This window comes from Mustelus asterias, unplaced genomic scaffold (assembly GCF_964213995.1).
Source record: "Mustelus asterias unplaced genomic scaffold, sMusAst1.hap1.1 HAP1_SCAFFOLD_87, whole genome shotgun sequence".
NCBI classification, from domain to species: domain Eukaryota; kingdom Metazoa; phylum Chordata; class Chondrichthyes; order Carcharhiniformes; family Triakidae; genus Mustelus; species Mustelus asterias.
Window position 1 is genome coordinate 622128 of NW_027590140.1, and position 144179 is coordinate 766306.

The 144179-nt window shown below is 46.3% G+C and overlaps 1 protein-coding gene, 6 non-coding genes and 1 pseudogene across 7 annotated transcripts; 3 read left to right on the forward strand and 5 right to left on the reverse strand.

The window, feature by feature from the left end:
* The first annotated feature begins 8475 nt into the window (after nucleotides 1–8475).
* trnal-aag (transfer RNA leucine (anticodon AAG)) lies at nucleotides 8476–8557 on the forward strand. Its single transcript has one exon. It is a non-coding gene; the product is annotated as a tRNA-Leu (tRNA).
* Nucleotides 8558–38795: 30238 nt separating this feature from the next.
* On the reverse strand, nucleotides 38796–38885 carry trnap-ugg (transfer RNA proline (anticodon UGG)). The gene is given in 2 exon segments: nucleotides 38796–38831; nucleotides 38850–38885. It is a non-coding gene; the product is annotated as a tRNA-Pro (tRNA).
* A 9911-nt stretch (nucleotides 38886–48796) lies between these two features.
* On the forward strand, nucleotides 48797–48870 carry trnan-auu (transfer RNA asparagine (anticodon AUU)). The gene has a single exon. It is a non-coding gene; the product is annotated as a tRNA-Asn (tRNA).
* Nucleotides 48871–55755: 6885 nt separating this feature from the next.
* Nucleotides 55756–55827, reverse strand: trnac-gca (transfer RNA cysteine (anticodon GCA)). The gene has a single exon. It is a non-coding gene; the product is annotated as a tRNA-Cys (tRNA).
* Nucleotides 55828–60356: 4529 nt separating this feature from the next.
* On the forward strand, nucleotides 60357–86983 carry LOC144484031 (uncharacterized). Its single transcript, XM_078202599.1, has 6 exons — nucleotides 60357–60396; nucleotides 69668–69876; nucleotides 82117–82416; nucleotides 83403–83513; nucleotides 84130–84162; nucleotides 85602–86983. Exons 2-6 carry the CDS (start codon nucleotides 69819–69821, stop codon nucleotides 85940–85942), a joined length of 843 nt encoding a protein of 280 aa, XP_078058725.1. The 5' UTR covers nucleotides 60357–60396; nucleotides 69668–69818; the 3' UTR covers nucleotides 85943–86983.
* A 7966-nt stretch (nucleotides 86984–94949) lies between these two features.
* On the reverse strand, nucleotides 94950–95021 carry trnae-cuc (transfer RNA glutamic acid (anticodon CUC)). The gene has a single exon. It is a non-coding gene; the product is annotated as a tRNA-Glu (tRNA).
* Nucleotides 95022–96375: 1354 nt separating this feature from the next.
* On the reverse strand, nucleotides 96376–96449 carry trnan-guu (transfer RNA asparagine (anticodon GUU)). The gene has a single exon. It is a non-coding gene; the product is annotated as a tRNA-Asn (tRNA).
* A 6244-nt stretch (nucleotides 96450–102693) lies between these two features.
* LOC144484035 (Ig heavy chain V region pseudogene) lies at nucleotides 102694–103519 on the reverse strand (annotated as a pseudogene).
* Between the last annotated feature and the right edge of the window lie 40660 nt (nucleotides 103520–144179).

Consider the following 144179-nt stretch of genomic DNA (forward strand, 5'->3'; position numbering starts at 1 on the left):
AGACTATTATTATCAATCCGAGACATACAGACTCACCCAGCAGCACAACTATTATTATTAATCCGAGACACAGAGACTCACCCAGCAACACGACTATTATTATCAATCCGGGACACAGAGACTCACCCAGCAACACGACTATTATTATCAATCCGGGACACAGAGACTCACCCAGCAACACGACTATTATTATCAATCCGGGACACAGAGACTTACCCAGCAACACGACTATTATTATCAATCCGGGACACAGAGACTCACCCAGCAACACGACTATTATTATCAATCCGGGACATGGCGACTCAGCCAGCAATGCGAAGATAGTCGATTCTTATAACTGAAATTAGTGTTCTGTGTGGTCATTGATACCTTGGTTTAGAATATCGTGCAAAGTTGGTGTCTCAGTCTCTGTGGCGCAATTGGTCAGCGCGTTCGGATATTAACCGAAAGGTACGTGGGTCGGGACCTCCTCAGAACTAGAGCTCTTCGTGTTTTCTCACATCAGCATTCAAATGCAAACAGTTGTGGGGTTGGTAATGGGTCCGTGGGCGTCAATAAAAATATCTCTGAAGTGTTACCAGCTGTGCTGTTATCTGGTGTTGCCAACGTTATTTAATGACTATCGATTTCAAATATATTACATATAACATTATATACATGCATCCATTACACTGTTAAGCTTAACAATTAGAATAGAAACATTAATTTGTGGCTGAGCATTTGTTCCAATTCCATATTCCTGTTCCCAGTCATTGTTGGATTGATCAGAAATCTGCCGAACCCAGACTGAAATGTGTTCAATGATGGAACATCTACAAGCCTCTGGCGTAGAGAATTCCGAAGATTCGCTATCGTTTGAGTGATGCAATTTCTCCTCACCTCAGACCTAAATCATCAGCGTCTTATCCTGAGATTGTATCCCGTGTTTTAGATTCCCGGACCAAGGAGAATATTATCTCAGCATCCACCCTTCAAACTCGTAGAATCAGAGAATCCCTGCAGTACATAAGGAGGCCATTCGGTACACCAAGCCTATACCAATAACAATCCCAACAACAATACCGAACCCACACAGCTTTGGACCGTGGGAGGAAAGCGGAGCCAGAAGTAAATGCACACAGAAAAGGGGAAAACGTGCAAACTTCACACAGACAGTCACACGAGGCCCGAATTGAACTCGGGTCCCTGACGTTGAGGGAAACGCCCTCATCCCAGAGAAGAATCTAGTGAACCTTCGCTGTACCGTCTCCGATAAATGTATAGCCTACACTGACGAAGTGTCATCGTCATTCAATACGTTGACGTTATCCTCTCTCCACAGATGCTGTAAAACCTGTTGTTATTTTGCGGCATTTTCTGTTTTTGATTCAGTTTCCAGCATCCTCATTATTATACTTTTATTCTGTCTTCAATGTGGAGACCCAAACTGCACACACTATTCCAAATGTGGTCTCAACAAAACCCTGAACAACGGTAGCAAGACTTCAAACACTTCAAAACTTAACTCCGTGCTGAAGGCTGGAAGGAGAGGGTGACAGTGGATAATTGGCACTGTGTACATTCCTGTAATCAGTAATCAGGAAGATGATATATCTGTGTCTCTTTATACTGTCATCTCTAAACACCATCTCCTCTCAATACCGTGCGTCTTACACTCCCTACCCCTGCTTTTCAGGTAAAACTCGTTGTCACCAACTGTCTGTGTCTGTATCAAGCAGCTAATTGACCCTGGTAGCTGGACGGCCAGAGGGAGCTGGATGAGAAGCAGCGACAGAAACAGGAAGAGAAGCGACATGATAGTGTTTAGCAAATGACTTATGTCAGTTGCTCTCCGTGATGAATGCCTGCCGTGTGTTGCCTTGCATGTTTCACAGAAGCCACAGTGATGAGTTTGGTGGGTTTTGGAAACTGAAAGTGCCACATGAGCAGCTTGCGGGACTATTTCACCTCACTGTCGATTTCATGTTCCAGCGAACAGGAGTCGCTCTGCTCATTGGCTGATGCACTCATTTGTGTTCGATCGACACATGACAATTTCAAGGAGAAACTTGTTTTTGGTGAATAAAAAGTCTGAAATAAAAATAGAAGACAGATGGTTCATGGATAAATTAATGTTTTAAGGAACATGCATCAACCTCCCTGATGGTCCAGTCGTTAAGATTCGGCGCTTTTACCACTGTGGCCCGGTTTCGATTCCCGGTCAGGAAATGCGACAACCCTGCGTTAAGGCTTTGACAAAAGGTCATCTAAACTCGAAACGTTAGCTCTTTTCTCTCCTTACAGAAGCTGCCGGACCCATTGAGATTTCCCAGCATTTTCTCTTTTGATTAAAGTGAGGAACTGATTGGCTTGGCGGACGAGTTTAGTTGCTCCACCAGTAAACCGGAACTGCTTCAAATGCGCACATGGCTATGTCGTGTAGTGGTTCTCACGTTCGTTTCAAAGGTGGAAAATCCCCCAGTTCAAGATCGGGCCGAAACATTTCCAAATGATTTCATTTCAAAGTGATTCAGATTTCAGAATTATTCTCGTTTCTCGTGAAACATTAATTGAGCTGTTAAGTTTTTTTTAACAGCATTTAACACGGGAATCTCTTAGTGAAGAATATAAAAGTGAAAGTCTGCGATAGCGAGCAAGACAGGATGGATTAACTGGCACAAGGAATAATGGACAAGGGCAACATTGGTTGCTTCCCATTATTTTGAATCTTTGCTGCTTTTCTGGGTCAACTCCAGCTCTCCATTCCTCTGGCAGTGTCACCATTCAAACTGAGTCTTTCTCCATCCCGCTTTGCTAATCTCACAGTTACGGCTTTCTGAATGAAAACTGTTTGCAGTCAGTCGAAGTCAAATTGTTTAGTCTTTCATTCAGTGAGACGTTTTCTTGTCATTTAGCCCAAGACTTTTATCCCGAAATGAATGATATTTCTGTCAATGCAAACGATTAAATCTGACCCATTGCCACCCAGAATTTACCTTGTATCACCATCTCTATCGGCAGCGCTTTGCAGTCTATCAGTGCCTTTCACTTTCTGTGCTTGTTCGTGACCTGTTCTCTATGTGACATTTTCCACTCGGAAGCAAAACTGTAAATCTCACTCCACTGATTCTGGCAGAGCTGCTTTGGACCAGGAAGTATTGCTGGTCTGTTTATCAAAAATATTAAATGTTAATATATCGAAGGCAGTCTGCGACCCTGAAAGCTGGACCACCAGGATCTCATTTGCCTTATTCTCCCAGACACTGATTGCAGCAGTGTGCACAGTACCAATTATCCGCAGGCACAAACTCCTTCCTGTCTGTTAAGATTTGAAATTGTTCATATTTTCACACTGGCTTCCATTGTGACGGAAACAGAGCTGTGATAAGCTGATGTTGTTCAGCACATTTATCCCAGTAAGGCTGATATCAGTTCTATGCGAACATTGCTCTTTGAATGTGGTGAGCGACAGTGAAATTTAATGCAGTTGAAGGTAGCTTACACATTTTTCCAGGAGGAACCAGCCAGGGCACTGTAAATATGAATTGTTGTGGGTAATTGACGGGATTGTGTAATGGGACTGATATTTCTCCCTGCTGCTCAAATTGGCACAAGTATTGAGCGACCATTTTCAAACTGCTGTCGTGTGGTGGGTCCCGTGGTGTAACGGTGAGCTCTCTGGACTCTAAATCCAGCGATCCGAGTTCAAATGTCGGCGGGGCTTCGCCTTCCTTTGCCAAATGCTGAAGATTGATTTGCTGAAGGGCATTTCGCTTAATTTTCTCACGAAGTACGAACTGCGATTACAATGCACATTGCTGAGCCTCTGGCGCCAGATGCCTGCAACGTCAGTGTTTTTCATCTTTTCGACAACTCTTTAACTCCTCTGTTGAAAGGAAGAGGCAATTGGTGTCACACAATATCAATTCGACTGGAGTCTGGGAATGATTAAGCAAATGTGTGTGTGTGTTTCTGAGAGAGAGAGAGAGAGAGAGAGACTTGATACGTGTGTGTGTTTTGGGAGAAAAATCTAGTGTCTTCGGTCAGAATGCTGTCGATTCCATGGTGTAACGGTTCGCACTCTGGCCTCTCGCCTCCAATCTCTTTTTTAAAAATTGGGACAAATAACTGTGTGAATGACTCCTGTAGGTGGACCCCATGCTCACTGTGGCTTCCCTGTCTCTCAGCGGTTTGTATTCTTGAGCAATCGTTCTCTGGGGCTGATGCAATGATGCCAGCAGAGTCTTTCGCTGCAACATCTGCAATTGACTGCGGTGGAATTTGCTGAAATTTCCTCAATGTTTATATTTCCACTTTCTGAGAATTTAAAATTAAATGCTCTTCAGAAAACCCATCATCGGCTTGAGCAAAAAAAACAACAATCCTTCACCGAGTTCTGAACTCCAATTGCTGCATTCGGAGTCCAGAGTGCTCACCATCACACCACAGAAACAGCAACAGAGCCGTCAGATGCAAATGGTCACTCAAAGCCTTTTTCATTCAATGTGGCAGTGACGGCAAGTGGGTCAAATGCTTTGAGTGACCATTTGCAGGACAACCGCCTCATCACAGGATCAAATCCAGTGAACGTTGGTTAAACATAGACAGCGAGAGAATAGAGGGAGCAAAGAGCAGAAGAGGGAACAGTGATCGATGCACAGACAGAGAGACTGAGAGAGTGAAAGAGTCTGAGACAGGTCTCCAGTGACAAAAAGAGACAGAGAGGGACATAGAGTGGGGCAGACATCCACAACCCAATATACACAAAATAGCTGTCTGAACCCACAAGCATGGGGTCATCTGGATGAGTAAATAAGGATTAAGTGAATGTCCGCAAGCAATGTCACCTTTTGAAAATATCTGGATTCTCTGTGTGTGTTGTGCTAACAGAAGACTTGCAGAGCGTGCTCAGGTTCTCAAATCATACCCATCTGAGCCAATTTCGCCATGTCACGGGAAATAAACGAACAAACTCCACGACTTATCCATTACAAAGCAAGAGGTGGTCTGGGATTTGAACCGAGGAGGCCTTAACACCCAAAGCGGGAATCGTGCCCTTAGACCAACCATCGTTGGAAAGCACACATCAGGTAAATATATTTTCATTGCCATCTAAAAGCGGATCAGCCATCTGCACTGAAAAGTGATCATGTTGGAACAACTCAGGAAGTCAGCCAGCGTGTGTGCATAGGGAAACACCTCCATGACCTTTCATTAACATTGGGAATGTTTAGAAATGTAGGATGTTTAAAACAAGTGAAATCCAGCAGGGAGGAAACATAACAACATCTGGTATGGTGGAAGCTCGGAGAAAATAAATGAGGGCAACAGAGAATGACAGAATGATTACACCACAGAATGAGATGATTACAAAGTTAGTTGCAGGACTCACCTGCGTTGTGGGTGAAGGGGAACCAGAGGACGTACTGTACACATATTTCAACAGAACCGCAGTGATGAGGTTGGTGGGCTTGAAAATTGAACCTTAAACATAGAAACATAGGAAGATAGGAATTGGGAGCAGGTGTCGGCAAATTCAGCCCTTTGGTCCTGCTCTGCCATTCAATCAGATCATGGTTGACATCTCCTTGATCTGAAATCCACCTCCCCACCTGTTCTCCATATTCCTTTAATGCGTTTTCTTTATCAGAAATATATCTATCCCTTCTTGAAATCATGCAATGATTCAGACTCCACCGCGCTAGTTCCACCAATTCGCCACCCTTTGCGAGAAGTAGTTCTTCCTCATCTCAGTTTTAAATCTACCAGCTCTCAAACTGTACACGTGACCTCTTATTCTAGATTGCCCCATAAGAAGAAACTTTTGGTCTACCTTCACTTTATCAATCCATTTATAATTTTATATACCTCGAACAGATCCCCCCTCAAACTTCTAAACTTCAGCAGCTTGTGGGACCATATCACCTCACTGTCAATTCCATGACACAGATCAATCCGTGTTGTCATTAGCTGAAGGAGGCAATCATCTTCCATCCAAACAGGACATTTTGAAGGAGAAACGTGTCACAAGTGAAAAAGATCTGAGATGAAAATAATAAGCAAAGGGATGCATATTAAGTCAGTTTGAAGAACACTGTTCACCGGTTTCCCTGGCAGTCCAATGGTTCATGTTCAGCACTCCCCCAGTGATGTCTGGTTTCAATTCCCGCTGAGGAAAATAAGATTATTTGCTCTCAGCACACCATTAATAATGATCTGATTTGCTCTCTGATCGAAAACAGATCTATTAGAATCAGCCGAGTGAGGTTTGCAAGTTTATATCAGAGCTGGAAATTTCACCGGTGCACAGTTCAAGAACAAACACAGAAAAAGGGCAGTGATAGGCTGCAAAGTACTAACGATTGAGATGTTGCTGCAAGGTAAAATCTGTCTGGTAATGGGTCAGATTTTGCTGTTTATATTGACACTGAATAATGAAACTTTTCCCTCACTCTCCACTGAAAAGCATTTGGAAACGTTTCTGTCCGGTTTCGAACCATCGGAAGCGAAAGTGATAATTGCACTGGAGTGTTCGTGGTATGTTGTCATTGGCTGAACACACCATGGTGTTGAAGCAGAAGGTGCCGTTTTGCAGGAGAAAGCTGTTTGTGGTGAAAGTGGTCTGGCGTGAAAATTAAAGGAAGAAAAGCAGCGGGGATAAATTAAATTCTAAAACACCCTGTGAGCTGCTGGTCTGGTGGTTAGAGTTTGACTCTTTCCCTGCTGTTTAGATTACTGGCCTGGAATTGGAGACTTATTGCTCCCATCCAAACTCTGAAAACAAATGTGAGTTATTGCCTGGATGAAGATATAAAACATAATATGGTCCTTAAGCAAATTCAGCAGGAGGTTCTCTTGTCATTTCTGGCTGGAAATTGGGAAGAGACGAGCTTAAGGACAGTTTAAACGGTGCCGGCCCTTCGCTGCAGCTCATTGTGTTTCTGACGTGAGATGATTTCTGTTTGCTGCGCAGTTCAGACTTACCAGACTTCCCCCAGGGAAGGAGCAGGCTCATGCTTCCTGATGGCCTTTTCCAGCTCCATTGCTTTTAATGAATGTCAGGAACATTATCATTAAATAACATGATTCTCGGCCTTTTGGCTAAGATCAAGTGTAGTATGGATTGGATGCTGCACTTGGTTGAGGTCATTAGGTTACACTGAAGCTTCATATGTTTCATATGAAGCAATTTTTAAAAGCGGCATCTCGGCCTTTTGGCTAAGATGCAAATAAGCTCAAGTCTTGGAGGAGGAACACCCCCCTTCTCCAATCAGCTTGGCTCATGTCGATCAGGCCCAGGACAGGGCGATTTTGGTCGCTCGCCCTGTCTTGTCAGCCTGGATCTGAAATGTCTCAACTTGTTGAGACTCTGAATTGGATTTGATTTGATTGAATTGGAAAAGTATTAAAAAAACAAAACATGATTGCGATGTGGTTTAACGCGGTAGCGTGGCCGAGCGGTCTAAGGCGCTGGATTAAGGCTCCAGTCTCTGCGGAGGCGTGGGTTCGAATGCCAACGTGGGTTTAAGTTTTGGTCTAACAGCTCGGATTGAATGCAGGAGTGTGTGTGGTGTCGTTTTCGTCAGGAACAACGAGCAGAGACATTACCAACTTGAAAAGTTGCTGGGGTAAAGCAGCGTGTGTGTCAGTGGCTCCTTTCGAGAGCACACAGAGGCTGAATTTCTGACTGCCGAGTTAAACAACCTGATGAAGGAGCAATGCTCTTGAAAACTTGTAATTACAAATAAACTTGTTTGACTGTAACCTGGTGTTGTGAGAATTCTTACTGTACACACTCTAGTCCAACGCCGACATCTTTACATCATGATATAAATAACAGGATTACAAAAAGTGAGACTGTATTCCCTGATGTGGAGATGCCGGCGTTGGACTGGGGTAAACACAGTAAGAAGTCTCACCTTGTTGGAGCTTTCATTAATTACACATCACTGGCATTGAAACAGAAGGCGCCATTTTGCAGGAGAAAGCTGTTTGTGGCGAACGTGGCGTGAAAATTAAAGGAAGAAAAGCAGCGTGGATGAATTAAATACTAAAACAGGCTGTTAGTTGCTGGTCTGGTGTGTTTGACTCTTTCCCTGCTGTTCAGATTACTGGTCTGGAATTGAAGATTTATTGCTCCCATCCAAACTCTGAAAACAAATGTGGGTTATTGCCTTGACGAAGATACAAAACATAATTTCGCCTCGTGTCCTTAAGTGCAGACCCTGAGCAAATTCCACAGGAGGTTCTCTTGTCATTTCTGGCAGGAAATTGGGAAGAAACGAGTTTAAGGACAGTTTAAATGATGCCGACCGTTCACTGCAGCTCATTGTGTTTCTGACGTGAGATGATTTCTGTTTGTTTCGCATTGCAGACTTACCTGAATCAGCGAAGGAGCAGGCTCATGCTTCCTGATGGCCATTCCAAGCTAAATTGCTTTTAATGAATTTCAGCAACATTATCATTAAATAACATGATTGCGATGTGCTTTAACGTGGTCGCGTGGCCGAGCGGTCTCAGGCGCTGGATTAAGGCTCCAGTCTCTGCGGAGGCGTGGGTTCGAATCCCACCGCTGCCAAAATGGATTTAAGTTTTGGTCTAACAGCTCGGATCGAGTGCACGAGTGTGTGCGGTGTCGTTTTCATCAGGAGCAACGAGCAGAGACATCACCAATTTAAAACGTTGCTGGAGTAAAGCAGCGTGTGTGCAAGTGGCTCCTTTCGAGAGCACACACAGGCTGAATTTCTGACTGCCGAGTTAAACAACCTGATGAAGGAGCAGTGCTCCTGAAAGCTCGCAATTCTAAATAAGCCTGTTGGACTTTAACCTGGTGTTGTGAGAATTCTTACTGTACCCACTCCAGTCCAATGCCGGTATCTTTGCATCATGATATAAATAACAGGGTTACAAACAGTGAGACTGTATTCCCTGCCCAGGAATTAAGGTGATGAACTTGAATTTTCTAACTGAAGTTCAAATCCTATCATGTACACGTCCCATCATTCCTCGTTCTAACCAGATATTTACAGAATTAACCTGGCTCTTGTGATAACCACCGAACTACAGAAACACGGTGATGACCTCGGGGCAAGCAGATCCGGTTTACTGGACAAACAACTAGACTGGCTCCAGAAGCCCATCTTTTGCCCACAGCAATTGATATTACATTGTCTCTGCTGATTTTTCCTGGCAAAATGAATAATGATACTTCCTACTGCATTAAAGTTTCGTAAGAACATGTTCGAGAAAAAGTATTCATGACGTGTAAAGCAAATCAACTGAACACCTGAAATTTGCAACATTTGATCACTTTCCCCCACAAATGCTGCTGCCTCGAATTCAATGCCTCAGAACACTACCAACGCTTTTAACAGAGGTGATCCCTATCAGAACTGGTGCTGCAGGGAACGTAATTAATGGAGTAGGATTGGCTCACATGTCCCATGGAGTCTCCTCCGGAATTTAAGGAGATCATGACGAATCCCAGGAATCAACATCAATTTCCAAACATATCCTGATGGCCCTTTATTCCAAAAATATCTCTCTCCATAGAAATCTTAGAAACCCTACAGTGCAGAAAGAGACCATTCGGCCCATCGAGTCTGCACTGACCACAATCCCACCCAGGCCCGACCCCCATCAGCCCTACGTATTTACCCACTAATCCCTCTAACCTACGCATCCCAGGACACCAAGGGCAATTTTAGCATGGCCAATCAAACTAACCCGCACATCTTTGGACTGTGGGAGGAAACGAGAGCACCCGGAGGAAACCCACGCAGACACGAACAGAATGCGCAAATTCCACACAGACAGTGACCCAAGCCGGGAATCGAACGCAGGTCCGTGGAGCTGTGAAGCAGCAGTGATAACCACTGTGCGACCGTGCCGCCATTGCTGAGGTGCTCCAGCATTGTCTGTTTTTGTTTCAGATTCCAGCATCCGCAGTATTTTGTTTTTACCGCCACCATTTACATTCCCTTTGATTTTTCTTCCATCACAACTTTGTCAACTCTTACCCACGGCTCCCGCCCTCACCCCCCCGCATCTCCCGCACGTAAAGTATCAATCTCGTCTTCTTTTCCTGTCTTCAGCTTTGATGACTGACCATACAGATTTGAAATGTTGGGTCTATTCTCTCTCCAGAGATGCCGTCATGCCTGTTGAGATTTTCGAGCATTTTAAGTATTTCTTTTGAGAATCTGCAGTAATTTGCTGTTGACTGAAGGAGTCATTCGTGTTCGATCAAAACATGAAGTTTTTTTCCCCCGACAAACCTTTCTCGAGTATTTGAAAAACGCTGAAATGTATCAGTCAGATTAAAACGTTTGCGTGTGTTTTCCCTGGTGGTCTAGTGGTTAGAATTTGGTGGTTAGGATTTGGCACTTTCACCGCCGCGGCCCGGGTTCGATTCCCGGTCAGGGGATGTCGGCTTTATTGCTGCCGACAAGCGCATGATTTAGGAGGGGCTGAAATTACTTCCTGATCGATAACAGGAGTGATCATTGTGCCAGTTTGAACGACCTGAAGAAACAAAATAAACCCATTTGCACAATCCGGTCAATTGTCCCCGGCAATCTTTCATTTCATTCCCCTTGCTGCTTCCTCCTGTCAAAATGAATAATAATACATTCTACTCCACTAAATTTCACTGTTACTCACCACATTCACAGATCATTCGTAACCTCTGCCTCTTCGATAGCTTCTTGTGGGAAATCTGCTGAACAACATTAGCTGATCACAGCTCTGCTGTGGTATCAGAGATTTGTATCTCATTGTTCATCATTACTGTCTCCATTGCTTCATTCCCGGTCACTGTCGCTACAGACAGAGTGACACAGTCATTCTACCTTCTGCAGCAAATGATATTCTCTTCCTTTGCTTTCAGATTCTTTCACCTCCAGAAACTGATTACATGCTCAGTAAAATGTTCTGTTTAGTTGACAGTTTATCATCAATCCCGGGCCTTGGCGGTGAAAGCATTGACTCTGAACGACTTGACCACCCGGCCTCCGCCATCACCAGCTAAATGTTGCCTTATCCATCACTCCTTGTTTCATTTAATCATCCTCCCTTGCTTTCTATCTCCGAACATTCGTTTTGTTCTTTTCAGAGGCTGATTCATGGCGTTACCATCAGAAAATGTTGGAAGTACTCGGCAGTTAATGATTCGTGGCAAATGCGTGATTATTTCTGAAAGCTGAGTTACTCTGAAATTGAAAACATTTGGAAATGTTTCTGTAAAGGTGAAATACTGCTGATGCTGGAACCTGAAACACACAAAACGAATACTGGAAAATCTCAGCAGGTCTGGCAGCATCTGTGAAGAGAGAACAGAGCCAGTGTGTCGAATCAGGAAATCTGATGAAGGGTCATCCAGATTTGAAACGTTGGTTTCCTCACAGATGCCGTCAGTTCGGCTGAGATTTTCCAACATTTTCTATTCCTGTTTAGTACATTTCTGCCCAGGATTAAACCAGGAAACTTGCGTGCGTACGGCGAACGTGATAACTACCCGAAACGCTGCGGTGCAACGATGTAAGGAAACTGGCTCCACAAACACGTCAATTGCCCACAGCAATTTATATTTGCATTGTGTCCACTGGTACCTCCTGTTGAAACGTTTAACGTTACATTCTACTGCAAGGAATTCACGTGTTAATTTTCACGACCTACCTTGTATTAAGTTGATCTTTCTCTACACCCGAGCTATGACTGTAACAGTACGTTCTGCAATATTTTGTTTCCTTCCCGATGAACGATATGCTTTGTCTGTGTAGCGCGCAAGAAAAATACTTTTCACTGTATGCTAATGCATGTGACAATAAAAAATCAAATCAAATCAAAGGTACTCCATGAAGTTAATTAATTGAACATTCAGCAGTGATGGGTTTCAATCATACGCCTTAACTAATGCTATTACCCTGAATTCAGTGCCTGAGACTTCAATGCTGTCAGCAGAAGCCATTGGTACTGGATCTGGTATTGATAGTGAACAGAATCAATGAAGTAGAACTGGATCACATGTCCCATTGAGCATCCTCCACGACTGATTCAAGGCAGATCCGCAACATCAACCTCAATTTCCCAGCTTATCCCAATAGCCCTTCATTCCCTTTGATTTCAAAAGCCACTCCAACTCAACCTTCAATGTCCTCATCGACTGAGGATCCACACACCTCTGGCCGGCTGCAGAATTCTAAATATTCACAAGCCTTTGAGAGATGAAATATCTCCTTACCTTAGTCATAAATGGCTGACACATGATCCAGAGAATGTAAGCCCAGGGTGCCTGACCGAGACTGTTGTCGCCACCTTAACCCACTTAAACCCACACATTTCCCATGGCTAATCCATCAAACCGACATCAGCTGCACACCGAGAGCACTTTTTCCAATAATTGGTGAATAACAAATTAATATTTTGATTGATCCATATTCAGTTCACATCCAACAACGAACTACAATCGGGCAACTTTCCAGCAGTAAATTTCGATCATATTTCAACCCCGTTTCGAATCGGGGAGCCTATCCTGTATGATATGAAGATGATAACCCCTACACTATAGAAACTCTGTTCATGACTAATGTGACCAGCCGAGAATATCAAACCGTGCAGTCTGATTGCAATTTAGAACCTTGTTTTCTCCTATTCCAATTCGGCTGAAAACCTTAGCAATGTGTCATATCCATTGATCTAACGTAGGATTCAGAAAATAATATTTGTCCCAATGTTTTTCCTTTCTCTCTGACTGCAGTTGTACAATATTATTCAAGACATGGCGAAGTGTAAATGTCCTATGGCTGTGAGACAATGTAATGCCTTAATATTTAACAAAAACAATTTGAAATGAGTCAGTTGCTTTGAAAATATTTTGCCGCTTTGCAAACGCAATAATCGCTATAATTCAGAAACAGCTAACGCATGGAAATATTTAGATTTTTATGTGTCCACAGATGCTGCCAAATCAGCAGAGAATGTCTACCATCAGCTGTTTATATTATAAATACAGGTTTTATCACGATATAAAACACACAGAAAGTCGGTAATGATCAGTGGAATGACGATAGTCTTAAACTTTTAAAGAACGGTGCTTTTAAACCTACACAATGCTGAGGTGGAAAGCAGATAGTTTGCAGCGATGAACGTCTGCTGTGTGTTACCTCATCCGTTTCACAGGATCAGCATGATGAGATGGGTCGGTTTTGGAAATTGCAAGATACACATGAACAGCCTGTGAGACCTCACTGCTGATTCCTTCTTCCAGACAGCAACAATTAGTGTTTCATTGGCTGAAGGAGTCACTCGTGTTCTTTCTGGATGTGATTTTTGTCCAACAAATATTTCTTGTGTATTTAAAAAAATGCTGAAGTGGAAAAGTCAGGCTAAACGTTGCCTCGTTATCTTCTCTGATGGTCTAATGGTTAGGATTCGGCGCTCCCACTGCCACAACCCGCATTCGATTCCCGGTTAGGGAATGAAAATATATTGAATGCGTGTAGCACATGAATGAAGAGGAGCTGGAATTATTTCCTGATTGAAAACAGGAATAATAGTTGACCCAGTTTGAACTGCGGTGAGAAACAAAATCGCTCATTTTCACAATCTTGGCAATTACCCCCAGCAACTTATTGCCTCTGCTGGTTCCTCCTGTCAAAATGAATACCATTCATTTTGCTGCATTAAATCTGAGCTACTTACAAACTTCTCATCAGAAATGGAATAAAACTGCATTTCCTGTACAAACGCAACCAAATCAGCATCAACATTCATAAGTTTGTCGAGTCTATAAAGCCTTGTCAAAATTGTGTAAGTTTCAGTGACATCCCCTCTCATTCTTTAATTTATTTTTTCGTCATAAATCCAGCTTACATTAACACTGCAGTGAAACTACCCGAGTCGTCACAGTTCATGTCAATGCACCGAATCAGCACGTCTTTCAGAACGCGGGAGAAAACCACAGCACTCGGCAGAAACCCACACAGACACGGGGAAAACCCACACAGCCAATGGTTCAAACCAGGAATCGAACAGGGTCTATCGAGCTGTGTGACAGTGGTGCTAATCACTAACCATTCTTCTATTCTCCAGACCACTAGCAAGAGATTTGGAATGAGACGAGCTCTTTCACTGAACACACTTCAGGCTGGGATGGACAGATTTCTGATTGAACCGGGAATGAAGTGGAATGGGTGGGAAAATTAAATTGCAACCCAGGATTAACCATGAGTTAAAGTTTCGCGTTCAGTGATTAAGTTTAATCGTGTTTGAAATATATAAATTACTACAAATGTGTTTGGGATGAATATTCACTGAATTAGTAATGTCGATAACATCGGTTAACGGCAGAGCTGGACGCACATGAGAAATACTTTCATTGACGCCCATGGACGAAATGTTAAAGAAAAACTATGTAACAACAAAAGCTGGTGGGGGAAAATGAAACACAGCGGCAGTGCCGTCTCTGGACGGTCTCGAATCATCAATCTTTCGGTTAATAACCATGTTCGCTGACCGATCGCGCCAGAGAGGATGACACGGCTGTAGCAACGCACGGCATTCTTAATCAGGCTGGAAGCTTTTTCTCTGCAAATTTGACACCAGTTCGATTTGGACCAAACCTGATAAGGAAGACCACATGATGATATAGTTTACAAATCTAAACAAGTTCCTTCGATTACTTTAACTCCATAGTGTTGTTTTGATGCAGTGGTTAAATCCTTCTGTTAAAAATGGAAAAAGGGCCGTTTGATAGAGCAGATATGGACAAACTATTTCCATTGACTTGAGTCAGTAAACAGAGGACAGGGATTGAAGATCGTTAAATGCAGTCAGACTTGCATTTATATAGAGCCTCTTCCGACCAGCGGACGTCATAAAGAACTTTACAACCCCTGAAGGACTGTCAGAATTACAAAAAAATCCAGTTAAATACTGAAGAGGACATCCCGAATTGAACAAGGAACCTCTAGATATGCAGTCAAATGCTCGACAATTGAGCGTCAAGCCTCCGCCTTTGTCGTTCCTCAAGCGTCTGTCACGCTCACCGTGTATGTTTACGTTTGCTCCTCTGTGTGCGTCACTGTGGTTAGGTACCCGGAGGGAACACACATATTTTTAGCATCAAATCTCTGTTCAATTACTGTATAAATCTTCACGCTAAATGGTACAAAAAATAGCAAAAGCTTTGAAGTTGTAAGAGGAAATGACACTTTTTTTAAAAATGGAGACTTTATTGAGTCAGTTCCCACATGTTTCATGGCGGAAGCTGATTAAAATTTCACTGATCAACATTTAAACGGACAGTGGATTTACTCGGTGTGATGGTGCGTTACAGTTCTAGATGTACAATCACAGCATCAATTTCTATTGTTTACTGAGAATGACAATCGGTTTGATAATATGTGCAGGACTGATATAACTTGTCTAATTTTATTTGAATTCGACATTGCTAAATCTATTCCTATCATAGTGTCCCTGCAGTGCAGAATCAGGACATGCAGCCCACCAATTCTGAACCAAATCTCTGAACCCTAAGGCGTTCTATAAATATGTGAAGAGTAAAAGGATGAGACCTGAAGGAATAGGTCCTATAAAAGGTGAAGGTGGGAAAATCAGTACGGAACCAGTAAAAATGGCAGAGGTGCTTAATTAGTATTTTGCCTCGGTTTTCACAGAGGAGAAGGACATGGGTGGATGTACTGTGGGCTTGCAGTGGACTGAAACGATTGAGTGTGTGGACTTTAACAAAGAGGTTGTGCTGGAATCTTTGAATGGCATCAAGATAGATAAGTCACCGGGTCCAGATGGGATGTACTCCAGGTTTTGTGGGAGGCGAGGGAAAAGATTGCAGAGCCTCTGGCGATGATCTTTGCATAGTCGATGGAGACCGGAGAGGTGCTGGAGGATTGGAGGATTGCGGATGTGGTTCCTATTTTCAAGAAGGGGAATAGGGATAGCACAGGAAATTACCGACCCGTGAGTCTAACGTCAGTGGTTGGTAAGCTGATGGAGAAGATCCTGAGGGACAAGATTTATGAGCATTTAGAGAGGTTTAGCATGCTCAAGAATACTCAGCATGGCTTTGTCAAAGGCAGATCGTGCCTTACGAGCCTGGTGGAGTTCTTCGAAAATGTGACTAAACACATTGACGAAGGGAAAGCGGTAGATGTGGTTTATATGGATTTTAGCAAGGCGTTCGATAAGGTCCCCCATGCAAGGCTTCTCGAAAAAGTGAGAGGGCATGGGATCCAAGGGGCTGCAGGGTGGAAATGCCTGCTACGAGAGGACACAGGTTTAAGGTGCTGGGGGATAGGTACAGGGGAAATGTTAGGGGGAAGTTTTTCACTCAGAGGGTGGTGGGTGAGTGGAATTGGCTGCCGTCAGTGGTGGTGGAGGCAAACTCAATAGGGTCTTTTAAGAGACTCCTGAATGAGTACATGGGACTTAATAGGATGGAGGGTTATAGGTAGGCCTAAAAGGTAGGGATATGTTCGGCACAACTTGTGGGGCCGAAGGGCCTGATTTGTGCTGTAGTTTTCTATGTCTATGTTTCTCTATAGCATCTTACACAGTTCTAAATGATCAGCCCCACATCCTGAGACGGTGTCCCCGTCCTTTAGATTCTCTGACCAGCGGAAACAATCTTTTCTTTCGTCTGACTCCAGAGAATAAGCACCCAATTTACTCAGCCTTTCATCATAGGACAACTCCCTCCTCTTAGGATCCAATCTTTCGAACATTCCCTCTACAACCTCCAATGCAAGCCTATCAGTTCTCAATCGTGGGGATCAAAACTGCACACAGTGTTGCAGCTGTGGTCTCAGAAGAACCAGGTTACAATTGTGGCTGACTTCTTGATTCTTGCATTTCATTCCCCTGATCATGAAGACCAAAATACCCATTCACCGCTTTGAACATCAACACATAACTTTCTCAACTTTTTCAAGTAGGTCCTGTTCTTTCTACTTCTCTCCCTCCGTAACTACATCTTCTCGCTCATTAATCTAAAATGTCTGTCTCCTCCCCACAACTTACTTCACCGTTTAACTTGTTACCGGAATCTCAAACGTAACCTCAGGCTCCAGCAAGAATTTGACTCGCGACCATTGGTTTACAAAAAAAAAACATTGCTGTAGTGAAGCCAACTACTTGCGAAGATCAGAAAGTTTAGCATAAACTGTGGAGTGAGGAGCAGGCTGAACTTTTGTTGGTTGATATTTGATGGGTGTGGAAATGTCTGAGATGTAGAACAGGGAGTTAAAATAATGTGACTTGAGAGCGGCTGATTTGGACATGTATCAGACCCTTGAGTGAACAATGTTTGCGCCATGTGATTTATCTTCTGAGCTTGTTGTTGTTGTTACATCTCTGATTTTTCCAAGTCTGATACAAGATATCCAGCGAGAAGGTGAGTCTTGTTTTGCCCTTCACAGACACTGACTGAAAGCAGAAAATGCTGATTACGCGCAGCAATGCAATTGATGCTTCATGACGAATGCAAATCATACTGAAATCGGAGCTATTCTGAAACTGAAGCATTGGAAGTGCTCCTGTCGGGTTTGGAAACAGAATTTTTTGCGCGTGAGGCGAAATTGATAACCACTGCACTGCACATACATGATGACGGGTTTTGAACTAGCGGATCTACTTTGCTGGAGGAGGAACGAAGCTGGTTCCACAAGCCTATCAATTGCCCACAGCAATTCATATTTGCATTGCCTCTGCTCGTTCCTCCTGTCAAAATGAATAATGTTACATTCTACTGCATTAATTTTTAGTGATTACATGTTCGATTAGTGACGTTAAAAGTAATGACGTTTAAAGTAAACTGTAGAGTAACTGTTACATTGGACCTGCGGTTGGCTTAATAGCTTAGAAACTAGTAATCGTGTCCGAATGAATAACGTGATCGAGTTAAAATCCATTGGGATTTCCCGCTTTTCATTATTCCTGCTTTTAATTGTATGTCTACAGAGTGAATTAAATCAAATCCATGCAAAAACTCGGGCGTGTTCCCAATTCCGTTAATTCACAGAAACATTCACGGATGCTGCAGCCGGAACTGGAACACCATCAGAACCACGTTAGTGTCAGGCTTGTTTTCGTTGTGTTTGTCTCTCCTCAGGCCCCTGTCTCTCAGGTGTGTGTATCTGCTTCGTTTTCTCTGTGTCTCAATGTGCTTCAGTTCCCGATGGGAACGAACAGATTGTTACCGTCACAAAATGATTCATATTCGTTCAAAAGTTGAATCTTGAAATGTTACAGAGAAAAGATCAGAATGAAAGATGTAAAGGAGTTTGTAATGTTTGAAGGAACTGCAGCTAAGAAGTAGAAGATTTGAGTGATGTTATTGATGATTGAGAGGAACGCATTGTAACCTTGGGGATAAAAGCAAATTGCTGCGGATGCTGGAATCTGAAACCAAAAGGGGAAATGCTGGAAAATCTCAGCAGGTCTGGCAACATCTGTAAGGAGAGAAATGAGCTGACGTTTCGAGTCCAGATGGCCCTTTTCAAAACTGACATTTCTAATTGAGCTTTGGAAAAGTGTCATCATCTGGACTCGAAACATCAGCTCCTTTCTCATTCTGGCAGACCTGCTGGGATTTTCCAGCATTTTCTCTTTTGGTAACCATGGGGATGCTGTTGGTCCGTTAATTGTAAACTTTGTAATCAGAACAAACTGAGACACCAGATTCGAACAACATTTGCGTTCATGCATATTAAGAGTCGGACGAAGGTTATCACAGCAGTAGCCTGGCTGTCTTAGTCGGTTGCATAACAGATGTAATTTCAGAGCCTTGGGTTCAAGCCCAACGTTGGGCGCCATAGTTTTTAAACTTTGCTGATTTCCTGGTTAAATTCCAGCTCTCCATTCCTCCGGCAGTGACACCACTCAAACTGAGGCTTTCTCCATCCCGCGTTGTTCATCCCACAATTACGGATTTCTGAATAAAAACTATTTGCAATCAGTAGAAGTCAAATAGTTTAGTGTTTCATTCAGAGAGAATTTTCGAGAAGCCATTCAGCCCGAGATTTTTATCCCGAAATAAGTGATATTTCTGTCAATGTAAACGGTTAAACCTGACCCATTACCATCCGGATTTTAGCTTGTATCACCATCTCCATCGTCAGCGCTTTGCAGCCTATCACTGCCTTTGACTATCTGTGTTTGATCTCAGCCTGTCACCCATGTAACATTTCCAACTCGGAAACAAAACTACAAATCTCACTGCACTGATTCTGGCAGAGGTGCTTTGGAAGAGGAAGTATTGCTGGCTTGTTTATTTTTTAAAATCTGAATATATCGAAGGCAGTCTGCGACCCTGAAAGCGCCGAATCCGAACCACGAGACCACCAGGATCTCATCTGCCTGATTCTCCCAGATACTGATTACGGCAACGTGCACAGCGCCAATTATCCGCAGGCACAAACTCCTTCTTGTCTATTAAGATGTGAAATTGTTTATATTTTCACACTGGCTTCCATTGTGACGAAATCAGGGCTGTGATAAGCTGATGATGTTCAGTACATTTACCGCAGTAAGGTTCATATCAGTTCGATGCTCACATTGCTCTTTGAACGTGGTGAGCTGCAGTGAAATTTAATGCAGCTGAAGGTAGCTTACACATTTTGACAGAATGAACCAGCAAGGGCACTGTGAATATGGATTGCTTTGGTAATTGGTGGGATTGTGAGTGGGACTGATATTTCTCCCTGCTGTTCAAATTGGCACAGGCATTGAACGAACATTGTCAGACTGCCCCGTACTTGGTTCCGTGGTGTAATGGTGAGTACTCTGGGCTTTGAATCCAGCGATCCGAGTTCAAGTCTCGGCAGAACATTGTTTTAATTTGTCAACGCAGATGATTGGTATGTTAAAGGGCGTTTCGTTTAATTTTCTCACAAAGTCAGAATCGAGAGAACAATTTGTCAGCCAGTTCAATTGCTAAGACAGTGCACATTGCTGAGCCACTGGCGCCAGATGCCTGCAATGTCAGTGCTTTTCATCTTTTATCTACAGTTTAAATAATCTGTTGGAAGAAAGAAGCAGTTGGTGCTACAAAATAATAGTGCGACTGGAGTCTGGTAATTATTGAGCAAGTGTGTGTGTGTGCGTGTGTGTGTACGTTTGAAAGAGAGAATGTGTGTGTGTGTGTAGGTGTGTGTGTGTGTGTGTTTTGGGGGAAAAGTCTAGTGCCTTCGCTCAGAGTGCTGTCAATTCCATGGTGTAACGGATCGCACTCTGGCCTGTCGCCTCCGAAGTCTGGTTTAAATTGGGACAGATGAGTGAGTGAATGACACGCCACATGAAGGCGGACTGTGGCTTCCGTGTCTCTCAGCGCTTTGTATTCTTGAGGAAAAGTCCTTTGGAGCTGATGCAGTGACGCCAGGAGAGTCATTCGCTGCATCGTCTGCAATGTGATTGCGGTGGAATTTGCTGAGATTTCCTCAGTGGTTAGACTTCCACTTTCTGAGAATTTGAAATAAGATGCCCTTCATCAAAATTAAAGCAATGCGCTGGCGGGATTGAACTCGGATTGTTGGATTCAATGTTCAGAGTCCTCACCGGTAAACCACGGAGCACAAAACGCGCCCACAAACTGCAAATGATCACTCGAAGAATTTGACCTCTTTCATTCGATGTGCAGCAACAGCAAGTGCAACAGAAACGTCTCACTATGCGAAGACACAGTCCCCCAGATCGACATCAAGTCATTTCCTTCGCAAGCCGTATCGGGAGATATCAGCAGAAATAGTCATGTTTCACAGGTCATTTGCAGCGCTTAGTTGTATCCTGGGTTCTATGGTGTAATGGTAAGCACTCTGAACTTTGGATCCAACGATCTGTGTTCAAACCTCGGCGGGGTCTTGCATTTCTTGGCAATACTGATGATTGCTTTGCGGGAGGGCATTTCATTTAAATTTTTCACAAAGTGTGAATCGAGAGGACAATTTTTCAGCCAGTTCAACTGCTATTTCAATGCACATTGTTGATCCTCTGGCGCCAGGTGCTTGCAACATCTGTGTTTTTCTCCCTTACATTTCGCTACTCGTTAACGCTTTGTCGAAACAAAGGAGCAGTTGGTGCCAAACAACAACAATCCTTCGAAAGGAGCCTGGTAATTATTGAGCAAGTGTGTGCAAATGAGAGATCTGGGTGAAAGGTTTCCTGCCTTAAAAATGCGCCCTGTTGCTGCCCAGTTGGTTCCATGGTGTAACGGTTAGCACTCTGGTGTTTGAATCCAGCATTCCGAGATTGAATCTCGGGGAACCAGTATGCTCATCATCCCAACTCTTGTTTAACTTGGGACAAGTGATTCAATGAATGGTATCGGTAGGGGAACCCTGACTTATGTGGCTTTTCTGGCACGGTGGCAGAGTGGTTAGCACTGCTTCCTCACAGTGCCAGGAACCGGGGTTCAGTTCTGTCTTCGGGTGTCTGTCTGTGTGCAGTTTGCACTTTCTCCCCTTGTGGAAGGAAACCGAGCACCCGGCGGACAATCCAATGATGTGCGGCTTCGGGTGATTGGCCATGCTAAATTGTCCATAGCATCAGAGGGACAAACAGGGCAAATACGTGGGGTTACGGGGATAGAGCCTGGGTGGGATTGTTGCCGGTGCAGGCTCGATGGACCGAATGGCTCCCGTCTGCACAGTAGGGGTTCAATGATTCTGTGTCTGAGCGTTTTGTATTCTTGAGCAATCGTTCTCTGGGGTTGAGGCAATGGCACCAGCAGAGTCATTCGCTGCATCGTCTGCAGTGTTCAAAATACCACTTTCTGAGAATTTTAAATAAAATGCCCTTCAGCAAACCCATCATCGGCTTTGGCAAAGAAAAGCAAGGTTACACCGAGATCTAAATTCGGATCGCTGGATTCAGAGTCCAGGATGCTCGCACACCACAGATCCAGGAGCACAGCAGTCAGCTCCAAATGATCACTCAAAGCATGTGACCTCTTTCATTCAATATGGCAGCAACAACAAGTGGGTGAAATGCTTTGAGTGAGAATTAGCAGCTGGCTGCTCTGTTCTATGTGCTCTGGTCGAATGGTGAGCACTCTGGATCCAGATGCGGATTCTTGATTTCTTTGCAAAAGCTGATGATTGGTTTACTGAAGGAACTTTCGTTTAAATTTTTCACCAAGTACGAAGCGAGAGGACAAATTGTCAGCCAGTTTAACTTCTATTACATTGCACATTGCTGAGCCTCTGGCGACAGATGCCTGCAACATCAGTGTTTTTAAAAGTATTTTCTCTTCTCTTTAACTCGTCTGTTCAAAGAAAGGAGCAGCTGATGTCACATAACAACAACTATTCAACTGGAGACAGACAATTATTGTGCAAGTGTGTGTGTCTGAGTTGGAAGAATGGTCTAGTGTTTTAGGTCAGAGTGCTGTCGTTTCCATGGTGTAACGGTTAGCACTCTGGACTGTCACCGTCCCACCTCTTATGTAAATTGGGACAGATGAGTGAGTCAATAACATCTGTAGGTGGACCCCTTGCTTTCTGTGGCACCTCTGCCTCTGAGCCCTTTGTATTCTTGAACAAGCGTCCTCTGGGGCTGATGCAATGGCGCCAGGAGACACATTCACTGCGTCGTCTGCAATGTATTTGCGGTGGAATTTTCTGAAAACATTTCAATGTTCCGAATTCCACTTTCTGAGCCTTTGAAATAAATTTTTCTTCAGCAAACCGGTCATCGGCTTCAGCAAAGAAAAGCAAGGTTTCACCAAGATTTGAACTCAGATCGTTGGCTTCAGTGTCCAGAAACAGTCATTTTTCACAGGGGCAAATGCCCAGTCATAAATCACACAGAAACGTCCCTCCGGCCCATCGCGTCCCCACCAGTCAAATAATCGTCTCTCAATTCTAATCCCAATTTCCAGCACTTGGTCCAGTGCCATATGTGCTTTGGCATCACAGTGCACATCGGAATATGTCTTCAATGTTAAGAAGGTCTCTGCCCCGCCATCCTTTCAGCTAGCGATTTCCAGCCTCCCATCACCCTCTGGGGGAAAAGTTGTTTTCCTCGCATCCCCACTAAACCTCGTGCCAATTACATTAAATCTTTACTCCTAGTCATTGGTCTCTCCACCAAATGGAAAAGTTGATTCCTGTGTACTCTCGCCATGGTCCTTATAGTTATGGGGGACATGGGAACAGTGGGCAAGGAACTGCTGTTCCTCTGAGCTGAATGGTCAGCCACGAGAGGACACGGGGTTAAGATGAGGCTTAGGGGGGATCTGAGGATTTCCTTTCTTAACCAGAGGATAGTGGCTGTTTGAAATCCGCTGCATGGGAGGCTGTAGAGGCGGATTGCTTCACATCCTTTAAGAAGTATCTGGATGAGCACTTGACACACCATAACATTCAGGGCTATGGTCCAATGCTGGAATGGGATTAGGTGGCAGTTCGGGTGTTTCTAATGTGTTGGTGTGGACTCGATCGGCCAAAGGGCCTCCTCTGCGCTGTATTGTTCGATGATTCTAAGAAATCCCGGGTCAGAACCAGCCCTGGTGTGAATCGGATCACAACGTTGAAGTATTTGAATGGTTCCTCTCCAGTGTGACTCTACTATTGTATCAGTGAATGGGATGACCGAGTGAATCCCTTTTCACTTTCAGCTGCTAATGACCTTATTCACACTTTGATTTTACCAATCAGTTTTCAGCTCTCGGGGGAACTCAGAGCTTTCTTTGCAATAATTCCTTATTGCGGGAACTCACCAATTAAACACAGTTATCCTGCTGCAGATGATTTACATTGCAATAAAAGCAGTAAATCCTGGAACTTTCAGCCAATCTGAGTGCGTCTGTGAAGAGCGAAACAGTGTTTACATTTCCAGTCTACGTCCTTTCATTGGAATTGCATTGTGTCTCTGCACAACTCGATTGGCTCTGTTTATCAATCCACTGAAGTTGGCACTAAAAACTACCCCCCCCCCCCGCCCCTCCCCCCTCTCCACACCTCACCCCCCCCCGCCCCCCTCCCCCCCCCCCCCCCCCCGCCCAACTTCACTGGGAGTAAATGGAAAACGTTTGTCATTGCAGCCGAACAAATATTCCTTTATGGGATATTCCATCAACATCTGATGGGACAGAAGGGGCGTCAGTTTAAAATATCCGTCAGTGCAGCAAACTCTCAGTTATTGCGGTAGTTTTAGCCTATATTGTTGTGTTCAAGTGGCAGTAAGGCAATTTGGCCTAATGACATTCCTAAATCGTTACCAACAGAGTCACAGGAAATTAAACTATTCAATGTAACATAATTAATGGCAGGATTAGAGGGAGTGGTTCAGTAATGCATTTCACCCAGACGGTGGCTTATAGGACTCACGGCCTGAGCTGTGATGAGGGAGAACCCTCCATTGGTTTTGAAAACAGAATACTTGGAAAAAATGTTGTGGTCCTGTAACCGATGGAGATGCAGAGAAACAGATACAATGTGGGAATAAAATGGAAGAAATTAGAGATTTAATGGTTTACAAACAAATACAGAGTCAAGGACAACAGAGGATGAGAGGAGGAAAGATCAAACGTCCTTCCGATAAAATGTAAGGCTGGAGTGGTTGAATGACAACGGGAATTATTATTGTTTCCACTGACACAATATCCCAGATTTGGTTTCAAATTTGGCGCAAAATTAGAAGAATCCTTCTCGCTGAATAAAGCACTAAACTAGTCGACTTGCAGGGAAACAGAGATAACTTTAAAGCAGAAAGCAATAAATGTGATGTGAACAAAGTGGGATGGAGAAAGTCTCAGTTTCAGCGTTGACACTGCCGGGGGAAAGTGGAGCTGGAGTTCACCCAGGAAAGCAGCAAAGTTTAAAAGTAATGACACCTAACTGGGGCTCAAACCCTGAAATTAAAGCTTCATGTTTTACCGACTGAGCTAGCCAGGAACATGGAAGAAGCGGCACTCCATATCCTAAAATATGTGAAGACTAGCCTGTTTTTTGTCCATTTGTTGTCTCAGTTTATTCTGATTAAAAAGTTTACAATTAATCGACCGACATAATCCCCAAGGTTTCAATGTATTCCTCTCAATCATCAATAATTTCATTCACACCCTCCACTTCTTAGTTTCATCTCCATCCTAACATAGCAAACTCCTCTTACATGTTTCACCTTAATATTTTTGTTCCAAGTACCCCGGCTGGGTGGAATCAACGTCTTGGTATGTACACTGTAAAACTGTCTCCCAGTTTCAGAATTTTTAATCAGATTACTTCTGGTTATTCTGAACTATAGGACGAACAGACTCATCCCACTGAATGTGTCCTCCCTGGACAACTGCCTCATCACAGAAATCAATCCAGGGAATTTAGCTCACACAGACACAGCAGGAAAAAACAGCAAAAAATGAACAGTGCGAGATGCACAGACAGAGAGACTGAGGGGAGAAAACAATGGGACCGTTAGAATCTTAGAATCTTAGAATCCCTACAGCACAGAAAGAGGCCATTCGGCCCATCGAGTCTGCACCGACCACAATCCCATCCAGGCTCTACCCCCATATCCCTACATATTTTACCCACTAATCCCTCTAACCTACGCATCCCAGGAGACTAAGGGCAATTTTTAGCTTGGCCAATCAACCTAACGCGCACATCTTTGGACTGTGGGGGGAAACCGGAGCACCCGGAGGAAACATCGAGACAAAGTGAGACAGATAGTGACAGAGATTGGGATGGACACACAACCCACGAATGAACAATAATAAACACACAGCCAGCTGTCCGAATTACAAGCATAGAGTCATGGAAGTTTACAGCATGGAAACAGGCCCTTCGCCCCACATTGTCCATGCCGCCACGTTTTTAAACACTAAACTAGTCCCAATTGCCTGTGTTGGGCCCATATTCCTCTATAACCATCTTACCCATTTAACTGTCTAAACATTTTATAAAAGACAAACCTGTACCCCCCTCTCCTACGACATCTGGCAGCTTGGTCCAGACACTCACCATCCTCCGTGTGAAAAAATTGCCCATCTGGGCACTTTGTATCTCTCCCCTCTCACCTTAAACCTATGCCCTCCAGTTTTAGACTCCCCTGCCTTTGGGGAAAATATTGACTATCCAGCTGATCTATGCCCCTCATTATTTTATAGACCTCTGAACAACCTCAGTCTTCAACTAGGGTGGCACGGTAGCACAGTGGTTAGCACTGCTGCTTCACAGCTCCTGCGACCTGGGTTCGATTCCCGGCTTGGGTCACTGTATCAAAGAACAATACAGCACAGAAATAGGCCCTCCAACCCCGCGCTGGTCCAAACTGGACCATTCTTTTGTATCCCTCCATTCCCACTCCGTTCATATGGCTGTCTGGATAAGTCTGAAACGTTCCCAGTGTGTCCGCCTCCACCACCTTGCCTGGCAGCGCATTCCAGGTCCCCACCACCCTCTGTGTAAAATATGTCCGTCTGATATCTGTGTTAAACCTTCCCCCCTTCACCTTGAACCTATGACCCCTCGTGAACGTCACCACCGACCTGGGGAAAAGCTTCCCACCGTTCACCCTATCTATGCCTTTCATAATTTTATACACCACTATTAAGTCTCCCCTCATCCTCCGTCTTTCCAGGGAGAACAACCCCAGTTTACCCAATCTCTCCTCATAACTAAGCCCCTCCATACCAGGCAACATCCTGGTAAACCTCCTCTGTACTCTCTCCAAAGCCTCCACGTCCTTCTGGTAGTGTGGCGACCAGAACTGGACGCAGTGTTCCAAATGTGGCCGAACCAACGTTCTATACATCGGCAACATCAGACCCCAACTTTTATACTCTATGCCCCGTCCTATAAAGGCAAGCATGCCATATGCCTTCTTCACCACCTTCTCCACCTGTGACGTCACCTTCAAGGATCTGTGGATTTGCACACTCAGGTCCCTCTGCGTATCGACACCCTTTATGGGTTCTGCCATTTATCGTATAGCTCCTCCCAACATTATTTCTACCAAAATGCATCACTTCGCATTCATCAGGATTGAACTCCATCTGCCGTTACTTTGCCCAAATTTCCAGCCTATCTATATCCTTCTGTAGCTTCTGACAATGCTCCTCACTATCTGCAAGTCCTGCCAATTTTGTGTCGTCCGCAAACTTACTGATCACCCCAGTTACACCTTCTTCCAGACCATTTATATAAATTACAAACAGCAGAGGTCCCAATACAGAGCCCTGCGGAACACCACTAGTCACAGGCCTCCAGCTGGAAAAAGACCCTTCCACTACCACCCTCTGTCTTCTGTGACCAAGCCAGTTCTCCACCCATCTAGCCACCTCCCCCTTTATCCCATGAGATCCAACCTTTCTCACCAGCCTACCATGAGGGACTTTGTCAAACGCTTTACTAAAGTCCATATAGACGACATCCACGGCCCTTCCCTCGTCAACCATTTTGGTCACTTCTTCAAAAAACTCCACCAGGTTAGTGAGGCATGACCTCCCTCTCACAAAACCATGCTGACTATCGTTAATGAGTTTATTCCTTTCTAAATGCGCATACATCCTATCTCTAACAATCTTCTCCAACAACTTCCCCACCACGGACGTCAAGCTCACCGGCCTATAATTACCCGGGTTATCCTTCCTACCCTTCTTAAATAACGGGACCTGTGTGGAGTTTGCACATTCTCCTCGTGTTTGCGTGGGTTTCCTCCGGGTGCTCTGGTTTCCTCCCACAGTCCAAAGATGGGCGTGTTAGGTTGATTGGCCATGCTAAAAATTGCCCTTAGTGTCCTGAGATGCGTAGGTTGGAGGGATTAGTGGGTGGATATGGGGGTAGGGCCTGGGTGGGATTGTTGTCGGTGCAGACTCGATGGGCCGAATGGCCTCTTTCTGTACTGTAGGGATTCTATGATGCTCCAGAGAAAAAAGTCCAAGGCTATCCATCCTCTCCTTATAACTCAAAATATCAGTCCCGGGATCATCCGAGTAAATCTTTTCTGCATTCCTTCTCGTTTAATAATATCCTTTCTATAATAGGGTGGCCAGAGCTGTACACAGTATTCCAAGTGTGGCCTTACCAATGTCTTGTACAACTTCAACAAGACGTCCCAACTGCTGTGTTCAATGTTCTGGCCAATGAAACCAAGCATGCTGAATGCCGTCTCTCCCACTCTTTCCACCTGTGACTAAACTTTGAAGGAGCGATGAACTGTACCCCGAGATATATTTTTTTCTAAAACTCTCACCAACGCCCGTCCATTAATTGAGCAAGTCCTGTCCTGGTTCGATCTACCAAAATGCATCACCTCGCATTCATCTAAAACAAACTCCATTTGCCATTCATCAGCCCACTAGCCCAGTTGATCAAGATCCCGCTGCAATCCTCGATAACCTTCTTCACTGTGCACAATGCCTCTGTTAGCGCGAGTGAACAGATACCACACCACTCGCACCCAGAGCCAAGATCGATAGCAGCACAGTTTATTATAGTGTTTTACGTCGACGGAGGTACAATCAGGACACAGACAAGACAGTCCCGTAAAGTACTCTGCTTGCCTGCCAAAACGGAGTACAGTTATAGTAACGATCTGTTTTGATATGTAAATGGTTTGTGAGTGGTTTCCTGATATAATCATCCTGTTTCAATAGGTTTGTGGGTGTGGAGTTTGATGTGTAAATGGTTTTCTTTTATAGTTATCCCGTTAATGGGTTTTCTGGTCTAGAGTTTTAATATGTAAAGTTTGGTTTAAGAGTGTGATAATTGCTTTATGTCTCTGAATTCCTTTGGACAATGGGTGTTTGATGGGATGTCAGGAAGTTTTCCAGGTCTCAAGATATTTTCTGAATAGCATATTGATGCGAGTTCCTGAGTCTTTGTCAACCTGGTTTCTGTGTTTAAAAGATGTCTGCTTGCCTTACTCACACCTTTCTGGCTGAATGCTGTCCTGTTTTGCTTCATTTATCGAGTTATAGTTTAAAAAATATTCTAATCCTAATACCCACAAAATTTATGCCCGCCTACAGTCCCCCCTGTCGGTCAAAAGTGAATTTTTGTTGTTTATTTCCTTTTCACTTTTCTAACCGATCTTTCTCCCCTTTATTATATTTTGTGTCCGGTGCTTCCTGCCTCCGTACGCTGCAGTCGTACAGTTTAGGGGAGTCCCGGAGTTTGTCAAATCATGTGTAGGCGGGAGTCATCATCCCGCTTGGCTACCTGCCCCATCATACCAATTGTTCTAACTAAGTTCTTATGTGCTTTCATTCTCTTCCGCTGGCGGTAGGTATAACATGTAGCCAATCCCCAGGAAAGGGCTAAGATGAGTTGGATGACCACCAGTGTGTGCGATGTAATTCGGACCCAGGGGTGGATGTTTACATTTAGACCCCAGTCCCACACCTTCTGTACCCATGTTTGACTTCGTAACGCCGTCTCGGTATCTTGTTCCAAGGTTTTGATGTGTGACTGTAACTGGTGGTATAATCGGACGGAGTGTCCTACTTTAAGTCGGAGCTCCCTTAGGACTTCGGTCAGGTGTGGGATGGGGGCTTGCTCGGGTTCTTGGTAGTCTCTTAGGTTGTCTTTTAGGGGGTCTGTGGCATTAAAGGCTATGGTCTGCCTATTTCGGATATTGGTGATGTGAGCTTGACCTATAGTGACTGGCTTGCGAGGGGTAAAACAGAAGTTAGGGTCGGGGATTGGGCATGTTAATCCGTTATATGTGAATGATGTACGTGTGGTGGCTACACAGTATCTACCCCGCCCCCCGTATCCTGCCCGGGCGAAATGTGGGTCTACGGGTATAATCTCTAAGGTGCAGTCCTGTGTTCGGTTAAACCCACATTCTGCTGCCTCTCCTTGTCTCAGTGGGTGAGGACAGATGGTGACCTCTCCCCTCTGCTTGCACCCTGCGAGAGAAACACTGGACATTATGCCATGTTTGGAGATGGCCATGTTTTCGGTTATGTGGTAGCGGAGGGAAGCATTGCCCCTAACAACACCAATATTTTCAATTCGGAAGATGGGGAATGGTCCAGCGTCCTGTGTGACCGTTGGAATTAGCAGAACCATTCCTATCCCGGTGCCCTCACTAACCTCGCAGTCGGGGATTACTGGATATACTCGTGTCATCCCCTTCAGGGTCCGGTCATCCAGCACCCCCTTCTGATCTGCGAGTTGCGCTAGTTGGGCGCTGTCGATCCAATCGGGCACTTCCCCCCTGTGTACCTGGTCCAAATTGTGTCGTATTTGTGCCACCATCCACTGACCATATGCATGGCATAACTGTCCCTGTTGTACCCGGGCAGTGTCTTCCCTTTCCCTGTCTATGAGGCGATTGATAGTTCGGGCATGTGCTTCTAACACTGCAATCCCATCTAGTTGGATATGGGCGCCCGCTTCCCCTAAGAATGCTTGTTCCGCCTGCTGGTCTAATGACCGCTGTAATATGTTTTTCATTACCCCTTTCAGCTGTTCAATTTTACTGTTGAGGCCCTGGATGTCAATGGAGTTAATCATTGTGTCTCCTGTATTCAGCCCTGTGAGCATATCATTGATAATACCCCGTTTGCTTCGGTATGTGTTGGTGTTTATGTTTCCCCTGTAGTGTGTGGCCCCCATTGCGTCAATGGCCCGTTTTATGGTCTCTCTCTCTAACATCTGATACAAGTTCTGTACCTGTTCTGAGCAATGCCTGGGTACCTGGATTCCTGAAATGTCGATCAGGACAGGTACCACCTCATGTTTTACGTTGTCGTACACAATTTCCCCCTCGTTCCACAACACCAGTCCTCCCTCCGGTCCCCTGCTTTGCAAGGGACAGGGTAAGATTTCGGGCCTTGTGGTCGTGGGGGCCCGCGTTGGAAGCGGTGCAAAACATACATACAATGAGACTGCGGGAGCCTCAACAAGTCCGTAATAGCCGCAAATGTCCATGTTTGAATTCAAAGTGTCCTGTGGTCGGGCCTCTTGTGGGTTGTCGGGGAGGGCGCAGAGAGTCCCAAAAACGCACTGGTCTCTGTTCTGGAGGTCCCGCTGTTGAATGCATGTTCGGAGTCCTTCTAAAGTGCAAGTGAAGCAGATCTCGTTGATACCCGGGTAAACTTGTAGCCATGCGTTAAGATAAGTTCTACTGTTCATAGGGTCCGGTCCAGCTGGCACACATAGTGCCTCGGATGTGTTGAAGGCTACCCCGTGGAATCGCGGGTAGATGGGGTGTTCTTCGGGTGCCACACTCGTCAGGAAGGTCGCCGCGAGGATCATCCTCCAAGTGGTCCACATGGTTCTGGAGAGGGGTTGGGGGAGGATATATAAAACCTGGTGGCCGCCAGTCGTTAGGTTCATATTAGGTGATGAACTTGTCTTACTTATCTTATTCTTATTTCTATCTACATATATACATTCATGCCTCGGTTGGCATATAGTTCCTTTAGTGTTGGAAAATAAAGGTTGTTATTTCGATTTCCGCTGTAAGGACAAAGATGGTTAAGGGCCAATACGTGGAGTGGACGGAGCATCCTCTGTCCTTTCAGTCAGTCTGCTCTGTCCTCTTTCCCCGTGGTGATAGGATTTTAATTGCGACCAATGTTTCCATCGGCCTTTTCCTTTCACATCGACACACGCACATGTATCGCTGGTAAGGATAACCTCGTGGGGTCCCATCCATTTCGGTGCAAACCCGGGTCGGTCTGGGGCAATCCGAATCAAAACCCTATCCCCTACTCGAGGGAGGGTGGGGGTATGACTGACATTTTCCTTTTTAGCCTGGTCTCTAATGGCTTGCTGGTCCCTGGCTGTGTGGTGCAGGTCTCGGAGTTGTGAATCTAAGTGTTGCACATATCGTTTGAGCTTGTCCCGGAGGGGTGTCATTTCTTCCCCTCCCACGGCGATGTTTTCGGGGAGTCGCATTGCTCTCCCGGTCATTAGTTCGAACGGGGTGAGCCCTATGGTTCGACCTGGGGTGGCCCGTAGGCGCATCAGGATACAGGGAAGGACATCTACCCACCCCTGACCTGTTTCTGCGATAGTTTTTGCTATCGTGTTCTTGAGGGTGCGATTCATTCTCTCTACCATTCCAGCACTCTGGGGGTGGTATGGTATATGGAACCGCTGTCGGATCCCTAAGGTTTTACATGCGTGTTTCATTACCTTGCCTGTGAAGTGTGTCCCCTGGTCGGAGTCCAGTTGTAACGGGACTCCCCATCTGGGTATTATCTCATATGCTAAGATGTGGGCTACAGTGGTTGCCCCGCAATCCCGGGTTGGGAAGGCTTCTACCCATCGGGTGAACTGGTCAATGAGGACCAGGCAGTACTTCTTCCCACGACTGGTGGGTAGAGGGCCGATGAAGTCAATTTGGAGGTTTTCCCAAGGTCCCTTTGGTCTGGGTTGGTTTGCTAGTTTAACCTTCAGGGGCCGGCCAGGGTTATGCTGTGCGCATATGATGCATCTTTGGCAGTGCTTAGCTACATCCCGCCCCATCCCTGGCCACCACCAATCTCCTGATAAACGAGCTAGGGTCCCATCCCGTCCGGAGTGGTTTGGTTCGTGGTGGAGTCGAAGTAGTTCCGCCTGTATGAATGAGGGGGCGACTACTTGATGTCCTTTCCTCCATATACCATCTTCGTCTAAGGACGCCCCGGTCTGTTTCCACCGCGCCACCTCGTCTGGGTCAGCGCTACCCTGTAGTTTATGAACATCCATCTCTTCCATGGGGGAAGAGATGATGGCAGCTATCTGTGGGAGGGCTTCCCCTGCTGCAGCTTCAGCAGCGGCATCTGCTAGTTGGTTCCCCTTCTGCTCTACAGTCCTTGTCTTTTGATGGGCTTTTATTTTAATTACGGCTGCTTCTGAGGGTAGTCTGGATGCTGTGGCCAGGTCTCGAATTATATTTTCATGTCCCCCCGCTGCGGTAATGAATCCGCGCCTATTCCATGCTATCATATAGTCGTGAACCACCCCGAACGCATATTGACTGTCCGTGTATATGTTTACCCTTTTGTCCCTTCCTGCGCTAAGGGCCTTTGTTAATGCTATAAGCTCGGCCACTTGAGCAGAGGTCTCCCCCCCCATGGTGCCCTTTGCTATTAGTGTTCCTTCCTGATCTACCACTGCCCATCCTGTGCGGTACTGTCCCTCCACCTGCCTTCGGGACCCGTCTACGTATAGTATTATATCGGGGTTCTCCAGTGGCTGATCACTAATCCCATCCTCTGTATCCATGTCTGGGTTAATCGGACAGTGATGTGGACTGCCGTCTGGAAGGAACCCCTCTGCTGGGTTTCTTCCGGTATCTCGTACGATTTTAATAGATTGGTCCTGAGGAAGGAGCACTGCCTCCCAAGTTGCCCTTCGAGCATCTGAAACAGTTCGGAGTCGACCTGTGTTTAATAATTCTACTATTGTATGTTTTGTGTGCAGGATGATCTGTCCTAACATAGTAATGGGTTCGCACACCCTGACTGCCCATGCGGCACAGTCCAGGGCTGCCACACATTTGTGTAGTCCTTTGGCTATCGGGGACTGCCGCACCGAATAATATGCTACAGGTCTCATGGTGCCCCCACTTTCTTGAGTCACAACGGAGCTATAGAATCCGTCCTCCGCATTATAAAAAAGATGGAACGGTTTCGCTATGTTGGGCAGGCATAAGGCTGGGGCCGCTAATAATTCTGATTTCAGGTGGGAGTATGCTGTTTCTTGTTCGGGTCCCCATTCAATGATTTCTGCCCCCGGCCTCCCCCCTTTTACCAATCGCTGGATAGGTTCTGCTATGGATGCAAACTGATCGATGAAATTCCGACAGTAATTAAAGAGTCCCATTACCCTACGCACCCCCCTAACTGTGTTCGGACGGGTCATGTTGGCAATTGCTGTTTTTCGGTCCGTGGGAAGGGTTTTCTTTCCCTGACTTATGTAATGCCCCAGATATCGGACCTCTGGTTTTGCGAGTTGTGCTTTGGTTGGGTTAACCTTAAATCCTGCTGTTTGTAAGCCCCGCAGGATTACTGACAGGGCTCCCAAATGCCCCGTCGGGTTAGTGGAGGCGATCAAGATGTCATCCACATATTGGAGAAAAGCGCTCTCATAGGGGGATAAGTTACAATTTTCGAGGGCTTTGCTCATAACCCGGTGGAATATGTTGGGGCTATTGTGGAATCCCTGGGGGAGACGGGTCCAGGTGTACTGTCTACCTCCACAGGTGAAGGCAAACTTCTCCTGGGAGTCTGGGTGGAGTGGAATTGACCAGAATCCGTTTGCTATGTCTAGCACGGAGAAGATACAATATTCAGGTCGCAGTCCGTTAAATATAGTGGCCGGGCTCGCAACGATAGGGTGTTCCTTTGGGGTGACCTTATTCAGGGCGGTATAGTCGATGGTTAGTCGGTAGTTCCCGTCTGGCTTACGGACGGGCCACATCGGGGAATTTGTGTGGGACACGGTGGGTCTCAGGATGCCCCGTTTAACCAAAGCCTGGACGATTGTTTCGGTTGCCTGTAACGCCTCGGGTTTTATGGGATATTGTTTATGAGGGGCATGGGCTGGTCCTTGTATTTGTAAAGGAAGGATTGTGACGAGACCGCAGTCTTGCTTGCCTGTAGTCCAGACCCGGGGTAGTGCTTGACATAAGAGTCCCACGAGTCCCTCCTTCTTCCAGTCTCGGGCCGTCGGAGCCGGAGCCCCCATGCCTATGGCTGCTACGTTCTTATTAGGGACCCAGTATCCTTGGATCCCGCTCTTGTGTTCTTTCCTTGCCGTCCACAGCAGGCGCTTATTGAAAGCGTCCACCACTGCTCCTAACTCTCCCAGGAGGTCTATTCCCAAAATTGTCCCTTCTTCATTTGGGCCCACCCAGAAGTGTACGGGGAGTATGATCCCCTCTACCTCAAGTAACACTGCTTCGCTCTGATATGCTATAGTCCTATCCCCCCCTATTCCTACTACTACTATGGAACGGTGGGTGGTGGGTAGTGCCATGTTGGTGAGGGATATCGAAGCCCCCGTATCTATTAATATTTTGCATCGCCGGCCCCCTAACGATGCATTCACCCAGATACGGGGGTCCGTTCCCGGGGCGGGGGCCGATGCCACTCATGCAGATTTTTGTGCCGCCAAGGTTTGTATAATGTCCAGCAGCTGCTGGTGGCTGAGGTGCGCTGGGTCCGAAACCACCTCGTTCTCCCTTATATCTGGGGCGCTTGCCGGGGTTTTCTCCAGTCTCTTCGGGGGCGCTCCCTTTCTCCTTGGGATCCTTCTGTCTTTGCAGGTAGATTCGGTGTGTCCGATTCTGCCGCACTTATTACATGTATTAGGAGGGTGCGGGATTATAGCTCGGCATTCCTTTTTGAAATGGCCTAATTCCCCGCACCTGTAGCAATGTCCTCCTTCAGTTCCTACCGCTGATATCCCTGCTCTGGCGCCCTGTGTTTTCCTTTGCTGGTTGTCTACAGTGACAGCCCAGTTTTCTAATTCATCGAAGGTGTTAAAGTTTACCAATCCTGTCTTTAGGATAGCTTGGTGTGCTGGGCTCAGCCCATCCCTATATAACTGGAGGAATGCCGGGTTCTGTCTATCTGCATCTGGCATTCCTCCGTGGGCTACAAAGGCATCGAATTTTCGTCGCCCGTATTCCTGAGCCCCTTCCTCCTTTTTCTGCGTTACTCCTACTATTACACTCCAACTCACGGGGACCTCCCCCATGGTCAGGATAATATCGTTTTTAAAGCCTGTCAGAGCCTGTTCCTGCTCCCGGCGGCTCCCGTCTAGGTCTGCACACCAAGTCCCATTCTGGTGTTCTGCCCGGAGCCGAGCCCAGTGATTCTCGGGCATCTTGGCTCTTACTAACCCTGCTATATCTCGGTTGTGTAAGTTGTGGCACAGTTGCATCTCTTTCATCTTTTGCCAAAAAATTGCGTTACTGTGCCTGGGCTGCAGGGTTGGGAGCTTTTCTAGTAATTTCATAGTGTCCCCTGGCGAGAGTGACACATAAGTCATTTTAATTTGGGCCTGCCTTCCTCGCCCGTCTCTCCCTTGTCCCCCTGGGATACATTCGATCTTAAGAGGTGCTGCTTTGGCGTTTGGGGGATCGGTGGTTACCGGGGGACTCCCCCCTGTTGGGCACCGAGGACTTGTCTCGTCTATTAAGCACTCCCAATCGGGACATTCCTCGTATGGGGCTTCACGGGAGAAGTCGGTCAGTGCCGGCAACACGGGGTTAATAGCCATCACAGCAGCATGCTTTTTCTGTTCAGCCTTTTCTTGTTTATCCTGAACGTATTTATGGACTCGCCCTGCTAGGGTGAGGTGTGCCTTTAGTATGAGGATCCAAGCCTTATCATCCTTGTTCCTCTTTTCCGTTGCCCACCATTCCCGTTGGCTCTCAAGGGGGTCTTGGGGTTTCCACCCTGTTTTAATCATGCTTTTAATTAGGTTCTTGTTTTTATCTGCTAGATAGCGGGTGAGGGACCCTTCCGGCCCCCATTCAAAAATGGTCTCAATGCTATCCATGTCGAATCTCTTAGCTAAGATCAGTGGTGTACTAATCCTGGTTTGGTGCTTCCCACAGATACTTGTGGAGGTATCCCTGGGGTTCCTGGTTTGGTGTTTCCACTGTCAGTACCTTTAAACCTTCAGCAGTAACACGCAGAGCCCGTCCTGCATGTAACGGGGAGATCACCGCTCACAGAAACAGGGGGGGGGGGGCTCTGACCACGACTACAGGGGCCGGGGGCCACTCTTTCCTGACCAAATCCTACCGCTAAATCAATCCACAGAGGCTCGCCGTTTCCCTATCTCCCCGGAATCACCCTGACCTGGGTGCGGACAAGCGTGGGATTGACCGCAGGTAGGAGTTCCCCCGGCGTGTAGCCGTTCTTTCGCGCTACCAGAGGTCTCCTGCTTGTAGTGCCCGAAGCACTCACAGAGGCTCCAGACTTAGTAGCGCCCGGACATGTAGCAGACTCCTCGCGGATCTGTTTCCAGTGGCCCAGACTTTCGCGCCTGCAGAGGTCCTACCCGACTTGCAGCGCCCGGACTTAAACCGAACTTCGTGAGTCCGCGTTCATTGGCCCTAACCCTGGACGTCCTCCCGGCCTCCCGGCCACTTAACCCTTGTCTTCCTTAGGTACCTTTTGGGTCAGCTAATGTCTGGTCGGGTCCGCTGTCAGGGATACACGGAATGCAACAGTACACAATCAATTACAATTCGCGACCCCGCTCACCCGCCCAAAGAAGAACCTACCCCGCTGTGCAGCTCTCGATCGGGCTCTGTTCACAAGTTCAGATCGCGGCAGCCGTGGAACACCGCTGGCACTGGGAATTCCCGCGGACTTTAAATGAGTAAAGATACTCACCCAGTGTTTGAGAGGCGATGTTCCAGCGGCGGTCACGATCCCGGACGAGCCCCCAATTGTTAGCGCGAGTGAACAGATACCACACCACTAGCACCCAGAGCCAAGATCGATAGCAGCACAGTTTATTATAGTGTTTTACGTCGACGGAGGTACAATCAGGACACAGACAAGACAGTCCCGTAAAGTACTCTGCTTGCCTGCCAAAACGGAGTACAGTTATAGTAACGATCTGTTTTGATATGTAAATGGTTTGTGAGTGGTTTCCTGATATAATCATCCTGTTTCAATAGGTTTGTGGGTGTGGAGTTTGATGTGTAAATGGTTTTCTTTTATAGTTATCCCGTTAATGGGTTTTCTGGTCTAGAGTTTTAATATGTAAAGTTTGGTTTAAGAGTGTGATAATTGCTTTATGTCTCTGAATTCCTTTGGACAATGGGTGTTTGATGGGATGTCAGGAAGTTTTCCAGGTCTCAAGATATTTTCTGAATAGCATATTGATGCGAGTTCCTGAGTCTTTGTTAACCTGGTTTCTGTGTTTAAAAGATGTCTGCTTGCCTTACTCACACCTTTCTGGCTGAATGCTGTCCTGTTTTGCTTCATTTATCGAGTTATAGTTTAAAAAATATTCTAATCCTAATACCCACAAAATTTATGCCCGCCGACACCTCCAATCTTGGTGTCATCTGCAAACTTACTAACCATGCCTGCTAAATGCTCATCAAAACCATTAAAATAAATGACAAATAACAGTGGAACCAGAACCGACCCTGAGGCGCACCGCTGGTGACAGGCCTCCAATTTGAAAGCAACTCTCTACAACCAGCCTCTGTCTTCTGTCATCAAGCCAATTTTACATCAATTTGGCTACCTCACGCGGAATACCGTAAGATTTAACCTGATGCAACAACCTGCCATGCGGTATCTTGTCAAATGCCTACTAAAGTCCATGTAGACAACATCAATTACACTGCCCTCATCGACCTTCTTGGTTACCCTTTCAAAAAACTCAATAAAAATTCGTGAGACATGATTTTCCACTCACAGAGCCATTCTGATCAGTCCTTGCCTCTCTAAATGCCTCGGGATCCTGTTTCTCAGACTGCCTTCGAACAACTTACCCACTACAGATGTGAGGCTCAGCGGCCTGTAGCTCCCACGCTTCTCCCTGCAACCCTTTTTAAACAGAAGCACGACATTTCCCACCCTCCAGTATTCAAGCAGATCACCTGGGCTTTCGATGATTCAGATATCTCTGCAAGGGGTCCTGCTATTTCCCCCGAGTCTCCCATAACGTGGGAGGTCGTCTGAAGGAATGAGGTCCTCTCAATTCGTGTCTGCCAGCAGAGTCAACCATTGAAAATGTTTCGATTTACTTGTGAGCCTGCTATGGTGTTAGATTGTGCTCAGGTTCTCAACCCAAAGCCCATGTGAAGCAATCCCGCCGTGTGCAAGGAAAATAAATTTACAGAACCAGTACCTTGTCCAATATGCAACAGCAGCAAAATGTGGGCTCGTCCGGGATTTGAACCCGGGACCTCTCGCAAGCTTGCGAATTTCAACACCCAAAGCGAGAATCATACCCCTAGACCAACGAGCCTTCGTTGCAGCGATCTGCCAAATAATTATATTTTCATTGTCATCCAAAATAGATCATACATCTGCATTGAAAGTTGAAAATGCTGGAATAGCTCAGAAAGTCAGAGAGCGTGTGTGCACAGAGAAACAAAGCTTTTCTTTCATCTCTCTACCCTTTCACTGAAACTGGGGATGTTTAAAAATGTAGAACGTTTTGCGCAAATGAGATGCAGGAGGGAGGAAACATAACATCCTGTTGGGTGGAAGTCAGGAGAGGTGAGATGACGGAAACAGAGAATCACAAAGCGATTAACCACATAATGAGGCCGTTCCGAAGTTCTTTCCAGGACACACATGTGCTGTGGATAAAGGGGAACCGGTGGATGTAATGTACATAGATTACACTGGAGCCACATTGATGAGGTTGGTGGGTCTTGAGTTTTGAAAGTTCCACTCAGTAATATAGAAACAAAGGAATCAGGAGCTCAAGTCGGCAAATTCAGCCCTTCGAACCTGCTTCGTCATTCAATCAGATCATGGCTGATCTCTCCCTGGTCTCAAGTCTACTTTCCCATCTGTTCTTCTTTCCCCTTTAAACATTTTTTGAAACATCAGAAATATATCTATCTCCTTTTGAAACCATTCAATCTTTCAGAACCCATCACGCTCTGGGGCAGCGAGTTCCAGAGATTCACCACTCTGCGAGAACACTCTCTGCGAGAAGTACTTCCTCCTCATTTCAGGTTTAAATCCACCGCCTCTCAACCTATACCTGCGTCTTCTTGTTCTACATTGCCCCATAGAGGAATCATTTGGTCGACGTTTATTCCATTAGTTCCCTTTAGACTTTTGTACACCTCGATAACTTCAGCAACTTGTGAGACTATTTCAGCTCGCTGTCGACTTCATGTCCTGGCAAACACAGTGGGTGTTGTCATTCGCTGAAGGAACCAATTATGTCCCATCTAAACAGGATATTCTGAAGGAAATACTTGTCGCTGATGAAAATGATCTGAGATGAAAATAATAAGCAAAGAGATGTATTTTAAAGTTTATTTAGTCGTGTGACAAGAAGGCTTGCATTAACATTTCAATGAAGTTGCTGTGAAAATCCGCTGGTCACCACTCTTGGCTACCTGTTTAGGTAATTAGCAGAAGAATTAGCATAGCCAATCCAAATACCGTGAGCATCTTTGGACTCTGGGAAGAAACCAGAGCATTCGCAGGAAACCCACACAGAATCACGAAGAACGTGCAGGCCCCACACAGACAATGATCCAAGCCAAGTATCGAATGCTTGTCTTTCGCACTGTGAGGTAACAGTACCAAACGCTACACCACCGTCCCATAGGGTACGTCAGTTTAAAAATACAGTTCACCCGTTACCCTTGGAGTCCAGTGGTTTGTGTAAGTAACCCTCGCCCCCCCTCCCCCCCCCCCCCCACCCCCACCCCCACCCCCACCCCAGGTTATGTTTGCTTTCAATTCCCGCTCAGGAAAAGAAGAATCATTTGCCGTTTCCAATTTTGAGGTTCATGGACAGGGTGAACGGAAAGCACCTCTTCCCGTTGGTTGCGAAGTAAATCGTTGCTCTCAGCAAACGGTTAAAAGTAATCTGATTTAAACTCTGATGTAAAGCAGATCAGTAGAATCAGCAGAGTGAAGTTTGCAAGTTTACTTCAGAGCTGGAAATGCCAAGAACAAACTCAGAAAGAGAAGAACAGTGAGAGAATGTGATGAGGTGGAGCTGCTGGCATTGTGGGGTGGGCACAGAAATAAATCTAATAACACCAACTGAAAGTCCAATAGCTTTATTCGGAATAAATAGTTCAAAGAAGCAGCGCTCCCTCAGCTGGTGATTCCAAATAAACCTGTTGGTCTTTAACCTGGTTGTTGTGAGACTTCTAAAAGTGATAGATTACAAATCGCTGAGGACAGCGATGGTGAAGCAAGGTAAAATCTGGAAGAGAATGGATCAGATTTCACCGTTTATACTGACACTGAATTGTAAAACTTTGAAAATTATCTCACTCTGTAATGAACAATCTTTGGAAATATTTATGTCCGGTGTCGCACCCTCGGAACCAAACGTGATAACTGCAGTGGAGCGTTTGTCGTCATTATCTGAACACATTCAATTATGGATGATGACAAAATAACAAATAGAATGTGGATGAATCAAATTGTAAAACACGCTACAAGATGCTTGTCTGGGGGTTAGAGTTTGATACTTTCACTGCTGTTTTAATTGCAGGTCAGAAAATGAAGATTTATTGCTCTCGTCCTAACCGTGAAAATAAATATCGGATATTTCCTGGAAGAACAGAGAAATCTCAGTCTCGCTTCGTGTCCGTCCTGTCTGAAGTGAAGACCGTGATCAAATTCAACAGGAAGTTTTATTTTAATTTCGCAGGAGATTGGGAAACAGGCAAGGTTAAGGTAGTTTAAATGGTGCCGACCCTTCACTGCAGCTCATTTTGTTTCAGACTGGAGATGGAATCTATTTGTTACACAGTTCAGGATTACCAGATTCAGCCAAGGAGCAGATTCAAGCCTTCTGATGGCCTTTCCCAGCTCCGTTGCTTCTAATGTATTTCAGTAACAATAACAGTAAATAACACGCTTACCATGTTGTTTAGCGTGGCCGAGTGATCTACGGCGCTGGAAATAATACTCCAGTTTCTGCAAAAAAGTTTCTTCGAATTCGATAGTTGACAGAATTGTTGTTTGCTTTGGCCCTTGCAGCTGAAGATAAACAGTTCAGATTGAATGTAGAAGTGTGGGTGGTGTCGTTCCTGGTAGGAAAAAAGAGGAGGAACAGTGCCAATTAAACAGTTGTTGGGGTAAAGGAGAGAGTGTGGAAGGAGTGCAGTTGCTCCGACAGGGAGCACACACGGAAACACCGGCTGAATGACTGGCTGCCGATATAAGCAACAGTGTTGCAAACAGTGAGACTGTATTCCCGGCCCAGGGGTTAAGCTCTGGATAAAAGCAAATTACTGCGGATGCTGGAATCTCTGAAAAGGAGTCATCTGGATTCGAAGCTCCAGCTCTTTTCTCTCCTTACAGATGCTACACCTGACCTGCTGAGGTTTTCCAACATTTTCTGATTTGGTTCCAGGGACAAATGTGATGAATTTAGATTTTCCAAGTGAAGTTCAAATCCTGTCATGTCCGCTTCCCATCATTCCTCATTGTGACTATGTTTTTAGGGAAAGTTATTTGAATTAAAGCAATGGGTACGGAGATGGTCATCTCATTACCGATGTGTCACATCAGCTTCCCTGAGAGCATAATGATCAGGATTCGGTGCAGTGGCCCCACGTTCAATTCCCGGTCATGGAGTCAATCATCTTTTGTTCAATTCTTCATTTACTGAAAACACGACTCACAGCGCCTGTGAAGGGAGAAACAAGGTTAATCTTCCAGCTGGATGAACTTGTATCAGAGCTGGACAAATCAAAGGTGTATCTTTGACAATAAACTCTGAAGAAGAGTCAGATGATACACTTTCAAGTTGCATATTTTAACTTCCTTCCCCTGTAACTGAGGGAAGTGCAGTTGATCTAGTTGTTTTGTTCGAGCAAAGCACTGAGAAGGTCCCACAAGGGAGACTGATTGAGAATATAGAAGCACTTGGAATTCAGGAAACTGGGTGAGATGGATCGGAAAATGTCTTCATAATAGGACACATAGGGTAGTGGTAGAAGTCTGTTCGAATGAATGGAGGTTAGAGCAAAGTGGCCTACTATAGGTTTCAGTGCTGAGACGCTTTTTGTTTGTTACATGCATAAATAATATAGATGATAATTTGAAGGGAATTATAAGCAAGTTTGCAGCTGGTACAAAGATTGTTGACGTGGTTAATATTGAAGACGAAAGCCCTACGTTCAAGGAAGATTTCGATAGGTTGGTGAGATGGAACGAACAGTGGCAGATGGTGTATAAACCGGATAAGTGCGAGGTGATGCACTTTGGAAGAAATAATAACACAGGTGAATATTTAATGAATCGCAGGACATTAGGGAGTTCAGAGGAACATGTGGATTAGGAATACTTATAAACTGATCCCTGAAGGTGGCAGAGCAGTTGAATAGGATAGCTACGACGGCATAAGGGGCACCTTGTTTTTATCAGTCGTGGCATAGAATATAAGGGCAAGGAGTTAACATTGGAATTGTACATAGCGGTGGTTAGGCCAGAGCTGGAGTACTGTGCACAGTTCTGGCCAGCTCACTATAGGAAGGATGTGATTATACTAACAGGGGAACAGAGCAGATTCACCAAGATTTTTCCTGGGACGGAACATTTGAGCGAAAAGGGGGAAGTGGATAGTGTTGGAATATTTTCCTTTGAGCAGAGAAGGCTGAGGGAGTGCGGGGACTGATTGTGGCATATAAGTTTGAGGTTCATGGACAGGGTGAAGGGAAAGCAGCTCTTCCCCTTTGTTGAGATGTTAATCACGACGGGGCATAGTTTTAAGTTAAGGGGCTCGAGATTCGGCAGGTATTTCTTTCACGAAGAGGTTGTTGGGAATGTGCAGTACAGCGCCTGGGAAGGTATTGGAGGCCGGAAAAATTACAAACTTTATAAAGTGTCGGAATGAACACTTGAAAAATAATAGCATTCAAGGATATGGGACACGTGCTAGAAAATGGGATCAGCGCGATGCTAGTGGCAGTTATTGTCGTTGTACACTCGATGGGCCAAACCGTCTCTACTGCGCCGTACGACTCTATGACTAAGCACAGTTCACAGTGAGGAGAAATGCAACATGTCCTCTGTCAGTGACGAACGCCTCTGCTGATAATCCGACCTAACAAGGAAAAAAAGGCACAACCAAACTGAGGAGAAACTGTGATCATGCGGGGATTGCGGGAAGGGATTCAAGCAACATAAAGTGAGAGACAAATGAATGGGGAAAGAAGAGCGAACGAAAATAAGACAGAGATTAATATATCAAATGTTGAACTCAATTTTGATTTCTCCTGGCTTTAACGTGTCCCCTTTTCATTTGGTAATAAAGTATTACATTTCTCTTTCAGTTCAGATGAAAGGTCAGAGAGCTGTCACCTGATCATCTGTTTCTCTCTTCACAGGGCCAAGTCTGAACTGCTGGGGACATGAGATTCACAGTTTTACTCTCCAGTCTGGTGTGGATTGATAATGAGAAGCTCCTTTAATTGAGAAAAATAAATGCATTTGGGTTCTGACTTGAACAAAATAAGCTGCACTCGTGAGTGAGATAAACATTTTCAGATTTGATGATGTCAGTCAAACCGAGTTGAAAGAGCTAGGACGTTGTCTTTGCATATTTTCAATCCACCAGAACTATTTCTGCATCGAGGGAATTTTACACTATTGAAACCAATATATTGGTAGCCATTCCAATTTCGGTTCAGTTGCAAACCGACTTCCTTGCACAGGTCCTGCCGTCTCCCAGAACAGTTCCAGAGTTCCGGAAGTCTGAAGACCTCACTTCTGCACCTATTCTCCAGACGTGTATTCTTCTGAAGTAACCATCTATTTCTACACTCACTGACACGTGGCACCGGAGTAATCCAGAGATTACGAACTTCTGTTTTTTATTTTTTATTTGATCTACTTCTTGGCTCCCTGAACTCTGCTTGCAGGATTTCCTCGCTTGTTCCATTATTTAGTTGAAATCAATACTTACCACGGTTTCTGTATGCCATCTCCACCCCCTCCACCCTCCCCTACCCCCTCCACCTTCAGAAAAAGTTGCAGCCGTTTACTGACATTCTGACCCTGGCACGAGGGAGGCAGCACACCATCCCAGAAATGTTAAGTATTTTCTCCATAGGATTGAATCCCTCCCTCTATAGCAATGCCATTTTCCTCCTCCCCTATTGTGCAGCAGACCCATGCATGTTGCCACGACGTTGACTTTCACTGCTTTCCCCGGCACAGTCAGCCTCCCTCCCGCTCCACCGCGAAAGAATCAGTAGAGCAGTCCCCCTCCCGCTCCCCGCCCCCCCCCCTCCCCCACCACCCCCACCCCCCCCCCCCCCCCGCCCCCGCCGCGAAAAGAACAGTAGCCAAAACGTTAAAGCTGCCAGATGACCACAGGCCAGTCCTGAACTACCTTCCTTCCTCTACTCCGCCTCGTGGTCACCCATGGGCTTTCTGCCTTTTCAACCTTCACCTGCGGTGTGGTCACTTTCGGAACGTGTTATCGACGACTTGCTCAGCCATGGGGATGCCCACATTGAATCTTCTCAGCCTCAGCTTCGAAATGTGGTTAGCCAGTTGCTACGTTTGGACACACTTCCTGAACACCTGGTCACTAGTGACACCTGAAACTTGCACTGTTGCCATATCGAACAGTCGTAGGTGCAAGCTCTCCTGCCATGACTACCCTTAAGCCCATCCCTCTAGCCCCCAACCGCTCCAGACCCGCCTCCACCACCTGCCCAATCTCTCTCTCTCTCTCTCTCACACACACACACACACACACACACACAAAGCCGCAACACCGCACCAATTGGCTGCCTGAACACGTCAGAAAAGTTAGCTGGCAATCGCAGTTTGCATGTTGTGTATGGGATTCATGGTCATGTGTTGGTAAATGCGGTAATAGGACGTATCAAATTAATTGAATGTGCAGCGTACATTTCCATACAGTATAGAATTTGGACGTAATATCCAGTACAAACATGCCTTCTGATCCTCATTGTGATTGCTGGCCCAGAACAATATCCGCCAACCTATTACTTTTGCTCATGATCCTTCAAACGAGTGAGTATTTCGGGCGATTATCACCGTTTTATTTCATTGATGTTTTTCCGATTTTCCTCTAATATTTATTCCCCTCATTGGGGAGGTCTGGCTCCTCGAGTTTTGCCCTTGGACCAATGAATGCCCCGAGTCCATTTAATGGAAAATCAAACTGAACTATCTCAGTCAGAACGGCCGGTCTGGGGGAGGGATTTTGCTTCCCCGAGAAGGGTAGCCTTGGCTGATGAATATACCCAGAAGAAAATTGCAATGTTAATAGTCTGGGGCCAGTTAGCTAAGGAAATAAATCTCTGAACATTCTCCCATTTTAATTTTTCTCACGGAATGCAGTCCATCGCTAAGTTTCAGTAGATTAGTGAATTTTAGTGAATTAGTGAAGAGCCCGCGTTATTATTTGTATATCTGTCTAAGTGTGTTTTTTCCGTGTGTGTGTGTGCATGTGTGTCTGTCTGTCAGTCTGTGTATATGTTTTTGGCTGTGTGTCTGCGCGTGCCTGAGTATGTACGGATGCCTTTGTTTGTTTGTGTCCCTGCGTTTTGTGAGTTTCTGTGCGTGTCTGTGTGTAACTGCACCTGTTTTTGTCTGTAGGAGGGAACCTATGTGGCGAAAGAGAGAATTTATTTTTGTGATTGTCTGTGACAGACAGAGAGAGAGAGAAAATGTGTGTATTTTTGACTGTAAGAGTGTATGCGTTCGAGAGAGAGAAAAATTGTGCTCAAAACGTATTTCATTTTAAATCAAAAACACATCTAAGAGTTATGTTTGTCACATTCTGTTATTTTTTCCAGCGCAGAGCCAGCTGGATAAACTTTTCCAAAACCCCACAGTAGTAGCAGTGATTGAAGGGGGTACTGTAGTGTTGTGCTGTCACTACCCCACCACATACGCCGCAGCTTACCTATATTGGTACGTAGAGTACTCGGGATAGGCCTTCAGTAGATGCTGGTCAGACATACTGCTGGTAATGAAGAGAACGCGCCTACATTTGGAAAGCGGTATTCTGCTGTACAGGATAAAATGAAAACAAACATCCTTTTGAACATCACAGACACTCAGATTTCTGACTCAGCCGTGTATTACTGCGCGGCGATGAAGCACCACGTTACACAGAGCCTTAACACTCGTACAAAAACTAACAGTTCCAGGTGATGTGTGACATTACACGCTCTTTCGGAGAATGTGCGCAGACGCGATGGGCCAATTGGCCATCATTTGCACTGCAGGGATTGCATGCATTCCATGGATCCCTAATTGTCCTGAAAGTAAATGGCTTGCTAATGGGTTGAGGGAGTAGTGTAGAGTCAATCAGGAGTCGCATGTCGGTCAGGTTAAGGAAAGATGGCGATGTCCTCGCCTGACGCCCTGAAGGACATTGCTGAGTAAATTAATTTTCCATGTCAAACGATGAAAGTTCACGATCACCATTATTGATATTAATTTTCAATCACAGACTGTGTTAATTTAACGTTTACCAGTTTCAAATGTTAGAATTGAATCAATTGGTATGGAAGATTACCGTGGCCCTCTGACTAATGCGCGGAGTGACATTGTCACATGCCCACTGTCTCCTCTATAAGGGAAGTTATTTTCGAGACATTGCAACAGTGACTGCATTGCGAAAGTACCAGATTGGCTGTCACATGCTTTAGGATAACTCGTGGTGCTGAAATGTATTTGTTTCCAGTTTCCAATTCTCCAAAATTGATAAGCTTTTAATGATTTATCTGAGGAATTTGCTGCTGATAATGAACACTATAAAGCGCTAAAAGTTTTTCTTCGTCTCGAAAGCTGACGTCACACGAAGTGTTGGTGTTTCATATGCCCTGTTAAAACATTTCCCCTTCTCTGTTCTGATTTTGATTCGTCTTCTTTATGTTTCAATTGCTTCAAATGGAATTAGATAATCTGATCATCAGAATGAATTTAGGAGCGGAAATCTGTGGTCTCAGTAGCATTTGCAGTAGCTGAATATTTTTCCATGAATCATCTTCAGCGGAGAATTACACATCCTTACACTCGGTCACTGTTTCTATCAGGAGTTACATGGAGATGGGAAACTACCGTTAGAACCGGAAGTGCACCTGTATCTGACTGAGGTCACTGGGACCGCAACAGCCAATCTCAGGTTATGACAGCAGCGAGAAGCTCCGCCTCCCGACCTCGCTTTATAATAACGTTAGCGGTTAAACTGACAACGGTGCATTTTTTTTTCCTCAAGGAATCTTCATTCGGGTAAAGGTGACAGAGTGAGCATTTCATTCATTGGAAGACTGATTTTGCAAGTTATGGTCACAGCGAGGACGGAAGGTAAAAAAAAAACTCTGCTGAACAAGTGCTAACTGAAAGTTTAGCAGAATTGTCCATAAGTCAAACTAGAAACTTATAAATCCCTTTGAATGTGTGTAATATTAATCCCGGATTCTAAAAATCCTGCATGAACTAAACATTGATGAAAGATCCGTTATTTATAATATATTCCCTGCAAGTTATCAATGTGTGTCACATTCTGTGTTCGCTATGACGTACATACGACGTCAGTGAACTTCAATATATTGCTGTTAAACAAAAGAAATTCGAGTTTTCAGCAGTGTCAGTGATTACTGTGCGTTCACACACACTCAGTGTGTGAATCGCGGCATTGTGCATTGATATCATTGAATGATAAATGTTACTTCCTTCTGAATATCATTATCCCGTTTGAAATTTCAATCTTTGCAGTTTGTGCATTTGGATCAGTTACTGTCCGATTGTCAGGAGACTGGTGGCTGTACCCTACGCCAAACACAGAATGTCATGACATATGAGCGGGAACAAGAGACACCGAGCCTCAATACTGGTAGAACCAGCGGTGACATATTGTCAGTGTCTGCAGGTTTCTAAGTAAATAGGCGTAAAGACAAACAACAATGTGGTTATTCGGTATCTGTGCAATGTTTGGAGCGTTTATTACAGGTAATTAATTTGAGTGCAATTTTGAACTAAACGTGAACAGTACTTGGGGTAAAACGTGAACACTGTGGGGTAAAATAGTAAAATCTACATGTTTAGATTTGTAAATGATACCATAATTTGGTCTTTCTATGTCAGGTTTCGTGAAAATTGCATTGGCGTCGAATTTGCAGCCAACACGCCGTCACCCTGATTAAGGATGCCATGTTGATCGTTATTGTGTCAGTCGCTGTGGCGCAATTGGTTAGCGCGTTCGGCTATTAACCGGAAGGTTGGTGGTTCGAGTCCATCCAGGGACGGTGGTTTCACTTTTTTTTCTCTCCATCTGCTTTCATTGTCTCTTGGGTTTTGAGTGTCACTGAGTCCTTGGGCAACACTAAAAAAAACTTATCGTATGTTTCTGTCTCTGCTGTTAGCCGACGTTAATTTATTGAACATTTATCTCTAACATATTATTGGTAACAATTTATATATTTCAAATATTATTAAACTCAATAACTGAACTCGAAACTTTAACCCATGTTTGATCTTGGGTTGCCATTATCCTGCACACGCCCCTTCTTTCTCAGATAGATCAGGAATTTGTCTATCCCAACCTGAAATGTGTTCAACGACGGAAATACACAGCAAGTCGGCAATAATCAGTGGAATGAGGACGGAGTTAAACTTTCACCAGAATGCTGTTTTTATAATTGCAAAGTCCTGAGATTGAGAGCAGATAATTCACATTTGAGTTTCTTTGAGAGCTGAATGCCTGCCGTGTTTTACATGGTAAGTTTCACAGGATCAGCAACGTTGAGATTGGTGGGTTTTGGAAATTTGAAGTTACACGTGAATAGCTTGTGGGACTATTTCATTTATCATTGCCGTCTTGCAGTGTGTTTTATGTTCTGGCAAAACCTGTATTTATAATACATGCATCAGCAGGTTTTGCAGAATCTTTGGACACGCATCAAATTTTAAACACTTCCATGTGTCACCTGTGTTCCTGAAGTATGCTGATTATTGAGCTCAAAAAAACTGACAAAACCTTTTCAAAGCAGCTGTCCCATCGCTCAGTGTTATTAAATATTAAGGCATCACATTATTTCACAGCCATGTGGCACTTCCCCTTCCCCAATGCTTGAATAATATTCGGCAACTGCAGTCACGGAGAAAGAGATAAAATTCGGGGCAAATGTTACTTTCTGAATCTTATGTTAGATCAATGACTCTGCCACATGGCTAAGATTTTCAACAGAATTAAAATTCTACAAAACAAGGATTTACATTGCAATCTGACTGCACGGTTTGATATTCTCGGCTGGTCACATTGGTCATGAGCAGCGTTTCTGGATTGGAGGAGTTAACATGTTCATTTCATATACGATGGGCTCCTCGATTCAAAATAAGGTGGAGACATAATCGAAATTAATATTTTTTTAAATTTTCCCTGATTCTAGGTCGTTGTTGCTTATGAACTGGATTGGAGCAGACAAAATGTTAATTTGTTCTTCACCATTTATTTAAAAAATGCCCTCAGCAAAGTCGCCACTGACCTTCTGTTGCTTTTCTACTTCCACTGTCACACTCACGGTGCAGCTGATGTAGGCTAGATGGATTTGCCATGGCAAGTGAGTGACGTTACGGTTATACGGTGACAAAAAGTGCCTCAGTAAGGTACTCTGGGCTAATATTCTCTGGATGATGTTTCAGCTATTTATGAATGAGGTACGGAGAGATTTTTTCACTCAAAGTCTTGTGAATCTTTGGAATTCTTTGATTTATTATCACATGTATTAGCATACAGTGAAAAGTATTGTTTCTTGCGCGCTTTACAGAGTAAGCATACCGTTCATAGAGAAGGGAATGAGAGAGTGCAGAATGTAGTGTTCCAATCAAAGCTAGGTTGTAAGAAATTGATGAAAGCATTGTTGGAGACTTTAAAATAGTTAGAATGACGTTTTAGAAGCATAGAACGAGAGTGAAGGATAGAATTAGAAGGTATGCGGGGCACAGCTTGCAAGAAGTAGCCTCGCTCGGGCGCCATCTTGCATCAATTCTGTAGCCGCACAGAGGTCTGTGGATCTTCAGTTGATGAAGACATTGAAGGTTGAGGTGGAGAGTTGTTGGAATCTAATTGAATGAAGGGCAATCGGGATAAACTGGGAAATTGGGGTTGAGGCTATGGATCTGCCTTGATTCAATCGTCGAGGAGGTTCAATGGGACATGTGAACCAATTCTACTCCATTGATTCTATTCACTGGCAACACCAGATACGGCATCAATAGGTTCTGCTGGTACCATTGATGAGTTCAGGGCAGTAGTGATGTGGAGTTGCAGGCGTTGGACTGGGGTAAGCACAGTAAGTAGTCTCACAACACCAGGTTAAAATCCAACAGGTTTATTTGGGAGCACAAGCTTTCGGAGCACTGCCAGTTCAGCATATGAGTCACCTGATAAAGGGACAGTATTCCGAAAGCTCGTGCTACCAAATAAACCTGTTGGACTTACAGGACAGTAATATTAGATCGAATCTCACCACTGCTATATGTCCAGTTCATTATTTTTGCGAAATACCTTTGTTATCACACTAATTCCATGCAACCCAAATGTAAATTATTGTTGGCAATTGACGGGTTTGTGGAACCAGTTTCCTTGAATCATTGCATTGCAATGTTTCTGTGGTGTAGTGGTTGTCACATTCGCCTTATATGCGAAAGGTCCCCGGTTTGATTCGGGCAGAAATACTTTCATCATAAAGAGAAAAGGTTGCAAGATCTAAACTGACCTGACAGCATCTGTGGAGAGAGAATAGAACCAACGTTTTATGGCTGGATGACCCTTCGTCAGAGCTCCGGACTCGAAATGTTGGCTCTATTCTCTCTCTACAGATGCTGTCAGACCTGCTGAGATTTTCCAGCATTTTTTAATTTTTATTTCAGGTTCCAGCATCCGCAGTATTTTGCCCTCACACAAAAATTTCCAAATGTTTTTAATTTCCGGAAGCTCGTGCTACCAAATAAACCTGTTGGACTTACAGGACAGTAATATTAGATCGAATCTCACCACTGCTATATGTCCAGTTCATTATTTTTGCGAAATACCTTTGTTATTACACTAATTCCATGCAACCCAAATGTAAATTATTGTTGGCAATTGACGGGTTTGTGGAACCAGTTTCCTTGAATCATTGCATTGCAATGTTTCTGTGGTGTAGTGGTTGTCACATTCGCCTTATACGCGAAAGGTCCCCGGTTTGATTCGGGCAGAAATACTTTCATCATAAAGAGAAAAGGTTGCAAGATCTAAACTGACCTGACAGCATCTGTGGAGAGAGAATAGAACCAACGTTTTATGGCTGGATGACCCTTCGTCAGAGCTCCGGACTCGAAATGTTGGCTCTATTCTCTCTCTACAGATGCTGTCAGACCTGCTGAGATTTTCCAGCATTTTTTAATTTTTATTTCAGGTTCCAGCATCCGCAGTATTTTGCCCTCACACAAAAATTTCCAAATGCTTTTAATTTCAAAGGATTCGCCTATTGGAATTAGTTGCGCGTTTATCACGAAGAAATGAACCGACCCACTGGGTATTCCCAGTATTTTCTGATTGCAAAGTCAGGAACCACTCATTGAAAGGAACAAAAGGAATTTCTGTGATAGATCAGAAGGCATGATGAATTTCATGACACCAGGAATGGTAGGCAAGGCAACATTGAGCCAGTGGAAGTACTGCCTGGAGGGTCTAGTGGTTCAGAGTCAATGTTTCCTCCGCTATGGCCCGGAATTGATGACAAACTGTTAACTAAACAGAGCACTTTGCTCAGCACGTACTAAATTTCTGGAGTTGAAAGTATCTGAAAATAAAGGAAGAAGACATCATTTGCTTCAGTTGGTTCCAAGATATTGGAATGACTGCGTGACAATGTCAGTAACGAACGTGACCTGAAATGAAGCAGTGAAGAGAGAGATGGTTATCAACGAATTTCAAATCTCTGATATCAGCTTTCCTGGCGTCCCGTGGTTAGGATTCGGCGCCATGTTCCGCGTTGGATTACCAGGCAAATAGTGAATAACTTCTTATTTAACTCTTCATTAACCGAATTGTCCAACATTACACCCGATGTGCTCCAACCACTGAGATGAATTGTTTCAGAGCTGGAAAAATCGGAGATGTAACAACAGCAATAAACTCTGAAGAAGAATGACACGGCAGACATTTATCACAAAAGCGAGTGACACACATGTCAAATTCGTCCTCTTTCAAATCGCATCGATTAACTCCTTGTTCTCCACCTCGGATATTTCCACATCCATCAAATATCACCCACCTGAAAATTCAACCTCTTCTTCGCTCCACTGATGATGATACACTAACTCCGCACTAGGCGCAGGAATTGGCTCCATAGCTCAGTGGTTGGAGCACATCGGGTATAATGTTGGACAATTGAAAGGTTTTTTATTAGTGGCACCGTTAAGCTTACATTAATACTGGAATGAAGTTACTGTGACAATTCCCTCGTCGGCAGAACCGGCACCTTCTCGGGTAAATTGACAGCGAATTTAGCATGGCAAATGCACCTAACCAGCACATCTTTCACTCTGTGGGAGTAAGAAGGACACCCACGCAACACGGGAAAAACATGCAGACTCGGCACAGACAGTAATCAATGCCGGGAATCAAAACCGGGTCCCTGCCGCTGTGAGGCAGCTGTGGCACCATGTTGCCCAAAAAGATATTCTCTTGTTCATAAACGGAGAAAGAGGAGACAGTATTTGGAAAGATGACCTAGTTCTGTCTTAATTCATTAAAAATGGGCGTCGCTGGCTGGCCAGCATTTATTGCCCATCCTGGTTGCCCTAGGACAGTTTGGAGTCAACCACTTTGCTGCAGCTGTGGAATCAATGTCGGCCAGGCCGGATAAGGGACGGCAGATTTCCTTCCCTAAAGCACATTACCGAACTCCATGTTTATTTTTCCGACAATCGACAATGGTTTCATGGTCATCAGTAGATTCTTAATTCCAGATAGTTTTAATTGAATACAAATTGCACAACGTGCCGTGGCAGGATTCAAAAGCGGGGCCCCGTAAAATTGGATGAGTTTCTGGATAAATAATCTCGCGATAATACCACAAGGCCATCGTCCTTCCTAATATAAGCGTTTATCTTGAGAGATTTGGGTGTGTTTGTACAAGGAACGCAGGAAGATAGCGTGGTGGTGCAGCAAACAATAGGAAGGGAAATGACATTTTGGTCTTTATTGCCAACAGATTGCTGTATAAGAATAAAAACACCAACCTACATTTATACAGGGTTTTGTTGGGAGCAAGTGTGAAATATTCGGTGCAGTTCTGATATCCACAATGTTTTTTTCAGAAAAAGGCTACCCTTCCATTGGAGACGGTCCACTTGGTAGGTTCCTGTGATGAGAGAGTTCTCCTGGGATGAGAGGCTGTGTAAATTGGGCTGAAATTCCCTGGAGTTTGGAAGACTGAGAGGCAATCTAATTGAACCTACAGAATACTGAGAGATTGTTTCCCAGTCTCAGATGAGGACTCATCGGAGAACTGACACACAAACACATCCAACCAAGACTCTAATTCTTAACTTTAATTGCATATTTGAAATGAATATATATTATACCATGTGATATGTATGCTATGAATATTCATTAAATAAATAACGTTGACAACACCTGACAACAGTCGAGCGACAACACTTGAGGAATATTTTTATTGTTGCCTCGGTTCACAAGCCGGAACTGCGCGACAGTGAATACTTAGTTGGGTGGATTAGCAAATTTGCTGATGACACCAAAGTCGGTGGTGTGGTAGACAGTGAGGAAGGGTGTCGTAGTTTGCAGGAAGACTTAGACAGGTTGCAAAGTTGGGCCGAGAGGTGGCGGATGGAGTTTAATGCGGAGAAGTGTGAGGTAATTCACTTTGGTAGGAATAACAGATGTGTTGAGTATAGGGCTAACGGGAGGACTTTGAATAGTGTGGAGGAGCAGAGGGATCTAGGTGTATGTGTGCATAGATCCCTGAAAGTTGGGAATCAAGTAGATAAGGTTGTTAAGAAGGCATATGGTGTCTTGGCGTTTATTGGTAGGGGGATTGAATTTAGGAGTCGTAGCGTTATGTTGCAACTGTACACAACTCTGGTGCGGCCGCACTTGGAGTACTGTGTGCAGTTCTGGTCCCCACATTACAGGAAGGATGTGGAGGCTTTGGAGAGGGTGCAGAGGAGGTTTACCAGGATGTTGCCTGGTATGGAGGGGAGATCCTATGAGGAGAGGCTGAGGGATTTGGGATTGTTTTCGCTGGAAAGGCGGCGGCTAAGAGGGGATCTTATTGAAACATATAAGATGATTAGAGGTTTAGATAGGGTGGATAGTGATAGCCTTTTTCCTCTGATGGAGAAATCCAGCACGAGGGGGCATGGCTTTAAATTGAGGGGGGGTAGTTATAGAACCGATGTCAGGGGTAGGTTCTTTACCCAGAGGGTGGTGAGGGATTGGAATGCCCTGCCAGCATCAGTAGTAAATGCGCCTAGTTTGGGGGCGTTTAAGAGATCCGTAGATAGGTTCATGGACGAAAAGAAATTGGTTTAGGTTGGAGGGTCACAGTTTTTTTTTTTTTTAACTGGTCGGTGCAACATCGTGGGCCGAAGGGCCTGTTCTGCGCTGTAATGTTCTATGTTCTATGTTCTATGTTCTATGGGGAAAATGAAAGTACAACCACCGCCTCTGGATGGTACTGAGCCACCAAACATTTGCTTAAAGTCGAACGCAATAACGAATTCCGCCACTGAGATGAAGACACACTATATTAGGGTGTCAGCGAGTGCTGTATATATCCAACCCCAATTCTCTTTATAAAAACATAGTCGAGAACTACAACATGACCACATCGTTTACAATACTATGCAAGCCCCTTTGACGACTTCTTCCCCACAGTGTTGCAGCGATTTAGTGGTTTCCCGGTTCTCCCAACATGGGGAAGAGCCGTTTGATAGAGCAGAAAGGGACAAACTGTTTCCACTGACGATTGTCAGTAACCAAATAATAGGGATTGAAGGTAATTTATGAAAGACCGATTTGTATTTGTGTGACGCCTTTCAGGGTTGGTGGACGTCACAATGCGCTTTGCAGCCAAAGAAAAACATTCACAATTGAAACTAAGGTAACAATTAGACAAGAAAGAGGGCACTCGGATTTGAACCGAGGACCGTTTGATCTGCAGTCAAACGCTCTACCACTGAGCTATGCCCCCTCAGCTGTAAACTAGTGCTCGGGATCCAGCATAGTCTTATTAAGTGGTGGAGGGGGATCCAGTGGTCAGACTGCATCCCGCTTTGTCTCAGAGTTTCTGAGTGAAGTCGGAGAGCTTAGCGTTTAAGTTAGCGAGATGCTTTCTTGTGATTTGGCTGAGATTTGAATCCAGGTCTAGGAGATGTTTGTGTCAATCTAATCGATACAATCTACCCCATTGCCATACAGATTTGACCTTGTATCCCCATCTCTATTGGCAGCCTATCACTGTCCTTCACAATCTGTGTTTGTTCTTGAACTGTTGCCCATGTGACATTTCCAATTCGGACAGAAATATAGATCTAACTCCACTGCTTCGGACAGAGCTGTTTTCGATCAGGAAACAACTCAGGTTTGTGAAATAGATTAGCAAAAACTTTAAATTTTGGCATATCGAAGCCGACCTATGACCCTGAAAGCGTCAAATCCTAAGCACTGGACCACCAGGGTTTCATTCTCCTGGTTCTCCCATAGACTGGATACAGGAATATGCACAGTGCCAATTATTCACAGTCGCATTCTCCTTCCAGTCTTGTGCACGTTGTTCAGCTTTGAAATTATTCATCTTTTCACATCAGCTTCCAGTGTGATGAAAGCAGAGCAGTGATAAGCTGATGTTTTTCAACAGGTTTACCACAATAAGGTTTATAACAAACATTACTCTTTGAATGTGGTGAGCCACAGTGAAATTTAATGCAGTAGAAAGTAACTCACTCATTCTGACAGTAGGTGCCAGCAATTGCAATGTAAATATGATGTCGAGATACCGGGTTGGACTGGGGTGGGCACAATAATAAGTCTCACAGCACATTGTTAAAGTCCAACAGGTTCATTTGCTCCAATAATAAAATCAATTTGCTTTATTTTATCAGCGCCCCGAAAGCTCCTGACTCCAAATAGACCTGGTGTTGTAAGACTTCCTAATGTAAATATGAATTGTTGTGGGCAATTGACAGGATTGTGGAATGGGGCAGATTTTTCCTTCTTCCTGTTCAACCTGCCACAACTATCGCTCCCGTTTTTGACCAGGAAGCAATACCCACTCTCCTTAATTCATCTGTTGCACGAGAGCAATGAATCATCATTCCCTAACCGCGAATCGAACCCAGACCATGGCAGTGAAAACAGCGAATTTTATCAACGAAACCAACACGGAAATTGAGGTGACCTGAGCATTATTGAGCAATTGTGTGCTTGTGTGTGCGTGCGTGATTTCGGACAAAGGTCACGTGCTCCAGGGTAATCCTTGATGAATGAAGCCACCAACATATTTATCGCTGAGCTTTTTGTGTTCTTGAGAAATCGTCCTCTGGGGCTGATGCAATGAGGCCAGGAGAGTAACTCACTGCACCGTCCGCAATGTGATTGCGGTGCGATTTGCTGAAAGCTGTAAATTTTATAAAAATAATCTTTTTGCGAATTGTAAATGAAATGCCCTTCAGTACCCGGTAAGAATTCGCACAACACCAGGTTAAAGTGCAACAGGTTTGTTTGAAATCACGAGCTTTCGGAGCGCAGCTCCTTCATCACTCACGCCGAGGATTCACCACATTTTTCTGTCTTTGAATGAAAGCAATAGATATCTCGTCAATTCCCCTGTATCCTGAGTGGACGACACTGATTTCCACAGTACACTGCTTTAAATGTTTGTTTTCAATGTGAAATTAGGTGGTTTGATTCCATGTGAAGCATTTAAACTTACACTCTTCCGGGAAGATGGTGACATAGTGGTAAAATCAGTGGAGTATGAATCCTGTGGCCCAGTCTCACAGGTCACGATCCCACCGCAGTCTAGAACTGAAACGGAAGTGAAAGCTAGTCTCAGTAATGAAGCTTTGTTTTCTGATTGTCATGAAAACATATCTTGCAGAAGGAAGTCTGCCATTCTTCTCCTTTCTGGCCTCCATGGGACTCCAGTGGAAAGGCAATGTGATTGACTCTTAACTGCCCTATGAAATGGCCCAGCAAAATACTCAGTTCAGAGGGAAATAGGGATTGACAACAAATGCTGGCATTGACAACAAAATATATATTCCATTTTAAGAAATGATTAATTCTCATTTTGTTTCATTTCATGTCAAACAGTGTGACACATTCTGGTGTCTCATTATTTAAAACCTCAGCCTTTCAACTGTTCAAACAGGTAAGATTCAGTGAGAGAAAAGTGAACCACTGTGATCCAAAACTAGCTTTTGTAGTTGCTGCAAATTCCACGTCAAAACAGAAAATGTTGGAAGGACTCATCATCTTCAACAGCTTCTGTGGAGAGGGAAAGAGAGTGAATGATTCAGGTTGCTGACCTTTGACCCTAACTGGAAAAAAGTAGTGATTTAATGGTTTACAAACAAGTACAGAGTCAAGAAAAATAGAGAGGGAGAGGAGGAAAGAACAAACAGTCTTTTGATCGGATGGAAGGCTGGAGTGATTGAATTACAATGGAGATGATTATTGTTCCCACTGACACAATCTCGCAGATCTGGGTTTAAATCTCATAATAAATGAGAACAAGACCTCTCGCTGAGTTCAGCGCTAAACTCCCAGCGAACTGGAGGCAGTATTCAGTCGCAAACCCACAACTTTGACACAAACAACGTAGAAAGGAGAACGACTCAGTTTGAGCGGTGACACTTCTGGAGTAACGGAGATCTGAAATTCACCCAGGAATGAGGCAAAGTTTGAACTGTTACATTAAACTACACCCAGGGTGAGTTATTCCAATTCCCATTTGCGACTGTGATGTTCCACCATCCTCAGCCCCTTTTCTCATTCAAGCAGACAGATCTCAATTACTATCTGAACTCACTGATCAGCCTTGGAGAAACAACTGTCCAATTCAATACTCTCATAATATCTGTAAAACAGATTCAAACATTACCACTTAAATCCAGAGATGAATATATTTTATTTGTTTTTCACTTTAACCCATTATAAAGTGTCAGAAATTTCAAATCAATTCCAGATTTGTTGTTGAGCTCATTGGTTTTGTTCCTGTTCAATTTACTTCTCCTCAAAGAACTTTTCTTGATACCCGGGAACCCTGATCTTTTTTTTTCCATTAGTTTTTGTTTGTACTTGAATGCTTTGAAATAGCAGCTCATTTCAATATATTTTATCAATTCCAATGTCAGAAACAATGATACCCAAGCTTGCTGGTTTTCAGTTCCGTTTTTTAATCAGAGACAGAAACAATCACTTCAGAGGTAATTTCCATATCTCCCGTGTTCAAGCATTTGCTGAATGATGAAGGCCAAGTCTTTGAAAGCTAAAGTCTTTAGTTCCAATTGTCATCATGTTGTGATGTCTGATATCTGCAGAAAAGTTTTTGAATTTGTACAAACTTCGAGATGACTTGCTGCGATACCAGTGGCCGCGGAAACCATAATCAGCTGTTTAGAAATACAGAAAGAATCCATTTGCCTGGGAGAAGAGTTCTTTATTTATTTGTTTATCGGATGTGGCATCGCTGGCTACACCAGGATTTATCCCTACTGCCATTGAGAAGGTGGTGGTGAGCTGCCTTCTTAAACTGCGGCAGTCCTTGAGGTGTCGACACACCATAGGGCGGGAGTTCCCCGATTTTATCCCAACAACAATGAAGGAACAGCAATATATTTTCAAGTCGGATTGGTGAGTGACCTGGAGGGGAACCTCCACAAAGTGGTTTTCCCAGCATCTGCTGCTCTTGTCCTGGAAGGTAGTGGTTGTGGGTTTGGAATGTGCTGTCTCTGTGTCACTCAGTGTCTCTCTGTTTCTGATCCTTTCTTTTGGCTCCTTCTTGCTGCCTTATTCTTTCGATCTCACTCATTCTCCGCCCTCTTTCCCAGCCACTGTTTCCCAGCCCCTGTGTATGTCACTTTATTTGTATTTTACTGTTTCTGTCCCTCACTGTATCTGTCTCTCTTTCACAGAATCACAGAATCCTACAGTGCAGAAAAGGCCCCTCAGCTCATCGAGTCCGCACCCACGCATGAAATGCCGTTACCTGCCCACGTAATCCCACTTGGCAGCACTTGTCCCATAGCCTTGAATGTTATAGGTGCCATGTACTGATCCAGGTTCTTTTTAAAGGATGTGACGTATCCCACTACTACCACCCTCCCAGGCAGCGCATTCCAGACCGTCATCACCCTCTGAGTAAAAAGGTTTTTCCTCAAATCCCCCCAAAACCTCCCACCCCTCACTTTTAACTTGTGTCACCTCGTAACTGACCCTTCAACTAAGGGGAACAGATGCTCCCTATCCACTCTGTCCATGTCCCTCATAATCTTGAACATCTCAATCAGGTCGCCCCCTCAGTCTACTCTCCTCCAACGAAAACAACCCAAGCCGACCCAAACTCTCTTCATAGCTTAAATGTTCCATCCCAGGCATCATCCTGGTAAATCTCCTCTGCACCCCCTTCCAGGGCGTTCACGTCCTTCCTATAATGTGGCGACCAGAACTGTACTCCAGCTGTGGCCAAACAAAGTTCTATACAACTTCATCATGACCTCCATGTTTTTGTAACCGAAACACCGATTCGAAAAGGCGAGTGTTTCATGTGCTCTTTTCACCATCCTATTTACCTGCCATCCCGCCTCTTTGTTTCTGTTCTCTCTGTTTTCTGTCTCTCTCTCTCAGTACCCCTCTCTCTCTTTCTCTCTGCCTCTCCGTTTCTCTCTCTCTTTCTCTCCCTCCCTCTCCCTCCCTGCCTCTCTCTCTCTCTCTCCCTTCCTGCCTCTCTCTCTCTCTCCTTACGTCTCTCTCTCCCTGCCCCTCTATCTCCCTCTCTCCCTGCATCTCTCTTTCTTTGTCTCGCTCTCTCTCTCTCTCTCTTTCTCTCTCTCCCTGCCTTTCTCTCTTTGCCTCTCTTCCTCTCTCTCCCTGAATCTTTCTCTCTTCCTCTCCTTGCCCTACTCGCTCTATCTCTCCCTGCCTCTCTCTCTCTCCCTCCGTGCCCCTCTCTCTGTCTCTCCCAATGGGATAGATTGATTGGTCATGATAAATTACCCCTTAGTGTCAGGGGGAATGGAAGTTAAACATGTGGGGTTATGGGGATAGGGACTGGGTGGGATTGTTGTCGGTGTAGGCTCGATGGGCCAAATGGCCTCCTTCTGCACTGTAGATTCTATAAAAATATTGACACTTGGGAGAGATCATATTTGATGCAGTGAACATTGGCTATTGGGAAGATTGTAAATAGTGTGAAGGTTTTTACACAGCTTTGTTTGATGCCAGTCAGGATATCAAACAAGTCTGGTGTTGTCAAACTTCTTACTCAGATTTCCCATGCAGGATGGCTGCAGCCAGATCATCGTAAAGCAACTGCAGACAAATTCTTTTGGAAGCACATTCCACAAAGCCTCACAATTTGCTGAGTCAAATGTTTTGGGCAGGTCAATGAATGCAACAAAAAGTTCCTGATGTGGTTCTCGAATCTTCTTGGATTTGTCTGCCAACGAGGACCATGAGGTTCCTCTGGAAGTCCTAAAGCTGCACTGTCAGAGGGATTTTCTGGTCCCACCAGTGGCGAATATTGCCGTGAGTGGGACAGGAAATCTCCGCGCTGTGGCCCTGGGAGGATATTCTCAGCCACAGGAAGTAGGCGATTCAGGGGAATGTATGTCAGGATTTTCCCTGCTCTGGGCAAGAGGCATCACGGTGTGATCCTTGAAGATAATTAGAATTGTCACACTGCTAAAGTTTTGGGGGGAGTTCTATATACTCTCAAATCCATAGGATAAAGTAAATGCAGTGTCCATGTGAGCAAAAGCACACAATCTCAGCGAAGAGACACTGTCTCTCCCTGCCCCTCTATCTCACTCACTCCCTGTCTCTCTCTCCCTCTCTCTCCCTCTCTCCCTCCCTGACTCTCCCTCCATCCCTGCCCCTCTATTTGTCTCTTTACCTGCTCCAGCCTCTCTCTCTCTCCCTGCGTCTCCCTCTCTGCTTATCTCTGTTCCTGCCTCGCTCTCTCTCTCTCCCTCTCTTCCTGCCTCTTTTTCTCTATCCCCCTGCCTCTCTCTCTCTCTCTCCATGTCTCTCTCTCTCTCTATCTCTCTCTCCCCCCCCTCGCCCCCCCCCCCCCCCTCCCCGCCTCGCTCTCTCTTTCTCCCTGCCTCTCCCTGTCTCGCAGCATCTCTCTGTCTGTGCCCCTGCTTGTCTCTCTCCGGCTCTCTCTCTCTCTCTCTCTCTCTCTCTCTTTGTCTCTCACTCTCTCTCTCCCTTCCCCCTCCTCCCTCCCTCCCCTCTACCTATCTCCCCCTCTGCTCCCTCTCTCCCTCCCCCCTCCCTCTTTCTCTCCCTGCCCCCCGCTCTCTCTCGCTGCACTCTGGCTCCCTCCCTGCCCCCTCTCTCTCTCCCTGCCTCTTTCTCCCTGCCTCTCGCTCCCTCGCCCTGACTCTCATTCTCTCTCTCTCTCCCCCGCGCCTCTCCCGCTCTCTTCCTGCATCTCTCTTTAACTCTCTCCCTGCCTCTCTCTCTATCTCTCTTCCTCTGTCTTTCTCCCTGCCTCTCTCTCTATCCCTGCCTTTCTTTCTCCCTGCCTCTCTCCGCCTCTCTCCCTCTCTCTCTCCCTGCCCCCTCTCTCGCTCCTTCTCTCTCTCTCTCTCTCTCTCCCAGCCTCTCTCTCCCACTCCCTTTCTCCCCCTTCCCCCGCGTCTCTCTCTCTCCCGCTCCCTGTCTCTCTCTCTTTCTCTCCCTCTCTCCCCCTGCCTCTCTCTCTCTCTTCCTGGCCCACTCTCTCGCTCTCTCTCTCTTTCCCTGCCTCTCTCGCTCTCCCTGCCTCTTTTTCTCTCTGTCTCCCCAACTGCCTCTCCCTCCCCCTGCCTCTCTCTCTCTGCTTCTCTCTCCCTGCCTCTCTCTCTCTCTCTCCCAGCCAGTCTCTCTCCCTGCCTCTCTCTCCCTGCATCTCTCTCTCCCTCACTCCCTGCCTCTATCTCTATCTCTATCACTCTCCCTCTCCCTCTCTCTCTCCCTGCATCTCCCTCTCTCTCCCTGGACCTCTCTCTCTCTCTCTCTGCCTTCTTCTCTCTCTCCCCCTGCCTCTTTCTCTCTCTCCCTGCCTCTCTCTTTCTCTCCCTGTTCCTCTCTCTCTCTCTGTCCCTGCCTCTCTCTCTCCCTCTCTCCCTGCCTCTCTTCCTCTCTTTCTCTGCCTCTCGCTCTATCTCACTCTCCCTGCCTCGTTCTCTCTCTGCCTGCTCTTTCTCTCTCTCTCTCTCTCTCTCCCTGCCTCTCTCTCTCTCCATCTCTCCCTACCTCTCTGTCTGTCTCTCTCTCTCTCTCCCTCTCTCCCCCTGCCTCTCTCTCTCTCTTCCTGGCCCACTCTCTCGCTCTCTCTCTCTCTTTCTCTGCCTCTCTCGCTCTCCCTGCCTCTTTTTCTCTCTGTCTCCCCAACTGCCTCTCCCTCCCCCTGCCTCTCGCTCTGCCCCTCTCTCCCTGCCTCTCTCTCTCTCTCCCTGCGTCTCTCTCTCTCTCTCCCTCTCCCTGCTTCTCTCTCTCTCTCTCCCTGTTTCTCTCTCTCTCTCCCTGCCCCTCTCTCTCTCTCTCTCTCTCTCTCTCCCTCTCCCTGTTTCTCTCTCTCTCCCTGCTTCACTCTCTCTCTCCCCCCTCATCTCTCAGTCCTTGCCTCACTCGGTCTCTCCCTACCCTCTCTCTCCCTCTCCCTGCCTCACTCTCTCCCCCACTAACTCTCTCTCCCTCTCTCCCTGCCTCTCTATCTCACACTGCCTTTCTGGCTATCCCTGTCTTTCTTTCCCCCTGCCTCTCTCTGTCTGTCTGTCTCTCTCTCTCTCTCTCCCTCCCCACCCCCTGGATCCCTGTCCCTAGCTGTCTCGCTCCCTGCCTCTATCTCTATCTCTCTCCCTCTCCCTCTCTCTCTCCCTGCCTCTCACTCTCTCTCCCTCGACCTCTCTCTCTCTCTGCCTTCTTCTCTCTCTCCCCTGCCTCTTTCTCTCTCTCCCTGCCTCTCTCTTTCTCTCCCTGTTTCTCTCTCTCTCTCTGTCCCTGCCTCTCTCTCTCCCTCTCTCCCTGCCTCTCTTCCTCTCTTTCTCTGCCTCTCGCTCTATCTCACTCTCCCTGCCTCGTTCTCTCTCTGCCTGCTCTTTCTCTCTCTCTCTCTCTCTCCCTGCCTCTCTCTCTCCCTCTCTCCCTACCTCTCTGTCTGTCTCTTTCTCTCTCCCTGCCTCTCTCTCTCTCTCAACTCACTACGTCTCTTCCTCTCTGTCCCTACCTCTCACTCTCTCTCTCCCTGCATCGCTCTCTCTCTCTAACTGCTTCTCTCTCTCACTTTCTTCTCTCTCTCCCTGCCCCTCTCTGTCTCTCTCTCCCCCTGCCTCTCTCTGTCTCTCACTCTCTCCCTACCTCTCTTCCTCTCTCTCCCTGCCTCTCGCTCTCTCCCTCCCTGCCTCACTCTCTTTCTGCCTGCTTCTATGTCACACTCGGCCTCTCCCTCTCTCCCTCTCTCCCTCCCTCCCTGCCTCTTTCTCTTCCTGCTTCTCTCTCTCCAGCTCTCTCTCTCTCTCTCTCCCTGACCCCCCTCCCTCTCTCACCCTCTCTCCCTCTCTCACCATCTCTCCCTCTCTCACCCTCCCCCTCTCTCTCGCTCCCTGCCCCTCTCTCCCTCTCCCTGCCTCTCATTCTCTCTCTCTCTCACTTTGCCTCTCGCTCTCTCTCTCTCCCTGCCTCGTTCTCTCTCTGCCTGCTCTTTCTCTCTCTCTGTCTGTCTGTCTCTCTGTCTGTCTCTCTCTCTCTCTCTCCCTGCCTCCCTTTCTATCCCGGCCTTTCTTTCCCCCGCCTCTCTCCATCTCTCTCTCACTCTCTCTCTCTCTCCCCTTGTCTCTCTGACTCCCTGCTCCCCCTCTCTCTCCTTCCCTCACTCTCTCTCCCTGCCTGTCTGTCTCTCGCTCCCAGCAGCGCCCCCCCTCTCTCTCCCATCCTCTCCCTCCCTCTCCTCTCTCTCTCGCTCTCTCTCTCTCCCTCTCACTCCCTGCCCCAGTCTCTCTCTCTCTCTCTTTCCTGCCTCTCTCGCTCTCCCTGCCGCTCTCTCTCTCCATCCCTGCCTCTCTCCCCCCGCCTGCCTCTCCCTCTGCCTCTCTCTCTCCATGCCTCTCTCTCTCCTTTGCTCTTGCTCTCCCTCTGCCTGCCTCGCTTTCTCTGTGACTGTTTGTCTCTCTCACCCTGTCTCTCCCCCCCCCCCCCCCGCCCCGCTGCCTCTCTCTCACGCTGAACAAAAGAACAAAGAACAATACAGCACAGGAACAGGCCCTTCGGCCCTCCAAGCCCGCGCCGCTCCCTGGTCCAAACTAGACCATTCTTTTGCATCCCTCCATTCCCACTCCGTTCATATGGATATCTAGATAAGTCTTAAACGTTCTCAGTGTGTCCGCCTCCACCACCTTGCCCGGTAGCGCATTCCAGGCCCCCACCACCCTCTGTGTAAAATACGTCCTTCTGATATCCGTGTTAAACCTCACCCCCCCCCCCCCCCGCCCCCCCCCCACCCCCCCCCCCCCCCCCCCCCCGCCTCACCTTGAACCTATGACCCCTCGTGAACGTCACCTTCGATCTGGGAAAAAGCTTCCCACCGTTCACCCTATCTATGCCTTTCATAATTTTATACACCTCTATTCGGTGCCTGCCTCTCCCTCTCTCTCACTCTCTCCCTGCATCTCTCTCTCCCTCTTTCCCTGCCTTTCTTCCTCTCTCTCCCTGCCTCTCGCTCTCTCCCTCTCTGCTTCACTCTTTCTGCCTGCTTCTCTGTCTCACCCTGTCTCTCCCTCTTTCTCTCTGTCTCTGTCTCTCTCCCTGTCTCTCTCTCCCTGCCTCTCTCTCCCCCGCCTCTCTCCCTGCCTCCCTCTCGCTGCCTCTCTCTCTGCCCCTCCCTCTCTCTCTCTCCCTGCCTCACTCTCTCCCTGCCTCTCTCTCTCTCTCTCCCTGCCTCTCTCTCTCTCCTCTCTCCCTGCCTTTCTTCCTGTCTGTCATTGCCTCTCACTCTCTCTCTCCCTGTCTCGCCCTCTCTCTGACTGCTTCTCTCTCTCACCCTACCTCTCTCTCTCTCTCCCTCCCTCCCTGCCTCTCTCTCTTCCTGCTTCTCTCTCTCCAGCTCTCTCTCTCTCTCCCTGACCCCCTCTCCCTCTCTCACCCTCCCCCTCTCTCTCTCCCTTCCCTTCTCTTCCTCCCCCTGCCTATCGAACTCTCTCTGTCTCTCTCCCCGCCTCTCCCTCTCTCTCCGTGCCTCTCTCTCTAACTCTCTCCCTGCCCCTCACCCTCTCTCTCTCACACACATTCTCTCTCTCCCTGCCTCACTCTCCTTCTCCCTCTCCCTCTCTCACTACCTCTGTTCCTCTCTGTCCCTGCTTCTCACTTTCTCTCTCTCCATCGCTCTCTCTCTGACTGCTTCTCTCCCCCACCCTCTCTCTCACCCTGCCCCTCTCTGTCTCTCTCTCTGCCTGCCTCTCTCTCTCTCTCTCTCTCTCACACACTCTCCCCCTTCCTCGCTTCCTCTGTCTCCCTGCCTCCCGCTCTCTCCCTCCCTGCCTTGGTCTCTTTCTGCCTGCTTCTATGCCACACCCTACCTCTCCCTGGCTCTCTCCCTGCCTTTCTCTCCACCTGCCTCTCTCCCTGCCTCCCTATCCCTGCCTCTCTCTCTCTCCCTCTCTCACTACCTCTCTTCCTCTCTGTCCCTACCTCTCACTCTCTCTCTGACTGCTTCTCTCTCTCACTCTCTTCTCTCTCTCCCTGCCCCTCTCTCTCTTTCATTCTCTCCCTGCCTCTCGCTCTCTCCCTCCCTGCCTCACTCTCTTTCTGCCTGCTTCTATGTCACACCCTGCCTCCCCCCCCCTCTCTCTCCCCCTGCTTCTCTCTCCCTCTGCCATTCTCTCTGCCTCCCTCTTCCAGCCTCTATCCCCTCCCTCCCTCTCTCTCTCCCTGTCTCTCTTTCTCTCTCCCTGCCTCTCTTCCTCTCTGGCCCTGCCTCTCACTCTCTCTCTCACCCTGCCTCTCTCTCTCTCTCTCTCTCCCCCCAACCCCGCCTCTCTCTCTCTCTTTCTCTGCCTGCCTCTCTCCCTCTCTCTCACTCTCTCCCTGCCTCTCTCCCTGCCTCTCTCTCTCCCCCTCTCTCTTTGCCTCCCTTCCTCTCTGTCCCTGCCTCTCGCTCTCTCTCCCCCTGCCCCTCTCTCTCCCTCTCTCTCTGCCTCTCTCTCCCTGCCTCTCTCTCTCTCTCTCACACTCACTGTCCCTGCCTCTCTCTCTCTCCCTGCCTCGCTTTCTCTCTCCCCCTGCCTCTCTCTCTCTCCCTGCATCTCACTCTCTCACACATTCTCCTTCTCTCTCCCTCTCTCTGTCTCTCTTTCCCTGCCTCTCTCTTTCCTCTCTCTCTCCCTCTCTCCGTCTCCCTTTCTCTATCCACCTGCCTCTCTCTCACTCTGCGTCTCTCTCCATCTCCCCTTCTCTCTTTCCCTGCCTCTTTTTTCCTCTCTCTCTCTCTCCCTCTCTCCCTGCCTCTCTTTCTCTGTCCACCTGCCTCTCACTCACTCTCTCCCTGTCTCTCTCCCTCTCTCTCTCCTCCTGCCTCTCGCTCTCTCTCTCTCCCTGCCTTTCCCTGTCTCCCCCTCTCTCTCTCTCTCCCTGTTTCTCTCTCTCCAGCTCTCACTCTCTCTCCCTCTCTCACTCGCTCCCTCTGACCCCCTCCCTCTCTCACCCTTCCCCTCTCTCTGTCTCTCCCTGCCTCTCTCTCTCCCTCTCTCTCTCTCTCCCCCTGCCCCTCTCTCTCTCTCTATCCCTGCCTCTCTCTCGCTCTCACTCGCTCCCTCCCTGCCTCACTCTCTCTCTCCCTGCCTCACTCTCTCTCTCCCTGCCTCTCTTTCTCCCTCTCTCCTTGCCTCTCTTCCTCTCTGTCCCTGCCTCTCGCTCTCTGTCCTCCTGCCTCTCTCTCCCCCTCTCTCTCGGCCTCTCTCTACCTGCCTCTCCCCCCCGTCTCTCTCCCTCTGCCATTCTCTCTGCCTCCCTCTTCCAGCCTCTATCCCCTCCCTCCCTCTCTCTCTCCCTGCCTCTCTTTCTCTCTCCCTGCCTCTCTTTCTCTCTGTCCCTGCCTCCCGCTTTTTCTCCCTGCCTCTCTCTCTCCCTCTCTGTCTCAATCTCCCTGCCCCTCTCTCTCACACACACTCTCTGTCCCTGCCTCTCCCTCTCTCTCCCTGCCTTACTTTCTCTCTCCCCCTGCCTGTCTCTCTCCCTGCATCTCACTCTCTCTCGCACTCTGCTTCTCTCTCCCTCTCTCCTTCTCTCTTTCCCTGCCTCTCTCTTTCCTCTGTCTCTCCCTCTCTCCCTGCCTCGCTTTCTTTCTCTCTCTCTCTCTCTCCCTGCCTTTTCCTGTCTCCCCGCCTCTCTCTCTCCCTGCCTCTCTCTCTCTCTCTCTCTCCCTGACCCCCTCCCTCTCTCACCCTCCCCCTCTCTCTCTCTCTGCCTGCCTCTCTCTCTCTCTGCCTGCCTCTCTCTCTCTCTCCCTGCCTCCCTTTCCCTCTCCCTGCCTCTCATTCTCTCTCTCTCTCTCTACCTGCTTCTGCCACTCTCTCTCCCTGCCTCTCTTCCCCTCTCCCTGTCTCTCTCTCTATCTCTATCCCTCTGTCTCTCTCCCTGTCTCTCTCTCTCTCACACTCCCTGCCTCTCTCTCTATCCCTGCCTTTCTCTCTCACCGCCTCTTTCCGTCTCTCTCTCTCCCTCCCTGCTCCCCCCTCTCTCTCCCTGTCCCTCTCTCTCGCTGCCCCCTCTCTCGCTCTCCCTGTCCCACTCTCTCTCTCTCTTTCCCTGCCTCTCTCGTTCTCCCTGCCTCTCTCTCTATCTCACTTCCCGCCTCTCTCTCCCCCTGCCTCTCCCCCTGCCTCTCTCCCTGCCTTTCTGTCTCTCTACCTGCCTCTCTCTCTCCCTCTCTCTCTGCCTCTCTTCCTCTCTCTCCCTGTCTCTCTCTCTGTCTCTGCCTGCTTCTCCCTCTCACCCTGCCTCTCTCTCTCTCTCTCTCCCTGCCTTTCCCTCTCTCTCTGCCTGCCTCTCCCTCTCTCTCACGCTCTACCTGCCTGTCTCTCTCTCCCTGCCTTGCTCTCTCTCCCTGCTTCTCTCTCTCCTCCCCCCCCCCCCCCCGCTTCACTCCCTCTGTCTCTCTCTCTCTCTCTCTGCCTCTCTTTCTTTCTCCCTGCCTCTCTCTCTCCCTGCGACCCCCCCCCCCCTCTCTCCCTGCATCGCTCTCTCTGTGTCTCTTTCTCCCTGCCTCTCTCTCTTCCGCTGTTTCACTCTCTCTCAGTTTCCTTCTATCTGTCTCCGTTGCTCTCCCTCTCTCTTTCTCTCTCTCTTTCTGTCTTTCTCTCTGTTTCTCTGTGTTTGTGTGTTTTTCTCTATCTATCTCTGTTTCTTTCTCCCTCTCTCTCTGTTTCTTTCTCCCTTTGCTGGCCCCCGCGTCAGTCTCCCTGTTTGTCTCTCTCTCTCTCTCTCTCTCTCTGTTGCTGTCTCTCTCTTTTGGCCTCTGCTTCTGTCTGCCCACGTCTCTCTGCTTGCCCTTCTGTATTAATTTGTTTCTCTCGACGAGTTTCTCTGCCATTTTGTTTCTTTCTATCTCTATTTCTGTTTCTCAATCTTTGTTGCTGCTTTTTCATCTCTCCTGTCTGTTTCCCTTTGTGTTCCTCTTTCTGTTACTCCTTCTCCCTTTCCCTTTCTGTTGTTGCTTTAACTCTGTTTCTCTCTCTCTCTTTGTCGTGGTCAGTTCCGAGAAGAATTTTGTGCTCTGGCGTCTATTTTGGTTTTGTGGATGTTATCAGCTGACACCTTTTCTCAGGAAGTGACCAAGTCTCAGATGCTATCGCAAGTTTCTGGAACAAACCCTTCAATTCTTGCACTGAACGGATTCAATTCGTCAGCAGTTTCTGAAGATTCTCTCAGCCTCGTTCGTCCATCATCTCTCTGCACCTTTCAATCCGCAGGAATCAACCAATGGATCCAGTGTATGGAAATCTGTGGGGAACCATGATCCTGCTGTCACTGTGGAGTGGTGAGTGAGGGAGGGAGTGGTGAGTGAGGGAGGGAAAGAGTGACGGAGGGATTGGTGAGTGAGTTATACATAGAGGGAATGGAGTGAGTGAGGGAACGATTGACGGAGGGACTGGTGAGTGAGTGAGGGAGGGAGTGGTGAGTGAGTGAGGGAGGGAATTGTGAGTGAAGAAGGGAGTTGTGAGTGAGGGAGGGAAAGAGTGATGGAGGGAGGGAGTGGTGAAGGGGTGAGGGGTAGAGTGAGGGAGGGACAGGGAAGAAGTGGTGAGTGAGTTATAGAGTGAGTAGTAAGGAAGGGAGTTTTGAGTGATGGAGGGGTGAATGAGGGAGACAGTGGTGAGGGAGGAAAGGAAGAAATTGGGAAGGGGTGTGAGTGAAGAGAGGGAGTAGGAGGAAGGGAGCGAGAGAGGATGAGTAAGAAAGAGGCATTGAGAGGGAGGGAGTCACAGAGAGATTCAGCAAAGGTGAGAGAGTGAGGGGAGGATGTGAGGTGAGAAAGTGATAAGATGGAGTGAACCACATCAATTGAATTAGGGCCTGAGAGAGAGGGAGTGGCAGAGGATGCGTGAGGAAGGGGTGTGTGAGAGAGGGTTACTGAGATGGAGAGTGACTATGATGGAGAGTGTCTATGATGGAGGGTGCCTGTGATGGAGGGTACCTGTGATGGACGGTGAGAGTGCGGGGGAGGGGGTGAGTGGAGAGGAGGGGGAGGACAGAGTGGTGAAGAAGGCATTCGGCATGCTTGGTTCCCTCGGTTAGACCAATGAATACAGTAGTTGGGACGTCTTGTTGAATTTGTACAAAACATTGGCAAGGCCATACTTGGAATACTGTGTACAGTTCTGGTCATCCTATTTCATAAAGGAGATTATTAAACTAGAAAGAATGTAGAAATAATTTATTAGGATGTTACCAGGACTTAATGGTTTGAGTTATAAGGAGAGGCTGGATAGGCTGGGACATTTTTCCCTGGAGAGCAGGAGACTTAGGAGGACCTAGGGGTGAGAATAGAGGTCTATAAGATAATGAGGGCCATAGATCAGTTAGCTAATCAACATATTTTCCCAGAGGTAGGGGAAAACTAGAGGGCATAGGTTTAAGGTGAGAGGGGAGAGATACAAATTTGTCGAGAGGGGCAAGTTTTTCACAGAGGGTGGTGAGTGTCTGGAACAAGCTGCCAAAGATAGTAATAGAGACGGGTACAATTCTGTCTTTTAAAAAGCGTTCAGACAGCGACATGGGTAAGATGGGTCGACAGGGATATGGGCCAAATGCAGGTAATTGGGACTAGCTTAGTGGTTAAAAAAAAGGGTGGCAGGGACTAGTTGGGCAGAAGGGCCTGTTTCCATGCTATAAAGCTCTATGACTTGGGCAGCACGGTAGCACAGTGGTTAGCACTGCTGCTTCACAGCTCCAGGGTCCCGGGTTCGATTCCCGGCTCGGGTCACTGTCTGTGTGGAGTTTGCACATTCTCCTCGTGTCTGCGTGGGTTTCCTCCGGATGCTCCGGTTTCCTCCCACAGTCCAAAGATGTGTGGGTTAGGTTGATTGGCCAGGTTAAAAATTGTCCCTGAGATGTGTAGTTAGAGGGATTAGCGGGTAAATATGTGGGGGTAGAGCCTGGGTGGGATTGTGGTCGGTGCAGACTCGATGGGCCGAATGGCCTCCTTCTGCACTGTAGGGTTTCTATGACTCGAGAGTGCGGAGTGGTAGGATGAGGAAGGGGGTGAGGGCGTGTGAGGGCAGGGGCCGAGAGTGCGGGAAGAGGGTGAGTGTGGGGGAGAGGGGATGAGGGCGTGGGATGGCGTAAGTGCGGCGGAGGGCGAGTGTGCAGGAAAGGATGAGAGGGTGGGAGAAGGTATGAGAGGGAAAAGGTGTGAGTTGTGAGTGAGCACCAGCGTGAGTGAATGTGACTGAGCGAGAGGAACGGTGAGCCTGAAGGATGGTGTGAGTGTGAGGGAGAGTGTGTGAGGGAGAGGGAAGGGGAGAGTGTGGCAGAGGGGGTGAGTATGAAGGAGAATACACATGAGGAAGCAGGTGTGAAGGAAAGGATGTGAGGGAAGGAGAAGGTATAAGCAGGACAGGGTGCGAAGGTGGGTGTGATTGTGAGGGCGGGTGACGGTATAAGTGAGGGTGCATAAGGAGAGGGGGTGAGGGAGAAGGTGTGAGGGAGATAATGTGAGGGGGAGGTGGTGAGCTTGTGATGGAGGGTGCTTATATAGTAGAGGGTGTATGAAGGAGGGTGAGAGGGGTGTGTGTGAGTGTGAGGAAGGGTCTGAGTGTGAGGCAGTTGAGGACAGGCAGTACAAAACTGTTGAGCTTTTCAACATGATCTTGTCTACTTTGAGATCAAACATCATCTGCTCACCTTTTCCTGAAATCCCTTTGATTAAGACTTTAAAAACCCTCAGGCTCAATTTGAAATTCAGATTTGATGGCGTCTCATTTGTTGATTTTAGAAATATTTCTTATGTTTGCCTCTCATTGCTACAGCATAACCCTAATCTTCTCAGTCAGATACTCAGAAACTGATCACCCCCTCCCTCAACCATCCCCCCACCACCTCCCCCCCCCCCCCCCCCCCCCCACCCCCCGCATATCCCTTGATCCCTTGAGCTATATCTAATAACTCACGGGAGACTGCTGAGTAAAATAAGGGCCCATGGTATTCAAGGCAAGGTACTAACATGGATTGACGATTGGCTGTCAGACAGAAGGCAGAGAGTTGGGATAAAAGGTTCTTTCTCAGAATGGCAACCGGTGACAAGTGGTGTCCCGCAGGGTTCAGTGTTGGGGCCACAGCTGTTCTCTTTATATATTAACGATCTAGATGACGGGACTGGGAGCATTCTGGCCAAGTTTGCCGATGATACAAAGATAGGTGGAGGGGCAGGTAGTATTGAGGAGGTGGGGAGGCTGCAGAAAGATTTAGACAGTTTAGGAGAGTGGTCCAAGAAGTGGCTGATGAAATTCAACGTGGGCAAGTGCGAGGTCGTACACTTTGGAAAAAAGAATAGAGGCATGGACTATTTTCTAAACGGTGACAAAATTCATAATGCTAAAGTGCAAAGGGACTTGGGAGTCCTAGTCCAGGATTCTCTAAAGGTAAACTTGCAGGTTGAGTCCGTAATTAGGAAAGCAAATGTAATGTTGTCATTTATCTCAAGAGGCTTGGAATACAAAAGCAGGGATGTACTTCTGAGGCTTTATAAAGCACTGGTTAGGCCCCATTTGGAGTACTGTGAGCAATTTTGGGCCCCACACCTCAGGAAGGACATACTGGCACTGGAGCGGGTCCAGCGGAGATTCACACGGATGATCCCAGGAATGGTAGGCCTGACATACGATGAACGTCTGAGGATCGTGGGATTATATTCATTGGAGTTTAGGAGGTTGAGGGGAGATCTGATAGAAACTTACAAGATAATGAACGGCTTAGATAGGATGGACGTAGGGAAGTTGTTTCCATTAACAGGGGAGACTAGGACGCGGGGGCACAGCCTTAGAATAAAAGGGAGTCACTTTAGAACAGAGATGAGGAGAAATTTCTTCAGCCAGAGAGTGGTGGGTCTGTGGAATTCATTGCCACAGAGGGCTGTGGAGGCCGAGACGTTGAGCGTCTTCAAGACAGAAATTGATAAATTCTTGATTTCTCGAGGAATTAAGGGCTATGGGGAGAGAGCGGGTAAATGGAGTTGAAATCAACCATGATTGAATGGTGGAGTGGACTCGATGGGCCGAATGGCCTTACTTCCGCTCCTATGTCTTATGGTCTTATGGTCTTATGGTCTTATGGTCTTAACTTGAAATCACACAACGTTTTGGCCTTAACTCCTTGCTGTCACATTGAATTCCACAGATTCACCACTCTCTGGGTGAAGACATTTTTAATCACCTCAGTCTTAATCAGTTCATCCCTTATCCTCAAAGTACGATACCTAATTCTGGACTCCCCCGCCATTTAATAATTCCTATGAGATCCCCTCTCACTCTTCTAAACCCCAGTGAATATAAGCGTAACTGATTTAGTCTCTCCTCACATGACGGACCTGCCACTCCAGGAATGAGCCTGGTAACCCTTTGCTGCTTGCCTCCTATAGCAAGGACACCCTTCCTCAGATACGGACACCAAAACTGCACACAATACTCCAAGTGTGGCCTCACCAACACCCGACACAATTGCAATAAAACATCCCAATTCCGACACTCTTCTCTCTCGCTATGAAGTCCAACATACTATTTGCCTTCTTTACTGCCTGCTAAGTGCCTCAGTGTTTACTTTCGGCAACTGATGCACGAGGGCACCAAGGTCTCGGTGAGAATCCACCTCTCTCAATTTACAACCATTCAAACAATAATCTGTCTTCCTATTATTGCCACCAAAGTGGATAATCTCACATTTGTCCACGTTGTACTGCATCTGCCATGCGTATGCGCACTCATTCAGCCTGTCCAAATCAGATTAAAGAATCCCTGCATCCTCCTCACAGCTCACCCTCCCACCATAATTTGTCATCTGCAAACTTGGAGCAAATACATTTCGTTCCCTCTTCCGAATCATCAATCTTTTATGTGAACAGTTGGGATCCCAACACCGATCCCTGCAGTAGTCCACGAGTCACTGCTTGCCAATCGAAAAAAGACCCATTTATGCTAATTCTGTTTCCTGCCTGCTAACCAGCTTTCTATCTATCTCAAGACACTAACTTGTTAAAAGCCTTCTGAAAGTCCAAATAAACCACCTTCTCTCGTTCTCCTCTACTAGTTACATTCTCAAATAATTCCAATAGATTCACCAAGCATGATTTCTCCTTTGTAAATAGATGCTGCATTGTCTGATTATACCACTGTTTTCCAACTGCTGAGTTTTGAAATACTTGATAAACGGACTCTCGCTACTTCGCCAATACTGATGTCAGGCTCATTGGTCCATAGTACCCTGTTCTCTCTACCCCATTTTCTGAATCGTGGGCTTACATTATCTATCCTCCAATCTGCAGGAACCAGTCCGAGTCCAATGAACTGGAAAATGACACCAAATGTGTCCCTATTTCATAGAATCACAGAATTCATACAGTTCTGAAGGAAGCCGTTTGGCCTATCGAGTTTGCACCGACCACAATGCCACCCAGACCCTATTCCCATGACCCCACATATTTACCCTGCCAATCCCCTGACACTCGGGTCAATTTAGTATGGCCAATCAACCTAATCTGCACGCGGCACGGTGGCACAGTGGTTAGCACAGCTGCCTCTCATCGCCAGGGATCTGGGTTCGATTCCTGGCTTGGGTCACTGTCTGTGCGGAGTCTGCACGTTCTCCCCGTGTCTGCGTGGATTTCCTCCAGGTGCTCCGGTTTCCTCCCACATTCCAAGCATGTGTGGGTTAGGTGGATTGGCCATGCTAAAGTGCCCCATAGTGTCAGAGGGACGAGCTTGGTTAAATACATGGGGTTACGGGGATAGAGCCTGGGTGGGATTGCGTTCCTTGCAGACTTGATGGGCCGAATGGCCTCCTTCTGCACTGTTGGAACCTTTAACTCTGTAACTTTGGACTGTAGGAGGAAACTGGGGCACCCGGAGGAAACCCACGCAGACACGGGGAGAACGTGTAAACTCTAAACAGACAGTGATCGAGGCTGGAATTAAAGCTCGAGCTTTGAGGCAACAGTGCTGACCACTGTGCCACCGTGCCACCCCCCTCTAGGGCTGTTCCGTTATGTACTCTGAGATGAAGATTATAAGGCCCCAGAGACCATTTTAGAAAGAGTGATGAGATCCTGCAGCAGTTTAGGGAGTTAGATAGAATGTTAAAAAGCAGGACCTCTAGGATTGTAATCTCAGGATTATTACCTGCGCTATGTACCAGTGAGGCGAGAAATTGGAAGGTAGTACAGCTCAACATGTGGCTCAACAACTGGTGGACGGGGAAGGGTTTCAGATATCTGGACCACTGGGATCTCTTACGGGACAGGTGGGATCTGTACAAGGACAGCTTGTATCTAAACTGGAGGGGCATTAATATTCTGACCGGGAGGTTTGCTAGTATCACACGGGAGGATTTAAAGTACTTTGGCAGGGGATAGGAACCAAAGCAAAGGTGAATTAACTTAAAGTAAAAGTTCATTTATTAGTCATAAATAAGGCTTACATTTACACTGCAATTAAGTGACGGTGAAATTCCCCTAGTCACCGCACTTGGCACTTGTTCGGATCAATGCACCTAACCAGCACGTCTTTCAGACTGTGGGAGGAAACCGGAACACCCTGAAAGAACCCACGCAGACATGGGGAGGACGTGCAAACTCCACACAGACAGTAACCCAAGAAGGCAATCGAACCCTGGTCCATCACGCTGGGAAGCAGCGGTGCTAACCACTGTGCCACCATGCCGCCCACTTAAGGAGGACTGGAGAGTAGGTCCAGTAAAATTCAGAGAAAGAGCAGGCAGAGTGTGGTTGCTCATCAAAGAGGTTCTGGTGGACTGATGTACATTTGTTTCAATGCGGGAAGTGTAACAGGTAAGAACTTAGGGCTTGGATTAATACTTGGAATTATGATGTTGTTGCCATTAGAGACTTGGCTAAGGGAAGGACAGGATTGGCAGCTTTCCGTTCCAGGATGCAGATGTTTTCAGTGGGATAGAGGGGGATCTAAAAGGGGTGGGGGAGTTACACTACTGGAGAATATCACAAATGTATTGTGGGAGGACACCTCAGAGAGCTCATACAGCGAGGCAACATGGGTAGAGCTCAGGAATAGGAAGGGTGTAGTCACAACGCTGTGGGTTTACTGTAGTCCCCCTAAAAGCCAGCGACAGAGGAACAGATATATAGGCGGATTTTGGCAAGGTGCAAAAGTAACAGGGTTGCTGTGGAGGGAGATATTAACTTCCCCAAAATGACTGGGACTACTTAGTGCTCGCGACGTGGATGGGGCAGAGTTTGTAAGGCACATCCAGGAGGATGTCTTGAACTATTATGTCGATAGTCCAACTCGGGAAGGAGCCATACTGGACCTGGTATTGGGGAATGAGCCTGGCCGGGTGACGACGTTTCAGGAGGAGAGCAGTTTGGGAACAGTGACCACAATTCAGTAAGATTTAAGGTACTGATGGATAAAGATAAGTGTAGTCCTCAAGTGAAGGTGCTAAATTAGGGGAAGGCGAATTACAACATTATTAGGCAGGAATTGAAGAATATAGATTGGGGCAGATATTTGAGGGCAAATAAATTTCTGACATGTGGAGGTTTTCAACTGCAAATTGGTAGGAATTCAGGACTGGCACATTCCTATAAGGCTGAAGGGTAATTATGGCAAGTTTCAGCAAACTTGGATAGTGAGAGATATTGTGAGCCTAGTCAAAGAGAAAAAAGGAAGCTCATGGTTCCTGTGGCGATGACTCATGTTTCATTTCCTCACCCTGCACTATAAATATCTCTGACTTTCTATGTCTTTTAGCTTTGACAAAGGGTCATCTGGAGTCGAAACGTCAGCTCTTTTCTCTCCTTACAGATGCGGCCAGACCTGCTGAGATTTTCCAGCATGTTCTCTTTTGGCTGGAGAAAAAGGAAGCATTTGTCAAGGCTAGGAGATTGGGAACACACGAAGGAGAAGTGGAATACAAGAAAAGTAGCAAGAAGCTCAAGCAAGGAGTAAGGAGGGCTAAAAGGGGTAACAAAAAGTAATTGGCCAGCAGGATTAAGGAAAATCCTTTTTATGCATATATGAAGAGAAAGCAAGAAACCTGGAGGAGGACAGGGGAGGGGATCTATGCATGGAGCTGGAGGAAAAGAGGAAATGAGCGCGGTATTAAATGAATACTTTGCGTCAGTTTTCACAAAAGAGGAGGACTTGCTTAATGATGAGTCTGGGGAAGTGTGTGTAGATAGTTTGGGTCATGATGAGACCAAAAAGGAGGCAATATTGGGTTCTTGAGAAGCACTAAATTAGTCGAGTCCACGGGGCCTGATGGGAAACACTCCAGAATACTGAGAGATGCAAGGCAGGAAACTGCTCAGGACTTGAGAGAAATCTTTGTATCCTCACTAGTACAGTGGAGGTCCCAGAAGATTGGATAACGTTGTTCCTTTGTTTATGAAGGGTAGTAAGGATAAACCAGGTAATTAAAGGCCGGTGAGCCTTCAGCCAATGGTGGGGAAATTATTGGAGAGCATTCTTCGAGACAGGATTTACTCCCACTTGAAAATAAGTGGACGTATTAGTGAGTCACAACATGGTTTTGTGATGGGGAGGTCGTGTCTCACTTAGTTAATCGAGTTTTTCGAGGAAGTGGCGAAGATGATTGATGAGGGTAGGGCAGTGCATGTTGTCTACATGGACTTCAGTAAGGCCTTTGACAAGGTCCCTCATGGCAGACTGGTACAGAAGGTTAAGTCGCACGGGATCAGAGATCAGCTGGCAAGATGGATGCAGAACTGCCTCGGTCATAGAAGACAGAGGGTAGTAGTGGAAGGGTGCGTTTCTGAATGGAGGGCGGTGACAAGTGGCGTTCTTCAGGGATCAATGCTGGGACTTTTGATGCTTGTAATATATATAAATGATTTGGAGGGAAATGTAACTGGTTTGATTAGTAAGTCTGCAGACGATGCAAAGATTGGAGGAATTGTGGATCGCAGTGACGACTGTCAGAGGATACAGCAGGATATAGAATGGTTCGAGACTTGGGCGGTGAGATGGCAGATGGAGTTTAATGGACAAATGTGAGGTAATGCATTTTGGAAGTCTTATATAGATGGGAAAAATACAGTAAATGGCAGAACCCTTAAGAATATTGACAGGCAGAGGGATCTGGGTGTGCAGATATCCAAGTCACTGAAAGTGGCAACGCAGGTGGAGAAGGTCGATGGAGACGGGAGAGGTGTAGGAGGATTGGAGGATTGCGGATGTGGTTCCTATTTTCAAGAAGGGGAATAAGGATAGCCCAGGAAATAACCGACTGGTGAGTCTAACCTCAGTGGTTGGTAAGCTGATGGAGAAGATCCTGTGGGACAAGATTAATGAGCATTTAGAGAGGTTTAGTATGCTCAAGAATACTCAGCATGGCTTTGTCAAAGGCAGATCGTGCCTTACGAGCCTGGTGGAGTTCTTCGAAAATGTGACTAAACACATTGACGAAGGGAAAGCGGTAGATGTGGTTTATATGGATCTTAGCAAGGCGTTCGATAAGGTTCCCCATGAAAGGGTTCTAGAAAAAGTGAGAGGGCATGGGATCCAAGGGGCTACTGCCCTGTGGATCCAGAACTGGCTTGCCCAGAGGAGGCAGAGAGTGGGTACAGATGGGTCTTTTTCTAAATAGAGGTCGGTCACCAGTGGTGTGCCCCAGGGATCTGTTCTGGGACCCTTGCTGTTTGTCATTTTCATAAATGACCTGGATGAGGACGTGGAGGGATGGGTTGGTAAGTTTGCCGACGACCCAAAGTTTGGTGGGGTTGTGGATAGTCTGGAGGGATGTCAGAAGTTACAGAGGGACATAGATAGGATGCAAGACTGGGTGGAGAAGTGGCAGATGGACTTCTACCCAGATAAATGCATAGTGGTCCATTTTGGCAGGTCAAATGGGATGAAGGAGTACAATATAAAGGGAAAAACTCTTCGTACTGTAGTGGATCAGAAGCCTGGGGTCCGGGTCCATAGGACTCTAAAATCGGCCCCAGAGGTGGAGGAGGTGGTTAAGAAGGAGTATGGTGTGCTGGCTTTATCAATCGAAGGATTGAGTTTAGGAGTCCGGGGATAATGATGCAGCTATATAAGACCCTCGTCAGTCCACACTTGGAGTACTGTGCTCAGTTCTGGTCGCCTCATTATAGGAAGGATGTGGAAAAGATTGAAAGTGTGTAGAGGAGATTTAGAAGGATGTTGCCTGGATTGACTGGCATGCCTTATGAGGATAGGCTGAGGGAGCTCGGTCTTTTCTCCTTGGAGAGACGTAGGATGAGAGGAGACCTTATAGAGGTGTATAAGATGTTGAGAGGCATAGATCGAGTGGACTCTCAGAGGCTTTTTCTCAGGGTGGAAATCTCTGCTACGAGAGGACACAGGTTTAAAGTGCTGGGGGGTAGGTACAGGGGAAATGTTAGGGGGAACTTTTTCACACAGAGGGTGGTGGACGAGTGAAATCGGCTGCCGTCAGTGGTGGTGGAGGCAAACTCAATAGGGTCTTTTAAGAGACTCCTGGATGAGTACATGGGACTTAATGGGATGGAGGGTTATAGGTAGGCCTAGAAGGTAGGGATATGTTCGGCACAACCTGTGGGGCCGAACGGCCTGTTTTGTGCTGTAGTTTTATATAAGGTAGTCAAGAATGCATACAGCATGCTTGCCTTCATCGGCCGGGGCATTGAGTTTAAAAATTGTCAAGTCATGTTGCATCTTTATAGAACCTTAGTTAGGCAGCACTTGGAATATCGTGTTCAATTCTGGTCTTCACGCTACCAGAAGGATGTGGAGGTTTTGGAGAGGGTGCAGAAGAAATTTCATAGAATAGAATGCCTGCAGTGCAGAAGGAAGCCATTGAGAGCATCAGGTCTGCCACCGACCACAATCCCACCCAGACCCTATTCCCCTCATCCTTCATATTAACCTTGCTAATTCCCCTGACCAGAGTGTCAATTTACCATTGCCAATCAACATAACCCGCACATCTTTGGACTGTGGGAGGAAGCGGAACATCCGGAGAAAACCCATGCAGACATGGGGAGAACGTGCAAACTCCAAACAGACAGTTACCCGAGGCCAAAATTGAACCCGAGTCCCTGGCGCTATGAGGCAGCAATGCTAACCACCGTGCCACCAACCTTTTTTTATAATACTGGTTCAGTTCATCTACTATCTCCTTATTGTTTTGTTTTCAACTCCCCAGACATACTTTCTATAGGACCAATGCTCACTTTGTTGACTTTTCTTTTTTAAGTATCTGTGGAAATTGTTACATTATATACTACATTTCAATTTCTCATATTCCTCGATAACTTTCTCTCATTCTCCCTCTTTATTAATCTTTTTGTCATTCTTTGCTGTCTTTATCCTATCCTATCCTATCCTATCCTATCCAATCTTCTTACCTGCCACCCTTTAACCAGGATGTTGCCAGGTATGCAGGACATTAGCTGTGAGCAGAGGTTGGAGAATCTTAGTTTGTTCTCGCTGGAACGACAAACGTTGAGCGGGCGAACTGATCAACCTCTCCAAGATTATGAAGGGGGACAGAATGGATAGTCAGACGCTATTTTCCCACAGTAGAAGAGTCAATTACTCGGGGGCATAGGTTTAAGTTGCGAGGGGCAAGGTTTAAAGGCGATGTATGAGGCACGTGCTTTGCACAGAGGGTGGTGGGTGCCTGGAACTCGCTGCTGGGGAAGGTAGTGGAAGCAGATACGATAGTGACTTTTAAGGGGCATCTTGCCAAATACATGAATAAGATGGGAATACAGCGATAAGGTTCCCAGAAGGATAGGGGGCTTTAGTTCAGTCGGGCAGCATGGTCGGTGCAGGCTTGGACGTCCGAAGGGCCTATTCCTGTGTTGTAATTTTCTTTGTTCTTTGTTCAATCCCATTATTTTCCCCCAAACCATTTCGCTATTAATACTGATTTCCTTCAGCACTTCATTAAAACTTGTTTCTCTCAGAGCTTTTGGTACATTATTCATGTCTTCCTTTGTGAAGACAGACCCACCATCAGGCACAAGTCAGGAGTATGATGGAATAGTCTGCTCTTGCCTTGGTAAGTGCAGCTCCATCAACACCCATGAAGCTCTACACGGCCAAAGATAAAGCAGCCCTTCCAATAACATTCACTCCTTCCACCACTGACGCACAGTGGCAGCCATGAGTAGCCTCTACGCGATGCACTGCAGGAACTCACTGAGATTCCTTCGACAGCACCCTTCAATTGCACGACCTCTACCATCTAGAAGAGTAGCAGAAAGACCGCCACCTGGAGGTTCCCCTCCAAGTCACTCAGCATCCTGACTTGGAAATATATCACTGTTCCTTCACTGTCGCTGTGTCAAAATCCTGAAACACCCTCTCGAGCAGCACTGTGGGTATACCTACATCACGGGGACTGACGCGGTTCAAGCTCACCACCACCTTCTCAAGACCAATTAGAGATGGTCAACAAATGCTGTTCCAGCCTGCGACACCCACATCTTGTGAGAGAATAAAAATAGATCTTTGCTTGCAGCCCGCTGCTCGAGTTACGAATCTCTTTTTCACACTAGGTACTGCTGGAGAGCTGCAGGTTTGCCTCGAGAGAAAGCAGCCCAGCAGTGGGACATGCAAAGTGGAACTGATGTGTTCCAGCGTGCGTGACTCGGCTGTTGAGTGGTTCAGAGGGAACAAGAAGGTTATCAGTGATCAGAGGCATGAGCTGCAGTTTGGTGGGATGATTTTGGATGTCACACTCGATTCCCAGCTTGGAGAGACGGTTTATAAATGCAAGGAAGCAGCAGGAGGAGTCGAGCAGACTGTTGATTTGGGAGCAACCTGTGGCTACAGCAACACTATCAAAATTCTACCAGGTAACAACTATCATTTTACTACATCTCAAATGCATGGACAAATCCTTGCTATTCAGTGACGTTACCCACACTGAATCCTCCCCCGCCCCCATGTCCTGGGGGTTGATGATCAATTCTACCACTGTCACTGGAATATATTCTGCGTCATGATATATGGAAGGATACTGCTCAGACACTCTGAAGCCGTCTTGTATCAATTAACTCGCCTCCTAACTCCCCAAAATCTGTCCACCATCTGGGAGGCACAACATCAGGAGTGTGAATGTTTTTTTTCATTCATACACACATACTCATGCACGCACACACACAGACCCGTGCACGCACGCACATATACACACACACACATACACAAACACAATCACGCGAGCGCACACACAAACACACATGCATGTGCAGACGTAAACAAACACACGTACACACACTCGGCCTGCGCACACACACACACATACACACACGATCGTACACGCACGTGCACACACACATGCACACACTCTCACACTTATGAGCACACACACATACATACAAACACACACACAAACACATGTACGCGCACATGCACGCACTCACACACACTCACAGACAGTGGAATTTGTATTCAATAACAAAAATCTGGATTTAAGAATCTACTAATGGCCATGAAACCATTGTTGGAAATGGTTGGATTCACTACTGTCCGTTAGGGAAGAAAATCTGCCGTCCTTACCCTGACTGGCCTACCTGTGAATCGAGCGACAGCAATGTGGTTGACTCTCAACTCCTGTCAGAAATAGCCCAGCGAGACTCTCAATTTTAACAATCACTATGGCATTGTGGATCACACAGCACGAGGACTGCAGCGTTTCAAGAAGGCAGCACACACGCTGACACATATGCACACACAAGTGTACGCATACACACAAGTGCACACGCACTGCATGTGAGAGAATGTCCTGCTGTTGCAATTTGCTATTGAACGACTCTCTTTCTCCATAATGTTCTATTTACAGATATTTCCTCAGTTCAGTACCAGAAAGTGAAGATTATTCTCACTGCGATTTTCTTGGCAGTTTATACGGCAGCTTTACTGATCACCTTCTATCTATGCCATCAGGAGAACAGTTAAGTATTGGGTCTGTTCTCATAGCAGCAAACAATCTCCTCTTAATCCCAGAATGCTTCCCGAACACTGAGTGTCAGAGGGCATGGATCTCGCATTGGGGGTGTGAGTGACAGGGGACCTCGCACGAGAGTGTGAGAGACAGGGGATCTCACACTGGGGGTGTGAAAGACAGGAGATTTCGCATTGGCGGTGTGAGGGACAGGGGATCTCGCCTGGGGATGTGAGAGACAGGGGATCTCGCACGAGGGTGTGAGAGACAGGGGAATTCACACTTAGGGTGTGAGAGAGCGGATCTCACATTGGGGGTGTGAGGGACAGGGGAACTCGCACTGCGAGTGTGAGAGACAGGGGGTCTCGCAATGGGGGTGTGAGAGACAGGGGGTCTCGCACCGGGGGTGTGAGAGACCGGAGATTTCGCACTGGGGTGTGAGAGACAGGAGATCTCGCACTGGTGCTGTGCGGCAAAGAGGGAATCTCGCACTGGAACTGGGGTTTTAGTGGGAGAGGAAGGGAGGGTGGCAGCAGAGGGAGAGAGTGGGGAGAGGGAGGGAGTGATAACAGAGACTCAATATCACCTGATACTGACTTTCTCTTATTTTGCTTCTTGTGTCTAGGCAACAGTGAAAAGAAAAGGAGACATAACCAAGGTAGGGGTTCAATCTAGCCGGTACCCCGAAAGTGTCTGACTGGCGAACAAACTGCTGTCCATTACTGTGGGTAGGAGGAGGTCAGGACCTTTCTGCCAGCACAACGGTGACTGTTTGATGGGGGACAGTGTCGAGGGAGTTTTACTCTGTATCTAACACCGTGCTGTACCTGTCCTGGAAGTGTTTGATGGGGGTTCGTGTGGAGGAAGTTGTACTCTGTCTCTAATCCTGTGCTGTACCTGTCCTGGAAGTGTTTGATGGCGGATAGTAGAGATGAAGGTTTACTTTGTATCGATCCCTGTGCTGTACCTGTCCTGGGAGTGTTTGATGGGGATAGTGTAGAGGGAGATTTTCTCTGTATGTAACCCCGTCCCGTACCTGTCCTGGGAGTTTTTGATGGGGACAGTGTACAGGGAGCTTCACACTCTATCTAACCCTGTGCTATACTTGTCCTGGGAGTGTTTGATGGAGACAGTGTAGATCGAGTTTTACTCTGTATCTAACCCTGTGCTGTACCTGTCCGGAGAGTGTTTGATGCGGACAGTGTGGAGGGAGTTTTAATCAGTATCTAACCCTGTGCGGTACCTGTCCTGGGAGTGTTTGATGGGGACTGTGTACACGGAGATTTATTCTGTCCCTAACCTCGTGCTGTACCTGTTCGGAATATTTGATTGTGGGGCAGTGTAACAGGGAGTATTTTATTTGTTAAGATCACTGAATGTAATTTTATCATTTTGGAGATGCTCAGACTGTCTCTGTGTTAATCTGCCTCCCGATCTCCCTTGCCTGGAGATTTGTCAAACAGGCGGGCACAGGAATCAGCTCGAAACCCATGTTTGCCTCTTTTACACAAGCATTTGGTGTACTAGAGTGAGGTATTCTTGTTATAGCTACTTTGGTACTGTCACACCTGGAATACTGCGAACAGTTTTGGTCTCCTTGCCGAATTAACTTACCTTCGAGCGAGACAGAAAAAATCATTTTGCTGCTGATTCCTGGGCTGAGGGATATTGGCTGATGTGAGATTAGTATTCTGGAAGCTAATCGTTTGAGAGGTGATCTGTTTGAAACGTACACAGATCTCTCACAGTTTCAAGTGCAACCTACTTACTGGATGTTTTCCCCGGTTGCGGAGTCTGGGACATGGGGGTCACGGTTTCAGGCTAAGAGATCAAATTTGATACTTTTCAGTCAGAGAGTGGTAAGTCTTTGAAATTCTCTACCCAGAGAGTGGTAGATGATCTGTCCTTGAGTAGATTCAAGAGAGCAGTTGAGAGATATTTGGGCATTTTCTAAAAGAGAATGGCGAGTGGAGTGGAGAATAGAGTTGATAGGATCAGCATAATAATGCCACAGCACGAGAACCAAGCTCGCTGCATCCAACTACTTCTTGTTCTTATGTTTCTTTTTCCACTGAAATTGATCTTTCCTCTTTGCAGGGGAAGAAGGAATTTACTCTGATCTGCTAAGTCCTGGAAGTCAATCTGACACCAAAGAGCAAGCCCAGTCCATTGGCCAATGGGTGCAGGGCAGGCCAAAGGGGTCTTCGCAACTGACAGTGGAGGTCGAGGCTGGTCCTGCTGCAGGCCTCAGAATGCAGGCTGTGGCTGGGCCTAGCACAGGCTCAATAAGAGAGCAGGCCGAGGCTGGGCCTGCTGCAAGCCTCGTAAGGCAGGATGAGGTTGGGCCTAGCACAGGCTCAATAAGCGAGCAGGCTGAGGCTGTGCCTGCTGCAAGCCTCAGAATACAGGCCGAGTCTGGGCTCGTTCAGGCTCAATAAGAGAGCAGGCCGAGGCTGAGCCAGCTGCAAGCCTCCAAAGGCAGGATGAGGCTAAGCCTAGCACTCCCCAGATGGTTCCAGTACAAGATTCAACATACACAAGCCTGAAGAAACGACCAAAGGATGCTGACTACCAACTCCTCAGACGACAGATACCCAATGATCAAAGTGCAGTAACATATTCAGCAGAAGCTGAGGAGGTGACACTTAAGACAACATCGCAAGGCAACAAGATAGATTTGGGAACTGAGACAATTACAAATTCACTCCCAGCATATTCTACATTTAAGCCACTCGAAAACCATTGATTATATTCCAGTTTGTAACTCACTGCCAGGTATCTGTTGTTCTATAAACCACCCAAAACCCTCGATTAGATTCCAGTTTGTGACACTCCCTGGTATCTGTTATTCTGTATATAAACCACCATGAACCGTTCAATCAGATTCTACTCTGTAACTCACTCCCAGGTATCCGTCATTTTATGTAAACCACTCCAAAATCCTCGATTAGACAACAGTCTTTGACTCACTTCTGAGTATCTATTATTCTATATATAAACCACCCCAAACCCCGAGATTGGATTGCAGTTTGGAACTCATTTCCAAGTATCTGTTATTCTATATATAAAACACCCAAACCCCTCGACCATGTTTCAATCTGTAACTCAGTTCCAAACATCTGTTATTCCATATATAAACCACACCAAACCCTTGATTATATTCTAGTCTGTAACATACTCCCAGTTATTTGTTATTCTATTTATAGACCATCCTGAACCCATCAATTCGAATCCAGTCTGTAACTCAGTAAAGATCACAGGGCCAGTACTGTGAACAGGGCTATGAGGAAGTGTGTGACATTCTCTTTGTTTCCTGGGGACAATCGCTGTTTCTCAGACGACAGCTTTGAAAGATAAAAACATTGGTTTCCCTGTCTCACATTGCTGTTTGTGCGATATCGCTTTGCATAACATGGTTGCCCCATGTCTAACATTGCAACACTGACTGCACTCTAAATAAAAACGTTCTTTGTTTGCTCTGAACTGTCTAGGTTGATCAGAGGTTTAGATTTATTTTGGTATGAGACTTGCTTTCCAATATGATTGTTTCGTGTGTTATCCGTCTGTGCTTGCTAATGAGGAAAGCAAAAAAACGTTTATCTTAATGTATGTGCACAAATGTGTTAAAATGTGACCTACACGATTGTAAAAACTGATTCTGCCTCAACTAGAGCATTGTTCTAGTTCGGCACACTGTACTGGAGGGAGGATGTGAAAGTATTGCTGAGTGTGTGGAAAAGATTCACGAGAATGACTCCAGAAATAAGGAAGTACCATTTTGTGGGTAGATGGAAGCAGCTGGGACTGTTTCCTCGAGTGGAGAACGTGGAAAGAGGATTCAAGAGAGATTTAAAACTCTGAGACATCTGGGCAGAGTAGTTAGAGAGAGAAACTATTCCCCCTGTGGGAAGGATCCAGATTGAAAGTCATTGGCGAAAGAAGGAATAATAATAAAAGAAGAAGTTCTTCAAATGCTCAATCCTAAGATTCTCGATTGTTCTTTCTGAGAATCTGGTGAAGACAGGATCAATTGATGCTTTGGAAAGAAAATTGGATATTTAATGAAAGAGTAAAGATTGTAGATCAACGGGAGAGGCCTGTTTGCTGAGGTTCTCTCGTGAAACATGATTATTTTGATAGCGCAACGGACTGGGAGGGTCAGGCGTCGGCCGATTCATTGGATTCCTGTAAGCGTTCGCACGACGCTTGCGTCTCCTCGGACGGATCTCTGGCAATGTCTGTGTGATGCCGGAAATCGGCTGGGAGGCGCGGCAATAATTTAAATAGTATTTAGAAGTGCCAAGGGAGTGGGGTCTTGGGGCGCGGTCGAGGGGCGCGGCCTGCTGGTGGTAGGGCCTAAGGGCAATTGGTGGGGGTGGGGATCCCACTGCCACTGTGTATTGGGATGTGGTCTGGGCAGGAGGGAGCCTAGCGATCGGAACTGGCTGGGAGGGGATGGTCAGCCGGGGGTTCTGCCAATTGGGGTTTCTGCCGGTGGGGGTCTGCCTCCCGGGGGGTGGAGTCTGCCGCCCGCTGTGGGGAGGGGGGGGGCGGGGGTCTGCCTGCAGGGGAGTGGGGGTGGATCGTCTCTGATGGGGGGCTGGGCGGGATGGGGACTGGAGATCGGGATGGGACGTGGGAAGCGGGGGTGTGTTCGGGGCTGGCCCGCACATGGAAGAGGGGCCACGATCGGGTTGTGGAGTGTTTGGGGTGCAGCACTGTGGGGGTCCCGGACTGACCAGCGATCGAGCTGGTCAGCAAACTGCACGTTGACAGTGCAGTTTGCTGTTTCAGCCCCTCCATTGTGAATAGGCCCCGCCCCCTGAAATTGAATGATATTCACCTCTGCACTGCAGAGTGTGGGAGACTCTTGCCTGAACTCTCATGATTAAACCAGCGTGAATTATTCCAGTTTTCCCGTGAATGCGACACTTCGATTTTTTTAGGAGTGTCGCCCCCATGATTCTAATGAGGCTGAAGCAATGTTTTGCAGAGCTTCGTGAGTGCTATGGACCTGAAGTGAGCGAAGTGCGGGAGATGTTGCAGGCTCGCCCTAGAGATGCTTGGTGGGCTTCCTCCAGGCTGTCTTCAGGTGCTGGCTGGTGGACTAGTGATACCTGGGGTGGCGTGGGGGTGGGGGGGGGGGGGGCTTCCATTTGCTCAGAGCTCACTGGGGGACGGGCCCTGATGGAGTCCTGCTCAGCTTTCCCCCTGAGGACACTGCTGTTACTTTGTGGGGAAGGGGCCCTGAAGGAGTGCTGCTCAGCCTTCCCCTTGAGGGCACTGTGCAGTGGCATTGTCTGCCTTGGGTGTGGTTATGCACTGCATTGAGTGCTGGGGTTCCGGGAGAGGAGTGGAGTGGGAGAGGGGCGCTTGTGAGTGCACCATGTGCTGACTGATGCCTAACCACATCAACAGCTGCTGCTCCAGGCCGGGGTGCCGAGGTTCACACATAGACTGCACGGAATCTGCTGTCACTGGGCACCCACCTGGTGATAACTTAAGCCTGCCTCTGCCCTGTGACACTGACCATGCCTGCAACTGATGTTGCAGATGCACACATGGCAATTGTTCAAGGGTGGGCAGTGACCACAGCTACACGCTCACCTGCATAATCTGTGCCATCATTTGTCATGATCGGAACTTCACACAACCTAATCAGGTCACGCATGGCACCATGGATTGTGTGGTGTTGACAGCACCTATAAGTGGGGGAACTGGCCCAAGTGAGGAAATGGGGTGGTGCTGAGTCTATGCAGGCAATGACATTAATCTGTCATTCTTTGCTCTTTCCAAACCCCATTGTGCAGATGGATCTTAGACTGATAGATTTGGAGCTGGCCATTATGGTGGCGGATGAGGAGGCAGAGGAGGTCGCTCAGGAGGTGGAGGCTGTGGGGAGACCATTGCAGGAATAGTCAATACCAGGTCCTCAGGAAGGAGGGCAGGGGGCTGCCGCTGAGGTCCAGGAGGTGGGTGAGCAGTCTCCCAAAAGGATGCACATAAGGCAGAGGGTGCAGAGGGCAAGGAGGCACAGGCCTCGGAATTTATTTGAGACTGTCTCGGAGGCGACATGTCGCTGCTGGCTGCGGCTCACCAAGAGCACAGTGCGTCATCTATGTGAGGTGCTCGCACACCTGGAACCTCAGGGGAGGGGCGGCCATCCGCTCCCTGTGGAGGTTAAGGTGACGGCTGCCTTGAACGTTTTTGCATCTGGGTCATTTCGGGCACCCAATGGCGACCTTAGTGGGGACTCTCAGGCCTTCGTGCGCAGACGAGTGTGGCAGGTCACATATGCCCTTTATGCCCGGGAAGGATAGTACATAAAGTTTGATTCCACTCCCTGAATGTGCAGATCGTGTGTGACCATCTCATGTGGATCATGCAGGTCGATGCACGCCATCCAGGGAATGCCCATGACAGCTTTGCCCTCAGGCAGCGGACATCTGTGACCTCTTTCAAAACCAGCCCATGCTGCCGGGATGGCTACTGGGTGACCAGGGTTACCCGCTAAAGTCATGGGTGATGATGTCTGTACGGAGGCCCGAGACCGAGTTGTAGACCCGCTACCATGAGGCCCATGCAGCCTCTCGGTCCACAGTAGAGTGCTGCATCGGCCTGCTTAAAATGCGGTTCCGCTGCTCCAACCCTTTGTGTGCTTCACGCATAAGCATAGTTTGCTGCGTTCTGCACAACATAAAGTTTTTAAAAGCGTTTTTATTAGTCACAAGTAGACTGACATTAACACTGCAATGAAAGTATTATGAAAATGCCCAAGTTGCCCCATCAGGCGCCTGTTCGGGTACACTGAGGGAGAATGTTGTATGTCCAATGCATCTAACCTGCACAACTTTGGACTGTGGGAGGAAGCTGTAGCACTCGGAGGAAACCCAAGCATACACGGGGAGAACTCCACACAGACAGTGATGCAAGTCGGGAATCAAACCTGGGTGTGGCAGCAGTGCGAACCACTGTGCCACCGTGCAGCCCTCATCGCCCAGCAGCGGGGAGACAAGCTGGAGAAGGAGAAGGAGGAGGGGGGGCGGCGATGGGGCGAGGTGGACGTCCTGTCATATGAGGAGCCAGAGGAAACGGGGCAGGCAGCGATAACAGATGTTCGGCAGGGAAGGTCAATGATGGATGCCTTAAACGTACCCCGCTTCACGTAGCTGGTGCTCTGTCATCCCACCACTCTGTCTCCCAGAAACATCCAAACTTGTTAATGGGCCTGGGCTGGCAATGGTCGTGAGTCTGGCTTGATGGCTGGAGGATGATGGCGACTCACTGTTGTGTGCTCTGGGATCCTGCCCCTGGTGCCACTCAAGCCTGACTCCTACATGTTCTCCGAATGCACGCTGCCATCCTGGCCCACATAGAAGTAAGGGTTGTGGGCACACGTTTGTGGGATAATCAGTGCGGGTGGGGGGCATTTGCCCCAAACGTCTGGTGGATGTTGGGGAAGGTTTGGCAGGCACTGTGTAAAATGTGGTTGAGCCTCGCAAAGCATAACAGACAGCTCCTCTATACATGGGAACCGCCCGACACGAAGGGACAATTTCACATGGCCAATCAACCTAACCAGCGCATCTTTGGGCTGCGTTATCAACAGGGATTCAAACAATATAAGGGGCACTGAGAGAGAATTCATTCTGTGTGTCCAGGATTTTCTTTTCAGCCAATTAGCGATAAACCCAAAAAGAGAAGATGCAATTCTAGACCTCGCCTTGGGAACGAAGAAGGGTAAGTGGGTGAAGTGACAGTTGGTGACCATATCAGGGATAGTGATCGCAATTCAGTTGCATTTAGCCTGACCATGGAAAAGGACAGAGATAAAGCAGAAATAAAAGGTTCGAACTCAGATAAGGCAAACTTTGCAGGAATGAGAAGGGACTTGGCTGACATGGGATGGACAGCACTGCTAGGGGATAAATCAGTGGAAAACCACTGGGAAACACTAAAAAGTAAGATTGTGAATCATAACATCCCTACAGTGCAGAACGAGGTTATTTGATTCATGACCCACCCACCTACCCAGCCCATATTTGGACCATTGGAGGAAACTGGAGCACCCAGGGGAAACAGATGCATGAAGAGAATGTGCAGCTCCACATAGTCAGTCACCAAAGGCTCGAATCAAATCTGGGTCCCTGGTGCTTTGAGGAAATGTACAAAGTAGACGCGTTCCCTCCAAACTTAAGACTGGTTCTGCGAAGTCTAGATTCCCTGGTTGTCTACAAGAATAGTAAGAAGCTTAACAACACCAGGTCAACTTCTTACTGTGTTTACCCCAGTCCAACGCCGGCATCTCCACATCATGTCAACGAGAATTGCAGGGGACGAACAAATAGAAAAAGAAAGTGTACGATAGGCATTATGAAGGAATCACTGCAGATAGCCTAGATGAATATAGGAACTGCAGGGGCAAAGTGAAAAGGAACAAAGGAAACCTGAGAGAGGGCATGAAAAAAGTTAGCAAGTAAAGTTGAAGAAAACCCAAAGATGTTTTGCCAATATATTAATGGTAAAAGTTAAGGCAAATGTCTGATCTATCAGCAATGAATAACGAAGCTTGTGTGTAGATGCAGAGGGTGTGGGAAGATGTTTGAATGAATATTTTGTTTCCATATATTGAATGGAAAGGGGTGATGCAGATTTATTAGTCCAGGAGGAACACGCTGAGATATTGGGTGGAATAATCATAAAGAGATTTTTCGAAGGGCCAGATGGACTGTTTCTGAGGATGCTGAAAGAGAATCATACAATACTACAGTGCAGAAGGAGGCTACCTGGCCCATCGAGTCTGCACCGACCACAATCCCACCCAGTCCTATCCCCATAACCCCATGCATTTACCCAAACTAGTCCCACTGACACTAAGGGGAAATTGATCATGGCCAATCCAGTTTGCCCGCACATCATTGGACTGGGAGGAAACCGGAGCATCTGAAGGAAACACATGCACACACGGGGAGAATGTGCAAACTCCACACAGACACAAGTCGTGAATCAAACAGCAAATGCTATGGCCATAAAAATATATTCTGGCAATGGTGCTGAAGAATTCAGATTCAGATCTTACCGCAATCCGAGCTAAGCTGTTCCTACGCTACAACACTGCCATCTAACCGCCAATGCTACAATTTGCCCAAGATTGCCCGGTTTACAAATATCAGGTCAAATCCAACGCCGCAAATTACCATCAGTCTACTCCTGATCATCTGTAACGTGACGGAAGGGGCAATAAACAATGATATCAGGAGGAATTCCAATGCAAACTGGAGGAACATCGCCCGATCTCCCGATTCGGCACTTACTGCGTTCCAGAATTAACACTGAATTCAACAACTTCAGAGCATCTCCTTTCCTCCATCCTCACCCAATTTCCATTTACTTTGTTTTATTTCGTTTTATCTTATTTATTTATTTTTATTATTTTATATCTTCTTTTATATATATATTTATTTTTTAAATTTCCATGTTTTGCATTGTTTATTGAAAATCTCACTTTCCATTTTGTTGACCCCTCTCCCTCCACCCCACTCGAGCCGTCTCTTACATTTCCTTTGTTCTGCCATTAACACATTCTGATCTCTTAATGGGCAGCCAGCAGCACCCTTCTCAGCCATGATCACCACCATTAAAATTCCCTTTTCCTTAATTTATATGGAACACCTTTGTCACCCACCCCACACCCATATCCCTCACCATTACAGTATAAATCTCGTCCAAATTTCTTTGTCTTCAGCTCTGACGATGTGTCATCCAGATTTTGAACGTTAGCTCTATTCTCCCTTCACAGTTGCTTTCAGACCTGTTGAGATTTTCCAGCGTTTTCTGTTCTTGTTTTAGATTCCAGCATCCACAGTAAATGTGTTTATTCAAGAGGCACTTTGTCAGACAGACTTGTCCCTGGTATACAAAAAAATGCTAAAATGGGAACGAAGCGCCAAGTTAGCATGGATAGGTTAGATTAAAACACTTGCAGACAGTTTCCGTGGTGATCTCGTGGTGAGGATTTGGCGCTTTCACCGCAGCGGTTCGATTCCTAGGTCAGGGAATGAAGATTTCTTGTTTTCTTGCAGCACATGATTTAAGTGGAATTGGAATTATTTCCTGATCGAAAACAGGAGTGATATTGGTGCCAGTTTCAACAGCACAGAGAAAAATCCGTCCCATGCCATAAACCCGTCAATTACCCAAAACAATTTGTATTTGCATTGCCTCTTTTGGTTCCTCCAGTCAAAATGAATAATGAGGTATTCTCGTAGAATCTCTATTGTACAGAAGGAGGTCGATCGGCCCATCGAGTGCGAACCGACAACAATCCCACTCACGCCCTATTCCCGGAAACCCACATATTTACCCTGATAATCCCGCTGACAGGCGGGTCAATTTAGCATGGCCAAGCAAGCTAACTCACACATGTTTGGAAAGGAAACCGGAGCAATCCCACGCAGACACGGGGAGAACGTGCAAATTCCGCACAGAGTGACCCGAGAAATTTAACCTGAGCCACTGTGTCACCCTGCCGTCCTATTCATAGAATCCCTACAGTACAGGAAGAGGCCATTCGGCCCATCGAGTCTGCACCGACCACAATCTCACCCAGGCCCTACCCCAATATATTTTACCCACGAATCCCTATAACCTACACATCTCAGGACACTAAGGGGCAATTTTAGCATGGCCAATCAACCTCACACGCACATCTTTGGACTGTGGGAGGAAACCGGAGCACCCGGAGGAAGCCCACGCAGACACGAGGAGAATGTGCCAACGCCAGGCAGACAGTGACCCAAGCCGGGAATCGAACGCGGGTCCCTGGAGCTGTGAAGCAGCAGTGCTAACCACTGTGCTACTGTGCTACGATTCTACTGCATCTAATTTTACTGCAGTGTTCGTCCCAACCTGTGATAAACCATTTTGTGGTAATTCTGCTGATCTATATTAACTTATCACCGTTAATGGACGGTGGGTTCCAGGGCCACGTTGGGCGCCATTGTTTTTAAACTTTGCTGCTTTTCCAGGTGAGCTCCAGCTCTCCATTCCTCCGGCAGCGTCACCGCTCAAACTGTGTCTTTTTCCATCCCGCGCCGTTAATCTCACAGTGACTGCTTTCTGAGTGAAAACTGCCTCCACTTCACTGGAGGTCGGAGAGTTACAATTAAAGTTCTTCTTGTCACTGAGTCCGAGATTTGGACCCAGACCTGCGAGGTATTTGTGTCAATGGAAACAATAAAATCTTCTCCATCAACAGCCAGATCTTAGCCCGCATCACCATCTATATCGTCAGCGCTTTGTATCCTATTTCTCTCTTTTTTTTGTTCTTGACATGTGACATTTCAAATTCAGACACAAAAGAGGAAATTAACCTACTATTGATTCCCACAGAACTGGTACAAAACTGGAAGGAACACAGGATTTTTACGCAGCAACAAACCGACTTTCCCTGACCGGGAATCGAACCCGGGCCGCGGCGATGAGAGCGCCGAATCCTAACGACTAGACCACCAGGGAAGCTGGCCCAAATTCTTTAAAAGATTGATTTATCCATGAGCCTTCTGCCTTTTATTTTTATTTCAGACTCTTTATTCACCAAAACCAAGTTTCTCCTTTAAATTGTCATGTTTAAATCGAACCCAAGGGACTGTTCAACCAATGAAAACAGCGAATCCTGTTAGCTGCAACATGAAATCGACCGTGAGGTGAAAGCTGGTCATGTGGCACTTTCAATTTCCAAAACCCACCAAACTCATCACTGTGGCTTCTGTGAAACTTGCAAGGTAACACACGGCAGACATTCACCACGGAGAGCAACTGGCAGAACACATTTATGAAACATTGTCCTGTCGCTTCTCTTCCTGTTTCTGTCGCTGCCTCTCATCCAGCTCCCTCTGGTTGTCCATTTCCCAGGGTCAGTGAGCTGCTTGATACAGACACAGAGAGTTGGTGAACTCGATCTTTACCTGGAAAGCAAGGAAAGCGAATGTATGACACACGGCATTGAGAGGAGATGGAGTTTAGAGATAACAGTATAAAGAGACACAGATATCTCATCTTCCTGATCCAGTTCCTGATTGCAGGAACGTACACAGTGCCAATTATCGACTGTCACACTCTCCTTCCAGCCATGAGCACGGAGTTAAGTTTTGAAGTGTTTGAAGTCTTGCGACAGTTATTCAGCGTTTGGTTGAGACCATATTTGGAATAGTGTGTTCAGTTTGCATCTCCCCATTTTAGACAAAATAAAAGCAAAATCTGAGGATGCTGGAATCTGAATCAAGAACAGAAAAAGCTGGAAAATCTCAACAGCTTTAACGAGAAAGAATAGATAGCATTGAAAAACTGCAGGGATTCTATCATTCTATGAGTTTGATAGGGTGGATGCTGAGACATTATTTTCCCTGGCCCGGAAATCTAAAGCACGGGGGCACAATCTCAGGATAAGGCGCTGATGATTAAGGACTGCGATGAGCAGACATTTCTTCACTCAAAGGAGAGTGAATTTGGGGAATTCTCTGTGCCAGAGGGTTGTAGATGCTCCATCATTGAACACATTTCAGTTCGGGCTGGATAGATTTATGATCTATTCAGGAATGAATGGAAGCAGGGGTATGGAATTGGAGCAGATGCTCAACCACAAATTCATGTTTCCATTCTAATTGTTAAGCTTAATGGTACAATGGAAGCATGTATATAATATTATATGTAATATGTCAGAAGTCAATAGTCATTAAATAATGTTGGTGACAACAGATAACAGTACAGCTGGCAACACTTGAGAGCTATTTTTTATTGACGACCACGGACCCCTTGCCAACACGCAACTGTTTGCCTATGAATGCAGATGGTGAGAAAACAGTAAAATCAGCGTCCCTGGGTGGTCTCGAATCACCAACCTTCCAGTTAACAGCCGAACGCGCTGACCGATTGCGCCACAGAGACTAAGGCAGCATCTGCTGCTGACGATATTCTAAGCTAGGGTGTCAATAACCACAATTCTCTTTCTGCAAAACCTGTTCCAGGACTGCAGCATGACCGCACCGTTTAGAATTCTATCCAAGTATCTTTGGTTATGTTGATCCCGCAGCATTTCTGTAGTGTGTTGGTTATTCTCATTTTCCTATGAACGTGTAGGTAAAATGAATCCATGTCTCTTATCACAGGGAGGAATTCAAAGGGAGGGAAGGGAACTGACCACCAGAAGCCCAAGGATCCAATAGTTTCCACTCAATCATCAATAACACCATTCACAGCTGTACCTGTATCCAAATATTGTGACCCATTTTCCTCAGGATTTGTTCCAAGAGTTAATATTTTCCTTGTTTTCTCCTCATTTTGAAATGAGATTCGCTTCAATATACAACTCAAATGGAATTGGAAACCTGACGGACTCATAGTCACTGGGTAACATAAACCCCATGGTGTTCATTTCCAGATTCACAGCGCTCAGCTTTTCAATCAAATGGAGGAATCTACTACTGAAACGTTTTGGAAAGTTGGTTTGAATATTGTTTGTGACTCACTCAGATACTGTTTAAATGATACTCGAAGGTTCAGTGCGCGGGATATAATCCGTAAACGTTTTGCTGAACTTGTGTTAGGTGTATTGCGAGTTTTGAACGGGGTTGAATCTTGTGTCCCAGGGATGGGCGGTAACCCACTAATTGAAGCGGCAGTCGCCGCTTTTCTGCTGGCAGCGGATGGATGATTGGAGAATGCGGGGTAAAATGCTGCTGCTTGTCCCTGTCTCACTTACTGTGGAGCTGGTGAAGAGAGAATCATTGATGCGTTTGTTCCCCGTCTATGTTGCCTCGAATGACTGTTGTTAACGGAGGTGACGCTGTAAAAGTCTTTAATAAATGACAAAAATCAGCCCAAAGCCGTGCTCCAGTGGCGCAATCGGTTAGCGCCCGGTACTTATCCAGCAGTACAGCCAGTGGGCCATGCCGAGGTTGTGAGTTCGAGCCTCACCTAGAGCACGAGCCTCACCTAGAGCACGTGAGATGGTGTTGGTGCTACTATCGCTTGACCAGCTACCATTTTGGGGACGGTTACGGTCGGTAGTGGAATTTGAATTCAATAAATAAAACCTCGCATTGATGACCATGAAACAATTTCCGACTGTTGGAGGAAGCCATATGCTTCACTCATGTATTTTAGGAAGGAAATCTGCTGTTATTATCTGGCCTACTTGTGACTCCAGAGCCACAGCAATATGCTTGCAACTCAACTCGGGATGGGCATTAAATGCTGGCCAGCGACGCCAGTGTTTCACAAATGACCGAAAGAAAAGCCCGAATGTGCAAGTTTGAGAGAAGCTTTCTGAACTGACAGAGCTGGAAACGGGAGCCAGTTAAAGATATTCTGTCGGGTTTGAGTGTGGACAGAAATGTGGAGGGGAAGGCGAAATGTAACGTCGTGTAAGTTACTGTATTCAGCTAATATTCAGCAATAAACGTGAATTATTTCTATTTTCCTCACTCCGAGGTGAAACGTATCTAAAAATGTTTCCTCCCGTTTTCGAATCGGGAATCTTTCGTGTGTTTAGGTGAATGTGATAATTATTACAGACAGAAACGATGCTCGACAACTCTGCAACAGACTGGGGTGTCGAACCGTGCAATTTGATTGTACTTCAGAGTTTCTGAAGTGTGGTGTTTTATACATTCACTTAACATATGAAAGGTTTCCTGTGTGAAATAGGAAACGAACTAACTCATCTCTCAGTGTGAGGAAAAGTTACCTCATTTTCTTTTGTTGTTAAATATTGAAAGAAAACATTATCTCTCAGCCTAACTGCAGTTGCACTTCCCAAGTGTGAAACGTTATTCTGCAAAATGCTCAGTTAAAATAAAGTTTATTTATTAGTCACATGTAAGGCTTACATTAACACTGTAACGAAGACACTGTCAAATTCTCTGGTCGCCAAACTCCGACGGCTGTTCGGGTCAATGCACCGAACCAGCGCGTCTTTCCGGCTGTGAGAAGAAACCGGAGGATCCAAAGGAAACTCATGCAAACACGGGGAGAAAGTGCAAACGTCAAATAGACAGAGACCCAAACCGGGAATCGATCTTTAGCACTGTGAGATGGCAGTGTTAACTACTGTGCCACAGTGCAACCACCCTCCCCCCTACCGCCCCCACACCCCCCCTACCGCCACCATCCCCCCCCCCCCCCCCACCCCCCGGCCACCCAGACATGGTAAAAGAGAAAAGAAATGGCACAAATGTCCTTTACTGATTCTAATGTTAGATGAATTTCTCTGCCGCATGAAAAATGGTTTTTAGCCGAATTGTACTTCCACAAATCAGGTTATAAAGTTAAATCAGACTGTACTGTTTGACCATCAAGTCGCTTTTATCCTGAGCGGACTTTGTGTATTGAAGGGATAATCACATTCTATTCATATTTGCGCAGGTCCCAGGCGCTAAACGGGGCAGAAATGCTGTCAAAACTCACTGCTCTGAAGTTTCCGAATTCAATTTTATTGTTAAATGTGAACTGAATTGGGTATCAATCAAAATATTTAATATTTACCTTTCATCATTTCATAGAAAACAGACACAGCTAAATCGCCAGTACTTTCTGCTGGCAGGGGATCTTTGGAGAGTGGGGGCTGGAAGATTGCTGCTTTTCCCTGTCTCACTCACTGTGTAACGGAGAAAGAGAGAATAATTAATGAGTTTGTTAGAATGGAATAATTGAATGGATTTCTAATGGGTTAGTTAAGTCTAACAGTCAGAGCCATCCATTGCAGACACATCCATGTCACTGGGAATCAATTCTCCTACAACTGTCAGACAGTTCACCCTTCAATCCCCGCTGGCTCCGGTTCCCAAAGAGTTTCTAAAGATTCGCAAAGCTTGAGAGAGTGTTTTCTGGTTTGATTCCTTCCCCATTTTCCCCACCTGCCAACTGAAAATATTTTCCAAAATCTCTGCTCAATCATCCGCCTTGCATCATGTCCAGGGATGAGGAAATTCAGTTTTGTGGTGAGGTAATAGAGACCGGGACTGTACTCTTGAGGACAACGTTAGTTAAATAGAGATTTCATGGAGCTACGGCGAGAATTGGATGATTTGGAGAACTCCTCCAAGGAGACATAGATACGCGGAATGACCTCATCCGCTAATCAAAGATTCTATGATTCTCGTTGTTTCATGTCGCAGTCGCTTTATTTATTGTTAGACAACTGAACAATGAGCAGGCACAGGATGATCAGGGACTTCTGTGGAGTCAACTGGCGCTTTTTTCGGCCCAACAGTTCCGAGTGCAGCTGAGAGTCACCGCACACTTCACTCAATATTGAGTCTGCAGTATCCCCACCCACAGCTTCCGTTTGCTGCTCTCACTCTGACCCGATTGTGTGATTGGACAGATTGCTGGCGTTGCGCCATTCCTCTCATTGTTTGGATAAGCAGTGCAATGGGACGGGGATCTGTATTTCTGTCTCTGACAGAGGATTTCTCTCAGTGCTGAGTTACAGACTCAGCAAGGACCATGGAGAACTGGCTCGCTCAGATCCTCATCATTATCTCACTCCTCAGTAAGGTTTTTTTCCTTCCCAGTAAAACTACATGCTCCTGCTGACTGCTGCAACCCAGATGTTATTGTTGCTAAAACAACAGAGATGGTGGAGGTGATAATTGTATCGCTCAATATGAGGCTGACTCTGATTGTCATTATTGTTGTTATTTCTGTTAGGATGGAGCCACCAAGCCAAAGTGGAACAACTGGGTCCTGAAATATCGGTTAAAGAGGAAAGTAATGTGACACTAACCTGTACGTTGGAAACTAGTCATTCTAATCTTTATGTATACTGTTACAGTCAGATTGCCTGGAAAACGCCAGGGTACATGTTTCAGTTTATTGGAGAGCATGTGCAAAGGAACACCGACCTCAATGATCGGGTTTCATCTAAATTTGAATAAAAAACGAACAATGCGAGCGAGCTAACGTTCATTAACACACTGATTTCCGACAGCGCCGTGTATTTCTATGCCATGGAGCCCACACTGCTGCAGAGATATATAGAATGCGGTACAAAAATCCCACGCTGGCAGTTCCAGTTAGTGCCCAGCAAACAAGCGCGGCAAATTCAGTTTCCACCGAGTGACGGAATTTCTTCACATTGCAGCAAAAGAAACCACTCAAAAATAGCAACTGGTGTGGTCCAGTTGCACAGCTATATTAATTGATGATCGTAACTTATGGCTGTAGAATCATGAAATCATGGAATCCCTCCAGTGCAGAAGGAGGCCATTCAGCCCATCAAGTCTGCGCCGACCACAATCCAAACAAGGATTGTTCCCGTAACCCCACATATTTACCTTGATAATCCCCCTTACACTTGGGTTAATTCAGCATGGCCAATCAACCTAATTGATATAAGATTGACCAATCGATCTGAGATTTGTTAAGTGGTTTTCCACGCCTTTCTCTGCCTACTTGTTCCTGACTGATTATTTACTCATTTATGACAACTATGCCCATTTCCATTTCCCAGTCTTCAACGTAAATATTTAATGCTTTTTCTGTTACCTTGTAGTTTCATTCAAAGTTCTCCAATCTGGCTGCTCGGCTATTCGGTCCAGCTTTCCATTCACATCACAGGATTTCGCTTTGTATTGAATCATTTACTAACGCTGACACTCCTGGTACGATCCCGTTGGTCCGCAGTAAGGAATGAACATTCGGCTCCGCTCTTACAGAGAGGCAAAGTTATAGAATTTCCAAAGTGACATTGTTATTGAGTTCAGCTCTTTGCAGATAAATTCTACCTGTGACCACACTGCCTATGTTAGGCCCCGCCCACAGCTTTCCCGTGCTATTCTAACTCTGATCAGTCTCACCTGTGCTGGTTTATGAGAGATTTTATTGTAGATATTGATGTATGTTGCTTTTTTCTGTTTGGCACTGTTTGTGTCAGCAGTCCAATGGGGTGGCAAGCTATACTTCCACTCTGGAAGAGGATTTCACATACTGCAGAGTTACAAATTGAGGGAATATCATATGGAAATATCTCAGACCATTCATTATTCTATCACTTGCAGGAGTGGCAATTATGTCGCTATCCAAATAGCAAGGACAGTGAAGGAATAAAAATACCAAAAATGTATTAACTGCATACGTATGTTGCCAAACATGAGTGTTAAACTGCTACTTTGGTAAATGAAAACTTCAAGTCATCTGTTTTCGGGGATACAACAATTATTTCCAATCCACTTGTAAAACTTAACACTGCTGTAGACTCTGTATATTCTTACTGAAATAATTTGAAGCATAATCCAAAAAAAAATTCTAGTGGTGTTGATCGTATGCAGAGCGCTGCAGAATTGTGAAAGAATTGAATTACCATGAAGGCATATTTAAAGTATATTGCAGCCACATAATATTATGCATTGTCATGAATTTGCTCTACAATTTTCAAACAAGTTATTAATTCTGCGATCGCAGTAATAAATTGTTCAGAATGAGGGTCATAAGCCATGAATTAGTTGAATCAGCAGTTACTACAAAAATAAAGAAATACATTAAAAATATATAGTTTAATTTCTGAAATCTGCCTGTTCTCTGCCTACAACCATGTTTCCAAAAGTTTCAAATCAATAGAGGGATGGTATCCAAAAGATGTAACTGCTCAGTGCCACTGAGTTTAAACAATGCCGAAACGCCAAAGCGTTTCACAATTTTTAACATTTCAGAGTCACCCAGAAACAATCTCCTCAGCAGCAAAAACATAAATCGCATCACTCAGGGGAGTAAACCCCTTTCAGAGAGAAACAGCTCAATTTTGCAAACAGACAAACAGAATCAAGTGCAACATTGCAAAATAATCTCAATATAAAATGCAGCAAAACAGCTCATCATTACGTAATAAATTAAAGGTTAAACTGACGATTTTAATGGAGGAATTGAAACTGAATTTAGTGTAGTTGGATCATATTAAATATATAAATTCATATTAAGCAAATACATATCGAAATTTTAGCACATTTTTCAGCTTGTGTCATACTTCAAACATGATAAAATCTGCAGCGATTAGATGTCATCGAAAATAAACATTTTTGTAATGCCCAACTGTTTAAAAGATTTCATGTATTTAAAGTTAGCCAGTCACACAGCTGCATATCAACAGCAAATCACAACAAAAGGGGACTGGATCCCTCCGCTAAAACATTTGTCAAGAAACAGCGGAATTCTGCATCCCCTTTTCATCTGAATCACATGAGTCATTCCAAAAAAATCACAAATCAGAATCCACCCAACCACATTTCAGTGAATTAATATTATTAAAATAGACCAAAATGTAAAACAGAGACTCCGAAAAAATTACTTAATAAATGGCTGCTTCTTACCTGAAGTTACAGTCACCTTGGGGTCCCCTGTCCCCAGGATCCATGGTAACCACTGCTATCTTTTGCACAGTAATAGATGGCGGTGTCTTCGCTCTTGAGGCTCCCCATGTCCAAAGCGAAGATATTGTTTGAAATGTTTTTGCTCGCAATAAATCGATTCTGAATCGCAGTGGCGTATTCCCTGGTCGATAAACTAAAGTAGTAAATCAACAATTCCAACCCCTGTTGCGGAACCTGTCGGATCCAGTGCATGCCGTCGCTTCCAAGATCGAAGCCGCTCGTATTATAGGTCAGTCTCAGGCAGCCTCCGGGATGCCCGACCGCTGCCTCGGACTGACACAACACAACATCCGACTGGACACCTGTAAAAATATATCACATGAGTCATTCAAAAAAACACAAAACAGAATCCACCCAAACACATTTCAGTGAATTAATCAATTATTAAAATAGTTCAAAATGTAAAACAGACTCAGAAAAAGTGACTTAATAAATGGCCCCGAGGACTAATCTTTGTCAAATAATTGCTGACTCTGGAATATTCCAGAGATAGACTAACACTGACACAGTGACATTGAGAGACTTTGACAATAAAAACTACTCACCCGACAAGAAAGCCAGCAGCAAAATAATATAAATCGCCGCGCTCATCCTTCTGAGAATTTGGGGGAAATGGTTGTGTCAGGAAATCAGTGAACAAACCACCTCCCGGACTGTTGGATTCCGGTCCCAGTGAGCGCCATTTAAATACCCGGCAGAAGGGTGCAGCTTTCCAGGCGCCGCCTATTGATTCCCTGGTGGAGGTGGCAACTGGATCCACGTCCCACCTTCCACTACCCCAACAGAGTGGACTCCAAGGTTTACAATAGATTATTATTAAAATTGACATTTTATATGTATCGGGATATGGTTTGACTGAATGGACTCATTGTAATCCGCTGGTCCCATTACTGAAACTGCATTTGCGCATCTGTTAATAAAGAAAACGAAGTTCCATGGCAAAGTGTCCCTGCTTCCCTACACCGTTAGGAAATGAACTGAATATAAAAACGAGTAAAATACTTGAGGATGGAATGGGGCGTCTGTCGTGTCTAATTTGCAACCGGTCTCTATCTGATCACAACAATGAAGTATCATCTATCAGACGAATTGTGATCCATTTATGTAACTAAATGCGGGGGGGGGGGGTGAACAAAGTGATTCTATTTAAAATGTGAATGGCTATCCTTATGCATTTTGGATCTGCAAATAACAAGAGCCACCTCATTTTCTTTTACATTATTGCTCCTTACATTTGTCGAACTGCCCCTGAGCCTAACATGGCCCTGTGCCATTAGCACGCTTGCCTGATATTTAACTAGTGAGTTGACAGAGAAATATTTACATTTACATCAGCATCTGACACGAAGTTAATGAATCGGAACGGTTACGCGATCAGTAAAATTCTCCTTCGGCATCCAAATCATTGCAGCTTATTTGATCGGCTGTCTAACATTCACTGATGTTGGGAGCACAGGATATCAGGACTTTGCGGCATATTACACAATATCACAAGAATAAATGTGTTACATTCCACTGAAGCATATTTCTCCACTCATTCGCAGCACCCGTACTTCACTAAATTACTATTAAACGGGCTTTAAGAACTAGCATACTCTTGATTTGGAAATTCTATGAATTAAATCGTGTCCTCGTTCTAATGTCCTTGAGGGAAGAAATCTGCTGTCCTTACCTGGTCTCCAGAGCCACAGCAATGTGGTTGACTCTCAACTGCCCTCCAAGCGTGACTGGAGAAGGGCAATTAATGCTGGCCCGCCAGTGGTGCCCATGTCCCATGAATGCATAAGAAAATGTTAAATGTTCAAGTTACTATTTTATCATTTTGTTTAATCTCAAAGTGGACACGATTGTCACTGAATAAATTTCTTCAGATGGAATACCATTTAAATCTGCCATTGCTGTGCAGCTGAAACGTTTATTATTTGAATAGATAGATCCCATTTTGATCATTCATATTTACGTTAATCTGCCCCGCACGGTATTTAAAAGCAACCCAGCCGACTGCAGTCAGGGAGGCTGGAAAGTCCGATGTCAACAACAGGAAGCAACTGGGGTGTTTGTGCAGTAAATAAAATATCTGTTTGCTCAGTATTGGCCACTTGGCTGCCAGCCAGCTTCGAACATTTAACATCGTCAATGACGTCTATTTATAAAGAAATCTACCCAACGACAACGCTGGTGATAATCTTATATTTTTAGATTGTGAACGGATGCGAAGTGTTCCGATTTCCAAGAAAAGAGAAGTTATTCAATTTGTGTTGTCCCTCTTAGCTACAACAGTCCTATGGAGGGTCGCGCCAACAGATTATAACATTTGATGGATGTTTTGATGGTGAACAGGAAATACAAGCAGGCTACAAGGCACAGGATACATTTGGAAGAGTTCGTCATATTGCCCTCCATCTGGAGACAAATGTAGTTGAGTCCAGGGTACGATGGAGGATTCAGTTCAATGGTGGATCAGAGAGGTTCCCATCGTAACTGTTAGTCGGTATTCCAAATTCTACTCAAATTGCCTTCAAATTCACCAGCTACTCTGATGGGATTTGTTCCCATATCGCCACAGCATTAACCCGGCATCTCGATTACTGGTCCAATTCCAGTAAAAATATGCCACTGTCGGCCCGAAAAAATAAAGAGGTGACGGGGGTAATGTAACAAACAGTGACATTTGGATGCCAGGCCATTTTGTTTCTGGAATCAATGAATGAATTGATGGATATATCCATAGACGGGCCCGAAAGACGTTGTTCGACATTCTCCTCTTTGTTCTCCAGTACTTCATTAATTGAACCAGGTCCTTTATTTCATCTGTGTCGACTACCTTCATTCCTTCCAGAGTTTTTCAACGAATTCAATCCCCAGACTATCAGGAAATATCGACTGTCCATCACCAGGAGATATTCCTGCTCTTCTGCTGATTCTTCCACTGCTGATGGTGAATCTTCATCTCAAGGACAGAAAGAGGGAACATGAATAGTATGTCGACGGAGGGTTGTAATATCTGGACCATATGGTTGTTTCATGTACAACAAATCACTCAGCATATGTTCGCCCAAAATAGTAAAGCTGACAGACGAAAAACTTAATGATGTGGCAATGTAACTGTTGGGCAGCTGACATTGTTTAATTACGTCCCAAAACAGAGTGATAATCAATAAAAATTAAAGATTCATTGTCGTTACAATCACCATACACTCCAGTTAGATATCAGCAGTTTCTGTGATTATAGAATCCCGACAGTGCAGAGAGAGGCCATTCGGCCTATCAAGCCTGCACCGACAACAATCCCACCCAGGCCCTATCCCCGTAACCCATGTATTTACCGTCCGAATCACCTTGTGTACGTGTGTGTGTGTGAATGAAAGAGAGAAATTGCGTGTGGTGTGAATAGCTCTCTCTCTCTCCTTCAAATTCACTGTCATCACCAACTTCTCAAACAAACTATGACACATGCCTTTGTAAACGACCATCCGATCAACCATTCCTCACTAAAGCCCTTGGATGTTTTACCTTTCTAATTGTGTATAGTAACGTTTGTTTTTATTCAGAATCTGTGGAATCTTATACCTTTATTCACTTGCGAACCATCGGAAACAGTGCCTCATGCAATGCCCAAGGAGGGTCTGACCAGCACAATCGTAATGTGGTTCAGCGAAACATAAATATGGAAAGAAACCACTGTAATTATAAAGAGGCCTAGGACTGGTATAAAAAATATCTGATAATTTCCATATGTTCTTCAGTCTGAACTTGGTTGACCCTCCTACGTGATGAGCTTTGGAGAATTTTATGATGTTTAGCGTGCTGTTAAATGCGTAAATGTGTCGTGAGAATGCAGGTTTTCTGGTGTGGATGACCGGTGGCTTCTGCCGGCATCGTTTATACTGTGTGGAACTATATGTTGCAGGTGACTTTTACTTCAGTTCTGGGAGGACATTCGACAGAATATGACTATAATTGCCATTCCGATTCTCTTCTGTTCTAATGTCACTGAGCTATGCCGGCTTCAGCATCATGGCTATAATATTTCTTAGGTAATTCCTAATAATGAATATTCCACATGGTAAGCATGTCTTACATTTAGCTATTAGCTAATTAATTCTAAACTATGTTAGGTTGCACGGATCTCCGCCCCCCTGCGGTCTCGCAACATTCTAAACCCCTCCCTGAATGAACATGGAAAGTTACTGCTTAATCAGTTTGTTTAACTAACTGTAAATAATTGTGGAAGTTAATTGCCTCCCTATAGATTTCCAATGGTATAAATGTGGGTTTATTTGACCTTGTCACAGAGAATCCTGTGATCAACCGTCATTGTTTCTCAAACAGAATGCATGGGCGAATAACTGGTGTAGTTTATGGCATTTACTATCCAATTATTGCTGCCATTGGGGTTCCGGGTAAGTCATTCTACTAAATCATTAACTTGACGTGCCGCTGTTTTATGAAGTAAGTGCTGAACATGGCAATAAAGAACATGACATAATTGTTTCCAGGTATCTTCCAAAACCTTATTTGCTCAGTGGTATCCTATCATTTCATCATTTAATTATGCATTTTATTGATGAGAAGCGAAAAATGGTATATATTGACGGGAGTTTCAAAGAGTGAGAGGCGACCTCGTTGAAAGAGAATTCTCAGCAGGCTCTTACTCATGAAGTCTCCGACACATTCAATACTCTGTGGCTGATCTTGCCAGCATGCATGAACGGAAGCGAGGCTGTTCATGTTTTTGAAACGTGTAGTTGCTGTGAGAATACGTTTACAGCAATACAAACTTTGGGCATGATTCCACAATCACCGGACACAACATCCCAGTATATACTCTGTCAAGCCTGCTGAGAATTCTCTTTCAACGAGGTCGCCTCTCATTCTTTGAAACTCCAGTCAATATATACCATGTTTCACTTCTCATCATGGAACAATTCATATCATTGCTCAGTAGAATGGAAACTGCTGTTTCCAAGCCAGCAAGATTTCTGATGCAAACCATCTGATGCTCCTTAAATTGTATTAACTTGACACACCCAACTACTGAAAAGATTCCCGTGGAATTCCAACAAGCCAAACTGAATCCTTATCACATTATACAGTTTAACAATGCAACTGTAACTGATATGTCAACCGTATCTACAGACTATTTCGTTTATGGGATACATGATACAAAGGTTGAATGTCAAATTTCGTATACAATCTGGGGATCTTCAGCCTTTCAGTCCTTAACTTTGCAATTATTGCCCGGAATCACATTGCCTTTCTTTCTCACTCCGTTCCTCACATGCTTTCCTTAAGTGTATTTCGTCGTCCAGTTATTCAGCATTTAACATAATTAATATCTGCTCCTGTTGTTAGATGTCAAATTGTACTGCAGCACTTTCCTGTTAAGAGACTTGGGAAACCTTTTGCCTTAAAGGTGCGACAGAACTGGAGGTTGCCCTTGTAGCTCTTTCTGAAACACAATTGACCTTGAAAAAAAACAAGAATAGCCGTCTCTTCTAACGAAGGTGAACTGGCAAACATGTCCAAATAGGTCTGTCACACCCAAGTGCTTGTTTGGAATTCGTTGAATAACTTTACAACTTTAATTTTCTTTTTCCTCTCAGTTAACGTGGTGGCGATTGTGATTCTGTCCCGAGGAAGGTGTGGTCTCTCCAAATGCATTACTCGGTATCTGATTGCCATGGCAGTGACGGATCTCCTTGTCGTTGTCGTCGCTGTGATATTCAATCGGATTATTGGCATTTATTTTCCAGTAAGTTTTATGTCGTTGACTCCAGCCTGTACTCTGAGTTCTGTGATAATCTATGCAATCATGGAGTGTTCTGTTTGGCTAACCTTATTTTTCACCTTTGATCGTTATGTAGCCATTTGCTGCCAGAAATTGCGTACAAACTATTGCACTGAAAAAACAGCGGATGTGGTGATAGGAACGGTTTGTTTGTTGAACTGTTTGAAAAGGATTCCGTCGTACTTTATATATGAGCCAGTCTATATAGTGAACAATGTGCCTTGGTTTTGCAAGATAAAATCAACCTACTACACTTCCTTCTCATGGGCAGTCTATGACTGGTTTGCACGTGTATTAAATCCTATTCTGCCTTTCCTTCTGATTTTGTCATTTAATGCATTGACCGTGAGACACATCCTGGCGGCCAATAGATCCCGCCAGAGACTCCGGACTCACAGCAGTGCAGAGAATCAGAATGATCCAGAAATGAAGAACAGGAAGAAGTCTATTGTTTTACTTTTCACCATCTCGGGGAGCTTTATTCTGTTGTGGATGACATACATTGTGGATTTCCTCTATGTGAAAATTACAAATGAATCTTATTTCGCAGGGTCCAATTTCAACGACCCCAAATTCATTCGCCAGGAAAGCGGAAACATGCTTCAGCTGCTGAGCTGTTGCACTAACACGTGTATTTATGCAGTGACGCAGAGGAAATTCAGAGAGGAGTTGAAAAATGCAGCAAAATATCTTGGCAGTCTCATTGTAAAAATAGTAAAGTAGAAATTCCAAAGGGTTTGGTTTAAGTTGCAAATGGAAATGTATCGTGTCATCTCTGGCTTTTTCTCCTTGACATCTGAGGTTGAATTGGTCTTCGGCAGTTCTGTAAATAGGTGCCATCATTTTCACTTCTGTTCCACTGAGATGCCATGTAAGAAAGTTAGTAATGTGGATGAACAGAATCACTGGACAGCCAATTCGTTTTTAACAATAAACATTTATGAAACATGAAAAGACTGTCAATAACACAATCCTCCTTCATTCCACTCATCCCTTGCTGCAGTGAACACACAAACACTGAGGGCGCTCCCCCTTGTGGCAATGTGAGGTCAATGGTCTCTGTCTGGGAGATCACTGAATCCTCAGATTACTGAAGGATCGTGTTGAAACATAGAAAAGTTGGAGGATTGTGCTGCGGTATTTTTCTTATTCCTATTATTTTTATTGTAATGCTGACGAACCTATTCACAGAATTGATACCAATCTCAGAAACAGCTACAAGTGAACTCGCGCACACACACACATTCACAGGCATACACGCTCAGACAGACACAGGCAAACTTGTACACACACACATTCACAGGCATACACTCTCAGACAGACCCTGGCAAACTCGCACACACACGCAAACACATTCGCAGACAAACATTCTCAGGCAAACAGAGGCAAACTTGCATAAATTCGAAGACATACACTTTCAGACGGGCACAGGCAAACGCGTAGACACCCACAACACACACATGCAATCACAGACATGCAGACAACGTAAAACACTGAGACTTGCACAAATGCACACACCTACTCAAACACAAACACTATCACATACACTTTCCCAAACATAATGAGAGGCTGAGATCATGGAGAGTTGATGTCAATTTCAGTCCAAGTAACCTGCTGGGCACTAAAATAATAACAGAAGCAAATCTAAAGCTCGGTGTGTGGGTTTTATTGCGAAATGAGAAATTATATAAATATACCCCCATAGCTCAGGGTGGGAGAGGAATTGATGATTTGCCGGCTATCTGTGATCTCCCTGCAAAAATATTAAATTTGAGAGATTATAAATTTTGAATTCTAGCTTGAATAAACCAGAGACAAGATTATGCTGAAAATAATCAGAATGACTGCCAGTATCTGTCGAATGAGAAAAAATATGTTAACGTGACCTTTCACCTGAACTGAAAAAACATAGTTGTAAGGAAGTACCAAGGCCAATAAATGCTGCAAAGGGTACAGAACAAAATGATAGGATGGCACGCAGATAGGATAGGATGGCAGGCAGGAACACTAAATAAAAAAGCAACAGTGGTACATGTTGGATGTAAAAATGTGGAAATGGAATAATAGCCACTGTATATCATCTGAAACATAAAACACACATACAAGCACATACACAAAGACGCACACACATACATACACATATACACACAAACGCACGTACAAACGCACACACACACATATACAAAGGCACACAAAACAAACGTGCATGCCCAAACACACACAAGTACAAGCACACACACAAATGTGCACACACAAATGTACACATACAGACACACACACACACACATGTACACAAACACATGCAAGCAGCCACAATCATACGCAAACACACAGAAAAACACCGCACAAACACACACACAAATTCACGTTGCAAAGTTGGAGATGGGATGGGGCAAGATTACAATCTATCATTGCTGAAATCAGCATTGATTCCCTGCTTGTTGGCGACATACTGACGTTTATCCTTATGTTTGATTACAACATTTGGCAACAGAGGGCAGCGAAAGACATTGTGAAGTCTGTTGGCTCCGTTTTTATAATGATATTTCAATTATTTTCCGAAATTCGATATTTTATTAACATAATGCTGGAAGGTTTACACAGAACCTCTCTGTGTGAAAAACCCATGTTCTCTCTATAAAACAAAGTTTTCAAACCAGAACCAAGACTTCTCAGGCAGAGCGGTTCAGTCCGTGCAATGAACTATCAATTAGGTGTGAAAATATGCTGAAGTATTTGGATGGCAGTCTAAAAACAGAATTAGGGTCTCATCTGATGACAGAGTCCTACCAAGAATGAAGGAGTAGTCATTCTCATTTCTAACTATCTGTGAACTTTAATTCACAGAGAACCACCATCAGTTTTCTCAGCTGAAGGAAGATTTACTAAAAGTGTTCGAACCCATCATGTATTTCGATGGTGTAAATCAGGAACAAACTTTTCTAGCAGCAGGAGGCTCTTTAAACTGAAAACAATGATTTGAGGCGACTGGAAAAATCAGACATGGCATGACAGAGTGAGACTGCGGATAGTTGGGAACCTGTCTCGGGGGCAGGGAATTCATATGGTGTTCGTGGAAGTGGAAATGACTAGGGTTGGGAAGCATTTTCCGATGGGGCCATTGTGATCTCCTGGACTCGTTTCGATCGCCTCAGGGGGTCGGAGAGGAATTTCCCAGATTTTTTTCCCCATATTGGCCCTGGGGTTTTTCACTCTGGGTTTTCGCCTCTCCCTGGAGATCACATGGTCTGGAATGGGGGGGTGGGGTAAGTTAATAGGTTGTAATGAACAAAGCATCGTAGCTGTGAGGGACAGCTCGGTGGATAGGATATTGGTATGTAGATAGGCTGGAAAATTGGGCGGGGATCCTGGATTCAGGATTCAATCCTGGACCGGGGAGCGGCGCGGGCTTGGGGGGCCGAAGGGCCTGTTCCTGTGCTGTATTGTTCTTTGTTCTTTGTTCTTTGACAGCGAGTTGTGAGTTAGACGCGCTGCGTGAAAGGGCGCTGGCAGCAGCTACAATAGTATCTTTCAAAAGAGGAGCGGGTACATTGTTGCAGAGGTGTTTGTTTACAGGGCTCTGGGGAAAGAAGAGGAGAATGATATTAATTGAATTTCTCCACCAACCAATCTAAGAATGTATGGCGAGCCGAATTGCCATGTTCTGTTGTATTTCATTTACCAATTGCCTCCCCTCGTTTCTTATTGTAAATCAAAGCTTCACCGTGGAGTCAAGAAGCATGTCCGCGTCCTTTTCTTCTTACCAGGCCTGCCATTTCCCTTCGGTGTCCTATTGCTCTTTCTATATTTATTGAATATCCTTGAATTTAATTGTTTTATTTTTCATCCCCTCTTTGCTTTCTTTCTTTTTAAAAATTCCCCTTGCACTTATTTTAATAAGATGGCACTGACGGAGGAACTTCAATTTCTTCATAGATAAGGATCTCCAGTGAATTTGAGGGGAACTTGCTCATTTCGGTTTTTCCTGCGCCCTTCAGATTCCAGGTGGTCGAGTTCCCGGGTTTGTAAACCATTGTCGAAGGACCCATGGCAAGTTGCTGCAATGTGGATAATACACGCTGGAGGCGCTGTGGAGAAAGTGAATGTTAAATTTGTGGATGAGGTGCCAAACATCAAGGCTGTTTTACCCTCGATTGGGTCTTGCCCCATGATTGCTGTTGGAGATGCGCTCGTCCAGGGAAGTGAGCAGTGTGTGTATCACACATTTTGCATGCCAGACTGGGGAGTGGCTTCATGGAAATCAGGAGGCGCATCGCTCCCAGAGAGCAATCTTTCTATGTAATTAGACTTTAAAGGTAAATTGTGGATTTATACGGCTCTTCGCAATACCAATGGACATTTCAAAACATGTTACAGCCAATGTTTTATAATAAGTGCACTCGCTATTATAACAGAGGAAGTACACACGGAAAATTAACCCAAACAGCAATGTGGCAATGATCACGGAATCTGTTTGTGTGATGTTGATTCCAGAATAAACATTGACCTGGACACCAGGGATAACTCCCTTACCCCTCTGTATATTTTATTTACAAGGCACGATTAGTATCTGTATTATCATATTACATGACAGTTCAAAGTTGGCATTACAAAAATTGCAGTAAAATTCAACTGCTTTCAGTACATTACAACACAATCTGAGATGTATTTTATTTACCGTTAAGACTTATATTTACTTTTTTTTGTCAAACACTCTCTGATTCATTCTCTGTCCACTTCTGTGATACTTGAATTGAAAACTCGTTTGAGGCCAGGCAGGAATCCAGGGAGACACAGGACTTATTCATCAACTTTCAAGAAGAAACGATTGAAAAGAATGAGGTAAAAAACCAAGGAAGGAACCATTTGCATAGTGCTCACACTGCTCGCTGCGAACTGAGAGATAGAGGGTTTATACTATGGCACTGACAACAGACAGCAACCAAGGCTCCAAATTCTGCTTGGACATCTAGTGAGCTATTCAGCTATGGAAGCCCCCTGACCTCCCTCTGTGTCTCCCAATCATACTTTATCTCCCGCAACCATCAATTATTTTCGTAATCATTCAGTGCCCCCTCTCCCACTGCATCCTCCATTCCATTTCTGACTCTCCCATTCCCCCTCTCTCCATTATTCCGTCTGCCTCTCCGACTCACTCTCTCCCTTCCTCAAACAATCCTTCATTACTTCTTCCTCTTTCAAGATCCCTTTCTGCTTTTCTCAAGCCCTGTCATGGGTCTAATGAATAGGAGCAGGAAAGGGTTAAGTGCCGCCCCAAAACTGCTCTGTCATTACCTCTTGAACATTCCACCTAAAAACCTTGAGCAAATGCACCCTTCCTGAAGAACACTGACGGAAACTGCACTCTTTTCTCCAAACGTGGCCAGGCCAAAGTCCTCTTCCATTGCAGCAAGGCGACCATTCTCGTGTAGCTCAATTGCTTTGGAATGAAGGCCAAAATTGTATTTGCCTCCTGGATTGCTGTCTCCACCTGTAGGTTACATGTGTATACAAGGACAGTGAGATATGTCTGCACACCAACATATAATTGATTCTCACCATTTAAATGTATGATTTTATTTCTCTCTACTTTTCTCGCCAATGTGAATAACTTCTTAATTTTCCGCAATATATTCCTGTTGATCACTTTCTTGCAAACACGCTCATGCTCCCCTATCTCTTTGCAGCCTCTATGTGTCTCGTTTTGCTTTGTATCAATGCTAAATATGCATGTTGTGGATAGTTTGGAGGGATGTCAGAAGTGGCAGCGAGACATAGATAGAATGCAAGACTGGGCGGAGAAGTGGCAGATGGACTTCAACCCAGATAAGTGTGTAGTGATCCATTTTGGCAGATCCAATGGGATGAAGCAGCAGTATAATATGAAGGGTACCATTCTTAGCAGTGTAGAGGATCAGAAGGACCTTGGGGTCCGGGTCCATAGGACTCTTAAATCGGCCTCGCAGGTGGAGGATGCGGTCAAGAAGGCATACGGCGTATTAGCCTTCATTAATCGAGGGATTGAGTTTAGGAGTCGGGAGATAATGCTGCAGCTTTATAGGACCCTGGTTAGACCCCACTTGGAGTACTGCGCGCAGTTCTGGTCACCTCATTACAGGAAAGATGTTGAAGCCATTGAAAGGGTGCAGAGGAGATGTACAAGGATGTTGCCTGGATTGGGGGGCATGCCTTATGAGGATAGGTTGAGGGAGCTTGGTCTCTTCTCCCTGGAGAGACGAAGGATGAGAGGTGACCTGATAGAGGTTTACAAGATGTTGAGAGGTCTGGATAGGGTAGACTCTCAGAGGCTATTTCCAAGGGCTGAAATGGTTGCTACGAGAGGACACAGGTTTAAGGTGCTGGGGGGTAGGTACAGAGGAGATGTCAGGGGTAAGTTTTTCACTCAGAGGGTGGTGGGTGAGTGGAATCGGCTGACGTCGGTGGTGGTGGAGGCAAACTCGTTGGGGTCTTTTAAGAGACTTCTGGATGAGTACATGGGATTTAATGGGATTGAGGGCTATAGATAGGCCTAGAGGTGGGGATGTGATCGGCGCAACTTGTGGGCCGAAGGGCCTGTTTGTGCTGTGGCTTTCTATGTTCTATGTCTATGTTCTATTATCAGAAAAAAGGTAAAGTTAAATGGATTCCTTCTCTTTATTAATAGCATTTATTGGATCACAGCGTTTCAGGAAACGTTTCTTTCCCAACCCGGGACAGTAAATCCGGATCCATTCCCTTTCATAAGGACAGTAATAGCATTCGGTGTCAGGATGCTTTTAGTAACTGCCTGCGACCTCACGATATGTCAATCTAGGGACAAAGGAAGTGAGCTGAGAATATGCTGAAACACGACAGCAGAATATAGAAGGCGAGGATTAAAAGGGTGTCTTCAAATATCGGGCAGCCCTTTTGCAGAGCGGACAGGTAGAATGCGACTACTCAGCATCTGGGTTGTGTGGGGAGCATTCTTGGCAGGGAACTGTGGAGGAAAGACATTTCGCCCTTTCTCTCGTTTCCCAACCATGGGTTAAATCAGAATTTGATCAGCTGCAGATCGTAACTTTTCTGTTCTTCTTTGAAATGTGGCTCATGCAGATACTGTGACTCAGTCGCTCTCGTCAGATGCAAAGACAGAAGGAGAAGTGGTGACTTTAAACTGTAGCTATGAGACTGCAATGAGCGGCTATATGTTACATTGGTACCGACAGTATCGAAACACACAGCCCGAGTTTGTACTGCTGAAGGCCAGTAATAATTATGAAGAGAAAGCAGATTTTGCGGAAACACGTTTTTCCGTGGAGCTCCAGATCGCGACTAAATTCACCAGTTTGACTATCTCGAGTTTGCAGCTGACAGACGCTGCCGTATACAAAGATACCTCAACCCCGTTTGTTGTTAAACATTGACAGAAACAAATTATCTCACAGCGTAACTACATTTATTCTTACCCAAGCATTAAATGATATTCTGCAAAATTTTCAGTCACGAGGACAGACGGAAGAATTGGCGCAAATTTAACTTTATGACTCAAATGTTAGATCAATTCCTGTGCCGCATGAATAAGGGTTTCAGCCGAATTGGACTTCCACAAAACAGGCTCTGAAGTTCAATCAGACAGCACTGTTGGTCCTTCCAGACCAGTCGCTTTTATCCTGAGCGGAATTTCTGGACTGAATGGATTACGACATTCAGTTTATATTTGCAGAGGTCCCAGTTCTAAACAGGGCAGAAACATTATCAACATTCACTGCCCTGACGGTTCTGAATTCAAGTTTATTGTTGAATGTGAATGGAACCGAGTATCAATCAAAATATTGAAGATTTACTCTTCACTATTTCTGAGAAAACACACAGCAAAATCACCAGTGCTTTCAGCTGGCAAGCGGTGTTTGGACAGTGGGAGGCTGGAATATTGCTGCTTTTCCCTGTTTCACACGCTGTAGAATGAGGAAAAGACAATAATTAAAGGGTTCGTTAGAATTGAATAATTGAATGGATTTCTAATGGGTTCGAGGCAGACACAATTTAAGGCTAATAGTCGCAGAACACCCATTGGAGGCACATACATGGCACCAGGAATCAGCTCTCCTATAACCGGTGCCGTCTCCCTTTAAGCCTTTCTGTGTCTTGTCTGTAAACAAATATTCGGACTGTCCCGAAGCTGCTTTTAGGTAGAATTCCTGATGTGCTGGAACGAGAATATTTTCAATATCTCCGAACAGTTACTTTCACTGCCAACGTCAGAGTCAATGTTCCAGTTTCATAAAAACGGGAAAGGTGCCTTGACTGTCTCTGCTCAGTCAGACAGTTCACCCTTCATTCTCCTGTGATTCCGGTTCCCAAAGAGTTTCTAAAAAATCATAACTTTGACAGCCATAATAAAAAATCTCTTGAAAACAATGTAAGTTTGCTATCGATGCTGGTATAATATTTCTGTTTCCACATTTATTCTTTTAGTTAGATTTTCTCAATGTTTTTACTGGCTACGGTTGTGAGTTTGGAATTCGCCCCGATACTGAACCCAACACGGTATCTCACGGCCCTCTGCTGGGGTGACATGGAACTACAAAGTGCAGCTTCCTCCCACCTGTGAGTCTTTGGGAGTCAAGTTTGTGTTCAACAATTTCCGATCATGAATTCTGCTAGGATTTTGTTTATGCCCTTTATTCAAATTTTCGACTGCACCTGGGGTGGAGAATCTGTTTTGTTATGAGGCCTCCTTCTCCAGTCAAAGAGAGCCCATTTCTATATATGGGTCGTGGAGATTCTGTCACCCAGCCGCTGTGCTCAGCAGTTCAGACAGAAAGAGAAGCAGTGACTTTGCAATGTATCGACAAGACAACATTTTACTCCCTGAAAAGGGGAACAGTCTGAACAAATCAGTTAAGTTGCTTTAGTACCCCTTTGCTTCGACAGTAAAGAAAGCAAATTAGTCTGTCAATGCTTGGCGCTGTTCTGATTTATAACTTCGTAAATTTCTCCGAAGACTTGGCGTTCTCTCGACTTCGTCGTCACCAGGATTTGAAAAGAGAACTCCAGCATTGATTTCCGCAGACTTCGCATCGTTTTCCCAAATACATATCAACAGTAACAAAGTCAGTCTCCAAAGAGCTCCAATTTAGATACCCGGGCAGCATTTTATTCTTGGTGTTATTTACAGTAAACCCTGAAAAAACTCATCAGGAAAATCCGAACGTGCAATGAAAAGCATTTGCGGACAGACGGTGCCAGATTGAAGACCCAACTCTGCAAACTGAAAGCTGTATGGATGGTAGGCTTGTGATGTCACAGTAGAGTCACGCCCTTCCCCCCTCCCCATCCCCCTCCACCACCCCCCTTCCGCCCCATTCCCCACTCCCCCGTCAATCCACCCTCCCCCCTTCCATCCCACCTCCCCCGACATCTCATCCCCCCTTCATCCCCCCAACTCTATTCCCCCTCCCTCTGCATCTCCACACACCCATCCCCTGCATCCCCCCTCCCACTCAATACCTCTCCCTCCCCCCTCCCCTCCCTCTACCCCGTCCCCCCACTCCCCTCCCACGACCCCCGCCCCGCCCCCCCCCCCGCGTTCCCTTCCGCCCTCCCTTCCCCCTCCCCTCCCTCCCCTCGTCACCTGCACCCCTTCCCCTCCCCCCACCTCCCGCGCCCCCTCCCGCCCTCCCCTCCCCCTTCCCCCATCGCCTCACTCCCCTCCTCCGCTTCGCTCCCCTCCTCCGACGCCTTCGGCCCTCTCCCCCATCCCCTCCACCCCTCCCTCCCCATGCCTCCAGTTTCCCCCCTCCCACCTCCCCCTCTCCCCTCCCCTTCCACTCCTCCCCCACTTCCCTTCCCCCATCCCCGCTGCACCCCCTTCCAGCTCCCCTCCCCCTCTCCCTCCCCTCCGACCGCCTCCCTCCCCCATTCCACTCCTTCCCTCCGCGTCCCCCTACGCCTCCTCCCCTCCCCGTCCCCTCATCCTCCCCCCTCCCACCCGCTCCCCTATCCCCCCTCCCTGCCTCTCCCCCACGTCCCCCCACGCACACCTCCTCCTCACCTGTCTGCCCGCACCTTCCCCCCTCACCCAACCCCTCGCCCCCTCCCCCCTCAACCCCTATCCCCTCCTCCCGCTCCACCACCACCTCCCCCCTGACCCACCTCCACCTCTCCCCCCTCTACCTCATCGCTCCCCCTCCTCTTCCCCCTCGCCCCCCTCCCCCCATCTCCCTCCACCCTCCATTCCCTCCCCTCCGCCTCCCCCTTCCTCCCTCTCCTAGCCTCCCTCCGGCACCCTCCCTTCCTGCCCCACTCCTCCTCACCCTCCCCTCCCGTCCCGTCCCCCTTCCCCCGCCCCTCCCTCTCCCTCCCCTCCGCCCTCCCCATCCACCTCCCCCCCCTCCACATCCGCTCCCTCCCCTGGAGGACGGGGCGATCGATTACTGTGCAGTGAGCCACAGTGCTAGATTACAGTTAAAATGCTGTACAAGGCTTGGATGTCTCAGGGACAGGACTGGATACTCCGGGTGCCGGGATTCAGATGTTTCAGGAAGGACAGGGAGGGAGGCAAGAGAGAGGGTGGAGTGGCACTGCTGATCAGGGATAGTGTCACAACTGTAGAGAAGGTGTATGCTGTGGAGGGATTGTCCACACAGTCTCTGTGGGTGGAAGTTCGGAGTGGGAAGGGGTCGATCACTTTGCTGGGAGTTTTCTATACCCGCCCAATAGTAACAGGGAGGTGGAGGAGCAGATAGGGAAACAGATCCTGGAGAGGTGCAGTAATAGCAGAGTTGTTGTGATGGGAGAGTTTAATTTCCCAAACATAGATTGGAATATCGCTAGGGTAAGGGGATTGGATGAGGAGCAGTTCGTGAGGTGTGTTCAGGAGGGTTTCCTAACACAGCATGTGGACAAGCCTACAAGAGGGGAGGCTGTACTTGAGCTGATACTGACCAATGAACCTGGACAGGTGTCAGATCTCTCAGTGGGAGAGCATCTTGGGGATAGCGACCATTACTCTATCTCCTTTATGATTGCATTGGAAAAAGAGAGGATCAGGCAAGCTAGGAAAGCGTTTATATGGAGTAAGGGGAAATATGAAGACATAAGTCAGCAAATTAGAGGAGTAAATTGGAAGGAGGAATTCTCAGGGAAATGTACTGAAGAGAGGTGGCACTTTTTCAAGTAATGTCTGTCTAGAGTTCTACGGGACAACGTTCCGAGCAGACAGGGAGGTGTTGGTAGGTTAAAGGAACCGTGGTGCATGAAAGCTGTGCGGGACCTAGTCGAGAAGAAAAGGAATGCATACAAAAGGTTCAGAGAGCTTGGCGAAGATAGGGATCTAAATGTGTATACGGCTTGTAGGAAGGGACTAAAGAAGGAAATTAGGAAAGCCAGAAGGGGTCACGAGGAAGGCCTTGGCAGATAGGATTAAGGAAAACCCTAAGGCGTTCCATAAATATGTGAGGAGTAAAAGGATGAGACGTGAAGGAATAGGGCCTATAAAAGTTGAAAGCAGGAAAGTCTCTACGGAACCAGTAGAAATGGCAGAGGTGCTTAATGAGTATTTTGCCTCGGTTTTCACAGAGGAGAAGGACATGGGTGGATGTACTGCGGGCTTGCGGTGGACTGAAAAGATTGAGTATGTGGACTTAAAGAAAGAGGTTGTGCTGGAATCTTTGAATGGCTTCAAGATAGATAGGTCGCCGGGTCTGGCTGGGATGTACCCCAGGTTACTGTGGGTGGCGAGGGAAGAGATTGCAGAGCCTCTGGCGATGATCTTTGCGTCGTCGATGGAGACGGGAGAGGTGACAGAGGATTGGAGGATTGCAGATGTGGTTCCTATTTTCAAGAAGGGGAATAAGGATAGCCCAGGAAATTACCGACCGGTGAGTCTAATCTCAGTGGTTGGTAAGCTGATGGAGAAGATCCTGAGGGACAAGATTTATGAGCATTTAGAGAGGTTTAGTATGCTCAAGAATACTCTACACGGTTTTGTCAAAGGCAGATCGTGCCTTACGAGTCTGGTGGAGTTCTTCGAAAATGTGACTAAAGACATTGACGAAGGGAAAGCGGTAGATGTGGTTTATATGGATTTTAGCAAGGCTTTCGATAAGGTCCCCCATGTAAGGCATCTAGAAAAAGTGAGAGGGCATGGGATCCAAGGGGCTGCTGCCCTGTGGATACAGAACTGGCTTGCCTAAAGGAGGCAGAGAGTGTGTATAGATGGGTCTTTTTCTAAATGGAGGTCGGTGACCAGTGGCATGCCCCAGGGATCTGTTCTGGGACCCTTGCTGTTTGTCATTTTCATAAATGACCTGGATGAGGAAGTGGAGGGATGGGTTGGTCAGTTTGCCGACGACACGAAGGTTGGTGGGGTTGTGGATAGTCTGGAGGGATGTCAGAAGTTACAGAGGGGCATAGATAGGATGCAAGACTGGGCGGAGAAGTGGCAGATTGACTTCAACCCAGATAAATGCGTCGTGGTCCATTTTGCCAGGTCAAATGGGATGAAGGAGTACAATATTAAGGGAAAGAAGCTTCGTACTGTAGAGGATCAGAAGGACCTTGGGGTCCGGGTCCATAGGGTTCTAAAATTGGCCTCGCAGGTGGAGGAGGTGGTTAAGAAGGCGTATGGCGTGCTGGCCTTTATCAATCGAGGGATTGAGTTTCAGAGTCCGGGGATAATGATGCAGCTATATAAGACCCTCGCCAGACCCCACTTGGAGTACTGTGCTCAGTTCTGGTTGCCTAATTACAAGAAGGATGTGGAAAAGATTGAAAGGGTGCAGAGGAGATTTACAAGGATGTTGCCTGTATTTAGTGGCATGCCTTATGAGGATAGGCTGAGGGAGCTCGGTCTTTTCTCCTTGGAGAGATGTAGGATGAGAGGAGACCTAATAGAGGTATATAAGATGTTGAGAGGCATAGATCGGGTGGTCTCTCAGAGGCTTTTTCCCAGGGAGGAAATGGCTTATACGAGAGGACACAGATTTACTGTGCTGGAGGGTAGGTACAGGGGAAATGTTAGGTGGAGGTTTTTCACACAGAGGGTGGTGGGCGAGTGGAATCGGCTGCTGTCAGTGGTGGTGGAGGCAAACTCGAAAGGGTCTTTTAAGAGACTCCTGGATGAGTCCATGGGACTTAATAGGATGGAGGGTTATAGGTAGGCCTGGAAGGTAAGGATGTGTTCGGCACAACTTATGGGGCTGATGGGCCTGTTTGGTGCTGTAGTTTTTCTATGTTTCTATTAATTGTTTTGTTGTGGTAATTTCTGCTCCAATATGTGGGTGCATTCCCTAATACGTTCTGAATCTCCCCTCTGAATCTCTGTTTTACATGGGGTGAAGGATTTATAATTAGCTTTTGGACGTGCACCATTTCCCCGTTGGGTTACTGCCGCTAAGTTGTATTCTAGCGCTTCCCACTCCTCTGGAGGAGCGTTTGGTCCCTTTGCGGACTCATTCGGAGGTAGAGGAACAGTTTCCCCTCCCCATTGTTTTTCTTCTAAGACTTGGTTTCATTTCTCCAATTCTCTTATTCTGGATTCTAAATCTCTAATCTTTTCTTTATCTTGCTCAGTTATTCCAGCTAACTGACGTACTAACGATACTCCTATTTTCTTTGTCTCGTTTCTCTTTAGTAGGCAGGGGGCTTTTGTCCGTTAATTTCTTTTACATAGATCATTTTATTCGTTATGGGTAAGGGTAGGTCAGTGATAGATATGGAGGGCCCCGTGCCCAACAGCATTTCACATTATCTGCCCCCTACTAGTGCAGACACGTAGATTCTACCCTCCTCTTACCCAAACTCGCCCCTCATCAGTTTGCCCACTCCTGTGATGGCGGAGGAAATCCGTGTTTGCTCCAACAAGTGGCCTCAGTATGGCCAACCTTATTGCAAAACAGGCAGATAGGGGCCTTCCTGCGACCCCCCCCCCCCTCCTCCTCCCCCCGCCCCCCCCCCCCCCCCCCCCTCCCCCCGGTGCCCTACAGTCTCTGGCAAAGTGACCCAGTTTCCCACAATTATGGTACGCACCCTTGGGTTCAGCTACTCCACTGTTTGCACTAACTGTTTCCTGTTTTATTCGTGGGTATGGTTTCTCATCTGGTCCGTCTCTAATTCCAGATGCCCATTCTACTAATTCATCATAGTTCTGGATATTGCGAACTCCCATTTTAAGGATTTTTTTGGTGAGCTGGCGACAGCCCTTCTTTAAATGCTTGTAAAAAGGCTTTATCTGTTCGGGCACTTTCGGGTATTCCAGAACATTCATGGTATACTCTAAAGAGTCGCTCTCCAAATTCGGAGGCTCCTTCATCCCTTTGTTGTTTTATATTGGTAATTTGTTTGGTGCATTACCCAAGACTCGTTGGACTTCTGCCTTAAACCGATTAAATTGCTCAACCGTTGCTCGATTTCGGCGGTTGTCTCTGTCGCGTATGTCCAACTCCCACCTCGGTAATCCAACCGAGCTTGGTCAGCGACATTAACCTCGTCCCCACCGTCACCCATTAGTCTCCATTTATCCCGCGGGCGAGCAGCCCGTACCAACTGGTGTATATCCCGCAAATGTAACTGGTGTCCAACCCAAATAGTGTCCAGTTCTGCCCAAAATTTGCTGTTGTGACTCCGGGGCTGGAGCCTTCCCAGGGATGCCAAAATCTGTTGTATTTCACCTGGGGTAAAGGGTTTATATCGGGCAGTGGGATGCTGTAACGTCCCAGCCCGAGTTATGGGACCGAGATCATGGATCTCTTCCTTATAGGGGTCTCCCACTGGCGCCGTGGATTGTACGGCCGGCCCATAGGGAGGCCAGAATCTCCGGATAGGGTCCTCTGAAAGTTGGTTTCGCTTTTCTAATTCGCTATTGCGTGTTTCCAACATTTTAATTGTTGCTTTGTCATCAGCCCATTTCTTACCAGAGACTGCGACCTGTTCAATTAATCCAGCCAATTGCTGAACGAAGAGAACCACACTTTTCTTAGTTCTGTCTTTCTTTGCTTTTTCCAACCACTTTCGTTGTTGGTCTCGTGGGTGGTCTATCTGTTTAATGAGTTTGTCTCTCTTAATCATATTTTCATTTATCAGGGACCCCGGGCCACACTGTCGTTGCCCGACATTACATCGATAAGGTTATACTCACCAAATGGAGACTCTCCTTTCTCGCTCTCCCCTCCTCGGTTTCTCGTATCCGAATTCAGTGATACATGTCAGGGGTGATCAGTTCCCTCCGTACCACCATTTACACAATATTTTTATTAAGCCGGCTTTCACATGAAGGCTTTTCCTTTAACTCCGGTGATCACTCAGACAGTCTCTATCTATCACTCATCACTCACGTCTGAACATCACACCTCAGGCAACCCTGACACTCATTTCAAATTCCTAACTTGAGCGTGGTAGATTTCTCCTCTTAACAGTCAGTTTAAGGCAGGGTGCCAGAGTCAGTTACCTCCTTGTCCATATGTGCTCAGTTCAGACGTCTTTCATCAGTTCAGACACTCTCTCATCACAGATGATCACCCAATGTATTTTGACCCACTGCATCAAGTTCAGTAACTATTCCGGTGTCCCAGTCGTGGCCATTCGACCGGACCTGTAAACAGTCCCGGGTTGCGGCACCATTTGTTGTAGGTAAAGATACCTCTCAGTCTATTCGTAGGTCAAAATACACTGGTTCATTTTCACAATTGTGGGCGACCGTCCGATGCCTAACATGGCCTCAGACCTCTCAGCAAGTACAGGTTAAGAACATACATTTATACCCTTCCTTGCACGTCCGCAGTTTCCCAAGCCTCACAGGTTCCCAGGCCATGGTGTGAATCTTGCTGCCTTGGTGTTTTCTTCACGGTTATCCCAAGGCCGCGAGTGTTGTTGTTCTCTGTGAGCACAGGTGGGGTCTCTTTGTAATGTACATGGTTACAATCTTCGCGCAAACGAGTTAACTGGCATATAACAATTTATATATGTTCGCAGGTACTTGTATAATGTATATCGGTACAGGTTACGATGAACTTATATGAAGGTTATCATTACACGTCACAGAAGGCCTATATGTAGGCTTCCATTGTTACACAGCAATACATAATTAAGGAATACAAAATGGCGTGTTAGCCACATTCGTGAACAGAAAAACATACAGCAGCTGTGCTCTTATCTGTTCTTGAATACGTGAGCATGAAAACACCCGAACGTAAACATGAATTCGACAGAATTTCTCACACAAGCTCTGAATATCACAGAGGTCACTTTGACACTCCGAGTATTGAAGTTCATTAACACAGTCCCGACTTCATAACCTTTGAAGAATTCGACTGTGTGTTCCGCGGACCAAACAGTCCCTCAACCTTTCTCGTAATGCGGGCCGGATCCTTTCAATCTGGACAGGAAATCTGAGAATGTCTCTCGTGGGGTCCCGAATTGCTGAGTGAAATTTGTAGCTCAATAGAATGGTTGAGTGTCGGGGGATGGGCGGGGGCGTTGAAATTACTTTGAACCAACTCATCCAGCTCTTCAAAAGATGTGGGGCTGAATCTTTCTGTCCCACCCACCACAGGAATTGTTGTGGACGGGACACAGACCATGCAAAGTTCCATAGACCTCAAGTGGGATTTTCCAAACTTGGGGTGAGTGTGATGGAGAATCCGTCCCTGGTTGTCAGGAGCATCAGGCAATGTTAAACTCCTGATTAAACTGTATGTCCAGTGGTCCCCGAACTGTGCAAATAATAACCTCCTACCTTTCTTCAGTTGTTATCTCATTCACTACAAAGGGGCGGCACAGTGACACAGCCTCACAGCGCCAGGGACCTGTGTTTGATTCCAGACTTGGGTGGCTGTCTGTGGAGTCAGCAGGTTCTCCCCATGTCTGCATGAGTTTCCTCCGCACTGAAAAGATGTGCAGGTTATATGGATTAGCAAGGCTACATTGCCCATTAGTGCCTCCAGATATGTATGTTAGGTGGATTGTCCATTCTAAAGATGTGCGGGTTAGGTTGATTGGCAATGCTAAAAAAAAAACTGCGCTTAGTGTCCTGAGATGCGTAGGTTAGAGGGATTCGTGGGTGGGTATGGGGGTAGGGCCGGGGTGGGATTGTGGTCGGTGCAGACTCGATAGGCCGAATGGCCTCTTTCTGTACTGTAGGGTTTCTATGATTCTAAGTTTCTCCTTAATGTCCCAAGATGGACAGTTTAGGCTGATTGGCCATGCTAAATGTACCCTTTGTGCCTCAAAATATGTAGGATAGGTGGATTGGCCATGCTAAATTGCCCCTTAGTGTCCCAAGATGTGCAGGTTAGGGGTATTAGTGGGGTCAATGTGGGGATAGGATCTGTGTGAAATGCTCTATCAGAGAGACAATACAGACATGATGGGCCAAATAGCCTTCTTTTCTTCTGTCGTGATTCGATGATTTTCTGTGTGGAGTTTGAACGTTCTCAACTTGTGTACATGGGTTTCCTCACACACTCCAAAGGGCGGCACGGTAGCACAGTGGTTAGCACTGCTGCTTCACAGCTCCAGGGTCCTGGGTTCGATTCCCGGCTCGGGTCACTGTCTGTGTGGGGTTTGCACATTCTCCTCATGTCTGCGTGGGTTTCCTCCGGGTGCTCCGGTTTCCTCCCACAGTCCAAAGATGTGCGGGTTAGGTTGATTGGCCAGGTTAAAAATTGCCCCTTAGAGTCCTGAGATGCGTAGGTTAGAGGGACTAGTGGGTAAATATGTGGGGTAGGGCCTGGGTGGGATTGTGGTTGGTGCAGACCCGATGGGCCGAATGGCCTCCTTCTGCACTGCAGGGTTTCTATGATTTCTATGTGCAGGTTAGGTGGATTGACCATGATAAATTGCCCCTTCGTGTCCCAATATGTGCAGCTTAGATGGATTGGCCATGCTAAGTTGCCCCTTAGTGACAACAGGACTAGTATGGTAAACAACTGGGGTAACAGGGATAGGGTCACTTTGGGATTGTTGTGGGTCGGATTCAATTGGACAAATGGCCTCCTTCTGCACCTGTAGGGATTCGGAAAAAAGTAATGCAAACTTGCAATACATTGGCCCCAGTTTCCACTTCAGGGTGGAATTGCTCTTATTTGCCGATCACTTTTTCCTTGCTTCTTATTTTCGATGATCCAGTCTCTTCCTCTTTAGTTGTGCTCTGTCATTCCCAATGTCTTGGAAAGCATTTTCCCTCGTTGCGAGTGTAGTAAATCGAGGGCCGCTCAATAAGGCTTCAGAAAGAAAAGGTTTTATTGCCAGTAAACAAATAAGTATATTGATCAAATGGTCAGATAGAATAACTCTGTAACTGTACAATTCTCCTTCCTGGTTCCAACTGCCAATCCTCCGCTGGCTCGGGATATGCGCCCTCGCACTCGATTTTCTCAGCGTCCCACCTCAACACTCCATAGGATCAGGCCTAAACACATGGCCCAAAGGAAATGCCCCCTTAATTGGCCGCACTACTACAGTTGGCAAATCACTCATCATCCTGACTTGGAAATAGATCAGCTGTTCCTTCACTGTCACTGGGTCCAAATCCTGGAATGTCCTCCCTAACAGCGCTGTGGTTGTACCAACACTGGACAGGCTGCAGTCGTTCAAAAAGAGAGTTCACCACCACCTTCATGAGAGCAGCTCGCGATGGACAATAAATGCCTGGAATAGCCAGTGATACTCACATCCCATAAAATTAATTTCGAACGAAATGGGAAGATTGAAAGTTTATGGCCAGTGTCTCCACTATTTCCACTTGTCCAGCTTTCAGTGAACCTCCACCATCATCCAGCTGGGTACATGTTCTATTCCATTGTGATATGAAAAGTGTTGGATTGAACAGGGTTAAGTGAAGCTGTTTGTTTAGTGACTGTAGTTGATGTGAGTCTCCATGGATCAGATTAGTGTGCCTGGAAGGCTTTCCCTCTTCTATTAATAAGGGATTCCGTTCAATGTGTTGTCCCATTGAGACATCGGGAGCGACAACTCCGACACTAACAGAGATCAGCGGCTGTGGAGAGAGGGAGGGAGAGGAGAGATCAGAATCTGGGAACAATGGATTGGAATGTTCCAACAATGGATCAGAATCTGGGAACAATGGATTGGTATATTCCAACACTGGACAGGAATTTTGCTTCCGAGCTGTTCTCTTTTTCTCAATTTTGGTTTGGTTCGTTACCGTTAACAATTCGCATCCGTTCTGTTCTCTTTGTTATTCAAGTGGTTTACTATCCTATCCTTGCTATTGTTGGTGTCCCTGGTAAGTCTCTGTTTCCACTTATTCTATTTGTCAAATATGTTTCATTGTATTACTCAACTTCTTATTTCAGTTTTGGGAGCATGGAGTCCATTGACTTCAGTTTCACACTTTATCTCTGCTCCCTGTCCATTTATTCCATTCCTGTACCTGAAGCTGGTCCACACTGATTAACCCTTTGACCTTGAGCTGATTACTCACCCCATATCCCATGCAGCCATATAAAACATTGGTTAGGCCACATTTCGGGTATTGTGTGCAATGCTGTTCACCACACTACCTGATGGATGAGTAAGCTTTGGAGACAGTGCAAAGAGAGTTCACCAGGATGCTACCATTAACCGGAAACTCAACTGGTCTCACCACACAAACACAGTAGCGACAGGAGCAGGTCAGGGGTGAGGAATACTGCGGCAAGTCAGTCATCTCCTGATTCCACAAAGCCTGTCCACCAAGTACAAGGCACAAGTCAGGAGTGTGATGGAATACTCCAGACTTGCCGAAATAGGTGCAGCTCCACCAAAATTCAAGAAGCTTGACACCATCCAGGACAAAGCAGTCTGCTTGCCTGGTACCACATCCACAAATATTCACTCCCTCCATCTCCGATGCTCAGTAGCAGCAGTGTGTACTATCTACCAGATGCACTGTGGCAATTCACCCAAGGTCCTTAGACAGCGCCTACCAAACCCAAGACCACTTCCGCCTAGGAGGACAAGGGCAGCAGATACATGGGGACACCACCACCTGCTAGCTCCCGCCCAAGCCATTTAACGTCCTGGTTTGGAAATACATCATCGGTTCCTTCGCAGTTGCTGTGTTAAAATACTGAAAATCCAACCTAAATGGCGTTGCGGGTCAACCCGCTGCACATGGGCTGCAGCGATTGAAGAAGCTGGCTCACAACCACCTTCTCAAGGGCAACTGTGAATGGGCAATTTAAAATGCTGGCCACCCAGCAACGCCCATGCCCAACGAATGAATTTATAAATATGTTGTGTGTTCTCGTGGGTGCTGTTTAAGAAGAGAGGCTGAATAAACTAGAATTGTTTTCACTGGAAAGACAGTGGTTGAGGGGAGACCAGATAGATGTCTACAAATTTATCAGAGGAAAAGACAGGGAGGATAGTCAGGTACTTTTTTCCCAGGGTTGAAGTGTCAATTACGAGGTGGCACAGGTTCAAGGTGAGAGGGATAACGTTTAAGGGAGATGTGCTGGGGAGGTTTTTCAAGCAGAGTGTGGTGGGTGCCTGGAACGTGCTGCCAGAGGATGTGGTGGAATAGAGAGATACGGTCAGAGTAAGGGCAGTAGCTTTTCTTTTGTTTAGTGAGGACATTATAGAAACATAGAAATATAGAAGATAAGAGCTGGAGGAGGCCCTTCGAGCCTGCTCCACAATTCATTGCGACCATGGCTGATCGCCCAACTCAATAGCATAATCCTGTTTTTTCCCCATAACCTTTGATCCCATTCGCCCCAAGTGCTATATCCAGCTGTCTCTTGAATACTTTCAATATTTTGGCATCGGCTACTTCCTGCAGCAATGAATTCCACAGGCTCACCACTCTTGGAGTGAAGAAATGTATCCTCAGCTCTGTCCTAAATGGTCTACCCGAATCCTCAGACTGTGACCCCTGGTTCTGGACTCCCCCACCATTGGACATATCCTCCTTGCATCTATCTGGTCTAGTTCTGTTAGAATTTTAGAAGTCTCTATGAGAACCCCCCTCATGCATCTGAACTCAAGCGAAAACAATCCTAACCTAATGAATCCCTCCTCATACATCAGTCCCGCCATCCCCGGAATCAGCCTGGTAAACCGTAAAAATGATGATTGGCATTGGCTTCGAAGGCCCAACGGCCTGTTCCTGTGCTGTCCACTACATCATGAATCCTGTCTACTGTCACCAGCAGAAACATCATTTGCCTCATTCCAACTGTCACAGATCCCGACTCAACTATTCTCTGCTGACTAATCCCCGAATTACATAGCTGCAGAGTTAAAGCTCATCCTAAACTCTGCTGTCCATATACTAGCTTTCACCGAGTCCCAATTAGCGTCATCCTTGTTCTCATTGATCTCTGTCATCAGCTGATCTGGTAAAGACCTCATTTTCACACTCACCTGATCTAATCCCTTCATGAATTTGTCCACATGATGGTCTCAGACGATCGACTTTCCTAAATGCTTCTGTCTGTTGGCATTTCAACAGACAGCGCCAACCCCCACAACAGGTATGAGCTGTCTGGAGTTGTTTGGAAGAGGAACCTAACAGATAAGAGGTCGGAATAGCGAAGGCAGGAGTTTCTGGGCGTATTTCGGGAGGCACAGCAAAATTTCATGCCAAGAAGAAGCATACTCAGGGAAGGATAAGGCAACCATGGCTGACGAGGAAAGTCAGGAATAACATAAAAAGCAAATGCAAAAGCTTACAATGTAGCAAAGTTTAGTGGGAATACTTTAAAGACAAACAGAGGACAACTAAAAAGGTATACGTAGAGAGAAGACGAATTATGAGGGTGCACTAGCCAATCATATAAAGTAAGTTTGCAAGAGTTTATTTCGATATATAAAGGGGGAGCGAGAGACAAGAGTGTACATTGGACTGCTGGAAAATGATGCTGCAGAAGTAGTAATGGAGAACAGAAAATGGCGGAAGACCTGAATAGGTTAATCTGCAAGATGAGTTGATATTTTTTTAGTCATTTGTGGGACATGGGCTGGCCAACATGCATTGCCCATCCCTAGTTGCCCTTGCGAAGGTGATGGTGAGCTGCCTTCTTGAACCGCTGCAGTCTATGTCCTGTGGGTTGACCCACAATGCCGTTAGACGGAAATTCCAGTATTTTGACCCAGCGTCTGTGAAGGAACGGCGATATATTTCCAAGTCAGGATGGTGACTGGCTTGGAGAGGGACTTGCAGGTGGTGGTGTTCCCATTTATCTGCTGCCCGGGTCCTTCTAGATGGAAGTTGTCGTGGGTTTGCAAGGTGCTGTCGAAGGATCTTTGGTGAATTGCTGCAGTGCATCTTGTAGATAGTACACACTGCTGCTACTGTGCGTCGGTGGTGGCGGGAGTGGATGTTTGTGGATGTAGTACCAATCAAGCGGGCTGCTTTACCCTTGATGGTGTCAAGCTTCTCGAGTGTTGTTGGAGCTGCACCCATCCAGGCAAGTGGAAAGTATTCCATCACACTCCTGACTTGTGCCTTGAAGATGGTGGATAGGCTTTGGGGAATCAGGATGTGAGTTACTCGCCACAGTATTCCTAGCCTCTGCCCTGCTCTTGTACCCACTGTGTTTATGTGGGTACAGGTGCGCTTCCTTGCGCATGTTTAAACTGAAGCCATGAGACTTCATGGGGTCCAGATTCGATGTTATGGACTCCCAGTGCAACTCTCTCCCGACTGTATACCACTGTGCCGCCACCTCTGCTGGGTCTGTCCAGCCTGTGGGACAGGACATATCCAGGGATGGTAATGGTGGTGTCTGGGGTATTATCTGTAATGTATGATCCTGCGAGAATGAATATGTCAGGCTGTTGCTTGACCAGTCTGTGAGACAGCTCTCCCAATGTTTGGCACTCGCCCCCATATGTTAGTAAGGAGGACTTTGCAGGGTCGATAGGGCTGTTTGTTTTTCCCTTGTCTTTTCCGGTGCCTCGGTCGATGCCAGGTGATCCATCCAGTTTCACTTCTTTGTTGAGACTTTGTAGCGATTCTTGCAACTGAGTGGCTTGCGAGGACATTTCAGAGGGCAGTTGAGAGTCAACCACATTGCTGTGGTTCTGGAGTCACATGTAGGCAAGACCAGGTAAGGACGGCAGATTTTCGTCGCGAAAGGACATTAGTGAACCAGATGGTGTGTTTTTTTTAACCGACAATTGACAATGGTTTCATGGTCATCAGTCGATACTTAATTCCCGATTTTTTTAAATTGAATTCAAGTTCTAACATCTGTTGTGGTGGGATTTGAACACAGGTCCCCAGAGCATAATCTGGGTTTCAGGATTAATAGTCGAGCGATAAAACCACTCGGCCATCACTTCTGAGTAGGAAGGCAAATTCAATATTAGTATTCATTTCGAGAGGACTAGAATACAAAAGCAGTGGTGTATACTGAGGCTTTATAAGACTCCGGGGGATTACCAGGGTAAATATGTGCAGTTACAGGGAGAACGCCTGGGTGGTCTTGTTGTTGGGTGCAGGCTCGATTGGCTTACTAGCCTCATTCGGTACTGTAGGGATTGTATGCTTTCATGGTCATCATTGGGCTGTTAATTCCAATTATTTTACTGAATTCAAATTTCACCATCTGACACGAAGGGATTCGAACCCGGGTCCCCTGAGCAATATCCTGGGTTTCTGGATTAATAGTCCAGTGACAACAGACACACAGTGTCTGTGTGGAGTCTGCACATTCTCCCCCGTGTCAGCGTGGGTTTCCTCCAGGTGCTCCGATTTCCTCCCAAAGTCCAAAGATGTGCGGGTTAGGTTGATTAGCATTGATAAATTAACCCGAGTGTCCAAAGATGAGGAGTGTAGATATGTGGCTTTACGGGAGTGGGCCCTGGTTGGGATTGTGGTCGGTGCAGACTCGATGGGCCGAATGGCCCCTTTCTGCACTGTAGTGATTCTATGATTCTATGGCAATACCACTAAGCCACGGCCTCCCAAGTGGGTTTCTGTTTGAAATCTATCCCATTCAGCACGGTGGTGGTGCCACAGAACCCGATGGAGATTTCCCTGAGAGCGAGTCCCACACACAGAGCAGGAAAGGTCTCATTTACTCCGTGCTCTGTCTTACCCCGGCTGATTGAGCTCACATACCCACACAGACTATGAGGGAGCTGTACTCTGTATAGTACTCATGTTGTACCTGCTGTGTGAGTGCTTCACTGAACAGAGCAGAGGTATCTTGACTCTCTATCTGTACAGTGCTGTAACTACCCGAACCAATCATCTATATGACAGAAATGTTGGAGAATCCGATTGTTGTACATTAGTTTCTCTTTCTGGCTGCGCTGGGATCTGGATTCCACGAACATTTCCTGCACTTGCCAGAGCTGAGCGATGCTGTTGATCTATTCGAGCCTTCACATCCAGGCCCCATCATGATCTCAGAGCCGAGCGACTGAAAACCTCCCTCTCCCAGCTGATGTTGAAGTCTGAACCGGTCTCTTCACAAACTTAGAAATTCTTCCCCACCGGGAGCTCAGTTTCCCATCAGCAAGACCGCCTTCTTCCACCCCGATTACATCTCCCATCTTTGTTAGTTACAGGGTTGACTATTCCAATGCCCTTCTCCATTGGTTGGCATGGTGCCACAATATTTAGCACTGCTGCCTCACAGCGCTAGGACCTGGATTTGATTCCCGGCTTGTGACACTGTCTGTACAGAGTCTGCATGTTCTCTCTGTGTCTATGTGGGTTTCCCCAGGGTGCTCCAGTTTCCTCCCAAAGTTCGAAAGCCATGCTGGTTAAGTGCATTGGCCATGCAACATTTTCCCTCAGTGTTACCCGAACAGGCGTCAGGGTGTGGCGACTCGGTGATTTTCACATTAACTACATTGCAGTGTTAATGTAAGTCCACTTGTGACACTAAACAAAAACTTAAAATTAAATCCCATCGTAAATCCTCCATTTGCCTCAGCTCGTTCACAACACTGCTGCCCGTAACCTAACTCACACCGCGTCCCGGTTACCCATCACCACTGTGCTCATTGATCGACATTGGTGCCTACTCTGGCAGCCAATCAATATCAACATTTTCTTTCTGTGATTGGCTTTCTCCACGGCCTCATTCATCCCAGTCCCCTCTCCATTCCCAATATTCCTGAAAACTTCCGCCGCACATTTCCCTTAAACATTCCCCCTCTCACCTTGAACCTTTGCCTCCTTGTAATTGACACTTCCACCCTGGGGAAAACGCTCTGACTATCGACCCTGCCTATGCCTCTCATTATTATCTCTCAGGTGTCCCCTCAGCCTCCGCCTTTCCACTGAAAGCAATCATAGTTTATTCAGCCTGTCCTTGTAGCCAATGCCTTCGAGGCCAGGCAACATCCTGGTGAACCTTCTTTGCATGCCCTCAAAAGCATCCACAGCCTTCTGGTTGTGTGGTGACCAGAACTCCGTGCAATACTCCAAATGCTGCCTAACCAAGGTTTATTAGATCTGCAACATGACTTAGCAACTCCTTTATTCAGTGCCCTGGCCAATGAAGGCAAACATGCCATATGCCTTCTTAATCACCTTGGCCACCTGTGTTGCCACTTCTATGGAACTGTGGACCTGCACGCCCAGATCCCTCTATATGTCAAGCTTCCTAAGGGTTCTTCCATTTACAGTATAATTCACACCTAAATGTGTTCCTCCAAAAGACATCATCTTCCATTTGTCCGGATTAAACTCCATCTGCCATTTTTGTGCCCAATCTCTTTATATCTTGTTGTATCCTCTGACAATTCCAGGAACTGTCAGCAACTCCGCCAATCTTCATGTCATCCACAAATCTATTAATCAGACCCCTCATATTTTCCTCCAGATCATGTATTTATACGACAAACAACAGAAGTCCCAGCACTGATCCCTGAGGAACACCACCAGCTGCAGATATCCATTCGGAAAAACACGCTACCACCACTGATCTCTGCCTTCTACTAATAACAGTAAGAAGTTTAACAACACCAGGTTAAAGTCCAACAGGTTTATTTGGTAGCAAAAGCCACACAAGCTTGTGTGGCTTTTGTGGCTTTGTAGCTTGTGTGGCTTTTGCTACCAAATAAACCTGTTGGACTTTAACCTGGTGTTGTTAAACTTCTTACTGTGTTTACCCCAGTCCAACGCCGGCATCTCCACATCATTCTACTAATAAGCCAGTTCTGTATCCATCTAACACGCCCACTCCAAATCCCATGTGATTTTAGTTTTTGTACCAGTCTGCTATGTGGGACCTTGTCAAACGTCTTACTAAAGTCCAGATAAACTACACCCAGAGCCCTTCCCTCATCAATTATCTTGGTAACCTCTTCAAAAAACTCAATCAAATTGGTGAGACATGGCCTTCCCGCACAGAATCATGTTGCCTGTCACTTACTGGTACATTTTCTTGCTAATGATCATAGATGTCCGTCAGTATCTTCTGCAAAATCTGCCCCACCTCAGGCAGAGCGGCTTATATTTTCCTGTAAGAAATCTCACAACACCAGGTTAAAATCCAGCAAGTGTATTTGGTATCACGAGCTTTCGGAGCGCTGCTCCTTCATCCGGTCGTGGAGAGGAGTGGAGTCCATTCATTTGAAGAAGGAACAGCATTCCGAAAGCTCGTGATACAAAATAAACCTGTTAGACTTTAACCTGGTGTGAGACATCTTATTGTGCGTACCACAGTCAACACCGCAATCCCCACATCATATTTTTTTCCTCGATTACCCCTGATTCATTTCTTAAACGAGGGAAAAAACATGCTTGACTTGGTCGGTCGGGGAATTGAGTATAAAAATTGGCTGGCCATGCTGCAGCTGTACAGAAACATAGGCCTCATTTGGAAGACTGTGTACAATTCTGGTTGCTGCACTACAAGAAGGATATGGATTCTTTGGAGAGGGTACAGATGAGGGTACAGAACGTTACCGGGTCTGGAGGCTATTAGCTATGGGGATCGTAAACTCTGTTAGATCTCACTGGAATGGCAGAGGTTGAAAGGCGAGCTGTTAGAGGTTTAAAATATTATGAGTGGCATGGACGGAGTCGATAGTCAGTCCTTCCTTCCCAGGGTGGAAAAGTCATGTGCTATGGGACATAAGTTTAAGGTGTGTGGGTAAAAGTTTAGGGGAGATGAATGAGGCAATTTTTTTTAAACAGAGGGTAGTAAATGTCAGGACAGCACTGCCTGGGGAGGTGCTGGGAGCAGGTGCGATCACAACATTTAAGTGGCACCTCGGCGAATACATCAATTAAATGGGAAAGAAAGGAAGTGGACTACGTAAGTGCATACTGCTTTACTTTTGGCATCATGATTTGCGCAGGCTTGAGAGGCCGAAGGGCCTGTTCCTTTGCTGTACTGTTCTTCTCCTTTTTCCTTATGAATGGCAGAACAGGTTCGACGGGCCAAAAGGCCTCCTCCGGCTCCTATTTTCTATGTTTCCATGGGAAGATTCGGCTTCTTAATGAGTCAAATCTCACAGGACAACAATGTCTCAATCATCAATGACAAGTGGGGATATTTACAGTGCAAAGATCATAATTCTCCACCCAGGAGGGCCCTTAAGCCCGGGCTCATGCCCTGGTGCACAGGTTCAAACCCCATCACAGGAGCTGTTTGAATTTAAATTCAATTGACAAAAAATACAATTGAAAGTTAATCTCAGTAATGCTGACCATGAAACCATTGTCGATTGTTGTAAAACCCCCTCCAGTTCCCTCATGTCCTTCTGTTATGGTTCAAGTTAAAAACTTCAAAGTTCTTTTTGGAGACTGCCCGAACCATAAGTTTTGCTCGGATGAATATGATAAGTTTCACTTCAGGTATGATTCACCAACCGACCACAGAGCTTTTATCAAACTAAGTTTATTAAGAATATATTTAACATGTATTGGCAGAAAATTAGCAATACCTTTTATCAATTACAAACAAAAGCAACAGAAAGAAAACAACCATAACGATGAATTAACCCTCAGTTGAATATTAAACCTGATCCAATAAACCAAAACCTTTCATAGTCAAAACGCTTTTCAAAGGCTTCACACAGCACAGATTAAAATCTCAATTGAATAGAATTGCTTTGTTTCGAGATGTGCACTTTCCTTCTGGAAGGTGAAACGTTGCCTTGAGATAACCATGATGTGGAGAGTCCGGCGATGGACTGGGGTGGGCACCGTTAGATATCTCACAACACCAGGTTAAAGTTCAACAGGTTCATTTGAAATCACGAGCTTTTGGAGTGCTGCTCCTTCATCAGTCACCTGATGAAAGAGTAGCTCTCAGGGCGCTCCTGTTTCCAAATAAACCTGTTGGACTTTAAACTGGTGTTGTGAGACTTTTTATTGAGATAACCAACAGACTTTCCATATAGAGCAGGGAGACAAAGACTTCAGCTTCTTTCTTGCTTGATGCACCTGCTGAAACTAAAAACTAAACTGCAGGTACAGAACTCTTAAAAATTAAACCTCAAACTCACTGGAACAAACTGTCCAAAAACAAGCTAGCGAGATGGGTGGAGAACTGGCTTAGCCATCGGTAGCAGTGGAGAGGTCTTTTTTCCGGTTGGAGGTCTGTGACTCGTGGTGTTCCGCAGGGCTCTGCACTGGGACCTCTGCTGTTTGTGATATATATATAAATGATTTGGAGGAAGATGTAGCTGGTGTGATCATGAAGTTTGCGGACAACAGAAAGATTGCTGGAGTTGTGGATAGTAATGAACATTGTCAGAGAATACAGCAGGATATAGATAGGCTGGAACATTGGGCGGAGAAATGGCAGATGGAATTTAATCCAGATAAATGCGAAGTGATGCATTTCGGTAGATGTAATGTAAGGGGCAGTGAGAGAGTAAATGGCAGAACCATCAGGAGTATAGACACACAGAGGGACCTGGGTGTACAAGTCCACAGATCCTTAAAGGTGGCAGCACAGGTGGAGAGAGTGTTGAAGAAGGCATATAGCATCCTTGCCTTTATTGTACGGGCATAGAATATAAAAGTTGGCATATGATGTTGCAGCTGTATAGAACGTTGGGTGGGCCTCATTTGGAATACTGCATCCAGTTCTGGTCGCCACACTACCGGAAGGACGTGGAGGCTTTGGGGAGAGTACAGAAAATGTTTACCAGGATGTTGCCTGGTATGGAGGGTCTTAGCGATGAGGAGAGATTGGGTAAACTGGGGTTGTTCTCCCTGGAAAGACGGAGGATGAAGGGCGACCTAATAGAGGTGTATAAAATTATGAAGGGCATAGATAGGGTGAACAGTGGGAAGCTTTTTCCCAGGTCGGAAGTGACGAACACAAGGGGTCACGGGTTCAAGCTGAGTGGGGGAAGGTTCAACACAGATGTCAGGGGGACGTATTTTGCACAGAGGATGGTGGGGGCCTGGAATGCACTACCAAGCAAGGTGACTGAGGCGGACACGCTGGGATCGTTTAAGACTTATCTAGATAGCCACATGAACAGACTGGGAATAGAGGGGTACAAACGAATTGTCTAGTTGGGCACATGAGCGGCGCAGGCTTGGAGGGCCGAAGGGCCTGTTCCTGTGCTGTATTGTTCTTTGTTCTTCGTGAAAAACCGTTCTTTTCTCCTAACAATGCAGGATCGTAAAACGAACCCCAGAGTAAACACAAACAACTCAATTTACCACTTAAGTAGCAATGACAGTGGAAACATTATGCTTGGGCTTCTCCGGTTTACCCCAGGACTGGAAAATCCCACCTGAGGTCAACGGACCTTTGCATGGTGAGTGTCCCGTCCGCTACGATACCCGTGATGAGCAGGACGGGAAAACTCCCCCCATGTCACTGTATAATTTATTTACACCCTTCATAAATTTGAACACCTCAATCAACTCTCCTAATATTCTTCTCTGCTCTTTGGAGAACAAAATCAGCTTCTCTAGTCTAACCAGGTGACTGTATAATTCGTCCTCCCTGAACAATTCTAGCAGATCTCTTCTGTACCCTCGCCAAAATCTGTCCATCCTTCCCAAAGTGTGGAGCTCAGTATTGGTCACAGTATTCCATGTGGGAGCAAAGTAGATTTTATTGCTGCTTCCCAAAACTTCTTTTTGAACAGACTTATTATTTTCACATGTATTAGCACAGAGTGAAAAGTGTTTGTTTTTGTGCTTTACAGACAAAGTGTGCCATTCATAGGGAAGGCAAGGATGGGATGAAGAATGCAAAAGTATCTGTACAGGGAGAAAAGAGCTGACGTTTCGAGTTCAGATTATCCTTTGTCAAAGCTGATTGGTTTCAGATTCCAGAATCCACAGTAATTTGCTTGTATATGGGAAGTGCAGAATGTAGTGTTATAGTCATAGCTGGGATGTAGAGAAAGATCAACATAATATATGGTAGGACCATGATGTTCTTGGGTCGGTTGGTGCATGGGCCCAGACTTATGTATCATTTTTCCTGATGGAGGAAGGTGGAAGAGAGTATACATAGAACATAGACCATAGAACAGTACAGCACAGAACAGGCCCTTCGGCCCACGATGTTGTGCCGAGCTTTATCTGAAACCAAGATCAAGCTATCCCACTCCCTATCATCCTGGTGTGCTCCATGTGCCTATCCAATAACCGCTTAAATGTTCCTAAAGTGTCTGACTCCACTATCACTGCAGGCAGGCCATTCCACACCCCAACCACTCTCTGCGTGAAGAACCCAACTCTGATATCCTTCCTATATCTCCCACCACGAACCCTATAGTATGTCCGATGTGGTTGGGGTCCTTGATTATGCTGGCTGCTTTTCCGAAGCAGTGGGAACTGCAGACAGGGTCAATGGATGGGAGGTTGGATTGTGCAATGGACTTTTGCAGTTACTTGTGGTCTTGGACAGCGCAGGAGCCATACCAAATTGTGATACAACCAGAAAGGATGCTTTTTATTTTGCATCTGTAAAAGTTGGTGAGAGTGTTAGCGGACATGCCAAATTTCCTTAATCCCCTGAGAATGTCGAGGCATTGGTGGACTTTCTTAACAGTAGTGTCAGCGTGGAGGGTCCAGGACAGGTTGTTGGTGATCTGGACACCAGCAAAATTAAGGCTCTCTTGTCCTGTGTACACACATGCATTACAATTAGGAGTAGGCCATTCAGCCCCGCAAGCCTGCTCTGCTATTCAAAATGTTCAAGATCAGGTTGTAAAGTCAATCAGACATTCTTGCCAACCTCTGATAATATTCACACCGCCTTCTTAAAAATATTCAAACACTCTGCTCCCACCGATTTTAAGGAGTAACCAACCAAGTAGAAGAGGGCAGTGCAGCTGACGTTGGACTTTAGCAAGGCCTTTGAAAATGTACCGCGTGGTAGGTTGTTGCATAAGGTTAAATCTCACGTGATCCAGGGTGAGGTAGCGAATCGGATACCAAATTGGCTTGATGACAGAAGAGAGCGGGTTCTTGTAGTGGGTTGTTTTTCAGTCTGGTGGCCTGTAAATAGCGGTGTGGCTCAAGGATCAGTGCTGGTTCCATTTTATTTTAACATTGGTATGAATGATTTGGATAGAAATTTAGGAGCCATGGTTAGGAAGTTTGCAGATGACACCAACATTGGTTGCTTAGTGGATAGTGAAGAAGGCTATCTGGGATTGCAACGGGATCTTCGTCTATTGGGCCAGTGCGCTGATGAATGGCAGATGGAGTTTCATTTGGATCAAAGTGATATGATGGATTTGGGAGATCGAATCGGGAGTTAATGGTAGCGCGTTGATGAGTTATAGAACAAAGAGATATGAGGGTATGAGGACGACTTGTGAGGACTTCGCCGGTAGAAACGAAGTCCATTGAGGACACCGTGCAAGGTCGACTGGGCAGTATCGGGGGGTAGGGCCTGAGGTGGTGGGGTCTACAGGAGGGGGCCTGAAGGTAGCGGGGCCGACGGGCCATTGTCGGCAGGGGCGGGACCTGAAGGGGCGGGACCTGAAGGGACGGGGCTGACGGCAGCTCGGCCCTTGGGGAGTGGCCCGATCCCGTAGGAATGGTGGCCCAGTGCCACTCTACGCGTTATTGGTGGAGCGGGAGAGGAGACCTTGCCACTCTGTATGTGATCGGTGATAGAGAGAGGGCGGCCCCGCGCCACTTTGCACGTTATTGTTGGGGGCTTAGGGGGTCCTGCTTCCACCCTGCACGCGGTTCGTGAGGTAAGTTGTACCCCATGCCACTCTCACATGGGTGTTGGGGGGAGAGAGTCCCGCTGTCACTCTGCACACAGTCTGTGGGGTGGGGTGGTCCCCGCTCCCACTCTGCACGTGGGGGTGGTGGGTCCTACAGCCACTCTGCACGCGTTCACTGCTGGAGGGAGTGGGCCTCGCTGTCTGTCTGCATGCACAATGGTGTAGGGAGGGGGCCTCGTTGCCTCTCTGCATGCACAGTGGGGTAGGGAGGGGGTTTCGCTGCCGCTCTGCATGTACAGTTGGGTAGGGAGGGTGTCTCGCTGCCTCTCTGCAAGCAGAGTGGGTTAGGGAGGGGGGTCTCGCTGCCTCTCTCCATGCACAAATGGTTAGGGAGGGGGTCTCGCTGCCTCTCTGCATGCACAGTGGGGTCGGGAGGGGTTCTGGCTGCCTCTCTGCATGTAATTGGTGTGGGGGAAGGAGTGGTGATTGGTCCGGGTGGTGGGGAGGGGGCTGGGTCTATATCCGGTCGGGGGCTGCGCACAATGAGCTGCGGCCCCCAGACTATCTGGGAGCAGCTGCTGTGTTGAAGCTAGCTGCAGCAGCAGAGAGCTGACAGATGTCTCTCTCAGACCAGGCAGCTCACTGCTCGCTGCAATTGCGCATTTGCAACCACATCGGTTTGGTACGTGGTCGGTATCCCAGCCAGCGCTGTGAGAGCTGCAAGTGATGGGGCCACGTCTGAGGGTGGTCTAACAGTCATCGAGTTTTAACAGCGCAAAATGAGACCCTTCAGCCCATTATGTCTGAACTGGTCATCAAACACCGATCCAATCGAATCCCATTTTCCAGCACTCGATCCACAGCCTTGTATGCTCTGGCGTTTGAATTGCTGATCTAAATGCCTTTTGTGGTTGTTCCCGCTTCTACCATCCTTTCAGGCCGTGAGCTGCAGATCCCAGCACCCTGTGGATGGAAATATCTTCCCTCAGATCCACACAGAAATCTGTCCTTTACCTTAAATCCACGCCCCTCTGGTTATTGTCACCTCTACTAAAGGGAAAACGTTTCTTCCTATCTATGTGCAGCATAATTTTGTACATTTCACTCAGATCCCACCCCCCACACCTGAAAGCACTCACCACCACCACCACCCACTACACCCACTCCACCTCCAGCCGTCTCTGCTCTAAGGTAAAAAACCCAGCCTAACCAGCCTCTCCTCATAGCTGAAACTCTCCAGCCCAGGCCGCATCCTGGTGAATCTCCTCTCCACCGTCTCCAGTGCAATTACATCCATCCTGTCGTGTGATGACCAGAGCTGCACACAGTACTCTTGCTCTGGTGTAACCAGCATTTTATAAACTTCCATCATAATCCCCCAGCTCTTATAATCTGTGCTGCTAAAGGCAAGTATCCTACATGTCGTCTTAACCACCTCATCTATCTGTCCTCCTGCCTTCAGGGATCCTCATATATGCAGCCCACATTCATTCTGGCCCTCTTCACTTCCTCACACTCCACTGTTCATTGTACATTTCCTTGCCCTATTAGTCCTGCCAAATGCATCGCTTAACATTTTTCAGTTTTAAATTCCATTTGCCCATCTGACCAGCCTGCCTGTTTCCTCGACACAGTGGCACAATGGTTAGCACTGCTACCCCACAGCGCCAGGGACGCGTGTTCGATTCATGGCTTGGATCACTGTCTGTTTGGATTTTGCACATTTTCCCCGTGTCTGCGTGTGTTTCTTCTGGGTGCTCCAGTTTCCTCCCACATTCCATAGACGTGTGGGTTAGGTGAATTGTTCAGGCTAAATTGCCCTCAGTGTCAGTGAGACTCGCTCGGGTAAATGCATGGCGTTATGGGGATAGGGCCCCGTTTCGGATTGTGGTCGGTGGCGACTCGATGGGCCGAATGGCCTCCTTCTGCACTGTAGGATTCTATGATTCCTGTAATCTAAGGCTTTTCTCCTCAATATTTAACACACCACCAATTTTTGTATCATCTGTGAACTTACTGAACATACCTCACACATTCCTGTCTGGACCATCAATGTGCCCTACAAACAATAAGGGACCCAGCGTTGACCCCTGTGGAAACCCACTGGACACAGGCTTGCAGTCACAAAAGCAACATTCGAATATCAAACTATCCTCCTGCCAATCAGCCAATTTTGATTGCAATTTACCCAATTGCCCTGGATCCCATCGGCTATTAATTTATTTTTCACTCTCCCTTGCGGAATTTGTCAAAAGTTTTTCTGAAGTCCATGTAGACTACATCGGCTGCACTTCCCTCATCTACTCATCCAGTCACCTCCGCTATATATCCCAGCAAATGCTTAGACATGATCTCCCCCTGACAAAGCCATGCTGACTATTGTTCATGAATCCTTACCTCTCGAAGTGGAGATTAATTCTGTCCCTCAGATTGTTTTCCAATCATTTCCCGACCACAGATATGATGATGACTTTGTTCTGGATGTGATCTTGGATATCTCCAGGGCACCCAGTAGGATGGCACGATGGCACAGTGGTTAGGACTGCTGCCTCACAGCATCAAGGACCCTGGTTCAATCCCCGGGATTCCATCTTCACCAGTGAAGCTTTTTTTTAAACTTTGAAACCAGCTCCATTCTCACATATTGCCTGTTGGGATTTCTTCTGTGACAAGATCGTGTCGTGTTTCTCTGGAAAGGATCCATTTTGAGCAAGTCCAGTTTCTCGCAGCTCCCCAGTGTCCACATTGAGCCTTGTAAATTCATTCTGGATCACAGCAGTCCTGTATACATCATCAACCTGCATAAGGTCATTGGTAAATCCAGGGCACATCGTGCCGATGTTCCAGCTTGAGATGTGAAAGACTGATTTGATTTGAATTGATTTGATTTATTACTGTCACATGCATTAGCATACAGTGAAAAGTATTGTTCCTTGAGTGCTATACAGACAAAGCATACCGTACTTAGATAAGAAGAGTGTGCAGAATGTAATGTTGCAGTCATAGCTCGGGTGCAGAAAACGATCAACTACATGCCATGGAGGTCCATTCAAACGTCTGCTGGCAGCAAGAAGAAGCTGCTCTTGAGTCATCAGCATGGTAGCACAGTGGTTATTACCACTGTCTACCAGGGACCTGAGATCGATTCCCGGCTTGGATCACTGTGTGGAATTTGCACATTCTCCCAGTGTCTGCGTGGGTTTCCTCCAGATGCTCCGGTTTCCACTCACAGTCCAACGATGTGCTGGATTGTTCGATTGGCCATGTTAAATTGCCCAATAGGGTCCCGGGATATATATGTTGGAAGGATTAGCAGAGTATGTATGCGGGACATCGGGGATAGGGGCTGGCTGGGATTGTTGTCAGTGCAGACTCGATGGGTCGAATGGCCTCCTTCTG

Excerpts from the sequence above, each read along its gene's own strand:
- LOC144484031 (XM_078202599.1), top strand. The coding sequence starts at position 69,819 with ATGGATCCAGTGTATGGAAATCTGTGGGGAACCATGATCCTGCTGTCA. Across the intron at positions 69,877-82,116 it reads CCTGCTGTCACTGTGGAGTG|GTACTGCTGGAGAGCTGCAG; the intron begins GTGAGTGAGGGA and ends TTTTCACACTAG. Across the intron at positions 82,417-83,402 it reads CACTATCAAAATTCTACCAG|ATATTTCCTCAGTTCAGTAC; the intron begins GTAACAACTATC and ends TTCTATTTACAG.